The following is a 119694-nucleotide window of genomic DNA, read 5'->3' on the forward strand; positions in this document are numbered from 1 at the left end:
GTGGCGCAAGTGCATTAATAAATTCCCCTATTGTGTTAATGTGATGTAAGCACAATGTAAAGGCAGTCTATGAATACCTCAAAAGTGATTTCCTGACACTTTAACTAATAATCACCTATCCAGTTTTGAACTGGGTGGCATAGGTCCCACCAGTAAAATGGTTTCCGGGGGCCCACCCACTTGTGTTCACACTATGGCCCACATTTATTAAAGTGTTTTCACCAGTTTTCTGTGTGACTTTGCACTAGAAAGAATATGAAAACTGCTTGCACATGTATTTATAAAGTGTCTGCCCAGTTTTTGTAAGCTGAACTCAGCACAGCTTCCGTGCCCCAGTAAATTAACAGGGGCATGGACCAGAGAGATAGCGGCGCGGACACCAAGAGGGACCACGGAGGTAAGTTAATGATTATTTTTTAAGCGGCCCCTCCCAGCCACATATGATTTTTTTAGGTTTCAGACAACCACTTAATTTGTATGTAAGTTGGAATATGTATATTTCATATGTATAACTCCAGGCAAAAAAAATGTTGTCCCTGTGACAATTGATTTTTAAAATTTTTGATTGTCATGTGAGCAAAAATTGACAATACAATATCATTGCAGACACCTCTGATAACTCTTACAGTTGATCACTGCAGCTTTTGGGTAAAGTTCAGGACATTTTCAGCACGCAGAGGAGAGTCTGTATCTAGGGGTTTGTACGCAAGTTGAGTTTCCTTAAGTCAGGGACTGCCTGTATTGCATTATGACGTACATATACATTGGGAAATGCGGTCAGTTGCCGCATCCCAACGTACATGTACATCTCCGCGATTGCCCGGGCCCAGTAGCAGAGCGCATGCGATCGCTGCGGGAGCTCGGCTGTATAAGGTAATATAACATGACTAAGGTTATATACTGCAATACATTAGTATTGCATTATATTACACTGAACAAGTGATCAAAAAAAGTTTTTTAAAAAAGTGTAAATAAAAAATTTATAAAATAATTGAATAAAGATTCCCTATTGCCCCATCAAATACTTGCTGTGGCATGGTACCACCAGGTCGCTCCACTGGTCCATTTGAAGGCTACAACCACTTATATTGCAACAGGCAGGGGCGGACTGGGAATTTAAAGTGACCCTGGAAAAAAATGTAAAAGTTGCCCCATTCTGTGGGCGGGGTCAAAACAAGTAGGCGTGATAATGCCCCCCTCAGTATATAGCCAGCCAGCAATGGCATCCTGAATTGTTTTTAACAAGAAATAAAAGTTGTTTTTATTCTAGTTACCGACGGCCAGACTGCATTGAGTAGCGGAGCTGCGGGGGAGCTTTGGAAAGGTGAGCACATGGTTTTTTGTTTTTAGACCAGCCCCTGACCGGCCCCAGACTAGTTGGCCCACCGGGATTTTAAAAAATCGAGCTTGGTCCGGAAGGGGTTAAAATAGCACTGTGCATGGCCTAAATGGCATGGGACTATAGGAGGAGGACCTAAGCCGTGCCTCTGCAGGTGTGCAGATGTGATGGCCTGTTTCCCACAAAGAGGGTTCTCATAGTCACCATTGGCACTCGTGCAATAGGTCCGCCACCACTGGTTTAGGTAGTTTCATTCTGATTGTGAGTTTTATTCATTTGTTCGTTTCCCCTCATCTGTCTTTCCCTCTTCTCTACCCCTAGATAGCAGGGATCCCGTACAATGCAAAAGACAGCATAAACTCCCACAGAAAAATGCCCGCGACCAGAGGAAACTCAGATCACGGGTGCTGGAGGTGGATGCCAGCTGTAACATACAGCCGGCACCCGATGCTTCTGGTACCGGTTCCGTTCAGGAACCGGTGCCAGAAGCATGACGTAATAATACTGCAAAATGCAGGAATGCATTTCCTGCCATGCAGTACAATTACGTCAAATGTCGGGAAGGGGTTAAGTGATGTAGTTGATGTGGTTGAGATGCTCTGCAGATAGTATGTTGGAGTGGTGGCGGTGATGTTCGGGTGAGATGCTCTGCAGGTTGTGTGCTGCAGTGGTGGTTATGTGCGGGTGAGAAGCTCAGTAGTGTTTATGATGGAGTGATGCTGGTGATTTGTTGATGTGGAGGAGTATGTCGGCAGGAATAAAAGTTAAATACAAGGAGGATGAATTGGACTTGACCTAGATTTATCCTAACATAATGGGCATGGAGCATCTGGCTGAAAGATTTGAAGGCGTACACAGAAACAATATGGATGATGTTGTAAGGTTTTTGCACTACATCCCCCTCTGCCGCGTCTTCTAACATGGGGTCTGTCTACCCTGCCACCTCCACCACGGCTTCACTTCTAAGAAATGTCAGCACACACCGGCAGCAGAAGGAAGTTATCATGTATGAGCGCTGCAGACAGAGGGATCAGGAAGTGTCTGTTTTCCACCATGTGACTGCTCAGCTAGGCCACGAACATATATCAGAAGTGCACGGACAGGAGCAAAAGTAGGCAGCAAAAAACTCAGTAAAATTGCAGACTAAGCGGTTTAAAGTTATCATTTCATGTTCACTTGGGGACTGAAATTTGAGACCTTTCTATTTGTGCGCAATAAGGGGTTTGCTAATTAAAGAAAATTTACACAATAATATTATTTCTAACCCCTTACTTTACAATTTTATTCAGGTATTGTTGGAATTGTTGTCAAATGTATAATAGGGAATCGCAGGCCATTTAATCACCCCAAGACACTCCACTTTTAACCCGATTGTATCGGTGGTGAGCCGGTTAGGGGCGGGGTTAAGTGAGCAATCGGCTCATTGAGGGGAGTCAGCTCCCGTCATTCACGAACAATAGCCGGCTTTTAGAGCCGGCTTGTTCGCGAACGACACATCACTACAGAGAAGAGCTCAGCTCCAAAGCTCAGACAAGATGTCTGCTGACCCTAAAGTCAGAAGATCCAGGGTAATTAACCAGGAGCAGCTAATTTGGCAAAACTCTGTGCAGTGCTGCATAAACTGTGTGTGCGCTATATAAATAAAGAATTATTATTAGAGATGAGTGAGCACTAAAATGCTCGTTACTCGAGTCGAAGTTTTCCTGATGCTCAAGTGCTTGTATCGAATAACGAACCCCATTGAAGTCAATGGGAGACTCGAGCATTTTTCAAGGGGATCAAGGGGACCAATAAAATGTGCCATTTTATTGAGAAATAAGGAAGTCAGTCTTGGGTTTTTTTTATTCAATGGAATATTCGTTGAACTTCAAAAAGGAGAATGACCCATGTTAAACATCTGCAATGTGTTCTTCACACATATAGGGGGTCATTTACTAAGGGCCCGAATTGCGTTTTTCTTGCGGGTTACCCAGATTTTTCCGTTTTGCGCCGATTTTCCCTGAATTGCCCCAGGTTTTTGGCGCACACGATCGGATTGTGGCGCATTGGCACTAGCATGCACGTGAGAGAAATCGGGGGTGTAGTGGAACAAAAACCCGACGGATTCGGAGAAACCGCCGCATTTAAAAAAAAAAAAGTGTCGCTGGACACGCGCTTACCTGCACTTGTCCCGGCTTGGTGAAGTTCAGTGCATTCCAATGAACTTCAGCACAGCAGCGACACTTGGTGGACATTGGAGGAACTGCCTTAGTGAATCGCTGGAAGACCCGAATCCTCCACACAGAACGTGACGCTGGATCGCGTCAGGACCGGGTAAGTAAATCTGCCCCATTGTTCTTTACATACTATTGTGAAGAACACTGTTCTGCACTAATGTCTTCTGATAAGTTAGCAGATGTACGGGAACATCTGCAATGTGTTCTTCACTGTGTTCTTCATTTAAATGATCCTTAATGATCCTTAAATAATCCTGTGTTCACTGTGTTCTCGCACAGGCGAAATACTCGTCCGAGCAACGAGCCGTTTCGAGTACTCAAGCTCGGACGAGTATGCTCGCTCATCTCTAATTCTAATTATTATTATTACACCAGGACTGATACAGACAGGTTGGACTTATACCTGTGAAATACTGTATGTTTGTTAATAACATTGAATTAGGGAATGTGTTATATATGTGGTATATATCTGGTGTTTGCCGGATAACAGACGGGAGGAGGGCATAGGATGGATTAGTAAAGGGAGAGTTGACCTTTCATACAGTTAGCGAGTGTGATAAGCTTGCCTAAAGAGATAGGTTTTAAGAGCATGTTTGAAGCTTTGGAGGGTGGGTATTAGTCTGAGAGTCCAGGGAAGGGCATTCCAGAGAATTGGAGCAACTCGGGAAAAGTTCTGGAGACGTGCATGAGAGCTTCGAATTAAGGTAGAGATTAATCTAATATCACTGGCAGATGGAAGAGCACGGGTTGGGAGATAGACTGAGATGAGATGAAGTATAAGTGGCTTTAGTGAATTGTTCCTTTTTGTTAGTTCCTAGATGTTTATCAAGAACAGCGGAAATGTCCTGTCTTTTCAATGAATAATGCCATTTTTAGAATTTTTTGTTACAATAAGACTGGATACTCTGCCAAATAATTCTAATTGTAAATTCCAGGCACCTTCCATCTTCTCCACAGCGAGTGTCAGGAAAAAGATGACATGAGCTGACAGCAGAGGGAGACACTGAGTCCGCAAAGTGACTGGAAATAAAGTGAGGAGCAGGAAAAATAGAGAACAATCTATTGGGATGGGGCAGCTGGATGAGGAAGGAAGAACAAAGGGAGAGGGGTATTTAGAGGGATAACTGGACACTTCTCGGCGGCTTTTGGGCGAGCCTGGAATAGGGTTACGCATCAGTGGTGACCGGTGTGACCGTTCTGGGGACACTTTAGAAGCGCCTGGTGGATTGAGGATTCCTCGTTCGGGTCTCACTGCAATGGATGTGATAGGAAAGTGACGGAAAGTTCTTGTGGCAGCTTAATGCCCGGGCAGCAGCTGTGTCTGCTCCGTCCTGCTCGCTCAGCCCTTTGTGTCTGGAAAGAGAAAGGGCAGGGGGGGTGGCTAGAAAGAGCTAACGGGTCTGGGAAGTGGGACACTGACAGGAAATTTGGAGAGCATCCGGCACCACGGAGAGAGAGAGGGAAGAAGTGGCTGGACAGAAATGAGAGACACGGACATGGACAAGGAGTGCGCGTAAGTGACTGCATGTAATGTCTATGGACGGAGGCGGCAGACATGGAGCCACGGGTGACCGGCAGTGTGCAGCCCCTGGCATGGCTGACAGGACGCGGATATGTGCTGCTGTACGGTCATGTCACCTCATGCACAGCCACAATGTCACCTATCGCTATGTGTGAATAGACAATGCGTATTATACCGCCATAGTACACAATGGAGTGGCCCTCACACATCTCTGTCTGTCCATCTATCTGATCTACGGCAGGGCTGAGGTAACAGGTAGAAAGTTGCACAGTCCTTCAGCCTGGGTAATGTCATGGCCATTTACCTCACTAGTCCTTACTATAGCCACAGTCTAGGCATTAGCTGTCAATCAGATGTCTATAGACCTGAGCTATAGACATCAGCTCTATAGATGGTCCATCTTGTCATTAGTACCTGGTTTTGGTGTCGGTCCCATTGTGGATATCAGAGCTTATTGGGGTTTCCTTCACCTGGCAAGAAAGCTCTCATTTTACTTTTAGAGGGCATCATTTATTAGGGTATACCCCTTTAATTGATGGCACTGACATGATCTCCTAATAGAGAGAACCTATGTATTCAACATCACATGCCTCTTCTACAGTTCACACAAGGAACCCAAAGTTAGCATACATTATATACAGACTGACCACAGTACCCTTAGGGAGCCCTCGTCCTGTAAATAGTGGCACTATATGGCATCTCATTTTCTTAAAACTTGGGACCTGTCCTCTCACAGCCTAGATGCTCAATATACATACGCCTGTATATACATGTGCTATAGAATGGATCCCCTAAGTACCCATTTCAGGGGAGGGACGGTGAGAGCAACAATCAGTTAATAATGCACGGGATATTAATCAATAATGATCTTTATTTATATAGTGCCATCAAATTCTGTAGCGTTTAACAAATCAAAGGGGACATACATAGTTTCAGAGTACAAACAGTCAAATGGAACAATAGGAGTGAGGAGAAATGACAACCCATTAAACAATTTAGTAAGAGACTGGATATTCTTATGTCGTATATCATCCAACCCAACAATCTTCTGGAGTTGTGTGAAATTGAGAAGAGAGCAGTAACCAGGATATATTGCCGTAACTGAGATTTTCTAAGGCGAGGAACACAGTTTGGGGTCTGAAGCCACTTGTTTGGGACCAGTGCCGTAGTGACGGACACTATAGAGTATGTTTACATATTTAGAAATATCATTTAGAGATGGCAGGGGATATGTATCAAATGTGGCTAATATAGACATTGACCCCATAGACATTGCTCCCTTTACTCTGTCTGTTGAGGTGCAAGTATTTTAAGTAGTGCATGAATTGCTCCATTTTTTGAGTCACTTACTGAAGATTGGGACAAGTTTTTGGATGAATCCTGTAAACGTTATACACTGTTCTCTATGCAACAAAAATTTTTTTTTTGAATTATGTAGTATACTTAAACTTATAATTTAGAATCTTAAGGGCGTATTCACATTGTGGATTTGGCAGATTTTTCAGATGGAATATCTGTGCCCAAATTCCCATTGATTTCATTTGGAAGCTGCTAGTATCCACAAGTAGATTTTTCAGTTCACAGAAAAAAAAACACTGGGGCACATTTACTTAAAAAAAAAAAGATTCTTGTATTGTGGTGCCAGTACTTCATGAATCTGGTGCCCCCTGCACTACTCCGACAGAGTGCACCAACTTTTATTGGTGCACTTTTAACATGGGGCGTGCAACACACTTCTGTCAGATTTTGCAAGTTAAATGTGGCACACGGTCCGACTGTGCACCAGAACACCTATTTCAGTGACAAAATTTGTGTCATATGAGGAATATTGCATCCGCGACAGGGTTGCATGCTACACACAGTGCAGTCACACACAAGCAGTTTGCACATAAAACTGGCACAAGGTCCATACTACTAATCTTTATTTATATAGCACCACCAAATTCTGTAGCGCTATACAAATCATAGGGAACATATACAAATATAATATTACATTACAGAGTACCAACGTGCCCACTCTCTGTGGGGACATTGATCATACTCTGGTGCTTCGTGCTCTGGTGTATGATATAAACCCGCCCCTCTGCAGCACCAAATACATTGAGAGGCACTGGCCTCATGATGTATCTGAAAGAGGGCTGTGCTTCTGTACATTTAATTGCACCATTACCTGTGACCCTTCACACCTAAATAGTTGGGAGCTATGGCGGGTGCACTATGTCCTGAGTCCTGCCTGGCTGGGGCAATTGCCTGCATGCCCTTTTTCCATAGGTTCGCCACCACTGGTATAGGGCATGCCGGTCAAATTCTGTGTTGGAAAGTCCAGCATGTCCACTTAGCTGTGGAATTTGACACAAATTTCATCCTGTGAACATAACCTCAGGGTGCTTTCACTTGCTTTTACAAACGCAATGCAAATGCCAGGGGGCGGCGCTTGGCCTGATTGCATCTGCGTTCCAGTGAAACAAATGCAATTAGCAACAAGCAACTGCTGTTTTGCACAAACTGTTATTTCTCCCAAAATCTTTTAAAAAATAAAACTGTGTGGTCAACGCTATAAAAAAACATTCATTTTTCCCCGAATAAAAAGTGATCAAAAAGTTTTATGTTCCTCAGTATAGCACACATCAAAATGTCAGAACTCCCCCCCAAAAAATTCCTTCATCCATTTCCATTAACAAAAAAAGGACCTTGTAAATCAGAAATTGGTATTTCTGTACTTGATTTGACCAAGAAAATATATTGTTACTCAATATTTATACAATTAAAAAAGCTATTGTTGTAATTGCTGTTTTCTACTATTCCCTCCTAGATAGAATAAGGACAGATGCACAGAACTTTTTTGAATGCACTAAATGGAATACTTTTTAATGGAACAGTGCCCAAGGGAATTATTATAATGGACAACGTGAGATGTCTGTTTAAAAGTTTTTTAAACTCAGTTTTTTACTGAGTTTACTAAAGTTTTTTACTCAGCCCTCTTAGACTATAGTTTATGAGGATCTGTGAAAAAAGGATGCCAGACTGAAATCTAGCAAATCTAGTTTTACCCATGTTTAGGTTAAACTGAAAAAATGGCTTTATCACTAGTTTATAAAGGCGTTTTCTGGGCTACATAACTACTAATGAACTATCTATCCATAGGTTAGCTGAGTGCAGCAGTGCCAGTGTGCCGCTACACTAAGGCCAGAGCAGGAAGGAGATAGCCCAGTCCACAGTGTATCAGCCAGACTGTAGAACTTCTGGCTCAGCTCGCACTCCCTCTCATCAACTACTTATGATCTATCCTATGCATATATCTTTATAAGTATGTGCAAACCCCTTTAGGGCCCAAAACAAACTGGTCACTAAGGGGTTAACTTGCTTTGTTCACTTCACTGAAAGACCCTATTTTATACAATTGGGTAGGTCAGGCACATTTGATGCATTAGATCCGGCACTACTGTCCTTATGATATGAAAGTGTCTGATTTATACATAACTGGTCACTGTATAAGTTGGTTGTTTGAAGCTAAGTGCTTCTAGCCTTTCTCTACAACAAGCCTCCATGCAGTTCAGTACGTCACGCAGTCTTAAAATGCCAAAAGACGTCTTTCTTTTTGGTGTGTAATTTATGTTTCAGCAATTTACAGAACATATAATTTGTAGCACCGAGTTCTCTTTCCCATCACCATGGGTGTTATTATATTACATTTTTTTCAGTCTTTATAATGTTCTTTTCATGTCATTCATATTGAACCCTTATGTAGATACAGAATATATGTTAAGAAAATGTATAGAGAAACTCCAAAACTACTTCTATAGGAGAAATTTAAGCTCAGACTTTTTTCCTATGCGAAGATGAGCTCTATTGTACTTGTTATGTGTGGCTTGTAGCCTGCCACTGCTAGTCATCCTCTGAGAACAAATGGACAGTGCATGCACAGTCCACATTAGATTAGCTTGTCATGTGACCCAAGGAACATGGTGGAACCTTCTGATTCCAGTGGGATCAGATGATCATCTATGGATACAGGGGAACCCAACTGTTCCCCAAGGGCAGTCCTTTTGCGGGTGCGCGGCCACAGCTCAGAGGCCAGAGCTACTGCGCATGCGCAGATGCCGGGTATTCGGACGAGGGCGTGCAGCTATGAGGAGATGATTGTGTAGGCGGAGAAAAGAGGCTACTGGGACGTGGAGAAGACGCGACTTGTAGCCTCGTGTCCGGCTACTCCACGCCCCAGTAGCCGCTTAAAAAAATTTACATATCAGCGTATTAAAGTTTTCCAAAAGATAGCCGGGACGTGAGGATTAGCCCATAAAAAAGGCTCTCCTCACGTCCCATTCATCCACCTACCACCCGATCTACCTTTATAGGTAGAATCGTGGTGGTAAGTTCCCTTTAACAGAGCTAGTGTGCATGTGTAGAGTGGGTTGAGAGGAATACAAATAGCAGCAGTGTGGATAGCACAGTTTGCAGGAACCTATGATTTGTAAAGTGCACTAGTTTTAGGTAATATTTGAGCCACTAAGTAAAAGCTGACGATTGCCAGTGGCTGCATTTTCAGCGACTGCTTATCCATTGTAAAAGTGGCCACACTGGTTCCGCATGGCCACTGCAGTTATGTGGGGTAGGCTCGCTGGTGCACAACCTCTGAATTTCCCAGGAGGCCTCGGTGGCCTAAATTGTTCCCCAGAAAGGTTAACAGAATGAGAAATGTATTTAAAGGAAACCTACCACTTGAAGTGGCAGGTTTCCGATGGCAATACCGAGCACCAGCTCAGGGTGAGCTGGTGCCGGAGCCTATTTTAGTTAGTGTTTTAAACCGCGGTATCGCGGTTTAAAACACTTTTTAAACTTTATAGCCGGCGCAGGCAGGTACGCGCTCGGCGCTTACCATGCGCGCAGCTCTCATTCACTTCCTATGTAGCCGCGCGCATGGTAAGCGCCGAGCGCGTACCTCCCTGCGCCGGCTATAAAGTTTAAAAAGTGTTTTAAACCGCGATACCGCGGTTTAAAACACTAACTAAAATAAGCTCCGGCACCAGCTCACCCTGAGCTGGTGCTCGGTATTGCCATCGGAAACCTGCCACTACAAGTGGTAGGTTTCCTTTAAAATAATATTCCAATGACAATTCAAAGCAGTATTTATTATTGAATCCATATATCTTTTTTTTTTGCTTCAAACCCAGGAATTAAATTAACCAACATTTTCTTGTATTATACATCATACATAAGTTCCGAGTACCATAAGGCCCAAATTTAAATTCTCTTTGAGCTCCTGCTGTGTTGACGGTTTCTGAGATCTTGTTGTCCGTGAATAGGAAATAAATGTATTATTATTGTGAACAACTGAGATCTGCTACCAGGAATAAATGGGCATTTATAGGCTTGGGAGGGTGGGTGCTGGGTGGATGACCTATTCCATAGAACAAATGAAGTTTGCAGCCCATAGATTCCTGCAAACAGTGCTTTGTTCTCACAAACATTTAGCCCGGTCTCGGCATAACATATGTTTGTGTGAAAGCAATGTTTGAATTCATGAGATTTTGGGGCAAAGTCCTGCCTGCCTCCTCTTGTCAACCATCTTGTTCTCCTTACATTCATTATGTAATTGAATGACTGGCCTATTATTTGCACTGCCCTACTCATCACCTTTAACAGTGCCATGGTAATTTTCTGAACTTTAGCCAATAAACAGCTATAACAGTTATCAAAGATGTCTGCATTCAAGCTTTATTGTTATGGTAATTGTGGTTCTTATGATAACCCAGCAATTTTAACAGAGACCAAAAACATTTGGCTGGGGTTACAATTATAAAGTATACAGTTCCGACTTACATACAAATTCAACTTAAGAACAAACCTGCAGAACCAATTGTGTACGTAACCCGGGGACTGCCTGTACAATGTTTTCAAGAATAGTAAAAAAATGATTATCGTAATGTTTAAGATGCGGACACATGGATGCAATGCAAATGTTTGGGGGCAGGGCTCAGTGTGATCACATTTGCATTTCCATTAAAACACATGCGATCAGTAACTTTCACCAGTGATTTCCTAGGAGAAGCTTTAGTGATTTATGAGAGTTTAGTATATATGTTGTAATGGTTGTCCTGGTAATGTTACTATAAAATACTATACTAAAGAGTATTTAGATGGGTGTTTTATTTTGCATATGTGAAAAAAATGGATGGTGTATGGATACAATATGGACTGATCACAGACTTTACGTCCACATTTTTTGCAGATGAGCAGTGGACAGGCCTTTCTGAATGAGCCCTTATTTTTTTCTTATACATTTTTGTTCATTTAACTGTATTATATTCTTAAAATATAATAATAATAATAATCTCCACCATAATAATAATAATCTCCATATCCACCATAATAATAATAATGATAATCTCCATAATAATAATAATCCTCGCAATAATAATCATCAAAATAATAATTATCTCAATAAAAATAATAATCTCTGAGAAGATCCCTCTCTATATACCAGTGCATGGAGCCTGTGTCACAGTGTAACAGTGAAACTCTTAGTTACATAATATCCTCCCATAGGCAACCACTAAGCCCATAGCCTAGTGAATAGAAGCTCTGTCCTGTATCTCTATGGCAGGTGGAGGTTGTGGGTTCATATCCCGGGCTGGGCAAAACATTATTTAATTAATTAAAATACATCTTGTGTCTGGGGGAGCCCCTGGGAGATGTAGAGACCATAATTGGCAGATGGTGATATTACCCTGTGACGTGGTCCCTGCTCTGCGCTAACCCCACACATCTCAAAAGGATTCCCTGTCCAATGTCAGCAGATACAAGGAGTCTGTGGAAGTCATTCAGTACTGCAAGTAACAGAAACCTGGTATTGAACCGTTCTGGCTTTCAAAGTATTGGATAAGTACCGATATATTGATGCATCGTGCAAGCGTAGTTTATATTAGATATTTTGGAATGTTTGGTCTGTAATATCTACTGAAGATGAGGCCCTTGTTATGGACAGCAAGACTAGGTCTATCTCCTTGCAATGAGTGCCTGTATGTCAGGATACCCATATCACTTCTTGGCAGGAATTCATCGTTTTTTGCTGGTGTGGTTCTGAATGCTAATAATGCTAATGCTAATAATCTCGCACAGCTATGCCCCACTGCTGATTAAAAAGCTTGGGAGGTGACTTTCCTATCAACCCCACTCTGGTCATTTGTAACTGGTTAGACCTGCCCCTATCAGACATTGCAGACCTCGTCACCGTTTCAGACTCCCAATCCATCTCTGTGAGCAATGGTATTTGTGGTGAGTGTACTGGTGGAGGAAATGCTTCACGGCCGGGTGAGCATACATCCGTGTGAAAGAGGCCTTAGGGTGAAGACACACATGGCGTTTTTAGGCCGTTTTTGGGCCATTTTTAGTGCGTTTTCAGATCGTAAAAAACGCATGCGTTTTTTGAAAACGCATTCGTTTTTGACAGGTTTGAGCAATTATCTTAATTCAAACTGGTCAAAAACACATGCGTTTTCAAAAAACGGCCCAAAAACGGCCTAAAAACGCCATGTGTGTCTTCACCCTTAGGGTGCAGTCACAAATACTGCAAGTGCTGCGTTTACAAAAGAAACGCTAGTGCACAGGGACGGGGTCCCGCCACCATGCTTTTGCATTGCATTTCTGATCACGGTGTAAGCGCCCTGTCTGACTGCACAGATTACCTACATACTACCTATACTACATATTACCTATACTCTCTGCTCTGTATATTTTACTAAGAAAGGTGTGCTATGCTTTCCTCTGGCAGCAGAAAGGTGTCACCATGTGGCATTCTTTGCAAAGCACTTTGGATTACACATTTGTATCTGTGAAATTTTTTCATGCGCAGCATCACTGCTATTAGAATGTCTTCTGTAGCCACTTGTCAATTTTATGTGAGCAGATAGTCCCATAGTGATGCAACCTGAGCCCAAGCATATGATATTAGCTCATGTGTTTCTCTTACTCACTTGCTGCTGGGAACATTTTTTTTTTAAATTGAAAGACCAGAAGCCTCATGAATGTTTTTTCTAGCACTCAACGTGCATTATAAGCTGGATTGTAAAGTTTTGGCTTCTGGAATTATCATCCTCAGAATCATTTGAGTACATCCTGGCTTTATACCATTCCAATAGTGTTCCCCATCCTTGTTTTCCCAAGGGAATAATAGGGTACCTAATAATTTTCCAGGGACCGTGAGGGGGGCTGAGTGAGAATGAGGCAGAAGCCTGACTGAAGACCAGGTGGAGGTGTCTGGCTGCGATACCTTTGGTTCTCACATCTCCCATTACCCAATATACACCTCCCAATACAGCAGTAGTGGTACTGTGATCAGTGGGACATGTGAGAAACAAATGCAATGTGCACTGGCACCTCCACAACTTCAGGCAGTGTTTACACATGGCATTTACAATATGATTTGAAACGCAATACAAACAGCTGGGAAGAGAAGATTTGCCTAATAACACTGCTGTTAACATCTGCATTTACAAAATGCAATGTTAAGCTACTATGTTAAGTGTGCAAGGCGTTAATGCTATGTTAACACACATGTTAACATTGTGTTAACAAAGCGTTTTTGTATCTGATGTAAGTAGTCCAATCTCTTATCAGCTGTTGTATTTTAAAAGGCAATGTAAATGCCACATGTGAACGCTGCCTCAGCCAGCTGCTACTCCTGCCTCCATGACTAAATGATCGCTAGCAAAGTATTGGGCCTTGACCCGGTGGTTGGGAAGCAGTGTAATAGAGTATTAGATATTCAATTATATGGAGACCACTTTAGTTTGTCTTTCTTCTGTATATAGAAAACCCTTCTATTGTTACCTAGAAGCCATGTATGCAAGTGAATAGTCTTTGATATGGCTATCCCTTATAACCATGGCAACCAGTCGGTGCTGCTATGAATAATGTCACCATAGTTGCCAGCAATGGCTGCCACTGTTAGGCACAGCACTTTTCTGGGGACTGTTTCATTTATAAATGGTTATACTACTTTACACTGTGTGGATCAGAAAAGGTGCTTGTTCTTTTTGTAACCCCCTTACTGTAAGCTTGTCCGCCTGTAAGTTGTCTCTTGTGGCAAGAGCAGCAAGTCTAAATCAGCAAATAGGTCATGGGAACTCATATTACGTCATATTATGTCATATTACACATATTGGAGAAAAGATCCAGTATCCCAATATGCATTAAATATGGTCCCTTATAGTGTCTTCAGTTTTGAAGCCAACATAGAAATCCATAGAGGCAAGATGTTATTAACCCTGCAAGATTTTTCAAGAAGTCACAGATTCGGAACTGCTGCGATTCACTTACAGCGTGTGCCCGATTTCTTGAATGTGTCGCTTACCCAGTCAGGTCCGCCAGAGTTCACCATCTTCTTCCCGGTGCATGTAGGTGCTGATTTTGCCACACAATTAGAATTTCAAATTCTGTGGTTTGTCCGAATCAGTCGGGTTGTCTGACGGCCACACCCCCGATTTGTGTTGCATGAAAGCCGGCAAAGATGCGCCACAATCCGATCGCGTGCGCCAAAAACCTCTCTGCAATTCAGGGCAAATCAGAAATATTCAGGAAACCCGACGGAAATGGGTCCGACAGACCCTTAGTAAATGTGCCCCATAGTGTAAGATAATAATGTCCTATCTTTATTATGGGAATACTGTGAGCACAGTGAGCTCTCAGCCCCACACTTGTCCACAGCCTATGTGGGATGATAAAATAAGAAGGGCCATAATTTTATTGTTTATGTTCTACATTAGATAATTTCAGTATAATTAAAAACATCTTATGCAAATTGACACAGTTGATACTATTTAGTTAAAACTACAGGACATGGTAATGGCTCCATGTGCTAAGTGTATCCATTTCATGCAATGACTAAATAATAGCTGGTCTGCCTTGCAGTGCTCTGAAAGTGAATGACTTGGAAGGGAAATAAAACATTTAAGGGCAGCACCAATTGGGTTTCCCGGGATTAGGGGTTCCCCAGAACACAACAGGAGTAGCCCTGGTCTCTTTTACAAATGGTGGGGCGACCTGCTCAAAGATGGTGTACAAATCCAAATGATATAGCATTGAGGGGAGTTACAGAATGCTTTACATTGCATTGGGATTTTCCTTTAGTATTTTGTAAATGGAGTTGGCACTTGATGTGTATACAGCTTGTTAATAGAGCCTTCAGGGACAAAGGAAAGGGAATATGATTTCCCTACTGTCTCATTATCAATATTTCTTCTGCTATTCTGATAACAACATTATATAAGAGAAACTCCTAAACATTATACATTAGTTTCACACCAGCTTCACTTCTGTAGTGCTGCACTGATAAGTGATCCCTACATTTACATTACGTGTTACAAATTTAGATTGTGCAGTGTCATGTGGAACAAAACCCATGGGACCGCTGTTAAATTTGTGTTTAAGTTGAGACATCTTTTCCATTGAAATCAATGAAGTGGTATGCTTTCATTGAGTATAAAGAACACTAGGTATAAATTTCAGCTGTTGACCCAAGTTTAATACTGTGTAACAAGCTCAGACCTTGTGACACGAGCCATATCCTGAGCTCCAAGCAATCAGATACAGTTTTTCCTCATTCTCCAGCTACAATCTGTTTTGGATTATAGTAAAACAACGAGTAGATTTAAAGAGCGTTCTTGCAGTTGGATGTAATAAATCCTTAGACCAAAAGCAGATTTTCATGAATAAAATAATAGTAATTAATATAATTTTTGATAACATTATCCATTGTTAAACATTTAAACAAACAGTAATTCCAAATCCCAGTATTTGTATGGAGTATATCAGACATGTCTGATTTGGGAAGGCTAGGCTTCTGGCATGATATTCATGGATACCTCTATCCCAATGATCACTTTGTTTTCTAACATGTCACATGTCTCACAGATCAGAGACGGCAACAAACATTTGGGGAAAATCTGCCAAATTTGACATAGCACTGTCACATCACTGACCAATTTGTTTTTAAAGGGGCTTTATGGTTTTGATAGATAGTAGGGGGGTAATGAAAGATGAAACATGTTGAATTTTAGCATCTTTTATTTCTCAAGAGAATGGCAGCAAGTTACTCCCATATTCTATCTTAGAACATTTGCATACTTAGCCAAAGTGGGCTTACCTATTTATGACGGACACTGAAGGTATGTATACACCTTTTAGAGTCACACAAGTAGAAGATAATTCTAGCAACCTTATAATCAGCGTCTTTAATGCCTTATGGCTTTTTATTGTATTTAGTATTACTAGGATATAGTAACATAACCAACAGCTCTGTGAATCTGTACACTTTTGTTGTCAAGAGGGTCTTATCTGTACCTTTAAACTGGCCTGCACGTCATGCGCAAAGATTCATGTATGTATTTATAGGCGGTCTCGTGTGACCTCATGTCACTTACTTCTACATTCTTATGGTATCAGAATACCCATGCTTGGCACTTGTGAAACTCTGCTGTCAATATCCCTGGCAAAATGACAGCATAGGACGACAAGTCCACGCCGTGGTTAAATGACTCTGCCTTCTGAATGCACAGCTTTCCAGGGAGACTAAAGGTGCCTGATTCCAGTTCTTTAAGGCTTTAGTAGGGAAAGTCTTTACATGAATATTTTGCTATTTCTCAATCATACTATGGCATTTCTTGGCCGCTGCAAGAACACGCTGTTATTCTCCCTCTTGTAACTAGCATTAGCTCTGTGGGTGCTTCCTTGATTCCACACAGCACAGATTTGACATTGGTGGAGCCTATATGCATTCAATCAGTATATTGTATAGATGATCCAGAACATTTGTGGGTGGTTATTAAGTGTAGGACATGACCTAAGAAAGTGTGCTGGCTTACAATTATTAGGGTTCTATAGGTTTCTGCTGGATGACATATTTATATTTCTTGATGTGTCGCTTTAACTTATGTACCGTAATAAAATATATTGACTATCAATATATATTTGAAAGCCTGTTTTGCCTATGCCTACTTCATTCTTCACAGCTGTTTTTATATCATTCTTTGTTGAAAAAAAAAATAAAGAAAATACAAACGCATAGGTCCGTGATTCAGGGATCGAAAAACAGTGATATCAATGCAAAAAATATAGGCTGTCAGATGGAAGTTATACAATCATAGAAACATGGGATGTGATATCACATTGTGAAAAGAAAAACAAAAAGAAATATGAAGGACATAAATCAAGTCAAGCGAGGTTGTATTTCCAAATAGATATAACACCAACAGGCATTGGAGACAAGAGGGGATTATTATGAGAGGTATATTTCTTTAGTCAAATATGCTCTGACTAGAGGGATGACCGGCAAGTCATCCATCCAGGTAGTATGAGCAGAAGGAGTAAAAGAAAAACACAGGAGAGCCTAAACGTCAGCCATGGCCCCAAACCAGGGAGTGAGCTACACCTGTATTATGGAAGTCAGCTGTAAACTATTCCAGTCTATGTACACTCACCGGCCACTTTATTAGGTACACCATGCTAGTAACGGGTTGGACCCCCTTTTGCCTTCAGAACTGCCTCAATTCTTCATGGCATAGATTCAACAAGGTGCTGGAAGCATTCCTCAGAGATTTTGGTCCATATTGACATGATGGCATCACACAGTTGCCGCAGATTTGTCGGCTGCACATCCATGATGCGAATCTCCCGTACCACCACATCCCAAAGATGCTCTATTGGATTGAGATCTGGTGACTGTGGAGGCCAATTGAGTACAGTGAACTCATTGTCATGTTCAAGAAACCAGTCTGAGATGATTCCAGCTTTATGACATGGCACATTATCCTGCTGAAAGTAGCCATCAGATGTTGGGTACATTGTGGTCATAAAGGGATGGACATGGTCAGTAACAATACTCAGGTAGGCTGTGGCGTTGCAACGATGCTAAATTGGTACCAAGGGGCCCAAAGAGTGCCAAGAAAATATTCCCCACACCCTGACACCACCACCACCAGCCTGAACCGTTGATACAAGGCAGGATGGATCCATGCTTTCATGTTGTTGATGCCAAATTCTGACCCTACCATCCGAATGTCGCAGCAGAAATCGAGACTCATCAGACCAGGCAATGTTTTTCCAATCTTCTACTGTCCAATTTCGATGAGCTTGTGCAAATTGTAACCTCAGTTTCCTGTTCTTAGCTGAAAGAAGTGGCACCCGGTGTGGTCTTCTGCTGCTGTAGCCCATCTGCCTCAAAGTTCGACGTACTGTGCGTTCAGAGATGCTCTTCTGCCTACCTTGGTTGTAACGGGTGGCGATTTGAGTCACTGTTGCCTTTCTATCAGCTCGAACCAGTCTGCCCATTCTCCTCTGACCTCTGGCATCAACAAGGCATTTCCGCCCACAGAACTGACGCTCACTGGATGTTTTTTTCTTTTTCGAACCATTCTCTGTAAACCCTAGAGATGGTTGTGCGTGAAAATCCCAGTAGATCAGCAGTTTCTGAAATACTCAGACCAGCCCTTCTGGCACCAACAACCATGCCACGTTCAAAGGCACTCAAATCACCTTTCTTCCCCATACTGATGCTCAGTTTGAACTGCAGGAGATTGTCTTGACCATGTCTACATGCCTAAATGCACTGAGTTGCCGCCATGTGATTGGCTGATTAGAAATTAAGTGTTAATGAGCAGTTGGACAGGTGTACCTAATAAAGTGGCCGGTGAGTGTAGAAGCATCAATTATCAGATATCTGAGGGACCCTAGTGGTTTTCCATAGCCTGGGAATGAGAGTGTGCGCTGCTATTAGCCCATTAGAGAATGCTTGGCTGTGGATGCTGAGGTAGGAAACAAAGACAGTAGGAGGGGAGCAGGATCATTATCTACGTTGGGGACTGTCAAGTCTGCTATCAATCTGTGAACTTGGGACCAGGACAGCTGTAATATCAGACATCCCCACCAAATGTGAGTCACAGTGCCTGGAGCTCTCTGACATCGCCAGCATCTGCCTGAGCTACTAGGGTACGCTGAGTGAAGCTTAACAGGTACCCAGTGCCATCTGGATAATATTTTACATGAGTTGGACAGTTTATGGCATTGCTCAAAGACTTTGAGCCATTCATCAGCAGTAAACTTTTTATTGCATCCCGTTTCCCAGACTGCCACAAATGGGAGGTCATGAGGGCTCCACTTATCTAGTAGGAGACTGTAAATTGCCGAAATGAGACGGAGTGTCACTGAATCTGAGATTTAAACGGGATTCAAACGGAAAAATATCCCAATGTATGTCAAATTTGGATTTAATAGAGTGATTGCACCAACTGGGTATACTCCCAATGTATGTTGGGTTACGTGCGGATGCTGGCAGCGCATCCTCATAGGTTTTGAGAGCCCTGTTCTCAGTGAGCGTCTGAAAACGCGTTGGTTGTTGTGTTTTCAAAGTGGTTCTAACGGACGATCGGGGCTGAAGAGCTGCATGGGACCAGAGAATCTCTTCAGTGTCTTCAAGACTTGAGTGGCTACATATGGCAGTGCTTGTAAAGATTTGTCATGAGAGGTGTAGGCAACAGACTATGGGAAGGTCTTTAGAGGAGATGGGGAAAGGTGGTCTTCTAAGCGCACCCACAATTTGCCTTTACTGTAATGGAACCAGTCCAAGATCCTTGCCAAGGTAGATGCCACCCCCCCCCCCTAAAGTCCGGTAGACCTAGACCTCCCTGATGCTTTCTATGAATCAATGTTTCATTCTTAACAGTTGTTTGCTTATTTTTCTTAGTATTTCATAGATGCTGATATAGAACATCACAATGTGTATTATGTCAGTACTGTGACATCATAGTGTGTATTATGTCAGTACTGTGACATCACAGTGTGTATTATGTCAGTACTGTGACATCACAGTGCGTATTATGTACCGTAATTACTGTGACATCACAGCGTGTATTATTTCCGTTCTCTGACATCACAGCGTGTATTATTTCAGTTCTGTGACATCACTGTATGTATTATCCCTGTAAAGTGTAATCACAGTGTTCAATATCCAGTACTGTAACATCCCTGTGCTGTGACATTACTGTGTGTATTAACTCTGTACAGTGACATCATGAGGACAGATTTATTAAAAGTGTTGTAAGATAAGACAGTGCACAGTTAGACTATGCACAGTTAGACTAGACAATCTTATGCTGCAACAAATTATAAAAATGTTTCAAACTGAATGATAAATCTGCCATAGTTTAAGATTGTCTAGCTGTACTGTGCACCTCCTATTAGTTGGCTTAGCTTAATACAGTTTTTCTTCAACAGGTTTTTGATTTTCTCATTGATAAATGAAAAAAAAAAAAAGAAAAAAAGTTTAAAAAATTAATAAAATATTAAAAATTCAAATCACCCCCCTTTCCCTAGAACTGATATAAAACATAATAAACAGTAAAAATCATAAACACATTAGGTATCACGCGTCCAAAAATGCCCGATCTATCAAAATATATAAACGCTTATAACCGGCAGTGACCTCCAAAACTGGAAATGGCGCCCAAATGTCTGAAATGCGACTTTTACACCTTTTTAACATGACATAAAAAATTTAATAAAAAGTGATCAAAATGTCCCACAGTCCTCAAAATGGTAGCAATGAAGACGTCGGCTCATTTCACAAAAAATGACACCTCACACTGCTCCGTAAACCAAGGTATGAAAAAGTTATTAGCGTCCAAAGATGGCAAATTTTTAAAAACATTTTCGTATACATTCGTTAAATTTTTGAAAATGTATTAAAACGCAATAAAACCTGTATAAATGTGGTATCACCCCGATCACACCGGACCAAAGAATAAAGTAGAGGTGTTATTTGGAGTGCAGAGTGAAAGTCGTAAAAACTGAGCCCACAACAACGTTACGAACATGCATTTATTTTTCAATTTTTCCTGCTTCGAAGTATATGGCATGGAATAATAAATAACATCAGGGGAAAGTAAAATTTGTTTCGCACAAAACAAGCCCTCCCACAGCTCTGTACATGGAAAAATGAACAAGTTATGGATTTTTTAAGGTGGAGAAATGAGCGAAAAAACCCTGCGTCCTTAAGGGGTTAAACATATAATTCAGTTTTTACTCATGGTCTGTATTTTCCCTGTACTGTGACATCACTGTATGTGTATTATCCATGTACTGTGACATCACTGTGTGTGTATTATCCTTTTATTGTGACATCACTGTGTGTATTATCCCTCTACGGTGATTTCACTGTATTTATTATCCATGTACAACACACTTTTCAATACCCCGGTACTGTGACATCACTGTGTGCATTGTACCTGTCATGTTTTTATCTTAGAATCAGAATGTATCAACCTTTTCAAGCCAATTTCATCCGTTGGTAGCGCTGGCACATTTTATACATATGTTTGTGATCATGAGATTGCATCTTTCTCTGGTTCAGTGTCACCTTCCTAGTTCTCACTCTGCTGTTAGAAGCTGGTGATATATTTAAATGTAAGCAGCGTGAGACAGAGGTGTGATGTGTCCTTAAGTCAAGCACAAGACTTTAGTGTTAACCCCTTTTTACAGTTATTTTGCCACAAATCAGCTGTTGAGCAGACAACATCTCTCATTTTGCAGCAAGCCTATAATTTACCTTGCGTATAACAATACTCTCAATTTACACTGACTCTTTATACTGCAATTTCTATTGTAATGGAAATAATATCTAAGGATGGTTTAACTTATATGTGTTGCCAGCAAGTTTTTATACTTAAATTACCACAACTGATGGTAAAACGGAGGATAGAAAAATTCCCCTGAAGAATATGAAACAATTGTACACTTTATCTGAAAAATCTGATATTGATGACCTACATTAAAATACAGTGGTTAAAGGGAATGGCCATTTATAATCATAATAATAATAATCTCTATTTATATAGAGCAGTGATGGCGAACCTTTTAGCAGCCGAGTGCCCAGATAGCAACCTGAAACCCCCCTTATTTATTGCGAGGTGCCAACCAAAAATTAAAGCAGTAACTTATTGCTCCCTGTTCTTCAACAACTTTCAATCATACTGGCCTCCTCAGGACAGCAACACAGTAGAAAGATGGAAAATTTTCATCATTTTAGCTTCTTTCCAGAGTCCCTCTGTACACAGAGAATCGTGGGGCCAGCAGGAAGTCTTTCAGAGAAAATTCGGCCCTATCTATTCATCTCTCCCTCTTCTTACAATCCCAAGTAGCAAAGTAAGTATCAAAATATGACTGAAAGCAGCATCTTTTAAGTTGCTTGGAACTGCAGGAAGATTCTTCGGGTCCTGTCTGGTGTGCTGGGACGATGGCCCGGGTGCCCACAGAAAGGGCTCTGAGTGCCGCCTCTGGCACCCGTGCCACCACTGATATAGAACATCATATTCTGTAGTACAGTACAAATCATAGGGGACATATACAAAAATAATATTAGATAGATAGATGAAACTTTATTAATCCCCCAAGAGGGAAATTGTAGGCCACATCAACGGTGAGAAAGAAACACCAGTTACAAAGAATCCTAATGGCTAGGATTACGTCATAGAGGGCTATGTTTTGTCAGGCCGCTTAATTGAGTGAGGTCCTTAACCCCTTACCGATGCGCGCCGTAGTAGTCGGGCCTCAATGCATGAAGAGGGCTCACCGGCCAAGCCCTCTCCATAGCCAGTAAGTCTTACCGGTAACACCCGCCATCGGTGCTAGCACCGATGGCGGGTGCTATGTCGTCGATCAGAAAGATGGCGGTGCCCGAGGATTCTCGCTCCCTGTGATGTCAACGGGAAGTGGCGATCCGTCGCCATGACAGCCTTGGGTCTTCCAAAGACCCATGGCTGTCTCGTTTTAACCCTTTCATTACAATGGGCTATCCGCAGATTGTAATGAGTGAGGAGGAAAATCTCCACATATTGCCATACCTTAGTATGGCAGTATATGATAGGATCGATCAGACAACCTAGGGTTAAAGGTCCTTAGGAAGTCTGAAAAATAGTAAAAATAAAAATAAGGAAAAGTTTAAAAAAAATTATAATAAAAAACCCTAAAAATTCAAATCACCCCCCTTTCCCTAGAACTGATATAAATATAAATAAACAGTAAAAATCATAAACATATTAAATATCGATGCGTCCGAAAATGCCCTATCTATCAAAATATAATAAGGTTTTTTTTTTTTTTAATTCAGAATTTTCCAATACAGAGGTTAAGTACAGAATACAGTACATTGATACGCTAATTACACACATGGTAATAACTAGTACCATATTTTTTGGACTATAAGGCACACAAAAAATCCTTTGATTCTCTCAGAAATCAGGTGCGCCTTATAGTCCAGTGTGCTTTACATATGAACCGTACTAACAGACAACAGCTGCATTGAGCTGTGCACAGGTCTGCCACCTGCTGGTCATTCATCCTTATAATCAGGTGTACCTTATAATTTGGTGCAACTTATATCTAAACCTAGATGTTTTAGCAGGCATTTATTGATGGTGCGCCTTATAGTCCGAAAAATATGGTAATGTCGGCTGTTGAGAGTTTGAATATTGAGTGCAGCCTTGCTACAATATAGTCCGCTGTGAATAAATGTCTTTCAGGTGCGTGACAATGTGATGTTGCACTCGATGGTATTGTCCCAACCTATTGCATGGAATAATCTACGAATAACACTTAAACATAGGAAGCAAAATGGAAAACCAACTTATTTATACACTACATAGCAAAAAAAACGTGGCTACTTTATGATATGATGCATATATTAGATATTTAGCTACCCTTCCTATTTGTAATAAATGATATAGATTGCTTAAGACCCTCCTATCTTGCATTCTGGACAGTCCAACCATGGCTTCCAGTTTGTGAGATATTTGGTATGCGTGCTAGAAAAGAGAGAATTTTCTTGTATGTCCAAGTAGAGTTAAGTATAGCTGTAATCTCTTCCAGTTTAGGTGCTGTTACCTCCTTAAAAAAATTGTAGATACCATTTTACCCCACATGAAAAATTACTTTGACCTGGCTTTCTCCTCGGGTGAGTTCCCAAAAGATATGCTTGCAGCACTCATTAGCACATTGTAATGAATGGGGAGTAAAATCCCCATATACTGCCATACTGTTGTATGGCAGTATATGGTAGGATCGTACAGACACCCTAGGGTTAATGTACCCTAGGGAGTCTGAAAAATAGTAAAAATAAAAAAAAGGTAAAAAAAAAATATATAATAAAAAAACCTAAAAACTCAAATCACCCCCCCTTTCCCTAGAACTGATATAAATATAAATAAACAGTAAAAATCATAAACACATTAGGTATCACCGTGTCCGAAAATGCCTGATCTATCAAAATATGATAACGGTTTTAAACTGCGTTTAACCCCGTAACGGAAAATCATGCCCAAAGTCGAAAATGGCACTTTTTTGTCATTTAAAAAAAAAATTTAAATTCTATAAAAAGTGATCAAAAGTTTGCATAGTCCTAAAAATGATAACATTGTAAACGTCATCAAAATCCGCAAAAAAAGACACCACCCACAGCTCCGTACACCAAAGTATAAAAAAAAGTTATTAGCGCCAGAAGATGACAAAATCCCCGCAAAAAATTTTGTACAGGAGGTTTTAATTTTTTTAAAATGTATGAAAACATTATAAAACCTATACAAATTTGGTATCCCCGTAATCGTGCCGACACAAAGAATAAAGTAGACATGTCATTTGGGGCGCACAGTGAAAACCGTAAAATCCAAGCCCACAAGAATACAACACAAATGGGGTTTTTTTACCAATTTTACTGCATTTGGAATTTTTTACCGGCTTCCTAGTACACGGCATAGAATATTGAATACAACCATTATGAAGTGTAATGTGTTACACAGAAAATAAGCCGTCACATAGCTCTGTACATGGAAAAATAAAAAGTTATAGATTTTTGAAGGTGGGGAGTGAAAAATGAAAACGCAAAAACGAAAAAGGTCTGCAGCGTTAAGGGGTTAAAAACAGAATGATAGCCTCAATGTGGAATATATCACCCCCCCCCCCCATCACAATACTCAGCCATCAACACATCAGATTGGGCATTCAAACAACTTCCATTGTTAGCCAAACAAGGACTAGCACCCATACCATACTCTCAGATTCCTATTTCCTTTTTAGAAACCCATATATCAGACCTTTATCTGCAGAATTGGGGAAAAGAAAATAGGGTAGTTTAAATCCAAGATATACTCTCTGGCTCCGATTTACTACCTTTTTCAGAGCTGAAGAGCAAGTTAGACTTACCAGCAAGTGAGATTTTCTCATATCTAAGAATCAGACATTTTCTATCACAACATATGGATAAGCAGCCAATGATGAATTAGCCTCTACTGAAATTTTTTGCCTATTTATCCAAAACAAAGAAAGGAATATCTTGAAATTTAAAAGCCTGGGTACTAAAAGCACCTTGGAAAAAACCAACCACAATAATGGTTTTTCACTGCGTTTAACCCCGTAACGGAAAATAGCGCCCAAAGCCAAAAATGGCACTTTTTTCCAATTTTAAAAAATATTTAAAAAAGTGATCGGAAGGTCAATCCTAAAAATGACACCACCCACAGCTCCGTACACCGAAGTAGGAAAAAGTTATTGCCGCTAGAATATGGCAAAATAAAAAAAAAACATTTTTTTGTACAGTAGGTTTTCATTTTTGTATATGTATGAAAACATTATAAAACCTATACAAATTTGGTATCCTAGTGATCGCACCGACCGAAAGAATAAAGTAGACATGTCATTTGGGGCGCATATTGAAAGCCGTAAAATGCAAGCCCACAAGAATACGGCACGAATGCGGTTTTTCACCATTTTCACTGTATTTGGAGTTATTTTCTCGCTTCCCAGTACACGACATGTAAAATTAAATACCATCACTATGAAGTACAATTTATTACACAGAAAACAAGCTGTCACAGAGCACAGAACTGTAGATTTATTCCAGTTTATCTGGAATCCAGAATATGTTCCAAAGTCTTGTATTAGTTCCATAAGAGGAGTGATAGAGTATTCCAAACAACCAACATATTATAGGAGGTCATCCGGATATAAGGAGATGCGTTCTTCTCTAGAGGCTCCCGGGAATCCCACTACATGCGGAGTGGAACGTACAAGACAAGCCAGTGGCTCCACTGCTATTGCACACAGCAGGGGTGAAAGCGGGCACCCCTGTCTGGGACCCCTCCCCCAACTAAAGCTATTTGTTATTTCCCCATTAATTGTCAATCTTGCCTTTGGACTAGAATATAATAGCTTAATCCATTTAATGAACTCTGGACCAAAACCTATATGCATAAGCACAGCCCATAAATATTCCCACTCGACGTTGTTAAAAGCCTTGGCACTGTCGAGTGAGAGAACTGCGGCCCCCTCCACCCTTCCTAGCCACCCGAGCCTGGCAGACCATCCATCCCTGGGGCCTTCTCATTGGGAAAAGTGGCCAACGCGATTTCCAATTCTTCAACTGACAGCGGCTGTTCTAGTGTGTCTCGGATCTCTTCTAACAATCGTGGCATGACCACATTGTCTAAAGTGGCCCCATATTCCTATCCTCTGGCGGCAGCTTAGTTGAATATAAGTTTTTATAAAATTCCAACATCACCATACTAATACCCATATTATTATCATAACCTGCACCCTCAGGCTCGGTTAGCTCTTTAATGAAAGGAGACTGTCACAGTCTATGGGGAAATAGTCCCTTAGGACTAAGTGAGTGGACTCCCTGGACCACCGCGGGAGATAACAACCTTAGCCGCACCCGGGAGCGGAGTCTAAGTGAACTCCTGGTCTTCGCCAGAGCCCGCCGCAAAGCGGGATGGTCTTGCTGCGGCGGGAGTCACCAGGTCGCTCCACGGGTGCGACTAGGCCCACGGTGGCAGCCAAGGTAGGGACACGAGGACCACGGGAAGGCAGGCAGGACCACGGGAAGGCAGGCAGGCAGGACCACGGGAAGGCAGGCAGGCAGGCAGGACCACGGGAAGGCAGGCAGGCAGGCAGGACCACGGGAAGGCAGGCAGGCAGGACCACGGGAAGGCAGGCAGGCAGGCAGGACCACGGGAAGGCAGGCAGGCAGGACCACGGGAAGGCAGGCAGGCAGGACCACGGGAAGGCAGGCAGGCAGGACCACGGGAAGGCAGGCAGGCAGGCAGGACCACGGGAAGGCAGGCAGGCAGGACCACGGGAAGGCAGGCAGGCAGGACCACGGGAAGGCAGGCAGGCAGGACCACGGGAAGGCAGGCAGGCAGGACCACGGGACAAGGAAACACAGGAAACCAGGAATACAGGAATCGCAGAATACACAGAGGCGTCTGGAAACGCTCGGGAACATGGGAACTCAGAGGCGTCTGGAAACGCTCAAGAAGGCTTTCTCCTCAGTAGAATGAGCTGAAGATCCGGCCGGGGATGCTGGGAGTCGCCAGGCTTTATAGCCGAGCCTGGAATGCCAGAACCAGTAAGGAGGACGCTGGCCCTTTAAGGCTGGGAGAAGTCCGCGCGCGCTCCCTCTAGTGGCAGGAGCACGCGACTGCATGGAAGCAGCATGCGGCCTACACGCTGGGAGCAACAGTGCAGGCCGGAGCCTGGAGAGGTAAGTGAGAGCTGGGGGAGCGGGGACCGCGGCAGCAGGCACGGGTACACCCTCAATCCGTACCGAGGATCGCGGGTGTAACCGTGACAGTACCCCCCCCCTTAGGGCCCCTCTTCTCTTCTTCTTCAGCCCGCTGTTCTTCTTTCTTCGCCTCCTCCAATTCTTCTTGGTGATGAGACACCTTAGGAGGAGAGAAGGCACCGGGAAGACTTGGGAAGCAGGCTGGGTCGGCTCTAGGCACACCGGAGCAGCCTCAGGGGAGGCCAGAGCAGCCGTGGCAAGCTGCGGAGTCTCTGGGGCAGCCGTGGCAAGCTGCGGAGACTGGGGCGCCACTGGAGCAGCCGTGGCAAGCTGCAGAGTCTCTGGAGCAGCCGTGGCAAGCTGCGGAGACACTGGAGCAGCATTGGCAAGCTGCGGAGGCTGGAGAGTCTCTGGAGCAGCATTGGCGAGCTGCGGAGGCTGGAGAGTCTCTGGAGCAGCATTGGCGAGCTGCGGAGGCTGGAGAGTCTCTGGAGCAGCATTGGCGAGCTGCGGAGGCTGGAGAGTCTCTGGAGCAGCATTGGCGAGCTGCGGAGGCTGGAGAGTCTCTGGAGCAGCTGCGGAGAGCTGCGGAGGCTGGAGAGTCTCTGGAGCAGCTGCGGGGAGCTGCGGAGGCTGGAGAGTCTCTGGAGCAGCTGCGGGGAGCTGCGGAGCCACTGGAGCAGCTGCGGGGAGCTGCGGAGCCACTGGAGCAGCTGCGGGGAGCTGCGGAGCCACTGGAGCAGCTGCGGGGAGCTGCGGAGCCACTGGAGCAGCTGCGGGGAGCTGCGGAGCCACTGGAGCAGCTGCGGGGAGCTGCGGAGCCACTGGAGCAGCTGCGGGGAGCTGCGGAGCCACTGGAGCAGCTGCGGGGAGCTGCGGAGCCACTGGAGCAGCTGCGGGGAGCTGCGGAGCCACTGGAGCAGCTGCGGGGAGCTGCGGAGCCACTGGAGCAGCTGCGGGGAGCTGCGGAGCCACTGGAGCAGCTGCGGGGAGCTGCGGAGCCACTGGAGCAGCTGCGGGGAGCTGCGGAGCCACTGGAGCAGCTGCGGGGAGCTGCGGAGCCACTGGAGCAGCTGCGGGGAGCTGCGGAGCCACTGGAGCAGCTGCGGGGAGCTGCGGAGCCACTGGAGCAGCTGCGGGGAGCTGCGGAGCCACTGGTGCAGCTCTCGGAAGCTGCGGAGCCACGGGAGCAGCTCTGGGAAGCTGGCAGACAGGCACGGGAGCAGCTATGGGAAGCCGCGGAGCCACGGGAGCAGCTATGGGAAGCTGTGGAGCCACGGGAGCAGCTCTGGGAAGCTGCGGAGCCACGGGAGCAGCTCTGGGAAGCTGCGGAGCCACGGGAGCAGCTCTGGGAAGCTGCGGAGCCACGGGAGCAGCTCTGGGAAGCTGCGGAGCCACGGGAGCAGCTCTGGGAAGCTGCGGAGCCACGGGAGCAGCTCTGGGAAGCTGCAGAGCCACGGGAGCAGCCCTGGGAAGCTGCAGAGCCACGGGAGCAGCCCTGGGAAGCTGCAGAGCCACGGGAGCAGCCCTGGGAAGCTGCGGAGCCTTGGACGCCGCTGGTGCAGCTCTGGGAAGCTGCGGAGGCTTGGGCGCCCCTGGAACCATGCAGGACAGATGAGGTGGTAGAACTTGAGGTGGTTCAAACTTGGACTTGATTTTTGCCAGGAATTTGGTATGGGTAACCATGTCCGGGTCACCACTATCCCATAGAGGAGTAGCCCAGTTCAGCGCCTCACCAGTGAGCAAAGAAAAAACACATGCCAACTTAGTGCGTTCGGGGGTGGACTGGGAGGACGTCAGCTTGATGTACAACGAGCACTGAACAACAAAACTCCTGCAAAAATTGGGGTTGCCATCAAATTTGTTTGGCATCAAAAAATCTGATCCAGAGTTTGCTACTGAAAAACATGGCTGGGGGACAGAAACAACAGGAGGAGTCACAGGAGCCTGCTGCTGGGAGGCAATAATCCGCAGGGTGGCAGCAAGTTTATCCAAGAGTTCTTTTTGCGCAGCAATCTCTTGGGCCTGCTGGGCAATAGTGCTGGGAAAGTCACCAAGAAGCTGGTACGGATCCTTGACACTGTTCATGGCTTTGGCAGAGATCATGACCCTGGCGGAGTCCATGGCCGGATCTTACTGTCACAGTCTATGGGGAAATAGTCCCTTAGGACTAAGTGAGTGGACTCCCTGGACCACCGCGGGAGATAACAACCTTAGCCGCACCCGGGAGCGGAGTCTAAGTGAACTCCTGGTCTTCGCCAGAGCCCGCCGCAAAGCGGGATGGTCTTGCTGCGGCGGGAGTCACCAGGTCGCTCCACGGGTGCGACTAGGCCCACGGTGGCAGCCAAGGTAGGGACACGAGGACCACGGGAAGGCAGGCAGGACCACGGGAAGGCAGGCAGGCAGGACCACGGGAAGGCAGGCAGGCAGGCAGGACCACGGGAAGGCAGGCAGGCAGGCAGGACCACGGGAAGGCAGGCAGGCAGGACCACGGGAAGGCAGGCAGGCAGGCAGGACCACGGGAAGGCAGGCAGGCAGGACCACGGGAAGGCAGGCAGGCAGGACCACGGGAAGGCAGGCAGGCAGGACCACGGGAAGGCAGGCAGGCAGGCAGGACCACGGGAAGGCAGGCAGGCAGGACCACGGGAAGGCAGGCAGGCAGGACCACGGGAAGGCAGGCAGGCAGGACCACGGGAAGGCAGGCAGGCAGGACCACGGGACAAGGAAACACAGGAAACCAGGAATACAGGAATCGCAGAATACACAGAGGCGTCTGGAAACGCTCGGGAACATGGGAACTCAGAGGCGTCTGGAAACGCTCAAGAAGGCTTTCTCCTCAGTAGAATGAGCTGAAGATCCGGCCGGGGATGCTGGGAGTCGCCAGGCTTTATAGCCGAGCCTGGAATGCCAGAACCAGTAAGGAGGACGCTGGCCCTTTAAGGCTGGGAGAAGTCCGCGCGCGCTCCCTCTAGTGGCAGGAGCACGCGACTGCATGGAAGCAGCATGCGGCCTACACGCTGGGAGCAACAGTGCAGGCCGGAGCCTGGAGAGGTAAGTGAGAGCTGGGGGAGCGGGGACCGCGGCAGCAGGCACGGGTACACCCTCAATCCGTACCGAGGATCGCGGGTGTAACCGTGACAGAGACCCACCCCCACTATGGTATCTAAAAGATGTCCCGCACTCTCTCCCTGTTCAAAGTACAGTGTTTCATAAAAAAGAATTTATTGTCAGCCACCTGTAGCATTTGATCTTCTAACAATTTTTGTGCTTCTTTCCAGTTCTGAGCATTCTGCAGTGTAGGGGCAACAACAGGAAAGTAAAATTTGTTACGCGCACAATAAGCCCTCACACAGCTCTGTACACGGAAAAATTGAAAAGCTATGGATTTTTGAAGGTGGAAAGCGAGAAATGAGCAAAAAAAAAAAACTGCGTCCTTAAGGGGTTAAAACAATCCAACTTGCTCCCAATTACTCCACCAGCCCTCTTAATCACCTTATCAATTCTATTAATGCCCCACACGCTTACCAGATCCAAAACAAGCTACACAATAAAAAAAGATCCAGCTGCCACAGTATCATAGAACATACGGACTAATTTATCACAAACGACGAATGATCTCCATTTTCGAAGAAAAAACAGCCTAGACAGATCCTTTTTGTGCATCCTATCCTTTTACATTACAGAGTACAAAAATTCAGTCATATGGAACAATAGGACTGAGGGCCGTGCTTGTAAGAGCTTGCAGTCTGTGATATAGAAAGTATAATCTAGCCTAATAAGGTCACCCATATTATGTTAGGAATGCTTTAACATATCCAAGTGATTTTGAAATTGCTTCATGTTAGTTGAAAGATTTTGGTGGTATGTTTTGTGTTTACAAATGAAAAAAAAATTGGTAAAAAACTTGATAACATTTACCGAATGTCTGCTTTGTGTTGACATAGCTTTTTATACATCTTCTCATTTTTGCAGGATGTTATTGGGCTTCGAATTTTAGCTGTGATTTTTAACATTTTCATAAAAAACGCAAAATCATGTTTTTGGGGGACCTGCTCAGCTTTTAAGTCACTTTGAGAGGCCTAAATAATAGTAAAACTCCATAAATTACCCCATTATAAAAAGTACATCCCTTAATGTATGTAAAACAACTTTTATGAAGTTTGTTAATCTTTTAAAGGAAATCTAACGTTTGCTTTTATGCATTATATACCAAACATACCTTAAAGGGGTATTCCGGGAATATGACAACTGATACAAAAAAAAACATGATATAAATAAATGAATACAACAAAACTCAATGTCATCAGTCACAAAATAGAGCTTAAATAGTTTGATAATGACATGTCCAGGTAGGTGCAGGACATGTGATGTGGATATGTGATCAGGGGCCATCTTCCATCCTGTGTCTGCTCTACACGGAGGAAATCAGCGGACTGATTAAAGGGCCAGTAGCCTTTTAATTCTTCATTACATTGTATGTCAACAGCATTTTGTGCTAAGGGGAGCAAAATTTTAAATAACAACTAATTATATATTAGCTTATACTGTATTTTAAGTACCCATTTGTACATGAATTATGCTGATTCCTGGAATACCACTTTAAGAATGCTGTAGCTACACTGATACAGAAACTTATCTTGTTTAATCCCAGAACTGAGTGTTTTTGCTGAAAAAACAATCATAAAATTATGTTAATGAGACTTTGTCACGCTCTTCTCTTACCCTTATTATGCACTGCTCCAGCCTTGTCCTGCTGAGAATACGTAATCACTGTGTTGTCCCAGACAGGCAGAAGTAATCAATCGCCGCACCGTCTCCCAGCTGCTGTGTATGAGTCATTCAGCTCAGGTTTATTAGTCCTTTCTGGACAGTTTAGGCAGCTCCTGTGTATGTGGAAGTAAAGTATTATGTATGCGCCCAGGTCTTGAATTTAACGCTGTGAATTTCCCCACTGTGGGACTAATAAAGGATTATCTTATCTTAATTGTTTTTTGAGCAAAACCACTCAGTTGAGGCATTAAACGAGAAATGTTTCTGTGTTTTTCAAAAAATTACACATTCTCAGTGGATAAATACCAAAATGCTTCACAAAGTTTGATACCCAAATTTCTCCTGCGTATAACAATAGCACATATGTGGTGGTAAACTGCTGTATGGCATTAAAGAAAAGGTGCACCACTCAGAGCAGATTTGCATTGTCGCTTTTAATGGCTGTACAATCTTTATTTTTTTTGCAATTTGGACACATAAGGGCTTATTGTCTGCGAAATAAGATACTTTCATATATACTTCATTTTAGTGGGTCTTTAGCTTATCGATGAGATTTTATTAACTTTTGAATGTATGGAGGAGAAGAAAATCTACAAATCTGGTTTCCTATTGTTTTGCATTTTTGGGGGGCAGGTCACCCTACCATAAAAATAATATGTTATATTTATTCTATAGACCACTATGATTACGGTGATATGTCATTTATATAGTGTTTTATACATTTTTAAAAAGTTACTGAAGAAAAACTAATATAGAGAAAATCTCTTTTGTTTGCATATTGCGATCTTTTCAGAGACATAACTTCAATATTTTTTGGTTCACAGAGCTGGTTTAGGGCTTATTTTTTACATGTAGAGTTGTTATTTTCAATTATACCATTTTGGCGCACATAACTTTTAAGCTGTTATTTAGGAGCCAAAATCTGGATGTAATAGTACTGGATAGTGTGGGAACTCACCTCCCGCCATGCAGTACTATTACTTCTATTACCACCAGTATTGAATCCACAGGAAGAAATGTGGAGTCAGAAGTACAGGCCACGGAGCCTAAGTCCTGGGGTTTCTAATAATGCTGTTCTCTGGACATTATTTCCATCGAAAACTCAGATTCTTTAAGGCTACAAGCAGAGGCTTATTAAAGTTAACACTTTAATATACATAAAAAAATACAGTACACTCAAAAACGAACTTTCCAGATTACAATAAAAGAAAAGAAATAATAAAAAAAAAAAAAACAATATACCGTATATACTCAAGTATAAGCTGAGTTTTTCCGCACCAAAAATGTGCTGAAAAACTGTAACTCGGCTTATATTCGAGTCTATAAAAAAAAAAGTGTACTCACCCTCTGACGACCTCCCGGTAGGTCCTTTTCTAGCCATCGATGTTCTGGCTCCGGCTCCCTCTCTCCGTGCGGTGCTGTCGCTCGAGCTGTGGCGTCACACTATTATATCAGCGAGCCGCTGACATCACAGATCGAGTGACAGCACCGCACGGAGAGAGGGAGATAGAGCTAGAACATCCATGGCTAGAAAAGGACCTACCGGGAGGACATCTTAAGGTGAGCACACTTTTTTTTTCTTATAGGCTGGGCATCGGTGACGGGCTGTATACTAGGGACAGGGGGCTGCCCGCTGTATACTAGGGGGACAGGGGGCTGAAGGCTGTATACTGGGGGGCAGGGGGCTGCAGGCTGTGTCCTGGGGGGCAAGGGGCTGTAGGCTTTATACTGGGGGACAGGGGGCTGCAGGCTGTATTTTGGGGGGCAGGGGCTGCAGACTGTATACTGGGGGCAGGGGCTGCAGGCTATATCCTAAGAGGTAGCGGCTGCAGGTTGTATACTGGTGGCAGGGGCTGCAGGCTATATACTAGGGGGCATGGTCTGCAGGCTGTAGACTGGGGGCAGGGGCTGCAGGCTATATACTGTGGACAAGGGGCTTCTGGCTACATAGTGGCGGGGGGCATGCACTGACAGGCTGCATATTGGGGGGAGGCTGGGACCAATACATTTCCTACCCTTGGCTTATACTCGAGTCAATAGTTTTTTCCAGTTTTTTGTGTAAAAATTACTCGGGTCGGCTTATACTCAAGTATATACGGTACTTACATAACATACAAACAGTTTAAGGAAAAAAAAAACAATATTTTCCTTACTATCAGATAGCGAGTGGCAAATGGGCCTATGGGGCAGCCTTCTAGTGAATAGAGTCCTCAGAACTGATCAAGGCCATGTGGGTGCTTCACTAATTTAAAGCCAGTAAAGCCCCCACCTTGTCACCTTTTTGTCACCCATCACAGAGGATCTCCTTGTTTCTGGGGTTTTATTAAAACCCCATAACTTTTGATTGGAAGATGGCACAACTGTGCCATTGCTCCCAATCACAAGGTTACCTCTCCACCGTTCACCCCATACCAAACTTGGGGTATCTAGGACTAATATTAAGGGTGTTCTGCCATTGGCTGGGTTCCCCTGCAGCTAGGCTCTTGATACTCGGGCCATGAGGGTATCTAGATCCAATAACTCTCTCCTGTAACTGGGGACCCATAATTATGAATTATGAATGGACAGCTATGATATTTATTTTGTCTCCTAGTTTTGGAGGGAAAGCAACACACAGGTCCCCTATTCCTTTGATCTCTTTGTCTCCAGGGATGAGCTAGCAGAGGTGTGAATTTCAGCACTTGCTCTCTGAGAAGTATCCTCTGGTGTTGGCTCAGAGCTAGTCCAGCTGTAACAGTAATTAACATTTGCTCCTCTAACCAGTCATAAATTTAAGGAGACGCAATGAAAGAGAAAAAATGAAACACAAACAAATGTACAGTTGGTACAATATTATCACAATGCTGAGATAGTTTGAGGAAAAGCCATTACTTTCATGAACTGGAATAAGCATAAAATGACATTTTCTAAAATAAAAATGTTAAAAGATTTTCTCTCATGATATAGATAGATATATCTGTTTAAAAGGGGTGGGTCACAAGTTAGAAAGTTTTCTAGGGTAAGTGCAATCTGCCAATAGAGTCATCCATATTGTACTCATTACTGAATGCAGATGTCCTTGGCATGCAATCCAGCCAGGGACATGGGAGTGATGTTCACTTAGGATTGTGCATTCAGCAGGGCAATGTATTCCATGAAAAGTACAATTTGGGTGACACTGTCTGACAGTTGTGATATACTCATCCTCATACAGTTAGTATCGTAGTTTATCTGGTTGAAAAAAGACACTTGTCCATCAAGTTCAACCAAGAAAGGGAAGGGATTGCATGAGGATTTAGGGGAAACAATTCTATATAACATAACCATCAATGTTATTTAGGTGAAAAAGGCATCTAGAGCCTTCCACAGATTGACAGTTCTCATAGTAAAAAAGCCCTTTCACCTCTGGTGATTTAACCTTGATTTCTCCCAAACGGAGACAATGCCCCCTCATCTTTTGATTTGATTTAATCTGAAACAATTTACTACCATATTTTTTGTATGGGCCATTCATATATTTACCGTATATACCGGCGTATAAGGCGACTTTTGAAGACTTAAAAATCTTCTGTCCAGTCTGGGGTCGTCTTATACGCCGGTAATGTTTCTCACCTTTCCAGCGATCCACCGAAGCTCCGCTGCCGGTCAGTCAGAGGCCCGCACCTGACCCCTGCGCTGCGCTGATAACTCGGCGCAGCACAGCGGGCAGATGTTTTGAATTGTGACAGCCGCGGGCCTGCCTGTTACAGCGCACGGACTGTTCTGCATCTGGTCCGTGCGCTGGATCAGGGAGGGCCCGGAGCTGTCATAATTCAAAATTAGAACGGGCCCCCGATCCACCCCCGTCCCACCCACCTCACACTACTTACCCGCCATCGACCCCATCGCTGACGCAGGCTATGTGACGCGTCTGCCTGCGCCGGGTCTGCTGAGGTCTATGACCCGGCACCTGACCTCTGATAAGGTAAGAATTATGTTTTTTATTTAGCTTAAATATATAGGGCCCTGTTTGGTGGTGGGGGACATTATTTATGGCTACTGGGGGTGCAGGACATTAATTATAGCTACTGGGGGGAGCAGGACATTAATTATGGCTTCTGGGAGGGGGGCATAATTTTAATTTTTACCAGTGTTTTGTATGCGTTGGAAAAGGGGTAGTCTTATACGGCGAATATATCTTAAACTCTATATTTTAACAGGAAAGTAGGGGGTCGTCTTATACACCAGGTCGTCTTATACGCCGGAATATACGGTAAATAAATTAATCATGTCCCCTTGTAGTCATCTCTTTTCCAGACTACATAAATCTAGTTGTTTTAATCTAAGACCCTCCATACCCCTTATTATTTTTGTGGCTGTCCAGCTTCAGGGCATCCTTTTTATGGACCGGTGCCCAGAACTGGACAGCATATTCCAGGTGAGGCCGAACCAATGCCTTGTACAGTGGTAATATTACATCCCTATTCCGAGAGTCCATACCACTTTTGATACATGACAAGATCCTAATGGCTTTAGAGGCAGCTGTTTGACATTGCATGCTGTTATTCAATGGTCCTTCTCAACAAGGGACTCTTCCAGATTTACTCCCCCAAGGACATATGTTGCATGTGGATTATTAGCCCCCAGATGCACAGTCTTGCATTTATCCACATTTGCCAAGTGGATGACCAAACATTCAGTTTGTCCTGTCCAAGTCACCCTGCAGCCTATGAACATCCTTCATAGACTGTATTACACTACACTGCTTGGTGTCATCTGCAAAAATAGACACAGTGCTATTAATTCCTAGTAAAGTACAAAAAAAGTTTTTTGAGCTGTCCACTCACTCATGTGGGCCTGAGAAGTTTGAGATAGAAAATCCTCTGTATAGTCCTGGTGCTCCTGTCTTGTAGAGGGCTTGTCGGAGAGGCACCGATAATCCGAGAAAAAAGTAGAGTATGACCGGCATCCCTTAGGATGTACAATGTGACCTTCCTTTTTTTAAAGAATATAAAATAAAAGAAGATGTTTTAGCAAATTTTGAGTGCCGGTCATACTCTACTTTTTTCTCCCATTAATTCCTACCTCTATATCATTAATAAATATATTAAAATGTAGTGGGCCAAGAACAGAACCCTGGGGTACACCACTCATAACTGGTGACCATTCTGAGTAGGAATCATTGACCACAACTCTCTGGATACGATCCTTCAGCCAGTTTTCAATCCAATTGCAAATGATTACTGCCAAACCAATAGATCTTATTTTACTCATCATGTGTTTATTTGGGACAGTGTCAAATGCCTTTGCAAAGTCCAAGAACACAATATCCACAGCAGATTCACCATCCAGGCATCTGCTCACCCCTAATAGAAGCAGATAAGGTTAGTTTGACAACTTCTAGTTGAAACCAGAAGTTTACATACACTAGATAAAAAGATACATATGCATGTTTTTCTGATATGAAATGAGAATAAACTTTTCCTGTTTTAGGTCAGTTAGGATTACCAAAATGATTTATGTTTGGCAAATGCCAGAATAATGAGAGAGAGAGAGAGAGAGATTTTTCAAGGCATTTTTATTACTTTCTGCAAAGTCAAAAGTTTACATACATTTCACTAGTGGTACCATAGCCCTTAAACTATATAGGGTCATTTATCAATAGGGGGCTCCTTGCAAAAGTTCTATATCTGTTTTTGGAGCTCCACTGCCCATCAGATTCATTAAAGTGGATTTGACCCTTTAACAAAATGTTCTTATGCTCTAAATGCTGAGTGAGTTTTTTTTTTCAAATGAGTCGCACAATGCATCAAAAGTCCCATAAAAATGGTTTTGTCTGAATTTTTGATGTAAAAAAGTCTAAAAAAGTCATATTGAAATTTTAGGACTTTACATTGCGCACAAAAAGTTGCACAGGGCTATTTCCACCACTTCATAAATCCGGAGTAAACTTTGCAGTGCAGACCCAGATTCATGACTTCAGACCTTTGCTAAAAGTCCCATAAAAAGTTGCACAGTCAGTCTAGTCCCCTGTCGGTGTATGTTCTGGGACTTTTTATGCATTTTCCAACTTTTTTGGGGACTCTTTGAAAGACAAATCTGTGTGTGTGTTCTGATTTTTTGCCATCAATGTAGGAGATATTTGATTCATGGTATCTATAGTTACTATTCTTTGTCCTTTTAAAGAGGAGAATCTGCTCTTTATATTGCGTCCAGTGTTTCTGGCCTTCTTAACAACAAGAGTGGGAGCTGTATACATTGGTCACACTTATATCTATAAAACAGTGGATATCACAGTTTCTGGTGAACTTGAAATACTGGAATTACCTTAAAGGAAACCTACCATGAGGAATCTACTATCAGAAGTAGATCTGATGGTAGATTCCTTCTGCCAGCCTTTACCCTCATCTGTAATTTAATAATCCTAGAACCCAACCTAACTTGTTAAAAAACTTTATTTTAGTAATATGTAAATTAACTGCAGAGGCTACTGGGGCCTGTACTAGCCTGGCCGGGCACTGGGAGCTAAGGCTACTCCATTCCACAGTAGCCTCTACAGTTATTTACTAAATTTAATTACTATTAATTTACTATTTATTACTAAAATAACATTTTTTAACAAGTTAGGTTAGGTTCCAGGATTATTAAATTACAGATTAGGGCAGAGGCATGCAGAAGGAATCTACCATCAGATCTAAGTGCCACTGATCAACAGTTATGAGTCTTAGTATTCAGGGCATATTAGATACATTCTTGGCTATTGAAGAGTAACATTGCCAAGGAGAGGGTTAATATGCAGTGATCCACTGATTTTGGAACAATTAGAATGATTTCTCTAGATCCTCCAAAACATGAGCAATCAGTGGATCACTTCATATTAACTCGTATGCAAATTATAGTATATGAATGTAATAATGGGTGCTGAGGGATCATGAGTTGCACCTACTCCATATCGGGCAAGTGTCTGTTGTATTCAGGGCCAGATTATAGGCGGGCTCCTGGGTGCCCCATCAACTTGTTCCCAAAAAGGGCCTACACTAGCAGCATTAACAACGCCTGAAGTAAGTTTTAGCCATGAGCTGACAGTCAGCTCACAGCAGTCTGTCTCTGAGACTTGGAGCGAGTCCCAGAGACAGCTGTGAGCTGACTGTCACTCTCTGGAAGCAATGTGCAGCACTAGTTCAACCCTGCATTGCATAGCATGGCACTCTCTGCCAGAATGATGAGCAGAGTCACATGCCTCCCTGCTACCAACATACCAGCGCAGGTGAGCCTGCCAAACTCATTATGCAGGCAACCTGCTTTTTGGAAACTGCACTGCATGCAGAGTGACTCTTGGATTTGCCCTCGCCGTGTACCTAACACTGATTGGCTGAACTGGTTGCCAGCCAAATTCTCGCCAATCAGTGTTAGGTTTCCTCACAAATCACACAGAATGATCTATGAAGTGATTTGTGACTGCGAGAGAAGACTTTGTATTGCCTCTCTTTCATCACGTAAGTTCTAGGAGAAGAAGATGTCAAATAAAAGTTGTTTTACGCCCTCCCTACCCACTCCACACATGGCCCTCTCCATGCCACCTATAATTGAGCCCCCCCAAAAAGGAAGGTACTCAGTTTTGGGTGACATAGATAATCATATTTTTATGAGTTGGGTATTGTTGGGCAGTGCGCCAGGTTTCTGTCGGGCTTTGCACATTCTTCTAGGTGCAAACTGCTTGCACAAGTGTTTAAGAAGTGCCTGGACCACAAATTTCTGGACCAAAGGAGGCGTTCCAGTGCTCATTTGGACAGTGCACCATATTTAACATTTATGCAAGTCATGCAAATATGTTGCACACCCTATGTTAAAGGTGCACCAAAAACAAAAGTTCAGTGCAGGGAGCGCCAGATTCATGAAGAAATCAGAATTCATGAATTACACCAGAAATATGGAGCCCTCTGCACTATACACTGTTCTACTATACATTGTAAATGTGCCCCCTGGTGTTTTTGGATGCATTTTTAAACGAATCCGAGAAAAGAATTAAAAAATACACAACTTTTTTATTTTTCTGTGAACAGAGCTGTATAAGGGTTTTTTTGTGTGTAACAAAGTGAACTTCCTAGCGACCATATTGAGTATTTCTTACCACATGCTTAAAAAAAATCTAAATTGAAATTTTTTGGCTCTGTTTGTACGTTTTTCATTGTACACTGTAAATAACACATACCCTTTATTCTCTGGGTTGTTATGATCATAAAAATGCCATATTTATGTAGGTTTTTTAATAGATTTTTATAATGAAAACCTTCAGGACAAGCCGTTTCATTTGCAGCCACTGATGTTTAATATGTATCCTGTCTGGACTACATTCAGTGGGGACCTCTACCAGATTTTGACCCCCACCAACCTTAATCTAGCCCTGATTGTATTATACAGCCAGTGTTCGATTACAGAGGCTATGGAATCACCCCCTGCCTTTTCTCTTTAACGCATATATGAATAATTTCAATTCTAAACGTGTTATGTGTCCCAAAATGCCTGATACCTGATTGAATTACATAAGTGATAATAGCATGTCCATATTGCCACTTTGGTACAAGATGTTGAAAACATGAGCTGGTCCTGCAAAAAATTACATCTTACGCAGCTCCATGTGCAAAGTATGAAAAAGTGACAGAATATGGTAATGCTAAGGTTTTTTGTTTACTTTAGTAGAGCCTAATATGGCTATGCAAATAGAAAAATAAAAAAATTGGCTCTTGGCAAATGGATGCACAAAAGCTGAAAAGGGCCTGTTCTTCAGGGTTGAAATGATTCTTAGGATCTAGATCAGTGGTTCTCAACCTTTGTAATGCTGTGACCCCACAATACAGTTACTCATGTTGTGGTGACCCCAAACCATGCCATTTGCTGTGAAAACACAATAAAATTGCGGCTCCAAAGGCTTTAGGCGACCCCTGTGTTTTGGTCGTTCGACCCTTCTGGGGTCACGACCCACAGGTTGAGAACCACTGATCTAGATGAATGTTCTTTTCTGTCTTGTGCTAACCCCAAGTAAACTCTCTTCTTTTCAGCTTTAACCATGTATTTAGGCAATAAACAGTCAGACATAGTAGTGGTCTGCTTATGCTGCTTGCCTGGTAAATGGGGCTTTACTTGTATGTTGTCAGGATATCCATTTATCATCCTGACATTTGCATACAGAAAAAGAACTTTTGTATTCCATGTAGACATTGCAACCAACTTCAGGTATATTTTTCATTCACATAATTTACTTTCCCTGTGGACATGACCTAAAAATTTCCTATGTACAGATTTTTCATGTATAACTTATCACTTGTATTCATTTTCCATTATTTTTTCCTTTTTAAACTGTACCCATATTGGACACAAGTCCCGAGCTAAACCAAAATTTACAGACTAAGACCTCATGCACACGAACATATGCTCGCCTGGGACAGCATATGTTCACATGCATAGCACAGCCAAAGGCTTGCATTTAGCCCTGAATGAGGCTCCATTCACTCAACCACTGCAGGCGGATATACGCCCCCCATAAATGGCTATGGTGCCCGGGCTCAGTACGGTGGGCACAGCAAGTTCTCATTGTTCTGAACTGTGACCACAAATAAGATCTTTGGCCGTAAGAACGTCTGTGCAGTTCTATTTTCTATGGAGAGAGGCGCCTGAGCCAATAAATACAGTGGCCCACATTTATCAAAAATAGTGCAAACTACACTAGGTGCAGCTTGCCTGTGAAGTGTGCAGGGATGTTCTTCATGAGTCTGGCACCCATTGCACTGCTCTGGCAGAGTGCATGACCTTTTTTTGGGTGGAGCTTTAACAATGGGGCGTAAGAAACATTTTTGGCGGACACGGCATGATAAATGTGGCGAACGGTGCACCAGAACGACCCTCTTAATGTCGAATTTTGTGTTGAATCGGGTATAGTGCAGCTGCAACACAAATGAGTCACGGACACTTTATAAATACATGTTCAAGCAGTTTGCCTGAAAAGGGGCAGCTCACACAAGCAATTCCTGCCAGCAAGCAGCATTGTGCAGAGACTTACTCTACTAACTACAGGCAAGATAAGGTCTTTATCCAGGACTGAGGCATATTGCTGAGTTGACTCTGTTTGTGTTGTAGGTGATTTAGCAGAGCTGAAAGTATCATTGTGTTTTATATCCATCTCATCATCTCAGATCTGTCTTATCTTTCTTTTTTTATTTGATACAGATACTAGTGAATGTTCAGAAGGTAAATGAAAGTGTAGATAAATCCTGTACAATGATAATATAATCACATTGTCAGCACACAGCACTAGATGAATCACGACAGCAATACAACTGACTAAAATAGTAAAGTAATGGGGTTAAAATTATCTTTATTGCATAAATATCACTAGGGGATTAAAATTTCATAGTCAAATCCCCTTAAAGGGGTTGTCCACTTTCGGCAAATAACTGGTATGGTTTGTGTAATTCAAAGTTATACAATTTTTGAATATACTTTCTGGATCAATTCCTCAAGCCTTTCAAGATCACTGCTTTGTGTCCTGCTATAGAAAGCTTCTATATTTCCTTTCAATGGATAGAAATCTGTCCATGGTCATTTGATGGACACACAAGTGCGCAGCTTGTTAATATCACACAGAGTAATCAGATATGTGTGAGGGGGATGCCTCATGGCGTTTTGAACCCGGTTTTGGTCTGTTTTTAAGCAGTCCATTTAAAAAACGCATGCGTTAAAAAAAAGCATCCGTAACACATGCATTTTTTAAAAACATTTCCGTGTTTTGACAGGTTTTACCAATTATCTTAATTAAAACTGTTAAAAAACGGATGTGTTTTCAAAAAACGCATGCATTTTTGGACGGACTGCTTAAAAACGAACCAAAATTGGGTTCAAAACGCCATGTGTGGCATCACCCTGACACTAAAAGCTCATGCACCTTCCTGTCTATCACAAGACTATGGATAGATTTCTATACACTGGAGGTAAACATAGAAGCTTTATATAGCAGGACAGCAAGCAGAGATTTAGAAAACTGTGAGGAAGTGATACAGAAAGTATATTGGAAAATTGCATAACTTCATTACAATTGTTTGTTGAAAGTGGACAACCCCTGTCAGAAAAGAAGAAAAATAAAGCAAATAAAGTATATAAAACACCAAAAAACTTGCATATTTGGTATTACCGCTGTACAATAAATCTAAATCAATATTGAAACTGCTCGGTGAACGACGTAAAAAAAAAAACACAAAAAACCTTCACATAATATACCATTTTTCATCAAACACCATCACAAAAAATGTTCTAAAAAGTGATCAAAAAAGTTAAGCATTTTAATATGATACGACTGAAAAGAACAACTCTTTTCGCAAAAAATAAGCCTTCAACCAGATCTGTCAACAGAAAAATACAGAAGGCCCTGAAAAGTTGCCGATAGTTAAAACAATGTGATTTTTAAAAACTATATAAATGAGGTAACACCGCAATCGTAGTGAACCAGAGAATAAATGTTATTTTTATGTTACGGTCAGCGGGTGGGGGGGGTTTGGGGGCTGGACTAAAACTCCAAACTAAAAATTAATGATTTTGTTAGTATTCCTTTTGAAATAGTTGATAAAATCTTCATGAATACGCTAAAGAGCCCCAAAATGAATTATCTATACATTGTATCTCATTTCACAATATCATTTTATGTCCGCCGTGCGCCCATACAGAAGTTTACCACATATGGGGTATCAGTACACTCAGGAGAAATTGGGCATAAAACTTTGCTGAGCATTTCATCATTTTATTCATTATGAAAGTGTCAGTTTTGGCCTAAATTAATGTATTTTCCCCAAAAATGTAAACGTTTTTAAATTGCAGGTCCATATTGTTTTAACCCATGTGAAACACTAAAAGGGTTAATAGTGAAGTTTCTATAGTGGGGTAATTTATGGGGTTTTACTATTATTTAGGCCTCTCAAAGTCACTTGAATCCCACATCATGTTTTTAGACTTCTTGTAGGTCATACTTGATGTTAAGGGGGCTGCCTTTCAAGGTAGCAACAGGAGGTATTGTTTTCCATTTAACACCTTGGAAAACTTATTTGCATTCTTCCCAGAATTCCCTAGTGGAGCATCTATGGCTTTAAGTCTCCACACGACTTTAAGGTGGCCTTAATTGGCGATGTCTCCTTAAGGAGAACACCTACTGTCTGACCATAGTCAATAGCCTCTCACAGCCAAATCAAATCAGTTCCCTACGCAGTACTGAGGAGACCCAAACAGGTCAAAACAGTGCTGTATACAGTTGGGAGTCTGTTCCTTATGGAATAGATATACTGGTTTGGCTTAATCCCACATCATGTTTTTAGACTTCTTGTAGGTCATACTTGATGTTAAGGGGGCTGCCTTTCAAGGTAGCAAAAGGAGGTATTGTTTTCCATTTAACACCTTGGAAAACTTACATGCATTCTTCCCCGAAAGTCACTTGAAAGCTGAGTTGTCCCTCAAAATGTGAGTTCTGGGGATTTTCAAGAAAATGATAAAAATTGCACCTAAAGTTCTGCACCTCAACATCCTAGAAAAATGAGAGGACACATAAAATATCATCTCAACATGAAGCAGACATTCCGGAAATATTAATTATCAAGCTTTTTGGGTAGTTTTACTTCCTGTCTGGAAAGCAGAACATTTCAAACTTTGAAAATGAAGAATTTTTAGAAACTTTTGCCAAATTTTAATTTTTTTTCAGAACGAAACACAAAACTTATGACTTAAATTTTACAACTAACATGAAGTACAATGTCACGAGAAAACAATCTCAAAATCACCGGGATATGTTAAAGCGTTCCGAAGTTATAACCAATTATTGTGAGACATGTCAGATTTGAAAAATCAAGTCTGACCGTTGAGCTGAAAACTAGTGTTGGTGATAAGGGGTTAATCAGTCCTGTAATTTTGTCCCTGTGGAGGAGACACAGGACAGAAGATGGCTGCTAGTCACATGTCCACATCACATGTCCTGCACCTGCCTGGGCAGGTCATGTGATCCTCACTATGTTTGGCTGTAGTCGGTTGGTTGCAGTGCATCCAGTACGGATGTGTTTTGGCGAGACGCCTTCTCACTGAGGTAATGTGCATTGATGGCAGTTACACACATCATCACTATGGTAACTGGGCAGGACAGTCTGTTAGATCATCACTGGGAGCATAGCATAAGAGGGAGGAGCTGTTACTGAGAACTGAGGGATCATGGGACTTGTAGATGGTGGATGCCTACTTTAGAAAGGTCATAAAATTTTGTGAATCATAAAAGCAAAGAGTTTAAGCTCCATTTTGTGATTAATTACAATGAGTTTTGTTGTATTCATTTATTCATAGCATTGTAGGTATTTATATCAGAAATTCATATTCCAGGCATACCCCTTTAATTGACTGAGACTTAATAAAATGCTGAAGAATATTTATTTCATCCCCATATAAAAATATTTACTTCTATTACAAAGCAGCACATACAGTGCAATGACTAAAGAAGGTCACAAAACAATCATTCTGGTAAGAGGGACTAATTATGCATTTACATGAATGAGTACTGTGCGGCTATCACAACTTATCTAGTTGAAATACTACCCAAAGTTTACTTTGTTACAAAAAGTGCCAGCAGTACCCTGTGGATAACTTGATAGAAGTGATAGAAGGATTTATTAAATATGTTTTTTAAGTAATTGTGTAATATGTAATTTTAGTTTAATTAATTTTCTTAAAATTATCGGGCAGATTTATCAAAAGTTACTTAAAGAAAGTTAGATGGACAGTCTTACACTGCACCAGATTTATCAGTTTAGTATCATTTATAAGTGTCTATTGCTGAAGGATAAATCTGCTGTTCATTCTGACTCTTCACCTCCTATTAGTTGACTTCACAGCAGAATTTTTTTTGTTGCCACATTTTCTTTCTTGAAGTCATTCCCCCCCCCCCCCCCTTAAACAGAGGACACTCCCCTTTTGTCGCACTATTTGCAAAGATGTCCTGGATTGAGATGCTGGCTGTATATGCCGGCATTAGGACGAGCAGCGAAAGAGGGGACCCTGAGAGCTTAATACATGTCAGCTGTTCTGTACTCAATGCTTGTCTCCTCTCCTGCTCCTGGCACTCACCTAGACAGGTGAGTGTCTTTTTTTTGACTGACTCTGGGGGATTCCACTATTATTATTATCTGTTCTAGTGGTCTCCACTATTAAAGGTATGCTCTGGGGGTTTCCACCATTATATGTCTGCTTCGCGGGTCTTTATTAGTTATTGTATAAATGCGGTATTTGGTTTCTGGGGTGACATTTATACTATACTGAAGTTTGTGGCACATCTGGGCTTCTGGTTACTAGTGCATCCCCTTGAGGTTCAGCTGTATGATAATGCAACCTTCAGACCAATAAAGGTTGTACACCTCTGCTGTATGGTGACATGGTAATCTTTGGATACATAATGGCTGACACAGTGGAGTTGCCATACGTAAAGACCTGATGTGATATGCAGTGAAAAAATGTATTGACATGTTTTGATTTGTACTAGTATGTTAGCTGAGGAGCTTAAAATATTGTTGTTAAAATGGAAGTTTTTAAGATAAATTCTTCCAAAATATTTGACATTTTAAAAATATAAACCTCTATAAAAAAGGAAAAACTTTTTCCAACACTATTTTCATATAAAGAAAATGTAAGTACATCAATGTAAATGGCTTTTGACCGTAGTAAGGTGTCCATACGCTGTCGCAATATATGGAAAGTGTTGGTTAGACTCAAAGCCTAACATAAAACTAGCCCAGAAATCACATGGACTGTGATCCTTTGATGATCGCTGTGAATGCTGTAAAATGCTGTGAATGTTCTGTTTCATGCATAACATCATGTCTGACGAAGAGAACTAGTATTCTCGAAAGCTCACCATCAATTATACTTAGTTAGCCTAAAAAATGTATCGCCTGATTTCTTCACTCTTATTTTGAACTTTAAGGCAGCAAATGAAGAGTGCTTTGAGACTGCTGTCACTTTTTCTGCTATGTTTCTTTTTGTTTCTGCTATATTTTAATCCTAAGGGAATTTTTTAAGTGGATTTTAATAGAGAATTAGAAACCCACACCTTACAGTCCCATTGTTTTCAATGGGAATGAGGTAGAGGGATATGAAAATCCTTAGTATTAGGAAGCAACATTGTTTCATAGATAAAGTGGAATAAAGGCCTATTCTGTCTAAACTATGGGGCAGCGTAGTGGCTCAGTGGTTAGCACTACAGCCTTGCAGTGCTGGGGACCTGGGTTCAAGTCCCATCCAGGTCAACATCTGCAAAGAGTTTGTATGTTCTCTCCGTGTTTGTGTGGGTTCCCTCCGGGTACTCCGGTTTCCTCCCACACTCCAAGACATACTGGTAGGTTGATTACATTGTAAGCCCTATTGGGGACAGGGACTGATATGGCAAGCTCTGTGTAACGCCCCGTAATCTGTGTGCGCTATATAAATAAAGGAATTATTATTATACTATAATATCACACTGTTTATCCAGAAGAAGCCAAACCTCCATAAGGTGGATGCAAATAGTCTCACAGTAGTGAAAAAAATCTTTCCCAACTCCAAATATTTTATTCAGAATAAATCCCTGGTTTAATGTCTTTTCAAAAAACATGTAATTTTCCTTCTTTCAAGTAAGGAATCCAGACACCTCTTGACCCTGTACAAAGTATCAGTCATCAGAGCATTCTCTACCATGATTTCCATAATCTCATTGCTCTCACAGTAAAGAATTCCCATCTCTAATACTGGTGAAACATTTTCTTGTGGGTGTAAAGTATGCCTTATTGTCTTAGCTACTGGACTAGATTTTGAAAAGTCATTAGAAACATGTTTTCTTACTGAATAACCCCAAATTTTATCATCTGTTTTTGTAATTTAATCCACTCTATTCAGCTATTTATCTCAGATCACACTCCGTTTCATCCGTCCAATTATATCTTTCTTATACAAATCAATGATCAGACCACACAAGTCCTTTTCATGAGCATCTATGTCTCTCATGAGATTTGCCATAATATTATTTGTTTTAGTAAACTAAATTTTCTGTCCAGAATTTTACACTTTTTTCACAGCAGTTTTACCCATTGTTCTACTGTTCAGTACTTGTCTTTTTTGTTGCATATCCTTACATTTATCTAAATTAAACTTCATTGCCAAATCCCTCTGTAATCTTATGCTTTCTGCCTCTGTATTAATTACTTTACAGAGCTTAGTACCATCTGCACATATCAAAATTATACTCTGTAAACTTTCTATGAGGTCATTACTTAAATTATTAAAAAGAATACTTTATTTGCCATCTGTTGAATAAGCGGATAGCAAATCGACGAAAGCTATGGGGGACACTTATTAGGACTTTTACGGCTGTTTCCTGGTATACAAGCCCTAAAAAAATTGCAATTACTGGCAATGCAATTACTTCCCCTTTATACCACCTCCATGGCGCAATTGCTACAGCCAGCAAACTTTTAACAGGTTTTAACCCAATCACACATAATTTCCCCTATTCCTAAACTGACTCCTGCCATTCAGAGGATAGATCATAAATATCTTGAACCTAGAATAACCCATCAGATTTTTCATTGCTATGCACATTTTGGTAATTTATGTTTTGAATCACTAACCTGAAAAATCACTAAGGTAACAAATTGCTCCACTCTGTCTCGTATCTATGGGTGCACATTTATATACCGCATTTCAAACTAGATAAATAAGATTGTGATGCAAACTTTGCCTGAGATCAACTGATAGCGATCCTGAAGAAGTTGAGTATGGGTTGTGTATTGCCCCACCATAGAATACGCACGTTGTATGCTAATTACAAGTGGCGTTATATTACCCATAGCATCCATTTATGTAGTGCTCTCATCCTCTAAATGTAGAAATTGTTGACAGGGAGGATATGGTTGATCACTAGGAAAATCATAACCAGATTTTAATTTGCTCTGTGCTTCACAGCTAAAACCAATGCTGTCCTGAAGTGAGTCATTTTAACTGCTTTGGTCTGTCAGCTCTAGGACACAGTGTACAAGCCACATGGGATATTTATCTGGGATATAGTCAGTGAGGTAAAATGATTGCATATTTTCACAGAAACCTTACAGTCTGCACTGTCCGCCATATCCTCTTTCACCTGTCCAAACCATGCTACTAACCACTATAATCACCCTATCATAAGCACGCTAAATGTGATGGCACCACTCACTATCGAAAATGTACAGACGCAGGCAACCTTGGCACACCAAACAAACTTCGGCAGTGCTTCAGGATTATTGAACGTCTGTGGAGAAAATCGTGCACATCTACAGATTCACTACCTGCATTAGTGACCCCATCTCCTCACATCTTGTGCAGTCTCTCTCCCCAGCAGTCACTTCTCACCTCACTAACATCTTCAACCCCTCCCTCTCTCCTGGTGCCGTACCCTCTTCTTTCAAGCATGCTGTTGTTACCGCTTTACTAATGAAACCTTCACTGGACCCATTCAGTGCTACTAACTACAGAACAGTTTCCAACCTCCCTTTAATCTCCAAACTCCTGAAACGCTTGGTCAATTCTCGACTAACCCGCTATCTCCGAGCTAACTCCCTCCTTGACCCCTTACAGTCTGGTTTCCGTTCTATGCACTCCACTAAATATCTCCTCACTGCAAAATCTTTCCTCATTCTTCTGGCTCTATCGTCAGCGTTTGATACTGTGGACCACCAGCTCCTCCTTAGGATGCTTCGCTCCATTGGCCTGAAGGACACTGCACTCTCTTGGTTTTCTTCCCATCTCTTTGACCGCACTTTCAGTGTCTCCTTTTCTGGGTCTTTCTCTTCTCATCTTCCTCTCAGTGTCGGGGTTCCTCAGGGCTCAGTCCTAGGTCCTCTTCTCTTTTCCCTCTATACTGCCCCCATTGGACAGACCATCAGCAGATTTGGTTTCCAGTATCATCTCTATGCGGTTGACATCCAGTTACATACTTCTGCACATAACATCACCCCTGCCTTAATCCAGAACACTAGTGAATGTCTCTTTGATGTCTCTACCATCATGTCCTCTCTCTTCTTGAAACTTTATCTTTCTAAGACTGAACTTCTTGTCTTTCCACCATCCACTAACTTACCTAACCCTGACCTCTCCATCTCGGTTTGTGCATTTACTATTGCACCAAGGCAGCAGGCTGCTATCTTGGGGTTGTGCTGGACTCTGACCTGTCCTTTTCACCATATATTCAATCTCTTGCTCACTGTTGCCGCTTGCATCTCAGAAACCTCTCCAGAATTCGACCATTTCTGACAATTGAAACTTCTAAAATGCTAATTGTTGCACTTATTCACTCTTGATTAGACTACTGTAAGTCTTTATTTTACGGTCTTCCACTCACTACACTCTCTCCTCTACAATCTATTCTTAATGCAGCAGCCAGGCTTGTCTTTCAGACCAAACGCTACACGGATGCCTTCAGTTTGTGCCAATCACTGTACTGGCTGCCTCTCTCCTTCCGTATTCACTTTAAAAAAATAACCCTCATCCACAAAGCTCTGAATGATGCTGTACCTCCCTATCTCTCATCTCAGTCTATCGCACTTCCCGTGCTCTTCGATCTGTCAGTGATGTTAGATTAATCTCTCTACCTTAATTCGAACCTCTCATGCACGTCTCCAGGACTTCTCCGGAGTCGCTCCAATTCTCTGGAATGTCATTCCCCGCACTTTCAGACTAATACCCACCCTCCAAAGCTTCAAACTCTCTAACTAACGTCATCTCTCCATCTACTAACCCATCCTATGTCCTATCACCCGTCTGTTATCCAGCAAACACCAGATATAAACCAAGTTCTAGGCTTCTCTGCAGTCACTTTCACATTGGACCCTGTAAATAAGATGGTGGCTGATGGCTGGTTCAAGCAGCAGAATTTTTATTCTGGCTCTATCGTCAGCGTTTGATACTGTGGACCACCAGCTCCTCCTTAGGATGCTTCGCTCCATTGGCCTGAAGGACACTGCACTCTCTTGGTTTTCTTCCCATCTCTTTGACCGCACTTTCAGTGTCTCCTTTTCTGGGTCTTTCTCTTCTCATCTTCCTCTCAGTGTCGGGGTTCCTCAGGGCTCAGTCCTAGGTCCTCTTCTCTTTTCCCTCTATACTGCCCCCATTGGACAGACCATCAGCAGATTTGGTTTCCAGTATCATCTCTATGCGGTTGACATCCAGTTACATACTTCTGCACATAACATCACCCCTGCCTTAATCCAGAACACTAGTGAATGTCTCTTTGATGTCTCTACCATCATGTCCTCTCTCTTCTTGAAACTTTATCTTTCTAAGACTGAACTTCTTGTCTTTCCACCATCCACTAACTTACCTAACCCTGACCTCTCCATCTCGGTTTGTGCATTTACTATTGCACCAAGGCAGCAGGCTGCTATCTTGGGGTTGTGCTGGACTCTGACCTGTCCTTTTCACCATATATTCAATCTCTTGCTCACTGTTGCCGCTTGCATCTCAGAAACCTCTCCAGAATTCGACCATTTCTGACAATTGAAACTTCTAAAATGCTAATTGTTGCACTTATTCACTCTTGATTAGACTACTGTAAGTCTTTACTAAACGGTCTTCCACTCACTACACTCTCTCCTCTATAATCTATTCTTAATGCAGCAGCCAGGCTTGTCTTTCAGACCAAACGCTACACGGATGCCTTCAGTTTGTGCCAATCACTGTACTGGCTGCCTCTCTCCTTCCGTATTCACTTTAAAAAAATAACCCTCATCCACAAAGCTCTGAATGATGCTGTACCTCCCTATCTCTCATCTCAGTCTATCGCACTTCCCGTGCTCTTCGATCTGTCAGTGATGTTAGATTAATCTCTCTACCTTAATTCGAACCTCTCATGCCCGTCTCCAGGACTTCTCCGGAGTCGCTCCAATTCTCTGGAATGTCATTCCCCGCACTTTCAGACTAATACCCACCCTCCAAAGCTTCAAACTCTCTAACTAACGTCATCTCTCCATCTACTAACCCATCCTATGTCCTATCACCCGTCTGTTATCCAGCAAACACCAGATATAAACCAAGTTCTAGGCTTCTCTGCAGTCACTTTCACATTGGACCCTGTAAATAAGATGGCGGCTGATGGCTGGTTCAAGCAGCAGAATTTTTATTTATTAAATGGTTCTATAGGCCTGGTGGAGACGTGGTCAGCATCTCTGAAAGGGTTAAATGAAACCTACCATGAGCAATCTATTATCAGAAGGAAATATGAGTGTAGATTCTTCCTGTCTGCCTCTGCCCTAATCTGTAATTTAATAACCCTGGAACCTATCTAACAAAAAACCCTTTATTTTAGTAATATGTAAATCAACTGCAAAGGCTACTGGGGCATGGAGTAGCCTTATTTCCCAATGCTGGCCATGCTAGTACACGCCACAGTAGGTTTCTCAAACCCAGTACAGCTCTTCTCAATATATCTGTCCCCACAGAGGGTCATTTCATGTAATTTACTGTCATTTCATAATGCAAGAAAATAAAAATATAAAAACAGTAGGGTTAATGATGAAATATTGTAACTACATAACCTGCAACTGAATTCATAAGATTATTGGTTTAGGCTACTATTGGACTAAATTTGCCATGTACTATTCAAATACCAGCAGGGAAAGCCTCCAGAGCATACATTAGACACATATATATGCCCCCTTTTCACCTAATGGAAGGACTGTAGATGCTCAAGGGTTGCAGATATGTTCCTCTGATGTACTGTATATACAGTTGGGGAAATAAGTATTTGATCCCAGGCCAATTTGGCAATCTAAAAAAAATCTAGAAAAACACATTATATGATCTTTAAATAATTAATTAGAATTATATTGCATGAAATACATATTTGATACCATAGAAAAACTGTATGAAATATTTAGTAGAAAAACATAATACAGAGGTCAGGTGTTTTGTGTATTTCTTGACCAAGTTTGAACATATTGCAGCAGTGATTTTGGCCCAGTCCTCCCTAAAGATCTTCTGCAGATCTTTCAGGATTCGAGGCTGTGGTTGGACAACATTGAGTTTCTGTTTCCTCCAAAGATTTCTGATTGGGTTCGGGTCTGGAGACTGGCTAGACCTCTCCTGGACTTTGAAATTCTTTATACGGAGCTGCTCCTTAGTTGCCCTGACTGTGTATTTTGAGTCATTGTCATACCGGAAGACCCAATCACGACCCATCTTCAATGCTTTTACTGAGAGAAGGAGGTTTTTGTACAAGATTTTGCTATACATGTCCCCATCCATCCTCCCTTCCAAACGGCTCAGTCGTCCTGTTACCTTTGCAGAAAACTACCTCCAAAGTATGATGTTTACACCCCCATGATTCACGTTTGGGACGGTGTTCTTAGGGTTGTACTCATCTATCTTCTTCCTACAAACCCAGCAAGTGGAGTTAATACTAAAAAGTTCTCTTTGGTCTTATCTGACATGACCTTTTCCCATGCCTCCTCCGGATCATCCAGATGGTCAGTGAGGAACTTCAAATGGACCTGGACATGTGCTGGCATGAGCATGGGGGCCTTTTAAGCCCTTGCAGGGTCAAATACTTATTTGATGAAATAAAATGCTAATTAATTATTTAAAAAACATACAATGTGATTTTCAGACTTTTTTTTTTATTTCTGTCCCTCACAGTTGAAGTATACAATAAATCTCACAGTCCTCTCTATTCTTTGTAGGTGGGAAAACTTGCAAAATCAGCCTGGGATCAAATACTTATTTCCCCCACTGTACCTTTGGTTATAGACATAAGAGCACAGTGTGCCAAGAATAAGAATAATAATTAATAAAGTAATAAAAAATCTTTTAATGTCTTTGTGAATGTGTGCCAAATGTTTTGCACATGACTTTTAATAGTGATACATTCTGATCGGTTTGCATATCTGATGTGTAAGGCTACGTTCACACTGCCGTTGCCCGCCGTACTGTTGCACTGAAGGGCACATGGTAGTGCCCCTCTCCATAGGAATATATGGCGCACGGTGCGGCACCTGTTGGGTGCCTTGTGCCCAATGCCGTCTATGGGGGACGTATATAGGCCTTATATACGTGGGCTGTATATACGTCCCCCAGTCTGAATGTAGCCTTATACAGAGTTGCGTTTTCCCTATCCACCCTACTTCTGACACTATGCTTGAGTTAAGATAAGCATCTATCATAGCTCATCTGTATGACCAAAGCAACAACTAGTAGACCCCGCAATGACAGACATTGTTGGGAATTGGTATTGACCACCTTGACAAAGTCATATTGTGAAATGTGTAAAGCAACAGTTTGGTGAATAGAAGGTTAAATCCTGAATGCGGTCAGTAACTGGATTTACTCATAAGTAGTGAGAGAAGGAAGAGTAACTGCACATCAGAGAGAATCATAGCACAGAAGAGCAACCATGCGAGTGAGAAAGCCATCGGGAGGGAGGAGTGAACATCCAATTTAAAAATCCTGGTTTAACCTTTCCCTTGCTATATGTTGTTAGAATATGTTGCAGACCCCTTCGGCAAAGCTCGTCTTTGAAGACATCTCTGGGGACAGAGCCCGCCTGTGTAATACATACTCCTCAGTGAAAGGAGAATAACTTAAAATTCTGTACAAATAAGAATATTTGAGTGTCTTCTCTCCCCACTACTAGTAGAATAAAATCCTCTGTATGATCAGCAGCAGTACAGATAGAAGGAGCTCACGGTTAGCAGCCAGGAAAGGAATCCCGCAGCATTAATAATGGATGGGGAGATGTTTGGATAAATTCATGCTGGGCTGCAATTACAGCTTACTGTTCCTTAACCAAGCATTCATAGCTGTGCACAGAAACTGATTCTGTGTGTATTGCATGTGGGTATATTAGCCGCTACCCATTTCTGTGGTATGCCTTTTCTATGTCCATGCATATTCCTGCAGATCTATATGTGTAGGCATAAAAAATCTTGTTGCTGATCAATTCCCTATCCATGTTAACTATTGACTATGGATGAACTATTGACAGGATGGATGAAAAGGACGGTGTCTTGGCATTCAATTTTTTTCATCTTCTCATTAAAAGCAGGATTTTAAAGGACATATTTGTAAATTTATTGGGCTAGACAACCATCATACTTGCATATTATTTCTTTTTTTTTATATTGTTTGCTGTTATTGATTGGTTTGGAAGTGCACCAGATGTCTTGGTTTTAATTGTACTACCTCCTCTCCTTATGTTTATATTGTGTACATGATTGATGGAGTTTGGACACCTGGGACCTTGATCAATCAGTTGTTATACACCATGGGCAGAGCTGGAAGAACTCTGTCTGTGGTGTATCAACCATGCAGTCAAATTGCAGGTTCAGTTCTCATAGAAGTAAATGAGAGCCACTCCAACAGTGCTAATACATTATAGATAGATGTATGTACAACCATAGTGTAGCGGCACTGCTGCATTGAGCTGGTCTGAAGAGGTGCTGGTAGTCACAAAAACTTTAAGGATCTATGTTAAAACTGTCTATTTGCATTTAGTAAAGGGAGGTTAGGAGATATGCTGCTAACTGTTCTTCTATTTTCTGCCTTTCTATGGAGATGGTGGAATTTCTTCACTCCTGAGCTCTTCTTTCAAATATAAGCAGGGAAAATAATTTTTTAGGTGGTCCATTTAAAAAAACAAATAAAATGTTGCCTCTTAATGTCTGATATATTGTAATTGATCTCCTATTTTTAATTTTTTTTTTCTATTATGAGCGTATAGACTATTCAAGCTTTTGACAAGTTGATGGGCAGTAGAAAATGGATTCTAATATATGAATCATGAATAAAATGTTTTTGTTTGTTTGCCACACACCATTAGTAATGGCTTTTGTATGTTGATTAACAAATTGATAGTATATAGCAGTGATGGCGAACCTTTTAGAGCCTGAGTGCCAAACTTCAACCAAAAGCCACATATTTATTGCAAAGTGGCAGCACTGCAATGTAAGCAGCAATTTATTTCTCCTTGTTCTTTAACAACTTTCAATCGTTCAGCCTCCTAAAGACACCATTGCAGTTGAAAGGAGGAGAGCAAATTCGCCTATCATTGTCGGAAGATTCTTTGAGTCCTGTCTGGTGAACTTTGTGCTGGGGTGATGGCCTGGGTGCCCACAGAGAAAGCTCCGAGTGCCGCCTCTGGCACCAGTGCCATAGGTTCGCCACCACTGGTATATAGTATATACTTGACAATTTACAGTATTGTGATATAACCTCAATGAAGACATGGGAAGTACATCTACTTCTAAAATAAACAGCAGTACATGATAAATTGAGTATAAATATCTTTATGATTTTTAAAGGGATGAAATAAACTGCTTACCCACTGGACAGCTGGTTAGACATTTACACATGGAACAGTCAAGTCCAGCAGTAATTCAATACTTGATGACTCGGCTGGTACGGTGACCTTTGGTCTAATACAGCTTCCTTTAGGGTTTTCTAAATAATCATTGCAATCATGGCTGAGAAGATCATGATATGCAGGTCAATGTTACTAAAACAGTACACCATCTGATTTATTTAAATCATTGAATGAAATATAAAGCTAAAGTATTTATCACTTCATCAATTTTCTCTCTCTCTATACATATATATATATATATATATATATATATACACACAAGCAGGGTACGTACAAGATAGGTTCTGTAGGTTTGTTCTTAAGTTGAATTTGTATGTAAGTTGGAACTGTATACTTTATAATTGTAGCTCCAGCCAAATATTTTTTGTTCTCTGTGACAATTGTATTTTGGATTCTCATAAGAACCAGGACTAACAATAAAGCTTAATTGATAACCTTTGATAACTGTTACCAATGTTTATTGTAGCCTAAAGAACAGTGAATTACCAACATCCAGGGGACCGTGTGTAGCTAGGGGTCGTCAGTAAGTTGGGTGTTCTTAAGTAGGGGACCGCCTGTATATAATAAACTTTCTTCAGTTAAATGAATTTTTTCCAGTGCAGTATGCTGAAAAACAGGCCCTCTAATAATAATCAGAAGAATTTTCCAAAAGGAAATCTACCAACAAAATCAAGCATGATAAACCAGGAACATTTAATCATAGATCTTTGCGCCATGACTGTGGTAATCTTATTATATTTGTTATCCATGGCCTAATAATCAACTAATGCCAATGAGCCTGAGGAGCTACCCTAGCTTGTTTGATCTGGCTTTGCAGACTATTACACTGTATTACCCTCCCCATTACTCCCTCAGCACTTGTGCAGAAGGAACCCCTCAGACACATTAAGATAGTTATAAAAGTTGATTTTAGAAAGAATGAGGCCATGGATAACAAGAAGATTACCATAGTCCCCTTACCTGGATGTATGTGCCGTACTTCTCTATAGATAGACTAGCTATATGGTCACTACATAGAAGGCATTTTTAGAAAATATTTTATTTCCCCATGGACTCCTATTAAATGAAAAATACTTCATGTTCTTCTAAAAAAAAACTTTTAAAATATAGTGGTTAATAGTGCAGAACCATTGACTATTGTATCTGGTACCTGTGTTATAGTCTGATATCTTGTAAGTGACAATGTTGGCAATTATATTTTTACAACATCAGACTAATAGGACTGATATTTATTCACAATCGTATGTAGATTGACATCAATAATACTTCACTTGTGTGGATTATGCAAGATGGACATACTGTAAGTCTGGGTTCCAGGACTTCTTGCTTTTATAGCATAGCAAATGACATCTGTTTCCTATCTCTTCAGGAAATGAATAGTTTGGGCTCAGAGAAGGCCAGACATTGCCCTCGTGGAGCCTAAGGAAGGAGCTATTTTAACATATGCTGTGTTCACATCTGTCAAGGAAATCGTGACTTCTCTCTTAATTTTCCTCTTTTCCATTATTCTTCCAAAATCTTTACTACACAAATGTCTTCTACTACTAACAGGTACGGTTTTCTTGTCACTCCTCCTGTATTGCTGTGATGCTCTCTACTAATTTCTTTAATATATTGGAAAATATGAGGATCATATGTGAATAAAATGCTTTACAATAGCCATTAGAGCTTTCATCTACATGTTATTAGGGTCCTGCTGCACACTGTTACCTTACAAGTGGTTTGTAACGCTCTGCTAGGATGCATGTTATGGTTAACTCATGGTTTTTCTCATCTTTGGTATACTGCATCTTGGTCATATGAGCCTGAGTACCATTTATGGCCAATATGGAACTGTACCTGTTCAAGAACTGAACTGATATTAATGACTTATTCAAAGGAGCGGAAAACCCTTTTAAAGAGACTTGTCAGAGGTATTTAGGAAACTAAACCACCCACATCTCTAGACAATGAAGTGAGAAATTGATACAAAATGTATATTAGAAAATTGTACAACTTTTCATTACACAACAATATCAATTATTTTCTAAAGTGGACAACCCCTTTAATTCTCTTCAGTGCACATTTAATCATAAAGTAAACTTCATACTCACCGGTCAACTGCTATTCCTGGCCCCTGTGTATATCTTTACTAAAACTACAGTAGTACATCCCAGCTTCAGTATATGGGGCGCATATACAATGAAAGCTGTATCTTCAGTGAAGAACTACACAGGCGCAGGAAGCACAATAATAAGTCAAGTGAGATGAACTCATCTCTTGGTTTGTTAATTGTAAATACAACCCAGAGAGAGTTAGGATCAGGCTATTTGGAAAAGTGAACCATCAATCTATAGGGACCTGTACGTTACTTAGTGTCCGCTGACAAGTTCCCTTTAAAGAATTAAATTCATCTCATTTGGAGTGCAACTAATATATAAAATATGATATAGTTAAAGGGCACCTACCACCACAAATCTACCTATAAAGGTAGATTGGGTGGTAGGTGCATCAATGGGACGTGAGGATAGCCCTTTTAAGGGCTAATCCTCACGTCCCCTCACTTTTTTGATAACTTTTATTCCACATATATTTAAATTTACTTATGCGGCTACTGGGGCGTGGAGTAGCCGCATCTGAGGTTACACGAGGCGGCTACTCCACGCCCCGGTAGCCACTTTACCCCTCCTACTCACCCATCTTCGGCTACTGGGGCGTGGAGTAGCCGCATCTGAGGTTACACGAGGCGGCTACTCCACGCCCCGGTAGCCACTTTACCCCTCCTACTCACCCATCTTCGGCGCGCAGCTCCGCATAGCTGCGCGCCCTCGTCCGGCGATCCTGCCGTCTGCGCATGCGCAGAAGAGCAGGCCCGCGCCTGTTTCGGAGCAGTGACAGCGCGGGCCTGCTCTTCTGCGCATGCGCAGACGGCAGGATCGCCGGACGAGGGCGCGCAGCTATGCGGAGCTGCGTGCCGAAGATGGGTGAGTAGGAGGGGTAAAGTGGCTACCGGGGCGTGGAGTAGCCGCCTCGTGTAACCTCAGATGCGGCTACTCCACGCCCCAGTAGCCGCATAAGTAAATTTAAATATATGTGGAATAAAAGTTATCAAAAAAGTGAGGGGACGTGAGGATTAGCCCTTAAAAGGGCTATCCTCACGTCCCATTGATCCACCTACCACCCAATCTACCTTTATAGATTTGTGGTGGTAGGTTTCCTTTAAAGGTGGCCAAAATACAATATTTTTTCAGTAGTGGCTTTGGATGCTGTAAAACAAAGAAACGAATGAAGAACTAATACCTTTCTCCTCCGCTCCTTTCCACACCTCCAGTGTAGTCACAGGCTTTAGTGTGTGGTTACTGTTGTCACTGTTGAGCCTCTATATACCAACACTGGTGGTGAAGGAGGCACACTGGAACACAGTGGAGGAGAAAGTACTTTATTGGTTCTTTTGTTTGCTTTTTGAACAGCAGCCAAGGCCACTGCTAGAAAAATATTTTATCCTGGACAACCCCTTTCATAAAACTGTATCAAATATGATAGGAATGTGAAGGATTAATGGAATCATTGAGTTCAGCACTACTGTTTACAAAGATCCTCTTTTGCTTTCTGAAATCTCTGCTGTTGATAAATCTTATTATGGCCACAGATGATTGATTCTCATTCAATCATATAGACATTTCAGCAGACATAAATCTGGTTCTTTTTTTTTTTAACATAAAAGACATAAAATTAAACATTTTATTTCATTTTTTTCACTAAAGCAGGGTGAATTTAGTACATTTTTGTTTTCCATGCTTGCAGTATCTTTTATTGTATTCACTGCCAGCTGTCTTGGATAACCATATGAAACAATACAAATTATAGCCTGTGGATGGCTAAAATGTAACAAGCAATTCAACATTTCAGATCGCTTTGTTTTTCTGGAATATATACTTTTGCACTTTTCAGCTAGAAAAAAGCAATCTCTCTCCCTGACCTTGGCATGATTAACTGGGAGCGTGTGCATCTCACTTGGAAACTCCCCAAGACCCAATTAGGAAAAGCTTTGGTTTGGGTCAGATTAATCGACTGTCACTTCATCTGGGTCACATAATGCAGAGGCAAAGATGTTAGTGCCTGCAAGCCCCCTCCTCAGGGAAGAGGGGGGAGTAGCACTATTAACTGAAAAAATAGTAATTAGTACAGCAATATACTTTTTTTAATGAAATAGTGCTCATTCTAATTCTCATAGGCTTTGGCTAAACACGTCCATCCTGTTGCATTCACTGGCTAAAATATGTTTATCATATGCTAGAGGATATGGAATTACTTTGCCAAGCTATTGTCTACTTAACACTCGCTTTCAGGCTTTGTCACTAAAATCCATTGGAGTAATACACAGACCACAAGTAATACAATTTCTATATTTGACGTGTGCTGAGTATGAAGGCCACTGAGTTATATAACCATGTGTTTCCATTTTTTACTTTCCTCATTTTCGATTTACAGAGGCCCCTAAGGGTTTGTTATCTGTGGAATAAGTTGTACTTTCCAGGGGCATCGTTTAATATTCCATGGGAGTAGTCCATTATGATTGTGGCCAAGTTGATGGTGATGAAGTTGAAGTCAACAGGCTTCTACTTCTCTAAGTAGTGCAGGTGCATGTTTACCTAGGTGGGTAAAAGATAGCAGTGCAAAGCACCTGCGTGCACCAGGCAGAGGGGAATCAGGAGCCAGTTGAGGTCAGTGCAGATAGATTTTAACCCCGGCCTATTAGCCGTATTTTGCAAATTTTCTCTGTGTCACTGTGCGGCTATAGCTTTGGAACGCTATAACATATCTAGGGAATTTTGTGATTGTTTTCTCATGACACATTATACTTTAAATTTGTTTAAAAATTTTAATGATATTTTTTGTGTTTATTTATGAAAAAGACGAAATTTGGCAAAAAATTGAAAAAAATTCTCAATTTTTAAAGTTCTAAATTCTCTACTTTTAAAAACCCACTTTTAATAAGTTTGTTAACCCCTTAGGTGTTTTCTATGTGTTAGAAACAAAACTAAGGTGTGATTTAGAAATGATAATATTAATTCCCTTATTTATATAGCACACACAGATTACACAGCGCTGTACAGAGCTTGCCAAATCAGTCCCTGTCCCCTTGGGGCTCACAATCTAACCCGGAGGAAACCCACGCAAACAAGGAGAAAACATAAAAACTCTTTACAGATGTTAACCTGGATTGGACTTGAACCAAGGATCCCTGCACTGTAAGGCTGTAGTGGTAACCACTGACCCACCGTGCTGCTCTAATTGTAATTTTTTTAGACAATAAATTCATTTTGGGCAGAAAATTAATCATTCACAATGAATAAATGACAAAAAGCTCCACAAAGTTTGATATCCAATTTCTTCCAATATCCCATATGTGGTGGTAAACTGCTGTATGGGCACATGGCCGGGTATAGAATAGAAGGAGCGCCATTCAGTGTAGATTTCCATTGTACGCATTGTACAGGATATACATTCTTTCTTTTTTAACCCCAAAGCCTGTGACGTCACCAGGAAGCAGCGATCCATTGCCATTACAGCCTCAGGTCACACATAGATCCCAGGCTATCATGTTTTAGGCTATCTATTACAATAGATGATGTGCAAAATCCCCATATACTGCCATACTGTAGTATGACAGTATATGGTAGGATCAATCATACAACCAAGAGTTAAAGTACCCTAGGGGGTCTGAAAAATAGTAAAAAAAAGTAAAAAAAATTCTATTAAAAAAAATAAAAATTCACCCTCCTTTCCCTAGAAGTCATATAAAAAAAATATAAAAAAATTCTAAAGTAATTAAAAGGTCGCACAGTCCTAAAAATAGAAGCATTAAAAACGTCATCAAAAGTCGGAAAAAATGACACCTCCATACACCGAATTATGAAAAATTTATTAGTAGAAGACGGCAAAATGAAGAATTTTTTTTGTACAGGTTTTAATTTTTGTACTTGTATGAAAACATTATAAAACCTATATAAATTTGTTATGGATTTTACTGACCCAATGAATGAAGTAGACCTGTCATTTGGGGCCTGTCACAGTGAAAGACGTAAAATCCAAGCCCACACGAAATGGTGCAAATGCGGTTTTTCATAATTTTCGCTGCATTCAGAATTTTGTTCCCACTTCCCAGTACACGGCATAGAATATTAAGTACCATCACTATGAAGAGCAATTTGTTAAACAGAAAACAAGCCCATACACAGCTCTTTAAATGGAAAAATAAAAAAGTTATAGATTTTTGAAGGTGGGGACTGGAAAAGGTAAAGGGCCTGGCCCTTAAGGGGTTAATGTGGATATATAGTACAGACCAAAAGTTTTCTGTATTCAAAGCGTTTTCTGTATTTTCATGAGTATAAAAAGTCTAGATTCACACTGAAGGCATCAAAACTATGAATTAACACATGTGGAATTATATACTTAACAAAAAGGTGTGAAACAATTGAAAATATGTCTCAAATTCTAGGCTTTTCAAATTAGCCACCTTTTGCTTTGATTACTGCTTTGCACACTCTTGGCATTCTCTTGATGATCTTCAAGAGGTAGTCACCTGAAATGTTCTTTCAACAGACTTAAAGGAGTTCCCAGAGATGCTTAGCACTTGTTGGCCCTTCACTCTGCGGTCCAGCTCATCCCAAACCATCTTGCTTGTGTTCAGGTCTGGTGACTGTGGAGGCCAGGCCATCTGGCATATCACTCCATCACTCTCCTTCTTGGTCTAATTGCCCTTTACACAGCGTGGAGGTATGTTTGGGGTCATTGTCCTGTTGAAAAATTAATGATGGTTCAACTAAACGCAAACAGGATGGAATAGCATGCCCCTACAAGATGCTGTGGTAACCATGCTGGTTCAGTATACCTTCAATTTTGAATAAATCCCTGACAGTGTCACCAGCAAAGCACCATCACACCATATGGTATTTTTTTGGTTAAGGGCTTTTTTTTTTTTGCGAGAACAGTTGTTCTTTTTAGCAGTCTTACTTTGGGTGTTTTTTTTTATATTTTATTAAGTGTTTGTGTGAGAATGTATTATTTTAGGGGCTTATGTTTTATTTATTTTTTATTTATTTTTAACATGTTTTAAACTTTGACTGACAGAGACATCGGGCAGCCCCATGGCACTTGGCAGACCTTGAAGTGTCCTGAAGAGAATCAGCTCCCCCAGTAAGCGGCACGGGGTGTCCGATCCCTAGGGGACGCTTGACTGCGGCTTGTAAGGGGCATGACTCACAGGTGTTACGGTGCAAGCTGTGATATACAGCTGACACCCGCTGCTTCTGGACGTAATAGCACTTCTCGGTGTGGGAAGCACCTCCCTGTGCGGACGTATTGTTACGTCCAGGTTTGAGTAGGGGTAAAGCTTAGTCAAATTTCAGGCTGTTAATCAGGGCGGGCATACACCTAGAAACCAAAGTGTATGCAATGGCAATATGATTGAGAATGTGACCCTTTTGCTTACCTCGCAACTTTTGCAGTGGTGAAAGAGGGGCAAAATTTGCAGCTGGCATAACACGCCACAGAAATTTTTCTAAAATAAGTCATGCCTTTTGCCCGCTTTTTATTCCACTTCCACAGTATAATTTTACCATATTGCCCCTACCATCTCCCTCTCACATTGTGTCCTGCCAACTCCCTCTTACATTGTGGCTCCCTTATATACAGGCCCCCCTCATATTGTAACTTCCTCAGCTGTTTACCTTCATACTGTGCCCCCCCAGCAGTTCCCCTCCACACTGTAACCCCAGTAGCTCCCCTCCACAAAGATCCCTCCCCAGCAGCTCCCCTCATAGTGTCCCCAAAACAGCTCCCCCTCATAGTGACCCTCAGAAGCCCCCACATATTATCCCAGCAGCAGCTCCCCCTCATAGCGTTTCCTCTACAGTTCTCTCTCATATTATCCTCAGCACCTCCCCCTTATAGAGTCCCTTCAACAGTTCCCCCTTACATTATTCCCCCAGTGCCACCCCTCACATCCCCCCAAAAGCCACCCTCATATTCCAACTAAAGCAGCACCCCAAGTACCCCCCCCCAGCAGCCCCCTCATGCCCCCCTTCCCTTGTGCTTCTTCCCTGAGTTTGTCTCAGGGTAGAGGGGCAGGGCTTAGGCCAGGAGGAGGAGCTGCAGCAGGCATGTCCCACCTAATGTTCAATGTTTACCAAATGAGCAGCCATGTAGCTTCAAGACCAGGAGGTGGGACTCAGAGCACTCTCACAGCGGAGATGTGTGGGACACAGCAGGGAAACGAAAACATTTTCCCAACTGTCTGGGATGACGGGACAGCCCTGAAACCTCGGGACTGTCACGCCCAATCCAGGACAGTTGTGAGCTATGCTATTGCTCAAGCCTTACCACAAAAGTAATTTTTATGTTTTGTCATGTATTTGAAGAATGGTATTTCATTCAGTTGTAACTAAGGAATATTCAGCAGTGTAAGGCTGCATGCACACTGCCGTGAGCCCGCCGCACCATAGCATGGCAGGCACACGGCAGCGCTGGGAGAGGAGGTGAGCGCAGCTCACCCCCGCCCCTCTCCATAGCGATGTATGGCCGCGGCGTCGTAATACGGGAAAAGATGTTCTATGGATAGGACATGTCCTATCTTTTCCCGGGCTATGGAGCGGTACGGTGTCGCACGTGTGCTGCACCGTACCGTTCCCGTAGGGCGCCGCGAGCCCATAGAAGTGTATGGGAGACATATATCGGCCGCATATACGTCGGCCGCTTATACGCCCCCCATACTGTAGTGTGAATGCAGCCTTATATATACATTTTCCTGTTGTAACTTCAAACTGCAGCTCTTTCCTTTTCTCAATGTCATTGTTTTGACTCCCAGCAGCAATGCTGTTAAAATATTAGGGTCAAAATTCCATGCACATTTTAATGTTATTTCACAGTGACTATTGCCCATTGGAAGACACCATGGGACATTTATTATTCACTTACCGACAGTTTTTTGCAAGATTTTCCTTTTGTTTTGCTGCTCCTTGTGCACCAATTTAACTTATTTTCAGTACTATACCCTATTTTTTTTTTGCCACTCAATGTGGACACAACTTTTGGATCCCAACACTTTTCCTGCACTTCTAGTTTCCCTGCACTATTAGCTATTTTGCCGCACATTTTGGTGCATAATTAGACCAACAAAAAGCTAGTCTACCAATTTTTGCCTACTCTCAGTTATATCCCCTCCCTCCCATTCCCTTCTCCGAGAGCTGGTGACGATTGGGCTGTCATCAGAGCATGTGCCTTCCACATCAGAAGACCCTTATATGCTGACTGCGGCGTCTAAGGGATTAATCTCCGATCATGGGTGTTACAGGCGGGTGTCAGCAGGACGTAATTGTATTGCAAGGGTCGGCAAGTCACCTCGGCCCATGCACTACTATTACGTGCTACGTTGGGAAGGGATTAAGCAATTAAAGGTTGCATTCACATGTGGTGTTTAAATTGCATTTTGATATGCAATACAAAGGTGGTTTTGAGTAGATTTGCGTTACTAGTGTTTATGTAAACGCAATATTAACACAATGCACAAAATCAGCTATTACATTTCAAAAGTCAACGTAAATGCCACGTGAACGTGTCCTCAACCTTAGGCCCCATGCAGTCAACCATATGGAGGCTATTGTTACAGCCGCACACGATCTCACCGCACCCTGACCAAACCGAACATATTATGGCGTTGACAACTTGGATTTCAATGGAGAGGGGAGGGTGGAGAAGCGCTCAACCCTCCTCTCTCCTGCACCCGGCTGTAGCATACATTTGTGTGCATGAAGCCTTACTCTGTGCTCTAAGATCAATGATGGTATGCTGCCAAATATATCACCCCATCCCTTACTGAATCATTAACCTTTAAATGTATGAAAGAGGAATATGTCATTATTTGGAGAAATAAATCTGGCTATATTGCAATGTATTATCCTTTTACTTAATTCACACTACATCAGCAGATGTAAGTGGAGCATACAGCTGGTATCTACATGATGATATAGAAGATTCTACCAAACACAGATCTGATCAGCTATCTAAGCTGTCATATTATAGGCACACACTTTGGTGCAATATTTAAAGAAAACCTGTCGTGCAAATTAACCCACTCAAAATAAAGAATTCATTGAAAACTGTGATTAAAATAATTGCCCTTATCCCTAGATGGTTCTTTTCCATGGTTGCAATGTTAGAAAAATCAGTTTGTAAACTTATATACAAGTAACCTGATGTGAGTCATTCATACTACTTAAATTTTAATTAATTAGAATTGCTTTTAATTAAAATTTACTTTTATTGCCCTACTTTCTTGTTCCTGATTGACAGACTATGATATTCTGCTGTATAGCATGCTCTCTGACATCATTAATGTGACCAGGATGACATCATCTAAGGTCCTGTTAAATTTGAAACAACCACCCAATGTATGTATCTGATCACATGAAATCAAAGAATGCCTCTATAGAGGATGGGGAGAAGTATAATTCCATGGAGGATGGGGTCTGTGTGTCTCTCACATTTGTACAGGCGGTCCCCTACTTAAGAACACCTGACTTACATACGACCCCTAGTTAAAAACGGACCTCTGGATTTTGGTAATTTGCTGTACTTTAGTCCCAGGCTACAATAATCAGCTGTAACAGTTATCACAGGTGTCTGCAATGAAGCTTTATTGTTAATCCTGGTTCTTATGACAATCCAACATTTTTAAAATCCAATTGTTACAGAGACCAAAAAAATTTGACTGGGGTTACAATAATAAAGTATACAGTTCCGACTTACAAACTCAACTTAAGAACAAACCTGCAGAACCTATCTTGTACGTAACCCGGCGACTGCCTGTATAGGAGAAGAGAGCATGTCAGGTACTTGTGTAGCTGATATCTGTCTCTTACATGTGTGTAGGAGAAGAGAGCATGTCAGATACTTGTGTAGATGATGTATGTGTCTCTCATGTGTATAGGAGAACACAGCATGTCAGGTGCTTGTGTAGATGATGTATGTGTCTCATGTGTATAGGAGAACACAGCATGTCAGGTACTTGTGTAGATGATGTATGTGTCTCTCATGTGTATAGGAGAACACAGCATGTCAGGTACTTGTGTAGATGATGTATGTGTCTCTCATGTGTATAGGAGAACACAGCATGTCAGGTACTTGTGTAGATGATGTATGTGTCTCTCATGTGTATAGGAGAACACAGTATGTCAGGTACTTGTGTAGATGATGTATGTGTCTCTCATGTGTATAGGAGAACACAGCATGTCAGGTACTTGTGTAGCTGATTTCTGTGTCTCATGTGTATAGGAGAACACAGCATGTCAGGTACTTGTGTAGCTGATTTCTGTGTCTCATGTGTATAGGAGAACACAGCATGTCAGGTACCTGTGTAGCTGATATCTGTGTCTCTCATGTGTATAGGAGTAGGAAGCATGTCATATACTTGTGTAGATGATGTCTGTGTCTCTCATGTGTATAGGAGAACACAGCATGTCAGGTACTTGCGTAGATAATGTGTCTCTCATGTATATAGGAGAACACAGCATGTCAGGTAATTGTGTAGCTGATATCTGTGTCTCATGTGTATAGGAGAACATAGCATGTCAGTTACTTGTGTAGATGATGTCTGTGTCTCTCATGTGTATAGGAGAACACAGCATGTCAGGTACTTGTGTAGATAATGTGTCTCATGTGTATAGGAGAACACAGCATGTCAGGTACTTGTGTAGCTGATATCTGTGTCTCTCATGTGTATAGGAGAACACACCATGTCAGGTACTTGTGTAGCTGATGTCTGCGTCCTTCATGTGTATAGGAGAACACAGCTTGTGTAGATAATGTGTCTCTCATGTGTATAGGAGAACACAGCATGTCAGGTACTTGTGTAGATAATGTGTCTCTCATGTATATAGGAGAACACAGCATGTCAGGTACTTGTGTAGCTGATATCTGTGTCTCTCATGTGTATAGGAGTAGGAAGCGTGTCATATACTTGTGTAGATGATGTCTGTGTCTCTCATGTGTATAGGAGAACACAGCATGTCAGGTACTTGCGTAGATAATGTGTCTCTCATGTATATGGGAGAACACAGCATGTCAGGTACTTGTGTAGCTGATATCTGTGTCTCATGTGTATAGGAGAACATAGCATGTCATGTACTTGTGTAGATGATGTCTGTGTCTCTCATGTGTATAGGAGAACACAGCATGTCAGGTACTTGTGTAGATAATGTGTCTCATGTGTATAGGAGAACACAGCATGTCATGTACCCGTGCAGCTGATATCTGTGTCTCTCATGTGTATAGGAGAACACAGCATGTCAGGTACTTGTGTAGCTGATATCTGTGTCTCTCATGTGTATAGGAGAACACAGCATGTCAGGTACTTGTGTAGCTGATGTCTGCGTCCTTCATGTGTATAGGAGAACACAGCATGTCAGGTACGTGTGTAGATAATGTGTCTCTCATGTGTATAGGAGAACACAGCATGTCAGGTACTTGTGTAGATAATGTGTCTCTCATGTGTATAGGAGTAGATAGCATGTCAGGTACTTGTGTAGATAATGTGTCTCTCATATGTATAGGAGAACACAGCATGTCAGGTACTTGTGTAGCAGATGTCTGTGTCTCTCATGTGTATAGGAGAACACAGCATGCCAGGTACTTGTGTAGCTGATATCTGTGTCTCTCATGTGTATAGGAGTACACAGAATGTCAGGTACTTGTGTAGCTGATGTCTGTGTCTCATGTGTATAAGATTAGATAGCATGTCAGGTACCTGTGTAGCTGATATCTGTGTCTCTCATGTGTATAGGAGAACACAGCATGTCAGGTACTTGTGTAGATGATGTCTGTGTCTCTCATGTGTATAGGAGAACACAGCATGTCAGGTACTTGTGTAGATAATGTGTCTCTCATGTGTATAGGAGAACACAGCATGTCAGGTACTTGTGTTGATAATGTGTCTCTCATGTGTATAGGAGTAGATAGCATGTCAGGTACTTGTGTAGATAATGTATGTGTCTCATGTGTATAGGAGAACACAGCATGTCAGGTACTTGTGTAGCTGATATCTGTGTCTCTCATGTGTATAGGAGTAGGGAGCATGTCAGGTACTGGTGCAGCTGATGTCTGGCGAAGGAGATAGGAGAGGTAACAGGGATGACAACACCATCACACTCCAGGCTCATTTACATAATAAAGAAAATATGATTTTAGGATGATTGATGTAAGAATTGACTAGATAAAGCTTGGATGAAATCCTTGTGAGTAGGTAGTTAGTTATGACAGAAATATTTACAGAGACCTGATGACAGGTGTCCTTTAAACAGCTATTGTTAAATAAGTGTTACTTTTATGGCAACTCTCAATAAATCATGCTTTAAACAAATAATCTTTTTTTAGGGAACAACCCATTTTCAGCACCCGAGCCCACGTTTTTCAAATCGATCCTGTCACCAAAAAGAACTGGATTCCAGCCAGCAAACATGCTGCTACTGTATCATACTTCTTTGATGCCTCAAGAAATGTTTACAGAATCATTAGTGTGGGGGGTACCAAGGTAAGGAACAGTGTGACATTGCTGGAAATTGCAAAGTGAAATAGCTTTTCTCTAATTATAACTCATTTATTTGACAGGCTATTATCAACAGCACTATCACCCCAAACATGACCTTCACCAAGACTTCACAGAAATTTGGACAGTGGGCTGACAGTCGGGCAAATACAGTATATGGTTTGGGCTTTGCCTCTGAACAGAACCTGACCCAGGTAAATAAAGTATACAACAAAATTCTCAAGTCCAAATTAGACATACAATTACCAGTCTTGCTAATATTCTATCATTTAACATTAACACAAAATTGTGCTCATATCAATCATTAGAAAGCAACTAAAATAGCTCCCTAAGTTGCTCACTGGTATGCTAACTAAATGAAATATGACATGTATGTAGCTGTGTCTGAGCTAGGAGCAGTGTACGTTAAAATGCAGGTGGTTTGGAGTCCTACCATAAACCTTGGGCTGTGTTCACACATTTTCCCTGAATTGCCCTGGGTTTTTGGCGCACACAACCGGATTGTGGCGCATCGGCGCTGGCATGCATGCGGCGGAACTCGGGGGGCGTGGCCGTCGGAAAACCCGACGGATTCGGAAAAATCGCTGTTTTTTTTTTTAAAAAAAAGTGTCGCTTGACACACGCTTACCTGCACCCAAGATAGGATAGTGAACTTCCGTGAACTCCAGCGGACTTCAGCGCAGCAGCGACACCTGGTGGACATCTGGCACACTACCTGAGTGAATCCCGGCAGGACCCGAATCAGGGTCGGAGAACCCCGGAGAACGCTCGATCGTGACAGGACCGGGTAAGTAAATGTGCTACATTGTGTTTTGTTTGCATTTACATTGGTGTCAACATGGCATTTACAAAACGCATGTGTTAATGAAATGTTAAAACATGCACTAACATGATGTTTACAAACACATGTGTTAATGTGTACTGTAGGATATATGTTATAAATATGTGTCTGGAGCTGCACTTGTTTATGCAAATATTTATGTTTTACTAGTCACTGCTTGGTCACCTGAGATATGATTGATTCAGATTAACCCCTTAAGGACAGCCCCATTTTTTGGATTCTGACTTGCTTTACTTTTTTTTTTTTGGTGTTCACCGTATAGTCTAATAATCATGTTAGCTTTATTTGCCAAATAAAAACATTTTTGCATCGCCTTCTTCTGAGTGGCATAACATTTTAACTTTTCTGGTTACAGAGCTGTTTGATGGCTTGTTTTTTGCGGGACATGTTGTAGGATCATTCTGGAGTACATATGTTTTTTTGATCACTTTTTATTGCATTTTTTGTGGGATTAAATAGGTAAAAATCATAATTTATGTTTTTACAGTGTTCATCCTGCGGGTTTGAAAATGATTTACTTTTATTCTACGGGTTGTTATTGACACGGTGATAATATATTTGTGGGGTTTGTGTTATGATTTAACCCCTTCCCGATGCGCGCCGTACTAGTACGGCGCGCGCCGGGTCCCGGTGCATGGAGAGGGCTCGCGGGCCGAGCCCTCTCCATAGCCGGTAAGTCTTTGCTGCATATTGCTTTGAAGCTGCCGGCGGCTTCAAAGAGATGGCGCCGCATGGGCGCCGCCATCTTGTTGTGGATCGCTGCTCCCCGATGACGTCACGGGGAGCGGCGATCCGTCGCCATGGTAACCTCGGGTGTTCCGAACACCCGAGGCTACTTCGTTTTAACCCATGCATTACAATGTGCTAATTGCACATTGTAATGCATGGGGAGTAAAATCCACATATACTGCCATACTGTAGTATGGCAGTATATGATAGGATCGATCAGACTACCTAGGGTTAGAGTACCCTAGGGAGTCTGAAAAATAGTAAAAGTAAAAATAAAAAAAAGTTTAAAAAAAAAAATTATAATAAAAAAACCTAAAAATTCAAATCACCCCCCTTTCCCTAGAACTGATATAAAAATAAATAAACAGTAAAAATCATAAACACATTAGGTATCGCCGCGTCCGAAAATGCCCGATCTATCAAAATATGATAATGTTTTTTCACTATGTTTAACCCCGTAACGGAAAATAGCGTCCAAAGTCGAAAATGGCATTTTTTTGCCATTTTGAAAAATATAAATAAATTAATAAAAAGTGATCAAAAGGTCGTACAGTCCCAAAAATTATAGTAATGAAAACAGCATCAAAATTTGCAAAAAATGACACTATCCACAGCTCCGTACACCAAAGTATGAAAAAGTTATTGGCCCCAGAAGATGGCAAAATAAAAAAAAAATATTTTGTACAGGAGGTTTTAATTTTTTTAAATGTATGAAAACATTATAAAACCTATACAAATTTGGTATCCACGTGATCGTACCGACCCAAAGAATAAAGTAGACATGTCATTTGGGACGCAGAGTGAAAGCTGTAAAATCCAAGCCCACAAGAAAACGTCACAAATGTGGGTTTTCACCATTTTCACTGCATTTGGAATTTTTTTCCCGCTTCCCAGTACACGCCATAGAATATTAAATACCGTCACTATGAAGTGCAATTTGTTACGCAGAAAATAAGCCATAACACAGCTCTTTATGTGGAAAAATAAAAAAGTTATAGATTTTTGAAGTTGGTGAGTGAAAAATGGAAGTGAAAAAACTAAGGCCAAGTCGTTAAGGGGTTAAACTTTTTTTGCATTATATATCTCTTTATATGTTTTGGGGCTTATGGGCATTTTTAGTGATTTATTAATTAATTTTTTATTGAATAACTTTTTTTTTAACTTTTTGATTAGTTCCACCATAGGACACGAACAAGCAATCATCTGATGTATTGCAGGGTATTAGCTCTGTCAGCCTATGCACATGAATAGGCTGACACTGTGCTTTTAAGATGAAGTCACAGACACCATCTTACAGGCACTGCCTGCAGACAGCCTGCCATAGTAGCAATCGGCCATAGACCCTGAAAACGTTGTGGGGGGCGATTGTGGGGGAAAGACCCCCAGAAGGGAGTTTAGAGTCCACTCTAACCGTGGGTGCTACTCAGGGATGTCAGCGGTAGGTTACCACTGACACCCACGACTCCCGATGCCAGCTCGGCTCCAGTGCAGAGCCAAACTGGCATTGGCTCAGCGCCATACTAGTACGCCGCTGAGCGCTAATAGAGGGAGCCCGCACAGTATTAGTAAAGCGCTGAGCGGTAAGGGGTTAAAGACCCAATGACCCCTTCATGATTACATAAATATTTAATTAACGTAACAAAATTAATGCTCAAGGGTGTATTCCAGGAATAAGTATAATTCATATATACAAATTGGTCCTTAAATATAAGCTAATGTGTAATTAGTTGTTATTTCAATTTTTTGCTCTGCTTAGCAGAAAAAATGCTGTTCCCGCTGGTCACATGTCCTGCACCTCCTGGTCAGGTCAAGTATCATCACTAGCTTTGGCTGTAGTCGGTTGGTTGCAATTCATCCAGTATGGCCAGTGTTCTGCAGAGACGTATCTCAGTGAGGTAATGTGCAGTCATGACAGTTACACACATCATTACTATGGTAACTGAGCAGGACAGTCTGTTACATCATCACTGGGAGCAGAGCATAAGAGGGAGGAGCTGTTACTGAGAACTAAAGGATCTTGGGATTTGTTGTTGTAGATGGTGGCCATCTTGGTGATAACTTTGCCTACTTTACTAAGCCCATAACATTTTGTGAATAATAAAATCAAACTATTTAAGCTCCATTTTGTGAATAATGACATTGTGTTTTGTTATATTAATTTATTTATAGCATTATGGGTTTTTGTATCAGATGTTAATTTTCCAAGAACACCCCTTTAATGCACTTTGTATATGTGTGTGGTATTTAATGTATAAATCTGGATAGCTCCTTGTGTTAAACATACAGTATCTATAGACCTTCATTCACTTGCTGAGTGTCCCTTCCCCCTTTGTTTTGGCCAGTATGGCCATGTACAGTCAGCTACTAGGATTAGTAGGATAGGCTTTCAGTAGTCAAGGACACTGCAGATATTTTATGGCTTATCAGATGTTCACTCTGAGGGTACATGGTGCAGTTATGATGTGACGTAGCCAAAAATTAATAGTTACCGTAGTTTTCGGATAATTCTTAGCTACAAATTTTAAGTGTAACTTGTTTTTCAGGTCACAAAACTACAAAACTATTAACTAGAAAATTGTCATTATAAACTAATAAAATAGGCAGTTTTGGCCACACCACAACTCATGGAGACATAGGGGGTTATTTATCATACGCCAGTGCTCTGGCACAACCTGATACATTATGAGGCTCCTGCCTCTTGATGGATCCAGCATGGTCATGCGGAGGGTTTATCTCTACGCTGGGCAGTGCCTGGTGTAGAAATAAACCCAGCCCACTCCCTTCCAGCCGCACCCACTAAACTAGCACCCTATAAGCTAGCAATTGCGATTATTTTAGTGATGTTTTGCAGAAGCCCTGATAAATATTCCCCACATTGTGTTAACAACCTAAGGGTGCGTTCAAACGTTCAATTTTTCAGATGCAGCTTTTGATGTCCAAACCAGAAGTAGAGTTACAAAAGAGGAGGAGTAGCTTCTCCCCATGATATGTTGTTACCTATTATAATCCACTCCTTCTTTTGGCTTCAAAAACTGCATCAGAAAAACTGAGCGTGTGAACGCACCCTCAAGGTATCTTCATGTATTACATGATTACAGTTTTTGATGTCCAAACCAGGAGTGGAGTGAAAAAAGAGGAGGAGCTCCTCTCAATGAAGTGTTCTCAACAATTATGATTCACACCTGCTTTTGACTTCAAAAACTGCATCTGAAAAACTGAATGTGTGAACCCACCCTTGTCAAGGCTACAGTGAAACAGGCTCTTTGATACTCTTCACTCCTTGCTAGCAACAAAGGTACAACCACCAGTCAAAGACCTTGGGGCTGAAGATCTGACTGCTTACTTTAAAGATAAAAGTGGCTGCATTCGCCAGGAAATAATTTTTCAATCCACTAACTCCATTAATCCCCTCCCCATTAGTACCATACCCTGTTATTCTCTTCCTTTGACACAGTCACAGAGGAAGAAGTGTCCAGGCTCCTTTCCTTTGCTCGTCCCACCATCTGCATCAGGGACCCCATTCCTTCACATCTCATTCAGTCTCTCTCCCCAGCAGTCACTCCTCACCTCACTAAAATCTTCAATCTCTCTCTCTCTTCGGGTGTCTTTCCCTCATCCTTCAAGCATGCTATTGTTACCCCTATACTAAAGAAACCTTCTCTGGACCCATCAAGTGTGCTGCTAACTACCAACCAGTTTCTAATCTCTCTTCCACCTCCAAACTCCTGGAACGCCTGGTCTATTCTCGACTTTCCCGTTTTCTCTCGGCTAACTCCCTCCTTGACCCCTACAATGGTTTCCACTGCACTCTCCTGAAACTGCTCTTAGTAAAGTCTCCTCTCTGCTAAATCCAAAGGTGACTATTCGCTCCTCATTCTTCTGGATCTCTCGGCAGCATTTGATACTGTGGATCTCCAGCTCCTCCTCACGATGCTTCGCTCCATTGGCCTGAAGGACACTGCACTCTCTTGGTTTTCTTCCTATCTCTCTTTTTCAGTATCTCTTTTTCTGGATCTCTCTCTTCTTCTTTTCCTCTCAGGGCTGGGGTTCCTCAGGGCTCCGTTCTAGGTCCTCTTCTCTTCTCCCTCTATACTGCCCCCATTGGAAAAACCATCAGCAGATTTGGTTTCCAGCATCATCTTTATGCTGATGATACCCAGCAATATACTTCGGCACATAACATCACCCCTGGCCTAATTCAGAACACTAGTGATTGTCTCTCTGCTGTCTCTGCCATCATGTCCTGTCTCTTCTTGAAACTTAATCTTTCTAAGACTGAACTTCTTGTCTTTCCACCATCCACTAACAGAGTCTATCCTAACCTCTCCATCTCAGTGTGTTTGGTCACCATAATCTCGAAACAGCAGGCCTGTTGTCTTGGGGTTGTGCTGGATTCTGACCTTTCTTTTGTACCACATATTCAATCACTTGCTCGCTCTTGCTGCATGAATCTCAGAAACATCTCTAGATGCACCCAATTCTATGGAATGCTTTCCCCCGAACTATGCGTTAAACACTCAACCTCCAAAGTTTCAAAAGTGCTCTTATAACCCATCTCTTTAGGCCAGCCTATAATACTCATTAACTGCATGAAGTTTTAACTCTCTTTACTAACCCATCCTGTGTCCTCCTCCCATCTGTTACCAAGTAACTACCAGACACCAAGCTTCAGGCTTCTCTGCAGTCCCATTCACCTTGGACTGATGTCTGGGTCAAGCAACAGCACCTCTATTTCTTATATTATATTTTATTATGTTCTATTCCTTTATGAAGAATGGCTGGACCATTAAATAAGCTTTTTACCTCTTGTGTCCTCTTGTGCCCCATTCTTCCTCATAGAATGTAAGTTCTTGCGAGCAGGGACCTTACTCCTTTTGTTCCATATGAATGTTTGTGCTCCTCCTAATATACAGGTGAGAGACACAGACATCAGCTACACATGAATCTGACATGTTCTGCTGTAACATGGCTGCCTGGAGCTGCTGTATCTCTCCTATATACACACACATGCACACACAGGCTGCAGGGGGCGCCAGCACCAGGAAGCACATCATTATACAGCCTCACATCATTATACAGGCTGTCAGTCATGCACTGGGGGTGTGGCTGTGCCTCCCACTCATGAATAGAGTGGACAGCTTGAATATGCTAATGCTTCAATGGACATTTCACAGGTCGTTTGCATACAGCTTTAGGACCTCATTGCTTAGGTTTACAGGCATGTAGAGGGACAATGAAGGGATAGAGGCAATGCTCTCTAATGGCAGTTTATGCAAATATATTTAGTTTAGGGGGGTTATTTTGCATGACGGGTTCTCTTTAAGATTTACTTACGGTTATTTCTTCTGTTTTATTAAGTTTGCAGAGAAGTTCCAGGAAGTGAGAGAGGCTGCCCGACTGGCAAGAGAGAAATCTCAGGATAAAACTGAATTGACAAATCCAGCTCTGAACATCCAGCAGGTAACAGGACAGCTTGAAATCAAGTGAATGGACAGCCATGTAAAACAGTCTCTGGAGCATTAGGCGGAAAGCCTATTGATTTCACTGGGCCCTGTTAAAGGGAATCGAAAATCCCATTTACGCAAGATAATTATTATCGTGACTGTGTAAATGCTATGCATGATCCTGTTCCACTCATGTAAATGTTGTTCATGAAGAGAAAATTGATTTACACATACATTTATTTTATTCTGCCCATCCTTTATGTTACTTGGTTGACTTGTTATTTCCGGAATGTTTTCTTACTTTCACAGGTTTGGGGACCATTGTGGCTTGTGTAGAGTCTGAAGCAGGGATTTATTGTGCTATTTGTGCCAGTTTTGCCAAATATAATAGGCATGAAGCTTTCAGCAGGAGAGAGCAACCTGTCTTGCTGACAGAATAACAACATTTTGTGACAGTAAAAATTCACACCTGCACATAGATTTCAATATCTCTCACCAAAGATTTATGAGATGGATTAATGCCTCTTTAATGAATTAGGTGTATTTTACTTGAGCCGACTTTCAGGACTGGCATATGAACCTAGCTAGAGTACCATAAAATTAGATAATATTTGCAACACATACATCTTTAATTCCTTTTTATCTCTGCTATTAGTTTCAGGTGTCTTCTTTTGTTTTTCTGTTAGATTTAGTAAATAGGAAATATAGTAAAACATCTCATGTTCATTTCCTTCTCCTTTGACTGTACTTCCCACACCAACCTAAACTGCTTACTATACCTCTAGAGCAGTGGTGGCGAACCTATGGCACTGGTGCCAGAGGCGGCACTCAGAGCCCTTTCTGTGGGCACTTGGGCCATCGCCCCAGCCCACCAGACAGGACTCTAAGAATCTTTCTGCAGTTCCAAGCAACTTAAAACATGCTGCTTTCAGCTAACATTTTCCATCTTTCTTCTGTGTTGCTGTCCTCAGGAGGCCAATATGATTGAAAGTTGTTGAAGAACAGGGAGCAACAAGTTACTGCTTTAATTTTTGATTGGCACCTCGCGATAAATAAGGGGGGTTTGGTTGCTTTTTGGGCACTCAGCTGCTAAATGGTTCGCCATCACTGCTCTAGAGTGATGAACACTGGCAATGGCACAGGCTGGCAGTGCTATATCCTGGCTTTCAGGCGTCATACACTGTGCCAGACGCAAGAGAATCCTACTGGATTAACCACTACCATCTCAGGGCCTATTGAACAGATGGGAAAAACTCTGTTGGTTTTATACAATCTGTTACATGATTATTGCCCTGGAACTTCAGATGCACACAAAGCTAAATGAACAGGAAAAATGTGATTTAACCAATAACTTGATTCAATTTATGTAGATTTAAGAACTGTTCTTTTATCTTGTGCATTTACTTATCAACATAAAGCAATGGTACTCAGAGAAAAAAGATCATGGTACTCTGCTAGGTGGGTTATTAATCCATATAACTGTTTCTGGCTTATGACCTTCGTATCATTATAACCAAATGTTATGTGCAGTATCTTCATTTGTTTGGAACTGGCAAGCAAATATCTTTCACAAATTGAGAAGATGTCACATTGCCACAGAACAGTCACTATGAGATGGGAGGGGGAAGTAGGGGAGGCATCAATCTTTTACATATTTAAGTAACCAACTAATCAATTTCGCACAGCCTTGCCTGTCAATTCCTTTCCCTAATGTCTTTGGCTCAGCTGTGAAGTCCAAGTGAAGCTCTTAATTTAGCCTCTCTGCGCCTGCAGCCACTTACCAGTGTTCACTGGGTTAACTGAGGATATTTCCAGAGGAAATTCTTAACCCCTAACAGCCATTTGTTTCACACATTGTCCACATTGGGGGAGATTTAACAAAGTGTTTTTCCAGTTCCAGTCAGAGTCAGAATCCAAAATCCTATCACCTCCAGATAAATTATGTTGGATGGTTTATCTGGAGAAGCTGTGGAGTTGTACATTAAACCAGCTATTAGGGTGAAGACACACATGGCGTTTTTGGGCCGTTTTTGGGCCGTTTTTACTAAGTGCGTTTTCAGATCGTTAAAAACGCATGCGTTAGAAAACGCATGCGGTTTTTAAAAACGCATGCGTTTTTTGAAAACGCATCCGTTTTTGTCCGTTTTTCCGAAATTGCGCAATGAAAAACGGACAAAAACGCATACGTTTTCAAAAAAAGCAAAAATGTGTTGACGGACTGCTTAAAAACGGGCCAAAAACGCATTCATAACGCCACATGTGCCATCACCCCTAGAGCATGTTTACACGTCCCGCTTGCGTCGCGTTCATAACGCGATACTAGCGCACAAGGGCGGGGCTCGGGCGATCGCATGCACTCTAGACCCCTCCTTCCTGCAGTCCAAGTCAGAGCTCACTCACTGATTCACACTCACTGACTTCCTGCCGGCAGGAAGGTTTGTGAAAGCTACAGACAGATAAGTTCTTTATCTGGGGAAAAGGAGGAAGGCACAGCAGATCTAGCAGTGTGTCGTAGTATAGCATAGATGTAGGAGACTTGACCATTGTGTGTAAGGGTGATGCCACACATTGCGTTTTTGGACCATTTTAAAGCATGTGTTGTCAGTCCATTTAAAAACGCATGTGTTTTTTAATGTTTACCATGCATTTGGCTGGTGTGAACCTGTTTATCTTCATCTCTAGAAGTGTAGGCAGCTGTGAAGCAGTTTAACCCCTTAATGCTCTGCGCCGTAGCTCTACGGCGCAGAGGTATAAGGGATGTATGAAGAGGGCTCACGGGCTGAGTCCTCTTCATACAGAGGTGGGGGTTGTTGCATATTGCACAAAACCCCCACCGCTAATAACCGCGTTCGGTGCTTGCACCGATCGCGGCTATTAACCCCTTCAACGCCGCCGGCAAAGTCGCCGGCGGCGTTAAAAAGACGGCGGCGCGCGGGCGCCGCCATCTTTTTTCCGATCGCCACGCCCCCGAACGTCATCGGGGGGCGGCGATCGGTTGCCATGGTAGCCTCGTGTCTTCTTTTGAAACGAGGCTATCTGGCAGCTGCAGATTCGTTACAATGAGCCAGTGGCTCATTGTAATGAATGTGCTGCAAAAATGCCATATATTGCAATACAGAAGTATTGCAGTATATGGTAGGAGCGATCTGACCATCTAGGGTTAATGTACCCTAGATGGTCTAAAAGATAGTGAAAAAAAAAATAAAAAAAAAGTTTAAAAAATAAAAAAAATTAATAAAATATTAAAAGTTCAAATCACCCCCCTTTCCCTAGAACGGATATAAAACATAATAAACAGTAAAAATCACAAACATATTAGGTATCGCCGCGTCCCAAAATGCCCGATCTATCAAAATATAAAAACGGTTACAGGCGGCGGTGACCTCCGAGGCGGGAAATGGCGCCCAAATGTCCGAAATGCGACTTTTACACCTTTTTACATAACATAAAAAATGAAATAAAAAATGATCAAAATGTCGCACAGACCTCAAAATGGTAGCAATGAAAACGTCGCCTCATTTCGCAAAAAATGACGTCAGAAGATGGCAAATTTTTTTTTTTCTTTTTTGTACACATTCGTTTAATTTTTGAAAATGTATTAAAACACAATAAAACCTGTATAAATTTGGTATCACTGCGATCGCACCGAACCAAAGAATAAAGTAGGCGTATTATTTGGAGCGAAGAGTGAAAGTCGTAAAAACTGAGCCCACAAGAACGTGACGCACGTGCGGTTTTTTTTTCAATTTTTCCACATTTGGAATTTTTTTCCAGCTTCGCAGTACACGGCATGTTAAAATAAATAACATTACGGGAAAGTAAAATTTGTTACGCACAAAATAAGCCCTCACACAGGTCTGTACACGGAAAAATGAAAAAGTTATGGATTTTTGAAGTTGGAGAGCGAGAAATGAGCCGGAAAACCCTCCGTCCTTAAGGGGTTAAAACCAGCCAAACACATGGTAAACATTCTAAAACACATTCGTTTCAATGGATTGAAAATGCATCATTCTTATAATCTACCCCACTAATAATCTAACTACAGCTGTTGGATTGTGAATGCAATTTAATGTGAGGACACGTTCACATGTTCCGCTAGCATCGCGTTCATAGCACGACACCAGTGCACAGGGGGCTTGGCTTGGGCCAATCACATACGCGTTTCCAGAGAAACACATGCGATCGGGTTATCAATTACATGCATTTCCCGGGAAACGCATATGCAATCGGCCCGAGCCCCGCCCCTGTTCATAACGCGACGCTAGCAGAACGTGACGCGCCCTCAGGCATGCATTTTTGCATGTTACTGTGAGTTTGACTGGTTTGAGTTGTTTTTTTTTTTGTTTTTTTTTCCCATTTCTGGAAGTGCAAGTAAGTGTGAAAACGTTAACAAAGCTGCAAAACTGATTCAAACCAGCCAAGTGCTTGGTAACATACAAAAACGGTTTTTTAATACATTTAAAAACGTACCATGTGACCACACTGTAGTTGTGCAGCTAGAACTGAATCTCAGCTGCATTGTAATCAGTTTTGGGGTGCGTTCACAAGTTTCGTTTTATTTGCATCAACTCATGCGTTTTCAAACGCATCACAACAGCTGAGAAGAGGAAATTTGCCTAATTACATTGATGTCAACATGGCGTGTTCAAAACACATACGCCAATGCAATGTTAACACAATGCGCTAACATGTTGACAGCAATGTAATTAGGCATGCAGACTTGATGTGGTTTAACAGTTGGTTTACATCTATTGAACAGGTTTAAAATTCACATGTTCAGTTCCTGTTAAATTAACAAAACTGGTGGCGTTTATATTGGATTTTGAAACGCAATACAACTTCTAAGTAGAGGAGATTTGCCTAATTACATTGCTGTTAACATTTCCAATTACAAAACCAAACTGTTAATGGGGTGTTTAAATGGACCACATTTATTAAAGCCCCTGCGCCAGTTTTTTGTCTGACTTTGCACATTTTTTTCAGTGCAAACTACTTGCACATCTAATATATAATGCTGAGTGTATGTGTGTGTTTGTATGCATGTATGTCCGCTGAAGGAATCTGCACTGTCACGTTTATAATCCCCCAAATTTTGCACAGCCGCTCTCTGTGACTCAGGGAAGGTCATAGACTCGTGTTTTGAGCCAAAATTTTCACCCCGCACTTTCCCAAATACAATTATTAACCACTATATACAGTAGCCATTATCTGCTGCTGCTGCTGTGGCAATCAGAAGCTGATCTGTGATTGGTTGCTATTCTGAAACAGTTCATTAATATGTGCTCTGAGTTTTCATTGGTTATTATATGCAATGAGTATAAGACATCTTATATGTGAGGTAATATGGATAGGGATACAGAGATAGGGGGAGATTTATCAGAAATGTCTGAGGTAAAACTGTTCCAGTTGCTCATGAAAACCAATCAGAGATCAGCTCTGATTTTGTAAACAGCTGTGCAAAAATGAAACTTGAGCTCTGATTGGTTTCCATAGGCAACTAGAGCGGTTCTTCTCTCAGGCATTTCTAATAAATCTCTCCATAGACAAAGTGGTAGTCACTGAAAGAGCTGGTCAGTGACTGTCACTGAAAGAGATTGCCAGTGACAGTCACTGAAAGAGACGGTCACTAAAAGAGATGTTCAGAGACGGTCACTGAAAGAAATGTCAGTGACGGTCACTGAAAGAGACGGTGATAGATGGCCACTGAAACAGACAGAGAAAGAGATGGTCAGTGACAGGCACTGAAAGAAATGGACAGTGACAGCCACAGAAAGAGCCGGTCCGTGACAATCACTGAAAGATATGGTCAGTGACAGACACTGAAAGAAATGAGCAGTGACAGCCACGGAAAGAGACGGTCAGTGACAGTCCCCGAAAGAGACGGTCAATGACAGTCACCGAAAGAGACTTCAGAAACAGTCACTGAAAGAGACGTTTTCATTGGAAATGGTATTGAGAACGGGTTGAGGCACGGCCCCCTGTGTTTGGAAATGTAGGGCTAGGGATGCGCAAGTGCAACGCGTGACCGAGGTATTAAGATCTTCAGTGTTTTTGTGACTTTATGAATAGTCCCACAAAAGTCAGAGATTTTGGGGCAACTAGTTCTTAACAATCTTTTATGCCAGAAGGGAACTGGAGTACATTTGCATCAAAATTAGGCACTTTTTAAAAAGTCACACATTATACATCTGACATCAGTAAGCATATGTGAAAATTAGAGTGTGTTGGTAAAAGTTACATAAAAGGCACAAATTGACCAATTCGGCCAGAGTGACATCATCACAGGTACTTTGGCCTCTTAACATTAGCAAACTATACATGTACACATATAGCATGCATACATCTGATAACATGAAATCATAGCATGCCTCCATGGATTTCCACTCCTCCTCATCCATCATGGATTTCTACTCTTCCCTATTCTCCATGGATTTCTACTTCTCTGCATCCTCCATGGAGGCATGCTGTGAGTTCATGTGATCACATACATACATGGGATAGACGTTGCAGATGTAACAGGACCTTTGATGATGTTATCCTGATCAAATGACTTTAAAGGGTAACCGTCATTTAAAAAAACTTCTGATGTGTTGTAGGGCAGGTCATTTTAAGTCCTTTTGCAATTTGATTAGTTACCAGAATCTTGCTCCTTCCTCTTGTATTCTGCAGCCTTTCCCCTGTTGTTAGTGACTTCTTAAATTGCTGTTGCTAGGCATATTCGGTCTTCACTGAGGAGCTGACTACAGAGGGAGACACATACCCCTCTCACCTCTCCTCTCCTTGCATTCCCTGCTGTTTACCTCATAGTTCAGTGCTGCCAGGAGCACTAACTAATGTAGTAACCAAACAACTACACTTATATCTCCCTCAGCTTTCCCTACACTTGAATATAAACAAATAATCCACACAGACACAAGATGCAGCTCATCCCCCCTCCCCCATCACCTCACACTTCACAGCAGGAAATGGCAGGAGAGACTCTCCAAGTCTTCAAGCTGTCCCATCATGTGCTATGGTGGAGTTTTACATAGATAGATACATAGATACATAGTTGGGTAGATAGATATGACTAGATAATAGATATTTAGATAGATTTACAGATATGAGATAGATAGATATATAGATAGATATGACTAGATATGCCCTAGGGAGGGTAATACAAGTAACTCATGAATATGCAAGGCTTCATTGGACTCAAGTAGTATCATTGGACTCACCTTAGGTGAGTTGCATATAAGTTTACAAACTGATTTTTGTAACATTGTAATCATAGAAAAGGGGCCATTTAGAGATAAGGGCATGCTTTATAACCATAGTTTTTAATGAATTATTTATTTTGGGTGGGTTAATTTCCATGACAAAAAGCAAGCAATGTTCAGAGAGAGTCGCCTCTACCAGACTTGTATATAATATGTAATGGCAAGGGCACTTTTTATGCATCGGGGGCTTGTGGCGACAGCAGGTGGTGCTCAGACAACGGAACAAGTACATTAGATAGACAGAAGAAAGACCAAAACGCATCACTCACTTTCTTGTCTTTATTGAATGCAAAAATATACTGATCAGGGGGCTCACTCACGTGGACCTTAAAGAGCCGAAAAAAAACCTTCTGTGTAGTCTGTTGCACAAATCTTGAATAGGCTTGTCAGAACGCCCAAATACTGTTCAAAGAGTAGAGATAGGTAAAGACTGGCACTACAGGCTGTTAAAAAAACTTTCTTCTTTATTCCAAAACAATTAAAAAGAAGTAGTCATAGTGCATAATCCAAGAGACCTACACGTTTCTAACATAGGTATTAGTTCTTACTCATGGTCTTAAAGGTATCTGCAAAGACATTCATTTAAAAAAACAAATAACTGGTGAATGGAACCATATTGATTAGCGCATGCGCATAGTGTAGTGGCTTATAAGATACATATTGCATATTGATCAGATGTTGCAAGTAAACAGAAGTTAACCAGGTACTAAAGATACATTCACTCAAAATGTATTAATACAGGTACATTGTATCAGTTTTACTGTTCAAGCCACTAGGCATGTGTGTATCTAATATATCCATAGCATCTCCTGGTTATGAAGTTTATGAGTGCGATCCCCGCCCCTACTTGGAGCGGTAACCTTTTCAATGCCAGTGACCATAAGACTTTCAAGTCTGCGCTTCATCTAGCCGTGAAACGGTTACACCCATGTACATTCCCACAAATAAAAGGGCTGGTTGAGGCAGGAGTTTCACTATCAGCCTCCAAAACTAAAATGGCTTCAAATAACGGTCACTTCATGGCTAATTAGTATAACCTCCCCCTTTTTGTCACCTGCTTCTAACTCCTCCTTTTCCTAGCAACTGTTTCAGTCCTGTAAAACCCCTGTCATGTTGGCCTCTCATTATTTTCCACTTTTTATTATTATTATTAATTTATAGAGCACCACCTTTTTAAGTGATCAGTAAAAGACCTTAGTTTATGATGATTTCTGAAGGAAGTGGGCTTGTTCTTAGAGTATTTACAGAAGGATGGGGTTCAGTGGATAGGGCGCTATGCATCAATGTGATATATGATACAAGGAGTCCCGTCTCTTTGCATCATATTTTATATCACATTCAATATTGATTTGCATACATTTGCCAACTGTTTGTTATCCATGCGTCTATTCTTAAATGGGTTTGCCCGTGAAAGAAAATTCTCAAATTTCAATCCCCTAGTGATGAAAGATCATTTTTAAATCCTTACTTTACAATTTTACTCAGTTGTATTGCTGTTTTAGCTCCTATCACTCCCTAGGCTGGTCAGTGTTAAATTCCAGAGTGTGGGTGGGGCCTCGCTAAGTAGACAATTCATGATCCCTCTGTGCTATGAGATGTTGTGTGGTGATGATGTGGTTAGATTATAAGGGTACAGGTTTATATACACTTTTATTTAGCTTCTGAACATTTACTAGTATCTGACACATAGAAAAGAGAGATGAAGACATGTCAGAGAAAAAAAGATGATGAGATCCATGAGATACATATTACACATGACATTCTCATATCTGCTATCACAGCCATTACATACATTCATAATTACATACTGTATGCCTCCCTCTCCTTCCCCTGGATAAAGAACTTATCTGCCTGTAGCTTTACACTCCTCAACATGTGATTCGTTGCTTGCCGGCAGGAAGTTAGTATGTGTGTTAGCTCATCCTGGAATGCAAGGGTGAGGGCTAGAGGCAGAGAGCAGCTCAGCTCAGTGTAGTGTCAGACAGAAGAGCAAAATGTCATCCCTGACCCTAAACTCAGAAGATCCAGGGTTGGGTCCAAGGGCAACCAAAATTGTGTACATCAGGACTGATAGAGACAGGTTGTAACAAAAGTCAATTAGGGAATGTGTTATTTTGCTATCCTGAGTACATTAAGAATATTGTCTTTGTCTTTAATGGAAGAGTTTTATCAATCTGGTATCTGGTATCATGGGTGGTTGAAAATGGTTCAAATGAGGAGATGCGCTGCTTACTAATGAATTTGACACAGTCCATTAGTTGTGTGCGCTGTCCCTTAAAACAAACATATACCATTTGTCAGTTTTTCACTTTTGTTGACAAGACCCTTATTTTTTTGTACACATGTGAAACATATACTAAAAATAAGCCAATGATAAGAAGTTGTTTGTGAGTTAATTAAGGATCTTTAATGCTTATTTCATTTTACTCATTCTAGATAGTACCTTCTCCAATTATTAGTGCCAATGGACCAGGAGAAGATAAGCTCTTCAGGAGCCAGAGTGCAGAGATGGAGCTCAGTACCGAACGAGAGAGGGTTAAGAAGATGCTGTCAGAAGGGTAAATATTTACTGTATAAATATCTGTAAACATATATGTATGTTAAAATCATATAAATCGTATTAAATCTTATAAAAAGTAATAGGACATTAGCTACCTACATATGGTATATTCTCATCCAAAATTTTTACATATTACTTTTTGTCTGATATCAGACAGTAAGATTAGGAGGAGAGGGATTCTGCACAGATTAAAATAAATGAAGACGGGGGAGGGGGATGCAATTCTTGGACATTAAACGGCGCTTGAGGGCACGGCTGAGAGTGGTGGCCCTGGGCACCACTCACTTTTTTGATACACCACAATGGAAAAAATGGCTGGAGTGTCCAGGAATGGGAACAAAGGATTTGATTCGGAGATGGGAGAGAGTTTGCCCTGAGGGATAGTTGGAATTGGGAGGGAAAGGTAAATGGAGGTTGAAGGAGGTAGCTCTTTGGAAGAAGGATTATGGGGTACTTCTGGAGGAGCATGATACAGCCAGACCTGGGAGGGGGCAGTTGGGGGGGGGGGGATGATTATATGTTCAGAGCTAATGTTTCATCTATACAGTTGAACTTATGATATTTGTATATGTATGCTGTAATATACACTCACCGGCCACTTTATTAGGTACACCATGCTAGTAACGGGTTGGACCCCCTTTTGCCTTCAGAACTGCCTCAATTCTTCGTGGCATAGATTCAACAAGGTGCTGGAAGCATTCCTCAGAGATTTTGGTCCATATTGACATGATGGCATCACACAGTTGCCGCAGATTTGTCGGCTGCACATCCATGATGCAAATCTCCCGTTCCACCACATCCCAAAGATGCTCTATTGGATTGAGATCTGGTGACTGTGGAGGCCATTTGAGTACAGTGAACTCATTGTCATGTTCAAGAAACCAGTCTGAGATGATTCCAGCTTTATGACATGGCGCATTATCCTGCTGAAAGTAGCCATCAGATGTTGGGTACATTGTGCTCATAAAGGGATGGACATGGTCAGCAACAATACTCAGGTAGGCTGTGGCGTTGCAACGATGCTCAATTGGTACCAAGGGGCCCAAAGAGTGCCAAGAAAATATTCCCCACACCATGACACCACCACCACCAGCCTGAACCGTTGATACAAGGCAGGATGGATCCATGCTTTCATGTTGTTGACGCCAAATTCTGACCCTACCATCCGAATATCGCAGCAGAAATCGAGACTCATCAGACCAGGCAGCGTTTTTTCAATCTTCTACTGTCCAATTTCGATGAGCTTGTGCAAATTGTAGCCTCAGTTTCCTGTTCTTAGCTGAAAGGAGTGGCACCTGGTGTGGTCTTCTGCTGCTGTAGACCATCTGCCTCAAAGTTCGACATACTGTGCGTTCAGAGATGCTCTTCTGCCTACCTTGGTTGTAACGGGTGGCGATTTGAGTCACTGTTGCCTTTCTATCAGCTCGAACCAGTCTGCCCATTCTCCTCTGACCTCTGGCATCAACAAGGCATTTCCGCCCACAGAACTGCCGCTCACTGGATGTTTTTTCTTTTTCGGACCATTCTCTGTAAACCCTAGAGATGGTTGTGCGTGAAAATCCCAGTAGATGAGCAGTTTCTGAAATACTCAGACCAGCCCTTCTGGCACCAACAACCATGCCACGTTCAAAGGCACTCAAATCACCTTTCTTCCCCATACTGATGCTCGGTTTGAACTGCAGGAGATTGTCTTGACCATGTCTACATGACTAAATGCACTGAGTTGGCGCCATGTGATTGGCTGATTAGAAATTAAGTGTTAACGAGCAGTTGGACAGGTGTACCTAATAAAGTGGCCGGTGAGTGTATATACGCTTTAATAAAAGTTACCTGATTTAAAAAAAAAAATAAATGAAGACCATATTTCACCAGTCAATTTGTTTTGAAATTGAGCACTGGTGAGGGCCTAATTCTTTCTTCTTGGCGTAGTATTAGCATCAGTTCTGTCTACCCAGAAAACCTCTTTGAGGCTTCATGTAGATTTTTTTTTATGAAGAAAAGATAATCTTCACAGCCATTTTTTTAAGTGTATGGCATGTTTTGTTGTGTTTTCTCATTGGCTTTCCTACAGGCCAGCTGCATATGACACATAGCACACAATGTCCTGTGTGTTTTTTTGTGTGGAAGATCTGCTGATGCAGTACTTTTACAGTATATGGAATTATGAAAATCTCATTTACATGACCTAATTTTCCCACATGAAAATGGACATTCTATGCAGATTTTTAATTTTTTCTTTAATATTATTAGTTTATTTCTCCCACATGAAGATTCATATTGTGTAGCTGGACAAAAACCCATATAAAAATCTATCAAAAAGGAACAGTGGGGGTAATTTACTAAGGGCCCGAATCACGTTTTTCCGACGGGTTATCTGAATATTTCCGATTTGCGCCGATTTTCCCTGAATTGCCATGGGTTTTTGGCACACATGATCGGATTGTGGCACATTGGCGCTGGCATGCACGCGACGGAAATGGGGGGATTCGGAAAAACCGCAGCATTTAAAAAAAAAAGTGTCGCTTGACACGTACTTACCTGCACCTAGCGGAGGACGGGGGAACTTCAGTTCACTCTGACGGACTTCAGTGCAGCAGCGACACCTAGTGGACATCGGGGGAACTACCTTAGTGAATCCCGGGTAAGTAAGGTTCAGTAGGCCCAATATGTTAAAGAATTGTGTGCAAAAAGGAACACCACAGCATATTCCAACAGAACTCCCAGGACAAAGATGTGAACTACACCTATACTACACACCAATTTCTTAAATTAACACTCGTATTAATTGTTTAGTGGTTAATATTATTTCTGTAATGTGGATCGATTGTGATGGGTGTTCTACAATCTCATCCCTTGCCAGATTGTTGGCTGAGAATGATAGTGTTATAAACTACAAGAAATGAGGCACAGTGATTCATTATACATAGAGGTGGGAAAACAGAGGTGGGAGAATACGGGAGATTTAAACTGTGTGGGTGACTATGTCACAGGAAGGAAGGGGGTTGAACAGGGAGATGTTAAGAGGGATTACCAGGATGACTCCATAAATCGGAAAGTGCTGTGTACCACCCCCATTACTTTGGTGCTTTATTGACAAAGAGCCATGTACATTTTCTAAGTGAATTTTCTGTTCAATGGAGCAGAAGACTTTGTTTGGAAAAGACTTGTTTGATTTGTGAGTGTTGTAAGCTGCTGGAAACTGTCATTAGGTAGATAGGTCAAAATCTGATGACAGATTCCCTTTAATGGTCTTTAGGAGTCAGAGGGCTGCCATAACATGTAAGAACAGGGCCACATAGGAATGGGGGCATACAGGAGTCCTAGTATATAGGAGTGAGAGCAAAATGGAGTCAGGATTTATAGGAGTGAGGTATTAGGATAATCATAGTATACAGCAGTGATGGCGAACCTTTTAGAGACCGAGTGCCCAAAATGCAACCCAAACCCATCTGACTTGAAGTGAAGTGCCAACACAAAAATTTAACTAGAATAACAAGGTTTTAATTGAGAAAACGAGCCATAGAGAGACGCCCCCCATATACGTAATATAGAATAAAATTCATACAGCTTGTCACCATGTAGTATAAAATTCATACAGAATGCCGCCATGTAGTATAAAATGCATACAGCTTATCGCCATGTAGTATAAAATACATACAGAATATATATATATATACATATATATATATATATATATATATATGTATACATATATAAACACCTACATATACACATCACATACATAAACACCTACATATACACATCACATACATATACACCCACATATGCACATCACATACATATACACATCACATACATATACACATACATATACACATTACATACATATACACATACATATACACATTACACATACATATACACATTACATACATATACACATACATATACTCATTACATACATATACACATACATATACTCATTACATACATATACATATTACATACATATACACAGATAAACTTACTTTATTTTTCTACAGGAAGGTTCTCCAGGAATGCATGCAGGTTACGCTGTATGCATTCTCCACTCCCACCTGGAGCGGAGGAGAGGGGGGCCACGGAGCGGAGGAGAGGGGGGCCACGGAGCGGAAGAGAGGGGGGCCACGGAGCGGAAGAGAGGGGGGCCACGGAGCGGAAGAGAGGGGGGCCACGGAGCGGAAGAGAGGGGGGCTACTGAGCGGAGGAGAGGGGGCTACGGAGCGGAGGAGAGGGGGGCTACGGAGCGGTAGAGAGGGGGGCTACGGAGCGGAGGAGAGGGGGGCTACGGAGTGCGGAGCGGACCGGGACAGAGCAGAGCGGAGCGAACCGGGAGGGAGCAGAGCGGGGCGAACCGGGAGGGAGCAGAGCGGAGCGGCCCGGGATAATTACTGCGCATGCGCGGTTTCTATGGGAGCGACTGAAACTTTCAGCGCTTCCCAAGTTATCACGCATGCGCAAAAACTCTGCGGTTCTGTCTATGGAGCGGCGCGTAGTTCCGCCGCTCGCATAGACAAATTTTTACGGCCAGCGGGCAGAGGCTTACCGGCGACGGTACGCGTGCCAACAGAAACGGCTTTGCGTGCCGTCTGGCACGCGTGCCATAGGTTCGCCATCACTGGTATAGAGGAACGGGAGCACAAAGGGACTATAGGAATGGGGAAACACATGTTAATAGTCTCCAGGAGTGAGATGTTGTTCACTGTTAATGAATATCACTATTATCATTGTCGAGTATAAATCAGCCTTTAATGTGCCCGTTGCTGTAACTACACCCCTGTTCATGTATAACTTGTCATACATACTGTCTGGTATACACGTGGTCTGCTTTAGAAAAAAAACAAGATAAAGAAAGGGAGTGAGGATAAGGATGAGTGCAGTGATTCTAGGAAAAAGCACAGCAAAGTTGGCCCACAAGGACATATAAAGAAATGCACAGTCTCATCTTTTATACTCCTCTGTTTATTTGTATTATTTTTCTGACAAGTCCTTGCTGCATCTTCTATAAATGCTGTAAATGGATTTAAAGGCATTAGGACCACAATACACAAGTATTCTGCAGGCAGGAACACAAAGTACATATATGTAAACAGCATGCATGCTTCACTGCAAGCATGGGCAGCACAATTGTTCTTTTTTACATGTTTCATAAACTATAACAACTTGAACAAATTTGGCAGTGTGGAAAGGCATATTATCCTGACAAAAGAGGACACTGCTCTTCAGTGTCTGACAAAGAAATACCCACCCGAATACCCGAACATAGTACATTGCCTGAGATATGACAGAATGCTGCTCCTGCTCTATAACACGCTGTTTGCAGGTTACACCTTATTTTTATGGTGACAGCGCTTCTATAAAATTAATTTATTTTTTCCTTTTTTTAACAGTTTTTTTTCTGTTTTGCTGCTTGTGTAATTGCTCTTGTGTGATCTAGACTAGGTTCTAGGACAACAATAGGAATTAATTAGACCCTTGCCACTTCTCTCCTGTTGGGACAATTATGGGTATATTTAAAAGTAGGAATTATATAGTATGATTTGTTTTATATAATTATTAAACAAGAGGTACACTTCAAAGGAAATCAAGCATGGATAAACTAGGGTAACTTACTCATAGATCCAGGCACAGTGACTGTGATGTTTTGTTTTACATTTGTTATTCATCGCCGCCTTCTTTCTTAAATCAACTTTTACAAGTATGCTAATGAGCCAGAAGGGCTATGAGGGTTGTTAACAGAGCCTCTTCGTGCTGTAGCTTTACAGGCTGTTACAGTGTGCAAGGAGCACTTCCTCTGTGTGCTGAAACTTTATTTGCTGCAGTGAGATTACATGAGGGGAAGACAATCTAACAGCCTGTGAATCTGCAGCACGGAGGGGCTTTGAAAACTGCCCCAGTAGCCTTTCAGGCTTAGTAGCATAATTTTAAAAGTTGATTCTAGAAGGAAGGAGGCCAAGGATAACAAATATAAGAATATTACCACAGTCACAATGCCTGGTTGTAGGAGTAAATGTCCCTGGTTTATCCCTTGATTTTAATGGTAGATTTAATATAACAAGATTTTGGGATTCCATAGCAAGAAAGCAAGATGATTATAATTTATAATTCATCATTGGCAGCATTTACAAGACTAAGGACAACCCAATTGCTTGAAACATGCAAATCTTGTAGGTGTCTCAAGATGGATTTGTGTTTTTAATGGAACCGTAATGAGAAGGGAATTTTTTAAGACGTACAATGATCAAACATCTTCTAGTCATGTTACTGTTTAGAATACTCTTATTAGATTGTATAGTGGTATGATTCTCCAGTATACCTTGCTATGAAAATGACTTTTCAGCACAAGGCAGATTAAACATTGCTGAAAGAATAACTGTAGATTTGCAGAGACACTAATAATTTTAAATTACTGAAAATGTGTTAGTATAACCCAGATTTAAGACTTAGATCCCCCTCCATCTGCCACAAGCCAATTAAAATACACAGTAATTGCAGAAGACTGCAACACATTTTACAGAGAACTCAGCCACACTCATATCTTTATAAGCTCTGCACATTTTTTCTCTGAATATTAACCCATTTTAAACTTTACAATAGTAGCTAATGAAATGGCTTTCAATGGACTTCAAAGGTCGGGTCAAAGATTTTACCTTATGGGAATGATTAGTGTGCAGAAACCTCTGTATATCACTTGGATTTCTGATTAAAGATTACAAAAGTCTTATCATTTCCATTCCGGTTTCTAGAGATTTGTAGCCTGCACATAAACATCTCAACTTTGATTTAAAATCATGACTTCACAAATATTTAACCCTATATGGTTTTATACTGTATAAGGCAGTGTTGGCGAACCTATGGCACGGGTGCCAGAGGTGGCACTCTGAGCCCTCTCAGTGGGCACTCAGGCTGTTGCCCCAGCTTAGAATTCACCAAACAGGACTTGAGGGATCCTACTGCAGGCCCAGGTAGCCCTGGACGTGAACCACCCTGGGTCTATCTGAGACTGCAGGAAGAGAAGGTGTGGACAGGGTCAGATTATCATTGGAGCCACTGAAGCTCCTGCTCTTGGCCACACAATTCTTCCTGTTCAGTTGGTTGTCAAGGGAAGTTCCAATAGCAATCTGAATTTTCCAACTTTCTGTCAACGATATTGGTGTCCTCCGGACCGGTGAAATCTGCATATAGCTGTATAGCACGGAGCAAGAAGATTTTAATAATGTAATGCTAGAATTGCTGTGTTGGCACTTTGCAATAAATAAGTGGGTCGGGTGTGCATTTTGGGCACTCTGGTATAAGGCATTACGTTTTTTAAAGAGCTTAATACGGTGCCGATTTCAAACCTATATGTTTGTATAACCAGAATATTATACACTGTGTGCTGTTGAAATTATTAGTATTTCGTTTTTATTTTCATTTTAAGTACTGTTTATATACTCAAGTATAAGCCGATCTGAGAATGAACTGAGGTACCTAATTTTACCCCCAAAAAAACTGGAAAAGCCCCCAGTAGTATTTAGCCAGCCAGTCCCCAGTAGTATATAGCCAGCCAGTTCCCAGTAGTATATAGCCAGCCAGTCCTGAGTAGTATATAGCCAGTCCCCAGTAGTCTATAGCCAGCCAGCCCCCAGTAGTATATAGCCAGCAAGCCCCCAGTAGTATATAGCCAGCAAGCCCCCAGTTGTATGTAGCCAGCCAACCCCCAGTTGTATATAGCCAGCCATCCCCCAGTGGTATAGAACCAGCCAGCCCCCAGTTCTATATAGCCCGCCAGTCCCCAGTAGTTTATAGCCAGCCCTTAGCGGTATGTAGCCAGCCAGCCCCCACTAGTATATAGCCTGCCAGCTCCCAGTAGTATATAGCCAGCCCCCAGTAGTATATATCCAGACAGCCCCCAGTAGTATGTAGCCAGCCAGTCTCCGGTAGTATATAGCCAGCCAGTTCCCGGTAGTATATAGCCAGCCCCCAGTGGTATGTAGCCAGCCAGCCCCCAGTAGTATATAGCCAGCCCCCAGTAGCATATAGCCAGCCAGTCCCCAGTAGTATATAGCCAGCCAGTCCCCAGTAGTATATAGCCAGCCCCCAGTGGTATGTAGCCAGCCAGCCCCCAGTAGTATATAGCCAGCCCCCAGTAGCATATAGCCAGCCAGTCCCCAGTAGTATATAGCCAGGAAGTCCCCAGTAGTATATAGCCAGCCAGGAAAATCTCAAGCTGTCAGTCCGGAAGATCCAATATGCGACTCCTCCCCCGCCACCACCAAGGGATAAAAATGGTGGTGCCCTAGGCTACTGCCTACCTCTGCCTTCCCTTATTCCCAGCCCAGGAAGGCAGTGTAAGGTAGTTGCCTAACACCAGATCTTTGTCAAAGACCCCATGACAAAATGATCACACAAATCTATGTCAAAGAACCCTTGTAATTGAAAAGCACATCAGGGTGTATGTCAGCCTGTTGTACCAAGCAGTAATTATATTGTAAGTTTAGGTGTTGTATTTTTGAACAGTGACTCATACCATTAGGGTTATCACTTGTATACTGTTACTAATTATGTAATTACTAATTATGTAGATACCAATATTTGCTGCTATTATCAGCTTTTGTAATTTGCTATTGCTGCCCTTATTGTGACTCTGTTACTAACGAGTCTCCATTCACACTTGTGCTCTGTGAACATCATTTGTGATTTTTGTATTCATTAATGGTCTAGTTTCCTTATGGTTTAGCCTTTCTGTTTTGTGGTGATAGGTGTATAGTATATTGAGAGGACATAGGTTTGGTCCTACTATTGACACTCGTCTGTTGTCTAGAATCTGTCATGAATCACAATTTTCAGTTTCATATACATGTGACATGACTTTTGAATGTATCTATTTACCAGATCAGTGTGTGAGGTGCAATGGGAGGCCGAGTTTTTCAGTCTTCAGGACAACAACAATAAACTGGTTGCCGCTTTGAGGGAAGCAAATGCCAATGTAGAAAAATGGAAGAAGCAGCTGGCTGGATATCAAGAAGAAGCAGAAAGATTACGACAAAGGGTATGGACATCAAACAATTGCAATAAATATGTTATGCTTGAAACATATGTTTAGTGTTTCCCGCCACTGCACTGCCTAATTATTGTACTACTAATACTGCGCATGGAGTCGGGAAAGGGATCGAAATGGTGGTAAACACATTAGATGTCATGAGCTGAATGAAAGAGGTGTTTATTTTTCTCTGCTGCCACTAGTAAAAATTAAAGCAAATAATTTACAGTACAGGCAGTCCCCGGGTTACATACAAGATAGGATCTGTAGGTTTGTTCTTAAGTTGAATTTGTATGTAAGTCGGAACTGTATATTTTATCATTGTAATCCCAGCCAGAACTTTTTTGGTCTCTGTGACATTTGGATTTTAAAAATGTTGGGTTCATTACAGACACCTTTGATAACTGTTACAGCTGTTTATTGTAGCCTAGGACTAAAGTACAATAAATTACCAATATCCAGAGGTCAGTTTGTAACTAGGGGCCGTATGTAAGTCCGCCTGTATAGTATTTAAAAGTTTAAAAAAGAAAATACCACACTGGCCATTCCTTTTACTGCCTGCTACAATACTTAACTTATTCCCCAGAGGAAAGTAGAAATTTAAAAACTTTTATTTTACCACCAAATACACCTTAATACAGCCTTGTATGTAGAAAAATAAGGATGTTTGTCCCCTGAAAAATTAAAAACCCAAAATACATTAAAATTGTGCTATTAAAATATCTAACTTAACTGGTGAATAAAAACGCCCAGGGGCGCACCTGCTATGAAGCGAGTTGATAATCTCACCTCAGGGGGCGCGCCTACTGCTGAATGAGGGGGCTACAGCGGGCTCCAGACTGCCGGCCGACATAAGCTCCCGCCCACTGGCACATGCTCCGGCCGGCACATCCCCCCGCAAGCCGGACATCCACCCGCCTGCCGGCCAACACATGTACCCTCCCCCCGGCCGGCACATCCACCCTTCTTCCGGCTGGCATGTCCCCCGTGACCCCCAGCCTGCACTGCTGCGCGGCACTTTCCCATGACCGCCGGCGGCACATCGCCCACCTGCCAGCGGGCACGTGCACTTCCGAAACTTCTCCATGGCCGCAGCCCCACATGTCCGCTCCGGTCACACCCCCCCCCCACTCCTGTCCCCCCTGGCTCCAGCCCTCCGCCAGAGGACAAGGACCGTAAAAGAAGAAAAGAGTAAGGTAACTTCTATTTATGTATGTATAAGTATGTATAGATGTGTGTATATATATGTACAAGTATGTATGGATATGTACGTACAGATGTGTGGGCATATATATATATATATATATATATATATATATATAAATATATATATATATATACACACACACACACAGATATTCTGTATATGATATATGTATGTGTGTGTATATTTGCTGTATGTGCAGTGTGTGTATATATGCTGTAAGTATATGCAGTGTTGGTGATATTTATCAGGGCTTCTGTGGCATAGAATACCTGAAATAATTGCAAATTTTAGTTTTATACTACATGGCGGCACAATGTATGCATTTTATACTACATGGCTGTAACCTGTATGCATTTTATACTAATTGGCGGCATGCTGTATGCATTTTATACTACATGGCGGTACACTGTATGCATTTTTAATTACTTGGTGGTACTCTGTATGCATTTTATACTACATTGCGGTACACTGTATGCATTTTATATTACTTGGCGGTACTCTGTATGCATTTTGTACTACATGGCAGTACACTGTTTGAATTTTATATTACTTGACGGTATGCATTTTATACTACATGGCGGTATGCTGTATGCATTTTAAACTACACGGCGACACACTGTATGCATTTCATAATACATGGCGGTATGATGTATGCATTTCATAATACATGGCGGCATGCTGTATGCATTTTATAAAACATGGCGGTATGCTGTATGCATTTCATAATACATGGCGGCATGCTGTATGCATTTTATAAAACATGGCGGTATGCTGTATGCATTTTATAATACATGGCGGCACGCTATATCTATTTTCTATGCTGTATATGATAAATTACATATATGGGGGGGGGGGGGTCTCTCTATGGCTCGCCTCGGGCATCAGAAAAGCTTGGTTCACCCCTGAAAACGCCCACATAGAATTTAAAATGTTATGAATTTTAAAAGGTAAAAAAAAATTACAAAAAGTGCTTGGACATCTTGGTCCTAAACAGGCTGGTCACTACTGTTACATGAGTCAGTAATCACTTGTCTTCACATAGTCTTACAGCTGGTAACCATAGTGTATGTGGAGTAATTGTAGGTGTTCTAAAATACAGCCTGTACCTTGACAAGTGTTTATGTGTCAATCAGGCTGCCAGCACTAACAATGGAGTAACAAGTTAATCTGGACTATTTCAGGCATGAGAAAGAGTGGACTAGCAGCGGACAAACCAATGAATCTTTCTGATTTAGTTTTTAATGTCAAAATTACCTGCCGCTGTAATTCCAAACATACTCCCCCATCCTGTCAGTGCTTTACATGAGAGGCTATACAATGTCATACATTTTATACATTTTAATATGTAATATTTTTTAATAAAACATAAAACCACCCTGCGGCCAAAAAGAGAAATTGCTATCAAAGAGGTTGTTATAACATTAAATATCATGGTTATTGTATAGATCATAAGTGCAAGGTGATAACTAAGAATGGTTGTACTCTATAGAAAAAAAGGACTTCCTCATCACAAGCTTAAAATTCACAATGTTATACGTCCTGGCCTAAGGCTGCGGTCACACGTGGTGTTTTGAACCCGTTTTTGGCCCGTTTGTAAACAGTCCTTTAGAAAACGCATGTGTTTTTGAAAAATACATGCGCTTTTTGAAAATTAAGCGGTTTTTGTCTGGTTTTCCCAATCATCTTAATTAAAACCAGTCAAAAACGCATGCGTTTTTTAACGGACTGCTTGAAAAGGGGTTCAAAACGCCACGTGTGACCGCAGCCTAAGTTTTCCTGTACGTAGTGCTTTCCAGCAAGGTAAATTCATAAGAATTGCTATGGATTGAGTGTGTTTTTAGGGGACATGGTGAGTAGGGTGGCTGGTTTTATTTAGAAAAAGAGAAGTCCACAGAACTATGACATGAATCCAAGAAAGCCATTCCGGGATCTTTCTCACCAGTCCCTTCCACCTCTTTTTTTGTGTTGCACTTGATCCTGCACTGCCATTTTCCCCCCTCCCCCCCCCTTTTTTTTCTCCTACTCTGCATGATAATTTGCCAAAACGATGACCATACGATCTACCATTTACTATCTGGTGGCTACAACTTGTGCCAATGGGAGTATTTGCACTCACCTAGTGAACCACGAGGGGTCTTATAACTATACTTTTATTTTTCCCTATAGTGTCCCTACAGGACCACCAGGGATTAGAAAACATGGATCTTTCCTTTCCCCGGATCACAGGGGTTAATAACTATGCCGCTTCCCCATATATGTGGTTGTTCATTATATCATCTTACTATTACCTGCATACTCCGTGCTGTGCCAGTAGCCTCCCCCTCTGATATAATTGTTGGTATTATATACCCAATCTGGCTATACGTCTGTTACATTCAGCGATCTGCACCCGCCTTGTTTACTTATGACGTGAGCCATCTCCTTGACTACAGGACAAGTCTGCGCATGCGCAATGAGGCATCGTTGTGCTTGCGTTCCAATCATGCGTGTCAAGCACCTCCAGACACCGGCGTGCCAAGCCAAACTTCCGAACAGTGGCAGTGACGAACGGATCGCTTTCCCCTTTTTTTGCACACTGCTTGTGGACGAGGTGGTGAGACACCCGGACTGTTTTTAAATATATTTGATTAACTTTACTTTTATCCACTTAGCACTTTACCGACATTGCTACACTAGGTGTTAAGCACCAGTCAATTTAGACACTATGTAGGCACATGCACTTTAATATGCTGTATGTAACACATGTTATTATGAATTTAAGTATTTTTATCTGATGTTCACTATGTAATTTCAATATGATGATGTAATATGCTAATTAGGGGGTGGGAACAAATGTATCACATGATCACCCGAATGGGGTATATATGTATGATGTACACTCTGGTTTTATTTAGAGCCACAACTTAACCACAATGTGATTGTTTAGGTTCGAAACACTGCAGATTTCTTTAACAACCTTTCAAGGCCTTTGGTATGAAAAATATTCCTTTGAGAACATCTAATTATCTTATAATTCTTCATGAAGTGTACTGTTTTTGAGCAAGCAGAGGATTGTCGATGCATGGGAAGGCAAGGAACACATATATGGTACAATGTGCTAGGAGAGTGGAATGGACAGGGGTACAATGTATGCAAATAGAGACTGCTCTGGGTTAGAGTGCAGATATTTTGTACAAGAGGTGTTTTGAGATGAATATTATGGCTTTACAGAAAGAAGGTGTATAGTTAAGACTCCCTACTTAGCGAGCGAGAAGTGTGAGAAAAACCAATACCTACTCTAATAAACCATTACAATAAGTAAAATGTCTTTACATCAATATAATATATAATATTACTTTTTCTCTTTACCTATTATGGAAAGACTTTCTGTTCAGTCTTATGTTACCATGAACCCGTATATATTTTATATATCTTTTTTTAACTGCTGCTTGAGATTGTGTCTAAATGTTGCAGTTAAAAAACTGCATCTCAACTGCATAGTAATTAATTTTGAAGTGGTTTTTAGTACCGTTTCTTAATTTAGCAGGTGAACAGGTGAATTTTAAAGATTTACCTGTTACCTGTTACACCTAAAACCACATCAAAACTGATCGCAATGCAGTTTTAACTGCAATGTATGAATGCACCCTGAAAGTCACTAACTGAACAGATGAATGTTCAATAACAGGTTTGTCCTTAATAATATGTCACGGGTGCTTAACAATTTAGTGTTTATTATTACAATTTATTGTTAATTGACATGAATTATTGTATGGGGAATGGACGTATTCCAAGTACAGACGGTCCCCTACTTAAGAACACTCGACTTACATACGAACCCTAGTTACAAACGGACCTCTGGATATTGGTAATTTATTGTATTTTAGTCCTAGGCTACAATGATCAGCTGTAGCAGTTATAAATGATGTCTGTAATGAAACTTTATTGTTAATCCTGATTCTTATGACAACCCAACATTTTTAAAATCCAGTTGTCACAGAGACCAAAAAGTTGTGCAGGGACCAGGTAAGTAAATATGCCCCGATAACCATTGCTCAGGTAGCACTGTGAAAGAGTGTTAATGCTTCATGTAACTACTTACTGACAGAACTTTCAATATAACTGTTATATAGGAAGTTATTTGTTTTATTTATCTTTAACTATTCTGTTATTCCAAATTTGAACCTCAGATTTTGATTACCTAATTAAGTGAAAAGTAGCATATGCATCCAAGGGAAAGACCATTTTTATTCACTATTATATAGGTCGGAGAGTTGGAGACTCAGTCTACAACAGTGACAACCACAGATCAGGATAATGAGCACTCTGAACGACTTCAAGAGCTTGAGACACTGCTTAAGAACAAGGAAGAGGTAATTAAAAGAGTTGTATATGTCACTTTATTTGCATGTAAATGTACTATTTTTGCAGGACTGAATGAGCACAATTGTTAAATAGATGCTTTTTCTTAAGTACAAAATTAAGTTTCATTCTCAAGTTCTCATTAAAACTTTCCACTATTTTGCTGTTGACTCTGCGTAGATCTTGCCCAAAAAAGCTTGCCCTGTTGTTTTGAACAAAAATCTAGCAGGGTACTACTCCTGATTCTTTCAGTCCCCTCTACTGCACACTCTTTTCTCTTAGTGTTATAGATACCAAAAAGGAAGAAGGTTGTACATTGATCAAAACCAGTACAAACTGCACTATGTGCAGTTTGTCTGTGAAGTCTGTGTCCCTGTACATCCCCGACAGAGTACACAAACTTTTTTGGTGCACCTTTAACATGGGGCATGCAACATGGACTCAGACTCTGCATGTAAAATGTGGTGCACGGTCCAACTGTACACGCCTTTTTACCTGTAGAAATTTGTGTGGCTTTGGGTATATTGCAGCCGCAACCCAAATGTGTCACGTGCAACACATATGTGGTGCTGACACTTCTTAAATACATGTGCAAGCAGCACATAAAAGAATGGGCAAAGTCCAACAGTAAAATGGTGCAAGGGGTTTAGTAAATGAGGCCCACAGTTTCTTCTAAAGGGCAGATCACACAGGCTGCAGAGCAGGGTAATGCACACACTAATCTTGGGACCCACAGAATTCGCCATTTATTTCTGCAAGAAAAATATGAAACTAGGAAAAATAATAAAGAAATACTATATATACACACAAGTATAAGCAGACCCGAGCATAAGTTGAGGCACCTAATTCTCTTTATTTTTTGTGCCTAAATTTGTTACTTTCCACTCTTTTTTTTTTCCCACACTTTTTTCAGTGTTGCACTTGATATCTTGGACGTATAAAAAAAGTCACAATTTTGTCGAAAATCCTGGTTAAAAACTTTAGAAGAGGTTGCAGAAGATTTTGCGACTTTTGTGCAACTTTTTAATTAAAATATGCAAAAAACCCACAGATACAGCTGCCTTATATATCTACCTCTAAGATAAATCAAACAAGTCCAAAACCCAGAAAAACCAAGAAAAGATATCCACAAATGTCCTGACTAAAGATAAATAACCCCCATAGACTTGAGTATAAGTCTAGGGTGGAAAATGCATTGGTCACAGCCTCCCCTCACTAATGAAATGTCCCATGTTACAGCCCCCACTAATGAAATTCCCCATCGGCTCCTCTTCCCTTTTGTCTTCACCAAGGCAGAGATGCGTCCATCTACTATTATGTCAATGTGTGGGCAGGTAAGAGTTCACAGACCCGATTCCACCAGCCCTATACAGTAAGGATACCGAAAACAAAAGTTATAAGTAGTTGCTTATAATTGAACAATTGATACGAGAATAGGTGCAAACAGCTAAATTGAATCATGTAACTGTTATGGCAACATATTTCTTTATTAATGTTTTTCTTTGGTTGTAGGAGATTCTTCAATTGAAAGGACAGAGACCTGATCTTACAGAGCTGGAGAATGAAAGAGATGAGCTACTACAGAAACTCCAAGTAAGAATATGTTCCATACCAGTGAACCTTTATAGTGTTTTGCATACACTTAGTTGTAAGTTTCTTGGAGTAACAAGTATACGACATGGAATAAATTTTAAACAGTTCCTAGTAAGAGCTAAGACAATTCATCAAAAACGAAATCAATAAGCGTTTTTAAGGCTTTGGAATGTAGTTTATGCAATGAATGGGAATCAAGCCTGCAATAAGGTCACGTCACCACACTGTAGATTGAACTGTTTTGGCCCTCTCCACTGTACATTGTACAATCCCAGGCAGCTGATTGCTGTTGAGGGCCTAACTATAGGATAACCCTTCAACACTTTTTTTTCCTATAGAACCCTTTTAATGGAATACATCACAGTATAACATAGAGACAATTAATCTTCAGTCTTCAGGATTATCAAGTTAGTTAAGAAGTATAACTGATGTGTGAATCAATTTTACCAGTCATGCTGCAAATGAAAGTTCCTTCAGAGAGAGGGTGATAACATTGCATTATCTACAAATACATCTCATTACTTAGAATACACCTGTTGGATTGTTGAAAATCAACACATTCCTGTATTATCCAACAAGACCCAATTGAATAACATCTCTTCAACAGTTATTGTGGCAAAATTTTGCATGATACAAGTATCAGTTGATACAACCAACATAATTTTGTTTATGCTTCTTTTATTGAAAATTTATTTTTAAAAAAATAAATAAATAATGGGGCACATTTATGAAGCTGTCTGAAAGTCAGAGTATTTCTAATTGCCCATGGCAACCAATCATAGCTCCCCTTTAAAATATTCATGAGCACTGGTAAAATGAAAGCTAATCTGTGATTGGTTGACATTGGCATCTAGAAATATGCTGACTTTCAGACAGCTTGATAAATCTGCCCCAATGTGTTTTACTGAGTAATTTTTAAGAATTTTCTTTATAATAAAAAGTTGTTTTTGCCATGACTCCATAAATGGTGCTGTGTTTCTTTTATATAGCATTTAAATTTTCAACCAGCAGATACCCTGGTACAAACATCAGCACACGTGGTATTTGCTCATTACGGTCGTGCCTTCCAAATCTATCTCATCTCCCACTGATGGTCTGTCTTCTTCACAGAAGAGATCAGGTTCAAACTAACGCACAATGGGGCACATTTACTTACCCGGTCCAGTCGCGATCCAGCGGCGGGTTCTCCGGCGCTGATTCGGGTTCTGCCGGGATTCACTAAGGTCCGTGCGCCGATATTCACCAGGTGTCGCTGCTGCGCCGAGGTCCGCCGGAGTTCACCTGCTTTTTTCTGGTGTATGTGAGTGCTTGATCTTGCGACACAAATGGCTTTTTAAATTCTGCGTTTTTTCCGAATCATTCGGGTTGTCCGGTGGCCACGCCCCCCGATTTCTGTCGCGCCAAAGTCGGCGCGATTGCGCCAAAAATCGATCGCGTGCGCCACAATCCCGTGAAATACAGCGCAAAGCGGAAATATTCTGAAAAAACCCGACGGATTCGCGGCTGCGGACCCTTAGTAAATGTGCACCAATGTTTTTTTTTGGAAGAGTCGTAAAATGCCATTGTGCTACATAATCCAGCGTGACGGGTTTGGTGGTGGGTTGGTGATACTTTGGGAAGGCATATCATGAAAGGGTCACACAAACCTCTATTTCATAGCGATGACTACCGTCTTGTCCTTAGATAAAATCCTCCAGTTTCCTCCCACACTCCAGAAAAAAAAAACATACTGGTAGGTTGATTAGATTGAGAGTCCCATTGGGAACAGGGACTGATTTGGGAAGCTCTGAGTAGTGCTGCATAATCTGTGTGCGCTAGATAAATAAAGGATTATTGTTATTATTACAACAACGGATCAGACATGTTGATTTCTGACCAACTCAATCTTCGTTTCATTGAGGGATGCTGGGGTACTTCTTTTTTTTTTAAATCCACTCTTTTTTATTAAACGTTTTTTCAGTTTACAACAAACATTATAAAACAAATACCCCACCCTCCAGAGACCGTACAGCATGCAAGGATCTTATTTACATACAGTTTACATTATACATTATGTGATGGGGTTATCATTGTATACAAAAGCAGACCAAAGCCATGACTTCCAATGACATTCACATCAATAAAGCTTATGATGGACAGTTTCCGTTTGCAATAATTACACCATGGGGCACATTTACTTACCCGGTCCAGTCGCGATCCAGCGGTGGGTTCTCCGACGCTGATTCGGGTTCTGCTGGGATTCACTAAGGTCCGTGCGCCGATATTCACCAGGTGTCGCTGCTGCGCCGAGGTCCGCTGGAGTTCACCTGCTTTTTTCTGGTGTATGTGAGTGCTTGATCTTGCGACACAAATGGCTTTTTAAATTCTGCGGTTTTTCCGAATCATTCGGGTTGTCCGGTGGCCACGCCCCCCGATTTCTGTCGTGCGAAAGTCGGCGCGATTGCGCCAAAAATCGATCGCGTGCGCCACAATTCCGTGAAATACAGCGCAAAGAGGAAATATTCGGGAAAAACCCGACGGATTCGCGGCTGCGGACCCTTAGTAAATGTGCCCCCATGTCTTTCATACCGTGTCTTATAAAGTGTTAAACGGGTTCCTGTGAAGGTGCACAGATGGGAGTCCCGGCGAGTCGCTTTTCGGCCTTTCTCTTAATGTATACCCCCCTCTCTAGCCTAATTATCCTGTTCATTTTATTAATAAATTCCTGTTTAGTAGGAGGAGCAGCCTGTATCCAGTGATACGCAATCAGTTTTCTCGCTTGGTACAACATACGGGCAATGCCCAGTCGAGGTCCCCTTTCATCTGTTACCTCATCTACCCAACCCAAAATGCAGACCATAGGAGTGGCAGGGACCTGCACATCATATGGGGTACTTCTAATATCTTTCAGCCACCTGACCCTGGCATCATCTTCCATTTTTACAGAGGCTGTAATAGATATTGCAGATGTGTAATGGCACATCTATAATGAAGTTGTTTATCTTCATTTTGATCTTCTGGATAGAAGCATAGTACACCGGTCTACACTCATCTAACAATGCAAGTGATGCAAGTGTGAAGAGAATCTAATAAGCACTCCATCACATAAGCACTAAGGGATGCAGGAAATGTTACATAATAATATTTTCTATTATACACTGCATGATAATTAGCCTTATAATAAACTTTGGTATCCAAAGAAGGTAGTTATGCTGAATGTTGCTGTCCTTGTGCTATAAGCAGTCTCATTGTGAAAACAAAATACTACATTTTACTAAATCTGTATATCAGACTGTAAATTAACATATAAATAAATACATTCAATTATCCCTATATATACACACTGCAAGAGACAGTAGAGCTACGTGTAATACCTTGCTGTATGTTCTGTACACTATATATGTAGTTCTCCTTTGCTACATGTGGGTATTTTTCCGTGTGGATTCTCTTTGTCAGCGTGCTGCACGTTGCCATGGAAATGCTTTGCCCTGGTGCTTTGTTGAAGGATACACAGTTGGCTCCCTGTTATTGTAGCTTCTAGGGAGGGAAAAGTCATTGGATAAAGGAGCAGTTTACTTTATTCTTCCTGCATCATGATCTCTCTAAAAAGCAGAATTGTTCTAGAACATAGAACTATAAGAAATATGTATGTGCACTGGAGCAAACCAAAGGGAATATGGAAGACTGTATATGCATCTGTGCCCCAAGGGAATTTCCATTTGTATACACTGTCTACACATCCCTGCTGTGAAAGATCAAAATGACTATTTTCATTCTGTAGAAATATGGCAGCAATGCCTCCCTGGCTTGTGCAGAGCAAACATTTTTTGCCCTAGCCCTAGTTAAATCCCCATTGTGATTCCATTGCAGTCATATTCACAGGACATATTGAGACAGACATCACAGTACTAGACTAGATTTGTCAGAATTGATCACCTAGCATCTTCAGATACTTTATGGCAAGCCAAGGCTCTTTCTACTCAGTTATGCCCTTTTGTTGTGTGAAGGGCAAATAGTGTCCCTGGCCCTAGAGAAATGCGAGCATGGCATGAGATGAAATGCTGCCCCGTTTTAAACAGTAAATATGGCCTATTACATGGGTTAGCGTTTCACCAACATCTTTAGCCTTAAAAGGATTTTCCCTTGAAAGAAAATTTTCATATTTCAATCCCCTAGTGATGTTAACACAATAAAGTCATTATAAACCCTTTACCTCACAATGTTACTCAGTTTTATTGCTGTTTTAGTGATGGTCAGTGCAAAATTTCAAAGGGCAGACAGTGTGGTTAGATTATACAGGGTTTATATACACTTTCAATTAGCTTCTGAACATTGTACTAGTATCTGACACATAGAAAGAGAGATGAGACAGATCAGGGGCAATGAGATCCATGAGATGCCTATTGCACACAATGACACAGTTAGCTCTCCTACATCTCTGTATTCCACAACCCACTAGATCTGCTGTGCATCCCCAGGTACAGAACCTGTCTGTAACTTGTAGTTCTCCTCACGCTGCTGCCGGCAGGAAGTCAGCGTCTGTGTATCAGTGAGTGAGCTCCGTCCTGTATAGGGGGGGGGGGTGTTAGAGTGCAGGGAGCAGAGAGAGAGAGAGAGAAATCTCAGCAGCACGACCGTCGCACAGATATCCAAGATGGCTTCCCCGAACCTAAGTCAGAAGTTACAGGGTCATGTCTAGAGGAAACTGAAATTGTGTACACCAGGACTAATAGAGACAGTTTGAAATGTTGCATTTTGTTAATAAGAGAATGTGTTATTTTGTTATCCTGAGTATATTTAAGAAACATGTCTTGGTGCGAATACCGCTTTAACGCATCTCTTGGAAAATATAACTCTGGCAACCACTATCAAACAATTGTTCATAAGAGACAAAAAATAGTGCAATGGCATATGTAACTCTGTAACTCTGCAGAGGTTTTTCTTGTTTTACTGCAGCATTCGGGAAGCATGAGAAGGCTTGTTCACTAAGTCTGGATTTAGAGAATTGTAGTAGATAGTGGGGTATTCTGTATGGGTTGAAAGCCAGAAAGCAGGAATTGGTAGTTCACTGAATTTAATTTCAGCTTTTACTTATCTGTATCCTGTCATACAAGGTGAACTGAGCATTTACCTCAACACAAAAGTATTTCTGATCCAGTTATACTTACTAATACAACGGGGTAGATGCATTGGGGGCGATTTATAATCAAGTTTCTGAGGTAAAACTGTTCTAGTGCCCATGGAAACCAATCAGAGGTCAGCTTTAATTTTATAAAAGGCTGTGGGAAAATGAAAGCTGAGCTCTGATTTGCTAGGTTGCTAGAACAGTTCTGCTCTAAGAGACTTATGATAAATCTCCCCCAATATGCCTTCTCTGTCAGTTTTCTGGCAGAGAAGGCACATAAATCTCCTCCTCTCCGGCTTCTCTGACCACTTGGTGACTTGTTCATCAGGCTACGGAAACATCTTTAGGGCTCATTCACAAGCCCGTCTGTGGGGATGTATAAGCAGCCGCAAATTTGCGGCCGCATAGACGTCCCCATAGACGGCAATGGCGGCCCGGCAGCAGTACATGTGTGGCACCGTTCCGCGCCGTACACCGGGAAAAAATAGAGCATGCTCTATCATTTCCCGTGTGTGCGGCTGTGAGCCGCTGTTTTCTATGGAAACATGTGAATGTACCCTTATACATACAGAAGGAAGGAGCTTTTCCCAATGCTTAATCCATAGTGGTGAGCAAATCTTCTTTTGATCACTACAAGCTAGAGGCATCAACTATGCCAACTTGACGAAGGCAGCGTGCCGAAACGTGTGTCGGGGTGTCACTAAGCATGTAACATTTCTGCTTTGTAAAGAAAAGGAGCAAAAAAACACACACAACGTGTCGATTCAGCTCACCCCTTCCTGTTGCTCCGTCTCTGATACTGTGCAGGTGCTCGTGGATCAGTGTGAAGGCTGAAACACGAAGATGTAGTGGAAAGATTATCCCGGCACTTGCTCCACAGACTTGCAAGACATTCATAGTAAAGATTCTCTTTTATTGAATACACGAAATCCAAACGTGTATCCAAAGAGTCCAATACACATACCTACGCGTTTCGGCGGTCACGCCTTATTCATGGTCTACTACTCAGTGGTAAATACATGCTATTTAAAATAAACCATCATTTCATGTGACACTAGGTAACTCCCCTTCCCAGATCACGTGATAGCCGATAACGCCCACTAATCACATGATCTAGGAGGACACCGAAACAATACCTCCGGATGATCATAAGTATACAAATTATATAATGGGTTTAAAACAATAGCATAAAAACACATTCATAACCTTATATAGAGAATGGTACGTCACGGATATAACAATCTTGCATGTAGATCCTAAATCTGAAATAAATCTTAAATAGTTAGATACATGCAGATATATGTTGTAAACAAAATGTTAACGTTAATATTAATATTAACACCCTTATGTTAACACCCTCGCTTCACTGAGTCAGATATTTCTGATGAGGATTCTTCTAAACAATGCATGTAACCATCTTGCTTGCAACTTGATATATACCTGGACACAAGTCAGTATTAGCAAGATTGCTAGTGTCTGTATACTATCCTGTTAACACCCATGCCTCTCAGATGTTATGTCCCTCCAGCACAGGCTGATATTTCTTTAAACGTCTGTTCCCAATTTTAATGTGTTTCAATAAAATTATACATTTTTGCAAGTAATAGTTGTGGAATTGTGGCCTTTTCTTTATAGGTTTTATTAGCATAAAATGCAGGTAGAATTAGACTTGGGGATTTATTTCACCTTTTCTGTTTGTCAAACTGCCGTAGCCCCATGTCTCTAATTTCTTATTTTCCTCTGTGGTTTGGCAGGAGCTGGAGGATCGAAACCAAGAGCTGGAGAAAGAGCTGCAGAAGGCAGAGCAGAGTTTGAAAGATACACACTTGGAAAGAGACAGGGTACGGGAAGAAATCAGCAGAGCCGGAGATGAGCTGGATATAAAAATCTGTCAGCTGAATGAATTGCGTTTGGGGCTCTCCCAACTCCTAGAAGGAAACTGAGTGGATTCTTGTGGCTTAACTATTGATTATGATTGTATATCTAGTGGGATTTGGGATGGCTGCTGGACCATTCCTTCTGTCTATTAAGAAGCCTGGAGTAAAAACAGTCGCCACTTGTCATTCTATTTACTGACTTGATGTCTGTAAATAACCTTAGTTGTCCAAGTCAGACAGCTGTAGAGGTAGCAAAAAACAGGTCCAAGTTCAGCATAGTTACCTGCTAATACCTATACTTGTGCTGCAAATCTAACTGAAAATAGATTTTTTTTTTCTGTAGTTCGTACCAATTTCTATAGGTACAAAATAGGAACAAAAGCCATGAAACAAAACCAAAAGAAACATGTGGACTGCATACCAGATTAGATCTAAGTTCATGAGGTACAATAACTATTCCCTATGGTGACAAAATACATTCACTGTGCATTTCTATATTATAGACCAGCTTTATCAGGGCAAAAATAGAAAATCCCACAAAATCTGGGACCAGCTATGTCAATGCCTTAATCCAATATGTAACTGGACTGTTACCTTTCTCTGACTAGGGGGACATGCATAGATGCATGTATTGTGTACGATAATGACATTGACTGCACTATTATCAGACACACATCTCAATGGCTCGGGCTTTCAGGGATAATCCTTCTTAGTGATAGCTGTAATATAAAATGCCAAGAAGAGAATTGGAAACGTTTATACAAACATTGTGGTTTTGGGACGCTAGCCTAATACATGCCAACCCTTCTTACATAAATGACTACCTTCGGGGTTAGTGGTTACAGATAATACTTATGTAGATTAGCAAATAACATTAGGAATTAATTGTCATTGGCAGTGGGATCATGTGGGATAGTGTTACAGCACACAAAAGCTCTTGCCATCTCACAGTATGTGATTAGGAAAGCATTGTGGAACTGGAACTTTTATGTGTATTTTACAGCATCACCACCAATGAAAACTCAGCACTTGTGCCAGAATTATGGCAGTAAACACATCCACTATATCCCTGCACATATTTTATTTTCTAACACCAGTTTGCTGAGCTAAGAAAACAAGAGGGAGTTAACAGTGAAGATAACATTAGTTGGGCTTTGCACAGATTGCATCTCTAGATCCCATGATGGGAGTGAATGAGAAAGGGACGCCTACATTTTCTTGATATTCAGCTGTCTGGAATTGGCCTTCAGTGTAGGAAATATGGCAAAATTATAGGGTTGCCCACTTTGCGAATCGCAAGCTGTAAAGCTGTGTTTTCTATCTGACCTTTCAATCTATGACAATGGTTAACCAATAAAAGGAGCTAGCAACATGCTTGTGTCCCATTGCTTTGATGGAAACATTTGATGGAAAGGTTATTTGCCTCTGAATGGCAATGATATTTGACTGTAAGAAGTGACCTTGGAAAAATTCTGGTTCGCAGAAACAAAGCACAGCCTCATTCACAAATGTGTTGTTTAGCATTTTACATCAGTAGTTTAGTCAAAAGCAGAAGTTAAAATACAAAAAGGCTCGCATCTTTCCATTATAGTAATTGTGTATAAGTTCCATTCTTGATATTTGTTCACAAATACTGAACTTGTCTTTCATGTTGAGGGTTAATGGATGCAGATGATCTCTTAATTTATGGAGGAATGTAATGGCTGAAGTGGTCCCCTAAAGCAAAAACACCAACCTTGACCAATACTGGCAATGCAGACTACAAAAATATCGACCCACATTTATCAAAAATAGTGCAAACTGCACTACGTGCAGTTTGCCTGTAGAGGGTGCAGTGTGCGACAGATTCATGAAGTGTGCCACACATTTATCATGAATCTGGTGCCCGTGCACCTCTGTGGCAGAAGGCACCATTTTTTTTCCTGGTGCATTTTCTTTATGCTCTAGAATTGTGGTGTAGACAGAATTGTGGTGCATGATCCAATTGTGCATCGGAAAGACCCTTTGGGTGCACATTTCTGTCTTGTCAGAGGGAGGGAAGCCGCGACACAAAACTGGTGCAAACACTTCTTAAATACATGCATAAGCATGTTCTTTCTAGTGCAAAGTCACACAAAAAACACTAATAAATGTGGGCCATTATCTTACATTTTAGAAATTTTCTGAATTTAAAGAAGGAAAGCATCATCATGCTGCTATTTTTGGATCTTTTATTCTCAGCGTCTCATTGCTGTTTAATACTATACTTGGGTTTTAGAAGCTGGTGTACAGCCTTGTTATATTTTTAGAAAATATCAAGAGGTACAAGTACTATTTTACTTGTAGATTTGTGAAGGGGTTGCTGACAGGCCTAGTAGCATGCCAGAGACCCTAGAGGACCTGTACACATCAAAATGCTTAAATGAAAACTTGAAAGTAGATTTGTTAGAGGAATCCAATCAGATGGTAACAGAAATATTCCTCTCAAATTTGCTGAATGTTGACTAATGTTTAGCTGATAATAGACAAAGAATTCGGTATTAATGGCTCAATGTGAAATTGGAAAAGCTACCAGTTTTTTTTTCCAAAGTCTCTTGTTCTTTAAAAGAAAAATGTGCTACAAATACAGATGTAGTAGAATTATGCTTGGACTAATGCTAATTATTGTTCTAAACCTATTTTTCCATGGTTCCTCAACAAGTACATGTGTAGCCCAAGTTCTTTAAATATAATCAGCTTAAGGCCAGTTTCAGACAAGTCCATGAGTTCATGAGTATAGTGACCTGAACTTACAACATCCCTCTGAGAGCCCTATAATGCCCTTGAATTATATAGACCTAATGCAGGTTAGGGCGCAAAGGAAATGAGGATATGAGGAAAGCAGCATTTAATGTACATAATTCACAAGAAAAAGTAAGCCATGAGATCTGACAGCAAAAGCCTACCTCTATGTAAGTGGAGCATCTCTTTAAGACTGGGGGTACACAAGGCATACACACTGTTGAATTGTACACAACGTATCATTCTGGTCATAGCATCTCAGGAATGCATATATCCCATACTGAGAAACAACAGACACTACACATGACGTTTCATCACAATATAACAAGGTTTGTTTTGACTTTTATGTATTGATCATAAACCAATCAGGAGAAAAGAAAAATATCAACATTGAGCCATCAATTTCCTGTGTTTTTTTTTTTATTTTAAAAGCACAAACTTTGCCATTACCCCAATTTTCCTTTCATATCAGTAGAACACAGTGACAATTCTTATATTTAATACTGTTTAGACATTTTGAAGCTTTTCTCAGTTTTAATAAAGCTTTGCAGCTTTGAATAATATTTGTGTGTGTATTTTTTTAACCTTTTTTTCCCATAAAGTAAAGCATAAGGTGTATCGCACCTCCATCTGGTGTATATATGTCAGCATTCAGGATGAGTGGATCCTCTGGACCACCGTGGGATGTGGTACAAGCCGACACCTGGGACCGGAATCTAAGTGGCACGTGGTCTTCACCAGAGCCCGCCGCAAAGTGGAATGGTCTTGCTGCGGCAGGGTACCATCAGGTTGTTCTACAGGTGCGACTAGCCCGCAATGGCAGGCATATCGCTGGGGAGCGTTTTCTAAGGTGTAGGCACAAAGATCTGGCAGGGAAGGAAGGGAGGCGCTTATTAAGGTGGAGGTGTTCAGCCAGTGCACCTATCAGCGGTGCGCTGGCCCTTTTAATTTCCTATGCGCGCTCACGGCAGTCCGCTGGGGAGCAGGATCCTCGAGAGGTAAGTCCGGAGAAGCGGCAGCAGTGGGGGCACATGGAGGGACATGGCTGCGCCCGTGATCCGAGACAAGGAACGCAGAAGCACTTGTGACAGTACCCCCGTCCCCTTCAGCCTTTCTCTCTTCCTGGGCCTGAGCAATCGCTGAATCAGGCTCTTGTCCAGGATGTTATCCTCTGGCTCCCATGATCTCTCGACAGGACCAAATACTTTCCAGTCTACAAGAAAGAGCCGTCTACCTCTCACCGTCTTCATATTCAGGATCTCCTTTACCTCAAAGACATTGGTAGAATCCGCCTGTGGCGCCGAAGGAACTTGCCAGGCAAAGCGGTTGAGGATGACTGGTTTGAGGAGAGAAACGTGGAAGGAGTTGGGTATGCACATGCTAAGAGGCAGCTGCAATTTGTAGGCCAACGGGTTGATGCGACTAAGGACTTCAAATGGACCCAAAAATCGTGGTCCCAATTTGTAGCCAGGGATCTTCAGCCAGACGTACTTGAAGGATAGCCAGACACTGTCTCCAGGAGATAAGATAGGAAACGGTCTGTTTTTTTTTGTCCGCTTGACCCTTGGTTTGCGCTGAAGCTTGGAGCAATGAGGTACGGACTTGTTCCCAGATGGCTTTTAGATCCTGTACCAAGCCCTCCACAGCAGGAACATCTGCAGAAATGGGTAACAGAGGAGGAGGCCGTGGATGCAGTCCATAGTTAATAAAGAAGAGGAGTCCAGGGAATTGTAGGAAAACTCCGCCCATGGTAGAAGAGAAGCCCAGTCGTCCTGACGGGTGGACACAAAGTGGCAGAGGTAGCAATAATGCTGCAATATCAAATGAAAATCTTTACACACAGGCCAGTATTTACCACCATATAGTAACTATATATATAGTATTAGATACCAGTCCTGTCCAGAGGCTGCAGTGTAATCCAATGACAGGCACCTTCTTCCAGCCAAGGGACATCTCTGCAGGTTTATAAAACAGACATGGTTAGCATCAACCTACATACTCCTCACACCTTACGCCCACATATATGATACATACTCCTCATATCACAACTGTACACACTGTGCTCCCTCACATGTATCATACATACTCCTCACACCACAACTGACCAAACTGTGCCTCCCCCACATACATCATATATACTCCTCACACAACTGACCACACTGTGCCCACACATATATATATACCCCTCACACCACAACTGTATACATTGTGCCCCCTCATATACAACCCTCACACCACAACTGACCAAACTGTACTTCCCATATATATTATATACTGTATACTCCTCACACAACTCACCACACTATGCTCCCCACATATATCATTGTATACCCCTCACACCACAGCCACCACACTGTGCCCCCACATATATCATGTATACCCCTCACACCACAACCAGCCACACTGTTCCCCCTACAGATATTATTTATACCCCTTACATTACCACTGCATGACCACTTTTCCCATCTCCTGTCTGTCCCTTATGAACCCAAACGCACTTTTCAGTGCGCTGTATAGGTGTTGTTCTGCACTGTAGCACTTTTCAGTGCGCTGTGTTAGCGTTCTTCTGCACTGTAGCACTTTTCAGTGCGCCGTGTGAATAGCGCAGGGCAGTATCTTTAGCGGCAGTTAGGTTGTCTTAGGGCGAGCTAGGTCTTTTTTTGGTGCCTGGTATTATTTTTTTCCAGAGCGCCGTAGGTGTACCCATACTTGGGTGCACTTATCTATTTTTTGTGTGTGCCATCTGTGCGGCTTGTTCGTGTGGTTTGGTGTACATTATCTAATTTTTTTTTGTATTTGCCGGCAAGACAGTTTGTCCGTGTAGTTGGGTGCGCATCCAGGGTCGGACTGGGGTGCCTGGGGCCCATCAGTGATATTGATTTTGGGGGCCCACCTACTGCTACATAGAAATATTCTTTGATAAGGGAATTTCTAAGCACTAGCGGGGGCAGTGAAACAAAGGATAAACTAAGCCTTTTCTTCCTCCCTCTCTGCTAGTGCGCTGCTCATGGTTTGTGTACAGGGGCTGCCACCGGGCTTTCTGCTGGTGGCTGGGCTGTGGTAAGGGATGTAAATGTTCGCACTGTTCACCAACCTTTCAATAAGGAAATGCTGAAAACCTTTATAAGAACTGATGACATTAACCCTACTCTGGCGTCCCGCACCACATAGACAAGTCACACCTGGCTCTCTAACCCTATAGATAGTTCTCAGCTTATGTACTGTGTTATGTCTCAAACAAGAAGGTTAGTCAGTGACTACAATACTGATCTGACACAGGAAGAAGTAGGCTCTAGTACCTCATAGTCTTCTCCTTCACGTCCAGAATCGTCGTAAAATCTGGTTGCAGAATTTTCTGACAGATTTGTTTAGCTCCAGGCAGCACATCCCCCACACTGCGTCCCTAAAAATATTACAGTTACTTACAGTATAAAGTCACCTGGATAAAACAATGTCATACACACTGCCCCACCCCCCTTCAAATTTTAATAAGGCCCCCATACACACTTCCACCCCCCTCCATATTTTATTAAGGCCCCCCAATACATACTTCCACCCCCCCCCTCCATATTTTAAGGCCCCCCGATACACACTGCCATTTCCCCCCTCCATATTTTATTAAGGCCCCCCAATACACACTGCTATTTCCCCCCCTCCATATTTTATTAAGGCTCCCCGATACACACTGCCATTTCCGCCCCTCCATATTTTATTAGGGCCCCCCGATACACACTGCCATTTCCCCCCCTCCATATTTTATTAAGGCCCCCCAATACACACTGCTATTCCCCCCCCCCTCCATATTTTATTAAGGCCCCCCTCGATACACACTGCCATTCCCCCCCTCCATATTTTATTAAGGCCCCCCAATACACACTACCATTTCCCCCCCCCCTCCATATTTTATTAAGGCCCCTGCCCCATGCACACTGCCATCCCCCCCTCCATATTTTATTAAGGCCCCCCAACACACACTGCCATTCCCCCCCTTCCATATTTTATTAAGGCCCCGGCCCCATGCACACTGCCATCCCCCCCACCATATTTTATTAAGGCCCCCCATGCACACTGCCATCCCCCCTCCATATTTTATTAAGGCCCCCGCCACATACACAAAAGCTAAATTTCGCTCCTTCCCTTCTCAGCCCTGCTGTGTGGCCAGCCTGTCAATTATTGGGATGCGTGATTGATCCGCAGAATGATTTTTGGGGTGTTTGTCTAAAGTGGCATGGGTTGGGCACAATATATTAGGCATCAAAATTACATTTTTGAGATAAAAATGCAATCTTTACTCTGCACCATTTACTTTGCATTAGATTTTGGCTAGCATGTTGGGGGTTAAAATGCTCACCACAACCCCAGATAAATTCTTTGAGGGGTCTAGTTTCCTAAATGGTGACATCTTTGGGAGTTTTCTATTGTACTGGTACTTCAGGTGCTCTTCAATTACACTGTGGCACCACAAAACATTTGCAGCCAAATTGGCCTGCCAAAAACCCAATGGTACAAACTCTGTTCTGGACATCACTGTGCGTCGGAACAGAAGTTGACATCCACTTGTCAGGCATTGCCGTACTCGGAAGAAGCAGAGCAAAAAATTTGGGATGTATATTTACCTCAAACTCCTTCTGAATGTGTCCATTTTAGGGCTAAATGAGAATAATCTTTTTCAAAAATTCTAATTTCAAAATTTTACAACCATTTTTGTTTGCTTCCAGAGAAAGATTTAAAGGGTTAACAGACTTCTTAAATGCTGATTTGAATAGTTTGAGATGCTATGTTCATAAAATGGTGTTATTTGTGGGGGTTTATAGTACATAATCCTTTATAGAGCACTTCCACACTGAATTGGTCACCAAAAATTTAAATTTTTTCCGAAATTATTTAATTTTTACCCCCCCCAAAAAGAAACTGATAACTGAAAAGACACTACTAACAGACTACAATGTCTTATGAGAAAACAGTCTCAAAATCACAGGCATATCTTAAAGTGTTGAAAAGTTATTACTACAGGAAGAGACCATGGTCAAATAAAAAAAAAAAAACTGAGCAAAGTACTGAGCCTAAATGTACAAACAGGCTGTGTCCTTAAGGGTTAATATTGGGTAATATGACCGTCTTGGCGCACCGACGCTGTTTGTGCAGTGTTTATCACCATTGATGGTACAGAAAAGGTTTTGAGACTTTCAGTAATTGAGTTTCTAAAGCTGTCACCAAGGGAAGGAGACCATGATCGCAATCTTCTACAGAGCAAGGCACGATGGACTTAGCGACACACGAGTCATACGTACACGATACGGATACTTGTGCTTTTTACAAACATTACCCTAGTAACCTGTATTGGTATATTAAGTGCACATGTGATGAATGACTGATGGACAAAGCGGGATGAATGAGTACACTGCTCAAATTTTGGTGGTAAGTGATAGATGCTTTCACACAAGTGTATGCCATTTTTTTTTCAGTCATGTAATTCAGCGCTGTATTTGCATGGCTTGTTTTAGCCGTAAGTGCACATATGTCACCGTATCAGTTGTATGTAAAATACAGTCGGTTTGAAAAGGATTGTACTAGCTTGATCAACCCAAAATCCTTGGAAACTACACGTACATACGGAAGCATACAGTGCACAACCTTATGCACACATATTATTAACATTCCCTTAGGCTACTATGGGGTGTGCAGAACGGAAATACTGGAGAAAACAGGGCATGCTCTATATTTTTTTACGTCTCGCTCACAGTATGGTGGGCAACATGGCCATGTAGATGGATAACCGTATTGCCCAGTGTAGTGACCCTTATGGAAATGGTACAGGACGGGTAGCACATGGCCGTTTTAATAGGTTAGTTTGAAATGGCCATAGTTTGGAGCCGTGCAGCACTCTCACCACTAGAGGGTGCTGCAGATATACACAGATCAGTTGGAGTTGGACAAGCAGACTCATCTGTGTGATCATTTGGTCAGTGTCACATTCCTCTCAGTCCTTGTGAATCTCTAGTGGCGGACAATTGTGTTGGGCAATTACACTACATGAGACAGAACGCCAACACTTACCAGATACTAGTGCGGTTTATAAGCATTACTCTAGTAGCTGGATTATAGATATTTATATACATTTCTGTTGATTAACCCATGTCTTTATGAGAAAATAAAGAAAATAGATTTTAGTATTCTGATTACGGGCAGTATATATTATTCCATAAATTGTGATTGGGGGGGGGGGGCTATAACAGGATAGTATATAGATGACCTATTCTTAGGGCACATCATCAATATGTGTCGTAAAGTTATGAAGTATGGCATAACACAGAGGAGAGCAGTAGGCAAAGCTCCATTCTCTGTGTAGGGGCCATGCGAGGCTATATTTTTTGCTTACTTTCCAGCTTCTGCTTATTTTTCCCTCAACAATTCTGCAGCGTTTCATACATATGTTAAAACCAGAAGGTTATCCATGATATGTGGTTTGAGAAGTGGCTGTATAATACTGTATCAGTGTCCTTCTGAACTGATCCATTGGTGAGCCTCCACAGAGGA

General features: G+C 41.7%; 1 protein-coding gene across 2 annotated transcripts; it reads left to right on the forward strand.

Moving 5' to 3' along the window:
- The first annotated feature begins 4603 nt into the window (after window positions 1-4603).
- Window positions 4604-113720, forward strand: HOMER3 (homer scaffold protein 3). 2 transcript variants are annotated; one of them, XM_072156241.1, is made up of 10 exons: window positions 4604-5068; window positions 58208-58389; window positions 70249-70405; window positions 70483-70614; window positions 77349-77450; window positions 87130-87251; window positions 96128-96284; window positions 101727-101834; window positions 103336-103416; window positions 110275-113720. In XM_072156241.1, exons 2-10 carry the CDS (start codon window positions 58370-58372, stop codon window positions 110461-110463), a joined length of 1068 nt encoding a protein of 355 aa, XP_072012342.1. In that variant the 5' UTR covers window positions 4604-5068; window positions 58208-58369; the 3' UTR covers window positions 110464-113720. The 2 variants fall into 2 exon arrangements, with proteins under 2 accessions (XP_072012342.1, XP_072012333.1); XM_072156232.1 differs by lacking the exon at window positions 58208-58389.
- The last annotated feature ends 5974 nt before the right edge of the window (window positions 113721-119694 follow it).

Source organism: Engystomops pustulosus, chromosome 1 (assembly GCF_040894005.1).
Source record: "Engystomops pustulosus chromosome 1, aEngPut4.maternal, whole genome shotgun sequence".
NCBI lineage: Eukaryota > Metazoa > Chordata > Amphibia > Anura > Leptodactylidae > Engystomops > Engystomops pustulosus.

Excerpts from the sequence above, each read along its gene's own strand:
- HOMER3 (XM_072156232.1), top strand. The coding sequence starts at position 5,037 with ATGAGAGACACGGACATGGACAAGGAGTGCGC. Across the intron at positions 77,451-87,129 it reads CAGCTCTGAACATCCAGCAG|ATAGTACCTTCTCCAATTAT; the intron begins GTAACAGGACAG and ends TACTCATTCTAG. Across the intron at positions 101,835-103,335 it reads TGCTTAAGAACAAGGAAGAG|GAGATTCTTCAATTGAAAGG; the intron begins GTAATTAAAAGA and ends CTTTGGTTGTAG.